Source organism: Pleurodeles waltl, chromosome 7 (assembly GCF_031143425.1).
Source record: "Pleurodeles waltl isolate 20211129_DDA chromosome 7, aPleWal1.hap1.20221129, whole genome shotgun sequence".
Classification (NCBI taxonomy): domain Eukaryota; kingdom Metazoa; phylum Chordata; class Amphibia; order Caudata; family Salamandridae; genus Pleurodeles; species Pleurodeles waltl.
The window spans coordinates 455,361,178-455,505,356 of NC_090446.1; the positions used below are offsets into that span (position 1 = coordinate 455,361,178).

The 144,179-nt window shown below is 44.0% G+C and overlaps 1 protein-coding gene across 5 annotated transcripts; it reads left to right on the forward strand.

Moving 5' to 3' along the window:
- The first annotated feature begins 3,356 nt into the window (after window positions 1–3,356).
- SGF29 (SAGA complex associated factor 29) lies at window positions 3,357–96,925 on the forward strand. Of its 5 annotated transcripts, none has more exons than XM_069244015.1 (10): window positions 3,357–3,508; window positions 4,253–4,352; window positions 41,613–41,688; window positions 43,034–43,106; window positions 43,398–43,462; window positions 60,284–60,413; window positions 61,877–62,023; window positions 63,242–63,277; window positions 83,075–83,240; window positions 95,524–96,925. In XM_069244015.1, exons 1-10 carry the CDS (start codon window positions 3,486–3,488, stop codon window positions 95,638–95,640), a joined length of 933 nt encoding a protein of 310 aa, XP_069100116.1. In that variant the 5' UTR covers window positions 3,357–3,485; the 3' UTR covers window positions 95,641–96,925. The 5 variants fall into 5 exon arrangements, with proteins under 5 accessions (XP_069100116.1, XP_069100115.1, XP_069100118.1 ...); XM_069244014.1 differs by having other exon boundaries at window positions 3,446–3,620; XM_069244017.1 differs by having other exon boundaries at window positions 3,451–3,677.
- The last annotated feature ends 47,254 nt before the right edge of the window (window positions 96,926–144,179 follow it).

Genomic DNA, 144,179 nt, shown 5'->3' on the forward strand with positions numbered 1-144,179 from the left:
GATTGCTGTCTGGTCCTAAATTTTTTATCTTCTTTAGCTGCATCAGTTTTAGCTTATCAATCTATTAATAATTATCGGTCTGCTATTTCGGCGGGGCATTTGCCTACCGAGGGCAAACCTATTGGGGAGTTTCCCATTGTTTGTATATTAATGAGAGTTATCAGATTGGCTAATCATCCTTGCCCTCACTACTCTTCCCTTTGGGATGTGAACATTGTTTTATGTTTTTTAGAATCATGGCCACCCAATAGATTTTTATCTAGAAAACAGCTCTCGGCCAAATTTACGATGTTGTTATGTTTAATTTCGTGCAAGACAGTCTCGGATGTTTGAGCTCTGGATTTAGCAGGGAGGGAGTTTTCTCCTGATGGAGTGACTTTTTCCATTTCCAGAAGAACTAAATGTAACCTGAAGTCGGTTTCTAATCCCAGTTTCGTAGACAACCCCAAACTTTGTGTGGTACAGTGTCTTAGAGCTTATGAGGTGAGTACAGAAGAATTTCATTCTGATATGGGGGGGTCAATTGCTCATTTCTTTGGTTAAACTGTATCATCCTGTTTCATCAGCCACTCTGGCTACATGGATGCGATGGTTATTGAATCAAGCAGGCATTGATATATCTAAATTTGGTGCTCACTCTTCCAGAGGTGCTATGGCTTCGAAGTCTTTTGCTTTGGGCTCACGCTTAGAAGACATTCTAAGGGCGGCAGACTGGTCTTCTCCTTCTACTTTTAAAACTTTCTACTGTAAACCTATTGTGGATATTGCCTCGGTGGTAGTAAATCAGCTTTGAACAAGCATAATCTGAGCCTCCGGTCCTGACATAGAATTAAAAAAATTCTAGCATTCACGTTAAGAATTTTTCAATTCTATTAAGGACACGGAGGCGAGGATTATCCCACCACACTGTATATATATATGTTATATTGTTGTACATCATGTTAATATGAAGCTCTTGCACAAGTATACTCTATTTCAGTGCTATCCCACCCTATTTGATAGTATGTATAAGGATCATTTTATGATGTACAGTTTTTATGGTCAGATTTTTATTTTCCTCCTAGGAAATGATGAGAAGTAATTCTCTGTTTGTTCTGTTGCTGTTTCAAGTTTCCAGGATGGTTGGAGCCACTTTTTCGTTTCTTCAGGTCATCTGTTTCCAGGGATTTGTTCGCAGGATTCTTGTTTAAGACTATGGCTTTCAATCTGTTGCGAGTATTTGGCAAAGAAAGAGGAGTTGATGGGTGTGAGGCAATACTTTATAGACGTCTTCCTCTATGGTTATCACGTGACATATCAGACGTTGGGATATGTAGTTTTTTTTTTCCATGGTTTGTGATTGGCTGCTATTAAAATAAAGAGCATGGAAAGAGAAGCATAATCCTCGCCTCCGTGTCCTTAATAGAATTGAAAAATTCTTAACGCGAATGCTAGAAAAAAATTTATTCATTAATTTGGTGGCCATCAAGCATTGGCAATGACAACTAGTGTCCTAACTAATAGAATGCATTGCTATCTGCAGATGCACACATACTTAAGTGCAAACGTGTCCCTAAGGCATCAGAACGCTCTTCGCGACAATGAGATACGTTACACGTGAGCCAGATGTTGCACATTTTTGTTTAGGTACATGGAGGTTAAGAATCACGGGATGTTGAGCAGAGGTCGGCACTCCAACCTCAAAGTTGTTTCAAAGCTTCACTTGGAATTATGTTCTTTTACTATAACAGCCACACATAATATTATGGAACCGTGTATTCTTTTGTTATAACAGCCACATATAGTAGTTATTATTAGAGCTAGTGAAATAATGCTATAATTGAAAAGCAAACTTGGCGAGGTTGACTAAATTATGTGGCAACAAAAGACAAATTATTCTGCACATTCTGTGACAATATTATTTTCTTAGTTTGTTATTTTAACACACTTTGCTAAAGAGATCAGAACACTTGGAAAAATACTGACGTTTCTTAAGTGTGGATACTGCAAACACCTTATTCTGCAGCCCCTACGCAAAATGTTATTAAAAATAATGGTTTTGTCATGCATTTGAAGTACACAGGAACCCCTGTATGAAGACAGGGACTACTTTGATAAAACAACGGAGGTTGGGGTTGTTTGCCTCCGGTGTCCTGTTAAACATCCCTCTGAAAAACTGCAAAGTATACTCCTTCCACACTTAACTGTCAGGGCCATGAAGACGAAATTCAAAGGCATCTCATCTGTAAACTAATATTTTATATTATATTCATTTTTTGATATTCTATTATTTTATATTACTATTATACAATACATAATATATATATATATACATATATATGAAAACACTTGTTCGGTGTGTAGATGCCGAAATTTCAAGAAAATAGGTCCACACTCCAGGATTAAGTTAGCAAGATTTATTGACAGCTCACGCGTATTGACCAACCTAACCAGTGTGCTAGGCAGTGGTTGGAATTAATGCGTAAAATAATACTTCAGACCTATGGAAATCATTTTTTGAACAGATGCAAAATAAAGGCACTCCTGTTGAACAAACTGCAGTGTAAATGTACTACTACTTACCTCAATGGAAAGACTCTTGATGTAGTCCATTGCACATTCTTATTTCCCTACATAAGCAAACTTGTGTAATCAGGTACTCATCCTCAAATCATCAGTAACAATCTTCTTTTGTGAAGCAATCAGAAAGTCATTTTCAAATCATCCTAAAGTCCTCAGGAAAAATCACACCTAGTGAAGCAATCAAGAAGTAATTTTCAAGTCATCCTCAAATCATCAAGCCTAGTTTCTAAAGGTTGCTGATGACTTCAAGAGTTCGATGATGTCCGATGACATGAAAATGACTTCTGAAGTAGTTGGATGATCATCCAATTACTATAGGATGGCTTCTAAAGTAATCCTCTTTGACCAGGGCTGGCTCGAGTTTTCAGTGACTTCTCCACCTCTAGTAATACATACTTTTCAACCGAGTAGTTTCTAAGTATTTATAACAGCCAGTGGCTCCAAACGGTGTTCAGAATGCATGTTTACCCAATCCGTGGCCTCTTTGCAAAGCACACAGAGTAATCGTCATGTACGCCAGCCATTTCCAGTTGTGTGAGTAAGGTGGCACGCAATGTGAAGTTTAGTTTACATGTTTAAGCAACGCCCATTTCGATCACGCCACTTTGGGGGATCCTTCACTTTCTTTATCCCACTCCAAGCCTTAACTTCAAAGGCTACACACATAAAGGTAATAACAGAGCTTCCAGTTGTGGTGCTTCTACCTCCTGCGCATGTGCGATGCCTCCTCGAGTGTCTTATTTACTCACATACGTTAGCACGCACAGCTGTAGTTTGGCGCATGCGCACTTTCAATGCCGAGACACTACTACTGCAGCGTCATTGGGGCGCGTCAGTTCCTGGTTGTCGGTGTCTGCCCCTGATGTGGCGCCGACGACGAGGAGGAGGAGGAGGGAAAGAAGGAATTGAAAGGAGCAGCAGCAATGAACGCCAGCACGAGGAAAAGGCGAATATACCAACTCCCACAACCTGGGTGCTGGGCTTTAAGGGAGTTCGGCCAATGACCCCGTTCCTCATTTAAAAATATTTGGGATGTTCCCTTTAGTTACGACTGAAAGGTTCACATTGATCCCCTTTTCTCATTTGCACATTTTTGGGTTGTCCTTTAGATGAAGGCAAGGCTCATTCGCCTTTGATCTATTATTTTTATCATGCACTTGATATCTGTTTTAAAGTAGGGATTCATTTGACACCCTTTCCCTTTATGTGCATATACAACGTCGTTTCTCTTTATTAAAGTGTCCTATTAACCTCCCACTTCATTGCACTTATTAGGTTTCGTGAAAAAGTTAAACTCTGACCCTATTGTTTGTACAGGTTTAGGAGGCCTCCTTTACAACGTTTAAGGTGACCTCTCACTTAATCTGAAAAGCATTGTGGGCTCTTCTAATTTGCATGCACTTGGAGATGGTTCATTTAATGGAAAACAGGTCAACTCGTTTTCAGCACTACTTATATATTTATCGCCACTTTAATAAACCGTTAGCCTCCGATGGTATCCTTTCGTTTGGACACGTTTGGATTGGGAGGTGGAAGCCCTAGATCTGTGCGGCCATTTGGTCAGGTGCATATCTTGCACCAAACTCTTTCTGAAGAGACCCCTAAGAAAAGGGGACACTTTATATTACTTCTTACCTACAGATTTGTTCTCGGGCTGTATTGACGTCTTTCCTGTGTACCCTCTTTTCAGGGTGTCAGCTGTGAGTGATGCTGCCATGGCGCCGCCGTCGGCTGAATCGCCTGTCTCGGAGTTGCTAGGCGAGTTGCACCAGCTCATTAAGCAGACTCAGGTAGGATCAAAATGACAGCTGATTTATTATCCACGCACATGCCATACAAATATGCGAGTGGGCTAAATTTTTTCAGATGTTTTCAAATAACGTTATATAACGTAAATATTGAAATCCCATTGTAGCTCATGACCGAGAAGAGTTCGATTTTACATTATCCTCCCAATGGAGCATTCCTTTTAGCCCCCTGGAAACGAATACGGTTAAGCTCCTTTCTGTACTGTATGCATCCCTTCGGTCGGAATCACCATTGCGGTGTAAGCGATAGTTATTGTACACGTTAACAAAATATATCCTGTTGTTCAAAATGTAATACGTGATATAAACCCATACTTATCACGCTTGACAATTGGCCATAACACGTATGCTGTCGTATTCGCTGTCTTTTTTTCACTGCAGTAAATTTTGCAAGGTTGCCATAACTCATCAGCCGTGCAGGCTTTATTGCATCCATTAATAACCGAGTACAGTAATCTCTGACCAACTTGCAAATGTGCCCACACCCCTCCCCTGCACAAACAGGTTTTCATATGGGGATTAACTACTAAAGCATTTCTAACCAATACCTTTATGTCTCACTTGTTGCATTTTAGCATTGAAACCCAGCATGCACTTTTTAGTAAAACTCTGTGTGTTGCGTGTCAACTGCTGACCTGTTACACATTCTTATTATCATAAAGTCGACTCAGACCTTCAGCTTTCTGTGGTTAATTCTAGTGCCTCTCTCACACAGTTAAGTCTTCCATAAAATGCTGTAAAAAAAACAAAAAAACGTGGGAATGCTTTTGTTAAAGTCTAGCGTTAGCCAAGACTTTTCAAAATGACTGAAATTAGTTTTAACTAGGGCTCCTGATTTTATGGTATTTTTTTAAACATTTCAGTCTGTATTTATCCATGTTTATATTTTGGCCATCCTATTGGTATTTATCCATATTTATTTTCGGTTTGAGAATAAATAGACGTAATTTGGTACATTTCCACATTTATTTAACTGATGAACATGAAATCATAATTTTGATGTATGTCACATTTTGCGAAATTAAGCAGCCAACTAAAACAAAATATTATATCCACAGGTAAATGTTACCGATCTGCGTCATATGTACGTTAACATATGCCTTATTTAAGGAAATTGCATCCTGTTTCTTAACTCCCCATGCTGTCTATCTGCTCAGCTGTTGGCCTATAATATCGATTCTAATAGGTTTTACTGAAAAAATAATCCGGAGTTTATTAAAGACAAGGAGGCTAGCATTATGCATCAACCTTTTATTCACCACCTCTTAGCCACTTAAAAACTTCCAGAATAGAGTCAAAATACATCACCGTACAATAGAATTTTTGGTTGCATAAGAAGAACCTGTCATCCATTTTCTCCCTCTGTTGTTTGTCCTCCTATCATTGCTGTCGACGATTCCCTTGTTTGTCATTGCCTTATCCTTTACTGTAATCTAGAAAAAAAATAAAAATTCACATTTAAACTATTTTTTGAGCTTTACAAAAACATCATAAATACATAACCTACAATAAGTAAATCTTCATTTAACAAAATACTTCAATAAAGACAAGATAATGTAAAGAAAAAACAACTGCCAAATAACCAGGATGGGTGGAAGGGATAATGCTAACCTCCTTGTCTTTTAATAAAATCCTGATTCTTTTCTTCAGTAAAACCTATAAGAATCACAATTCTATGTCAAGACAGGAGGCCAGCATTATGCATTTCAAAGCTTCGTAAAGCACATTTAGAAACATGCTCAACCTCTTTGTAATAAAATATCCTAAATGTTCCGGCATTCGACCAATCTGCCGCTTTCAAAATATCTTCCAACCGACCACCCATCATACATACCTTGCTCGCCATTGCACCTCTCACTGAATGAGCTGTAAATTTTGTCAAATCCACACCTGCTTCACGCATAACAGCTTTAACCCATTTAGCAATCATGGCATTTGCCACAGGTTTAAATGGAGTTATGAGATCAATAATTGATCGTCCCCTGCTCTCCTGTTCTCGAACACTCTATTCTCATATTCTTTCAGACATCTTACCACACACAATTTTGGAATCTCATCAAATCTGGGGTAGGAAATGGATTGAGACATTGTTGTAGTCTGTTTGAAAATTTCAGAATTCACACCATCTGGTTGAAAAAAACCTATGAGATACTTCTGGAGCACGTACACTTGAAACCCTTCTAAAAGAAATCAAACATAGCAAAAACACCAAATTTCCAACTTAATTCCCTTATTTCTAAAAACCTGGTATCTGGCCAAGACATGAATACTTTTTAATACTAAATCAACTACCCATAAAGTCTGATATCTAGCCTTCGGTGGTCTTCTCAAACAAATTCCTTCCATTACTGTACATATCAAAGGGTTCCTACCAATTGATATCCCTTGTTGTAAAGAATGACTGGCTGCAATCGCAGATCCATACGTATTAACTGTCCTGTAAGCCTTATCAAACAATTCCGCAAAAAAAATTGCCAACTTTACCATCCTTAACCTCCACGCTATCCAAATCCCTCTCCCAGCACCAACATAGCCAAACTTTCCATGCTCTTTTATACTTCTTTATGGTACCTGAAGCCCAAGATTCATTGAGTAAATCTGAAGCTGATCCCGAAAGGCCTGTGAATCTTTTGGAACACCTAATATTTCCTTATTAGAAGGTTCATTGTACCTGCTCTACCAAAAGATGTTCCTTCCCTTCTGCACCTGTCAGCAGACCCTTGTGAGACCAAATCATATACGGAATTTCAACTGTCATTTCCATGGCTGCCGGAAACTACACCGAGGTCTCCAGAAAGGAGTCACCAAAGCCATCTGATATTTCTGCCTACTTACTTGAACCAAAAGTCTCTATCATCGAAAAAGGGGGTGGGGGGTGGGGGCAGGCATAACCTCTCACCTTTGTCCAATCCAGAGCAAATGCATCTAATCATCTGGTCGCCAACTGACATACATTTTCAGCTGATAAGTTAGTCTTGATGCAAACAGATCTAACTCCAAAGGGCCTAAAAGCATCTCAATTCTGTGGAACAACTCGACCCTCAACTTCCAATTGCTGAAATCTCTCACATTCTTTGAATACCAATCTGGTTTTACATTCAGATTGCCTGGAAAATACTCTGCTTTCTAGTCTATCTTTTGTTCCAAATAGAATTCCCATTTGCTTGAGCTAACTCTGTTAACTTCTTGGATCTGCTTCCTCCCAGTTTGTGTATTTAAGTAACAGCCGTCACATTGTCCATCTTCATTAACCCAGAACTTCCCATCAGTCTCTTTCTGAAACAACGAAGGGAAAATAAGCCTGCCTGCATCTCCAAAACATTTATATGTTCTGTCTTCTTTGCACAGTTCCTCAATCCTCCTGTCTCCTGATCTGAGCAACCCACACCCCAACCTAAGTTGCTGGCATCTGTTTCTTTCAGGAGCGGCTTGCAGTGCTTCGTAGAGGCGGGAGTGGGGGGTGGATTAATTAATTAAAAAAACACCTGCATTGTCGCTGCTGCCGCCACCACTAGGCCGCTCCTCTGCTGCAGGCACATACTCCCAGCTTGCCCTTTGTTCAATCCTGATGCTGCTCAGAGCAGCGTTAGGATTGGCTGGGGGAAGTACACTCAGCGGGTGGAGCTGAGGCAAGATGGCGGCCGCGAGTTGCTAGCGGTCGGAAGGCTCTCCTCCCCCCCGGCTCCTGTGTGGCGTTTTTGTTTCCCCCGCGGGGAGGATTATGCGGGCGGCTTCAGACGGAGGCATTCCCGCTTATATTCGCGGTAATTACCTGCCAAGCAGTATTACGTGCGGAATCGGCGGATTTATTAGGAGCTCCCTGGGTGACCTCGGCCATAACGGCCGCGGCTTCCTCGTCTGGACATTTGCTATTTTCTTACCCCCTCGCGGCAAACAGTGGCGGATGGCCCCGAAAGCTGCATGCGGCAGCCGGCTAAAACCAGGGTCGCAGGAACGATGACCTCTGGACCTCCAGCCCCTCGTTCGGGGGGGGGGATCTCCAGGAATAGCAGCTTGGGAAACGTCGGCAGCGGTGAGAATGTGCCCGAGGGCAGGCAGCCAGCTCCAGGGAACTCTGAAGCCCTGGGGCAGACGCACAAGGCGAAGAATGGCGCAAAACAGACTGGAGAAAAGGAGGAAGTGGTGACTATACCCCGGATGTTTAAAACTCTTCATAACTTAGCCCCTATTGGGGGCAGCAATACTATAAAGGACTCCGATACTGGGCTTATACGAGATGCAGCAGAATTGACTGGGGATGGCGACAGCACTGGTCCAGGACGTCTGGCTTCCTCAGATAGTGGAGGGTCGCTACAGGTGAAAACCAATGTTGGTAGCCGCTCTCTGGATATACACCAAACTGTAAGTTGTATTGCTGGGGGATCCCCACAGACTTCTGTTTCTTGTGTAGGGGGTAATGGGCTTGCAGCTGCATTTGAAGGGGAAAGTGACCAGCCGTTATATGCCCCTGGGTCTCAAAGCAATGTAGGGCTGGCGCAAGAAGTGGTGACAGGGGCAGGGTATTGCGAGCAAGTAGCAGCAGCAGCATACTTATTGCCAAGCACCAACCCGCCAACTCTGGCTTGTACCCTGGAGGTGATTTGTGATCACCGGCAGGGTAGAGAGGACTCATTAGTTCAGGGTGAAATTGGGGAGAATTTTTTTTCCCTGTCGGATCAATCTTAAGATTCGGATGAGGACAGCACCAGCCCCTCCATAGACTCAGAGACATGTGATAGCTCTACAGCGCCTTTAACCCCTATTTCTGTGCTGAGGGGCACCGTAGTTAAACACCAATCAAAACAGACTGAGGTATCTAGACTAGACAAGGCTGGTGAGTCTAGTGAGAAGAGGAGGGAAAAAAAAGAAGGCATCTAGGATGAGAGCAATGTCCTGGGACTACACAGAAACACAACAGCTACTGCATAGTATGGGTGATCTTTCAGTGGCTCCAGCTCAGACAGAGGTTAATGTTTTGAATGCAGAGATTGTGCCCCCTTCCCCTTCTCTGCATCTTATCTATCAGACCATCACGTCACAGCATAAGCAAACGCAAAGGGACAGCAAGAAAGCCAGGGTGGCCACTAAGCAGCTACAAGTGGCAATCAGTAAGGTTCCGAAGACTTTCTCTGAAATTGGGGAGCGGATTGTTGCTATTGAGTGCCCGGCAGACGTACTGGAGTCAGATCTGGGTGCAGTGACAAAACAAGCCGCTATGCATGAGACTCAGCTCTCTGATATTCAGTGGAAAGTAGAGGATTTTGAAAACCGGCAACGTCGTAACAACTTGCGCTTAATTGGGATACAAGAAGGTGTAGAAGGGCAGGATTCAAGAGCCTTTATAATTAGATTGCTTAAAGCAGCACTCCCGGAGCAGATTGGATGGGACTGGGAGAAAGAGATACAGAGAGCCCATCGGTTTCCACTACATTGGAGGAATCAACAATTAGCAGGAGCAAGTGGAACGGCCCAGTGACAGCCTAGGGCCTTTATAGTTTATTTTGGCAACTATTTGCTGTGCCAAATAGTGTTTGAGAAAGCCCGCCCTGATGCAAGGATTAGTTGTGAGGGCTGTACATTCTTCTCCCGTCCCGACTTCTGTCATGCTACGGTAGAGAGACGATGGCGCTTAAGACAATTGATTAGCCCCTTCCAGGAGAAGGGAGCAGAAGCCTATCTACTGTCCCCGGCTCGACTTAAGACTATATATAATGGGATGATACGAGTGTTCGCATCCGAGATCAAAGCCAAGGAATACCTGCAATCTTTGACTTAACTGTTTATATATGGCTAAAAAAAAAAAAGGGAGTAGGGCTTATTAAAAAAAAAAAAGAGAAGGAAAAATGAAAAGGGGATGGTGATAGAGGCGGGTAGCCTGGGGAGAGAAGAAAAGGAGGAGGGATGCTCTTATTGAAATGGTTGGTTTATGGGGGTTCAGTCTTTAGGGGAAACAACTTTTTTTCTTTTGTTAGTAAATTTGTTTAATTTAGGAGTCGCCGCAGGAGCCCTTCGAGGGGGGGGGGTTGCTTGTCCATCTTACAGACTACAGTCTGGAAGCCTCATTTGGTTGGGTGGGGGGTGGGTAGGTTTTGCATGGGAGATGTACAGAAATATGTATTTGAAGGCACAGGAGATTATTAGGTGTATGATGAAACAAGATGTAAGGTTGGGTATATTTGTTAGAGCTTTCAATGGGGGACCGTAATGTTTTACGGGTGGCCACCTTAAATATATGTGGGCTAAATGATTCCAAGAAAAGACGTCTTGCCACTCATGAGCTCAGAACATTAAGGGCAGATATAATTTGCTTGCAAGAGACGCATGTTACCCCGGCTAAAAAGTATTTGTTGGATTTTCCTGGTTTCCAATTAGTCATGTATAACACCCAAGAAATTAACACTAGAGGGGTTGCAGTACTTACACGGCGAGATCTTCTTAAGGTGGTCAAGAAGAGGGTTCATAACATGGGCCGATGGGTTATAATAGAGTGTGCTATGGGACAATCGAATTTTACTGTGTGCTCTATTTATGGCTCTAATTTTGATGATCCAACTGGTATTAATATGTTAAATACTGAACTTATCCTCTGGGCCTTACCGCTTATTATATGTGGCGACTTTAATATACATATTGAGACTAATATCCCTTTACAGAATCAGGGTTCATATGTGGGACGAAAACCGAAGGTGTTTCGCGCCTTACAAATGTTGGTGCAGACTCATGGTCTCATGGATGCATGGCAGCATTGTATGCCTATGGATCCTGGTTACACTTTCTCTTTCATATCCCCACCGAAAGTCTGTCCGGCTAGACTATTTTTTTTTGTCTCCATCGTTATCCGAAGGACTTTTGGTGGAAAAATTCCCTAGGGTCATATCTGACCATAATCCCTTGGTAGTACAATTTTCGGACTTGCGTAAGGAGCGACATCTGAAACCCTGGTCTTTTGACCGGGGCTTGCTGCTTGACTCAGCTTATGTGTCACGGATGAAAGTATGGTTAACTGAGTTTTTGGGTTTTAACAGGGGTACGGTTCCACCGGGGATGTTATGGGATGCTTTAAGGCGGCTATTCGCGGGGAAACTCTGAGTTACGCCCTTAGGCGGGAGAAACAACGGCACCTAGTTATATCTGTGGCCCAGATTGAATTGGCTTCTCTGGAGAGTCAGATAGTGGGGCTTGCAAGGAATAATGCTCCAATACTAGACACTTTGGATAAGATTGCGGTCAGGAAGGCCAAGATCATTCAGCTGTATCTAGATCAAGACATTATTAAAGCCCAGATTCGCATGCAGGAATGCTATGAGTTTAGTGAGAGGGTGGGCAAGGTGCTTGCATATAAGACTAGACAAAAGGCGGCTCGGAGTGCCATTTTGGCAATTAAAGATAGGTTGGGGCAGATTGTGTATGGAGATACGTCAGTATTACAGATGTTTAAAGAATATTATTCCGTATTGTACCAGCAGGAAAACCTCTTCTCGGATGATAGAGACGAAAGGATTGCTCAGTATTTAAGTGATATGCTGTGCCCAAAGCTATCGCAAGATGAGGGCTGTCAGTTGACTGCCCCCATTGAGTTGGATGAGATTATCTCGGCTCCAACTGCTACATCTAATGGGAAAGCTACTGGCCCTGATATGATCCCAATAGAATTCTTTAAAACTTTTTTTCAGGAATTGAAGGATGATATTATGGCACTCTTTACGTCAGTACAGGCTGGAGAGCGGGCACCGGGCTCATGGCTGGAGGCTAACATTGTTATATTTAAAAAAAAAAGAGAAGAACCCACTTTTACCAGGCTCCTACCGACCTATCTCATTGATAAACGCGGATGCTAAATGGTATGCCAAAATCCTTGCAGTTAGGCTTAGTCGAGTTATTGGTGGGCTCGTCTCCCCTTGGCAACATGGGTTTATTCCTGGAAGGGGGACCGCCGATCATGTCAGGCGTGTTATCACCATGTTGGATGCATCTCAGGCTATGGCGGCCCCTATGGCATTAATATTATTAGATGCCGAAAAGGCTTTTGATCGGGTGAACTGGAAATATTTATGGACAATGCTCAGTAAAGTTAATATAGGGGCTGGTTTTATCAATGCTATACAAGGTTTATATCAGAAGCCCCTTGCTCGAATTCAACTAGCCAGGGCAATTTCAGAACCCTTATATATTACAAGAGGAACTAGGCAGGGCTGTCCCTGCTCCCCTTTATTGTTTGCACTCTATATAGACCCCTTGATTAGGAAGTTACTGCAAAGTACATTGATCTCGCCTATGGTAATGGCGGAGGGCAGGTTTAAAATTTTGGCATATGCTGATGACATAGCCGTCACTACTCCTGAACCAGGGAAGGCGATCGAACAAATAGAGAAACTAGCTGCGAAGTTTGGCGAGATCTCAGGCTATGCATTAAATAGGAGCAAATGCCAAATATTGGGCAATGAGTGGGCCAGTATTGAAGATAACAGGAGGGCCAATCAAGTGACTTATCTAGGTGTCAGATTGTCTGCTAATTTGGACCAGATAGTGGAGAGTAATCTTGCCCCTGTCTTAGCTAAAACCAGGAAAGAGCTGCATTATATGAATAATTTGCATTTAACGATTATTGGTAGATGCAATCTTATTAAAATGATTTTTTTACCTAGGGTCTTATATTTTTTCTGTACTATCCCGCTGGAAATTAACAAAGAATGGTTTAAGCATATGGAGAGTTTAGCGAGCAGTTTTATTTGGTCTTTTAAAAAAGTACGGCGGGCATATAAGTATTTAGTGCTACCCAGAGAGAGGGGGGGGCGGGCGGCCCCTCATTTTCTTTTTTATTACTGGGTATCTGCACTGCAATATATTCATCCATTAATTAATCGACAGGCTGATAATAGAGATCTTGGTGAAATTTGTCCTACTATATATAATATGATTTGGGGAAGTCATGCCAATGCAGCTTTTTTGAGAACAGTGGAGCCTAGTTATTTAAAAAAAAGTTAAGTTCAAGACTGTCTGGGCTGCATTTAAGGTGTGGACCAACGTTAAAAAAAAAAAAATTGGAATTGGCCGTATTAATTTTTACACCCCAATTTTGAATTAATCGGTACTTCCTGATATTTTTAAGGATGAATACTGTGCCAGGTGGGCACAGCTTGGTGTTCGGTGTATCGGGGATTTCTATGGGAATACCCACCTTAAATCTTTTGAAGAACTGACAAGTGAATTTTCATTGAACACCAAGGATTTTTTTAAAAATATTTGCAAATCAGACATTTTTTTGGGGTAAACTTTAGATCAGCATCTGGGCAGGTGGCGGATAGAAACCCAGTTATGGAGGTTCTTCATAACTCCACTAGATGGCGGGTCTGCTCGCTTTATCCGCTTTTCTTGAACTTAATGCCAGATGACTTGAGTAAACAAGCGTAGAGGTGGGCTCGGAATATTGGAGCTTCTGAAGTGTCAGTACGTACCTCTTTAGATATGGCACAGCGTTTTATATTATCCGCTGGGCCACAAACCCAACATTATAAGACTATTTTTCATTTATATTATACCCCCGCTAAGCTATTTAATTGGGGTAGCTCAAGGGGGGTGGTGTGTCCCAGATGTAAGAGTGTATCGGCCGACCTGGTACATATGTTTTTTAATTGCAGTAGGCTACATGAATTTTTTACTGATATGGCTAACTTTTTAACTAGGATAATCCATCAGGAGGTGGAAATTACACCGCAACTAGTACTACTTGGAATTGATGGAGTGGTGTACCTAGAATATTCACAGAGGTTCCTGTTTTTAGCCATGTCTGTGGCCCGCTGCTGTATTGCATCTGACTGGCTGGAGTCAACTCCACCAACTTTTAACCATTGGCTGGCTCGGATGTGCTCAATGTTTTATCTAGAGATGGGTTCTTATGCGTGCAAGGGCCGCGGGCGTAGACGGATGGGTGAAGCTATCTGGGCCCCGTTTGCACAGTGGCTAGGTAATAATTGAATCCTGCTCGTAGGGGGTCCATTTATTTAATCATGTTCAATTTTTGCGCTTTATCTGTATTCTAAGGTCTTGAATAGGTTATTTCATACGCCCCCTTTCAGTGGTCTTGATGTCCGCTGTAGATTGATAAAATGAATTGATGTAATGATCTGTATTTATTTAATGTATTTATTGTATTTATTCAGCCTTCTTTTTGCTTTGGTATTTGTACACTGTGCATCTTCAATAAAATTTATTTAAAAAAAAAAAAAAGGATTGGCTGGGAGTGTCCAGGCAGACTGGGAGCCTGTGCCCGCTCTTTCCAGCCTGGCAACACAGTGCCGGACTGGAGAGAGCACAGTGCCGCATGTGTTTTTGGCTGGCCTGAGACGGCCGGCCAAACATCAGTGCTCGTCACAGCCCGTGGCCCCACTCCTTTTACTACTAAACGATATTAAACATAGTTTATTATCATTTTGTAGTAAAAGCTTTGCAACTGCTGTTCGGGGGGTGTCTTTTGTTTGAACTAATATTGATGTGTCTGAGTTTATTATGAACCCCAAGTAATGAAATAAATCCATCACCACTCTCAAATGTTTTTGCAACTCCCTCAAATTCTGATTCATAATCACTAGATCATCTAAATACATTATTAGTCTTATTCTTCTCTCTTTCAAATAGCCTACTGCCAGTCTCATGACTTTAATGAAGCACCAAGGAGACGATAAACCAAATCGAAGGCATAAAAACTGTATACTTGTCCCTTCCATCAGAATTGTAGAAATTTCCGCCTCTCCTTTGCCATTGGAATCTTGAAATATGCATCCTTGAGATCCAATTTCACCCTCCCATCCTGATCTTGGAAAATATCTCTCAATAAATGAATCCCTTCCATTTTGAAGTGCTGATATGTCACAAACCAATTTGGATCTCGCAAATTCATTACAGGTCTCCACTCTGTCCTTCTTTCTACTAGGAACAAAGTACTTACAAAACCCTTGTCTTTTTCTTCTAGTTTCTCTATCGCGTTCTTTTGTAACATACACTTTATCTTCACCTGAACAGTAGTCTTCAGTTCCTCTTGAAACACTAACACTCTTGATTCTTGAATTTAATAAGGTACCTGATCGAAATCTATGCAATACACTTCTACTGTTTCTCATTGAAAATTGTGCCTTATCCAGGGTAATAAATGTTTTGACATTTTGTGAGAGGGATTTAACCATGCCCTCCCTAAATAGCAAACCTCTTGCATCCTTGGAAATGTCTTTGTTTTTTTTTTTTTTACAAATTGCAAAGTGTTGGATGTATCTGCATCACTTTTTTTTTTGTCTCTGTTAGTAATCCCGCGTTGGTGTTCCCAAGAAAACAAATAACTCTTTGACACCATCCTCGAAGGAAAACAATATCCAAGTCTGTTCCTTTAAGAAAAGCATCTTGAACTGCATTGAAAATTTTTGCTAATGGACCTAAAATATCCAAGACCTTGTCTTGACGTAGTTTGAGTGTTTTCTCAAATCCTTTTCTGGGATCCTTCCTCTACTTAATTATGTTATTAATTCTGGGTCCAAATTTTGAGTCATTGTGACTTTATCATCGATTACAGGCCAAGAACACTCTGCTTTCATGGTGCTTCTTTCCTCTTTATCTAATGGTCTGCATATTCTTGCCTTAATATAATCTGATACATGTGTCAAAGGCCACCAATCCTGTCCTCTTGGGTGACGTATGTCTCTAGGATCAAATAACTTTTTCCCCCATAGGGTTCATTACTGTAGCCATGTCTTTACTTTTTTGCTTCTTATTGATATCATCAATATCCAAATCATCTTTATATTCTAAATCAAGAATATATTCATCCAAGTCTGATTTAGCAGCATGTGAATCAAACTCTTCCATTAAGGATTGATTTTTCTCAGTGTGTAACTGACTTTTACTCATGCCACATAGGACATCAGATTTTTTTTTTTTTTTTTTTAACCACTAAGGGTTCCTCTATTTGATGATACATCATATGAATGCTTCCTTTTTCTTTAAACACTGGGACCTCTATTTAATTCTTCCTCGTCAGATATGGAAAAATGTTCCTTCTCCTCCAAATTTCTTTAATCTTCATTTTTATGTAAGACTTGGTGTACTGCTTCCTGTACAACTCCTTGTAATTCTTTTGTAAGAATCCTCCTGAGAGGTACTTTATTTTTTCTTCTTTCTTTGTTTTTTTTAAAAATTTTTTTACAAGAAACAAACAACAATCTGTGAAGAATCCGCTTTTCTTTGGCTATAAATGACTCCCGGACTTTAAACGATCATTGTTTGACATAAACTGTCAAACAATCTGTATTTCTACCTTTGTTGCTATAGAAACCATTGCTACTCCAATTTCCTAGAGAAATAGACTGAAATGTTGAAAAAAAAGGTCTATTTCCCCTAGAAACAAAAGTCCACACAGTGTTGTGTTGTATACATTTGTAAAGTAAGCACAATTGCTTCACAAGAACTCAAAGGCAGAAATCTAAAGGCCTGTTCGTTAGCGTGAGCACGAAGCGCTCACTCTTGTGAGCAAATGACTTTTCCAGTCATCGCCGATCGCAAGCTGATTAGTAACGGTAATGTTGTTTTAATATGAATTTTACTAGCCCATAATTCCAAAGTCCTAAATCTAAAAGAAAAAACCTCCCACAAAGAAAATATACTTTAAGTATTTTGAAATTAAATTAAAATTGAACTTAGTTTTCCCTTCCTTCCTCCCTTTTTTAATATATATACTGTTCAATTAATAACTGTAAACTACCCATAACGTGCAATGTATCTAAAACTGCTCTGCACTAAAATCACTATTTTTTAAAATAAGACTTTTTACAATTTATACATGAAATAATAAAAAAACAACAACATACTTGTCTGCCCAGAAGAGGCAATCAAAAGAGGGAGAAAATGGAGAAGAGGTTGTTCTTATGGCACTTAAAATGCCATTGTACTGTGATGTAATTTGATTCTATTCTGAAAGCTTTTAAGTGGCTGCTCAGTGGTGGTGAATAAAACGTTGATGCTTAATGCTAGCCTCCAGTCTTGACATAAAATTGATGAAAGACAGCATGACGAGTCACTAACAAGGACCACCATTTTTTCAGTATGTTTATAATAAAAATAAAAACAAATCAAACAAGAAACCCGTTGTTTTTTGTTTGTATCTGTAAAAATCGAAAACTAGGAGCCTTAATTATAACATATACCTACTTAGATGGGTTGCAGCCAGCTGTCCTAATCCATTAGTCTGTTGTTGTGCCTGTGTTCTCATTTTTTGTCTTCCACCCACTACAGTGTTGAACAGTTGGTCAGCCCGCTTCATCCAGTGACAAACTTTACGATGAGTGATGGCATTTTGCTCTTTCACAAGCAGTAGTACATCCTCACACAAAGCAGTTCTCTTCAGTGCAGGGACTACTTTGGCAATGCTTTTTTTTTTTTTTAACGCTAAAAATTGATTTTAGCCAACACTGTTCTTGTTTAGGATTGGTTAGGGTCCAGTAGATCTCCCACAATACAATTTAACTCATAATAATAAATGATAAAGCAAGCTTTCAAAAAACTAAGACAGCCAGCCAATACCAGACATATTGGCTGTCCCAATGCTTCTTACCCTTTTGCATCGGTATTTATATAGTGGCTTCCATACCCCTTGCAAGTCCTAGAGTCCTTTTCTGAGTGGTCCTATTGCCCAATAATTTCTATAGTGCCTTATACCCCTGATGAGGTTGTAAACTGCTCTGATTTACATCGTGTTTCTAGGCCACGTTCGGTTTTGGACTATATGGGACATACTGGAAAAGCTTGAAGACATGGTGGATATACAACATGCAGACTGTCACTACTTGTAAACATGAGTGTTGCAGTTAGTGTGCAAATAGACGTAGCCCTGCATGAATGTACTTAAGTTTGAGTGGGCAGCATGATATGTAAAATTGACTATTGATGTGCATCAGTGAGGTCATAAGTAAGGCATTAATATAAAAAGGCACAATGACAAAATGTAAATGGAGGGCATGTCCAGCTAAACAGCTGGTAACGGACAAGCTATTCCTTCTGTGCTCTTTTCAGAGGGTAAACTGAATGCAGCTCGATAGGTTAAATCATCCAAGGTGGTGAAATCAGAAATGTATGCGATAATTACACACCCCAACAACCGTAATGGTTGTGAAAAGGCACCTAACTATTTAACAATCATTTGAAAGTATGCCCCCCCCTTCAGCCTCACTTTAAAGAGAACATTTTTCACTCTAAACAGTGATGATAGTGCGCTGCCGTTCACTATCCACCTGTGCCTTATCATTACCCTGATCTTCCATGAACCTCAACATATTCTTCAGAGTTTCTGCTTGATTGCATGACTAGCACAGTGTGTATCTGCTTGCAAAAACTCATTAATCTTGTTGGGTGTAAATGGAGTGCCTATTTAGTCACTGTTTTTCATTGAGGAATCTAAGTCTTATTTCTTCTGCGTTTTCAAGAATGCACAGACGCACAAAAGAAAAACATAAACATTATTCAGCCCTCTCATTGTCTGTCTGTATCTTCTTTTCCTGTCAACGCAGGGTGCCTCTTCTTCTGGAGCTCCTAAATCTGCTTCCCGGGCTGCTGAGAAGCATGTATTGTGCTCCAATTCCTAGTCAAAATTAATGACAAATGTTCTTGAAAATCTGTAATTTCCTAAATTATTGTTTTTTACTTTAGCAATGCTGTGACACAGGGCCCTCATAAAAGGATCACGTTAGGCAGTAGTGTTAAACAAGTAGAAGTAGTTTATTTATCATTGGACCTCATCCATCCAGCGTCTCATCCCCTTCTCCTCCAGCCTCCTACTGTAACCCTTGCCGTCCTGAGTGCCTCTGTGACCTCATTACATTCTACTTTCTTGTCAAAAGTTCTGACTCAACCTTGACCTAACATGGCATGAGCCTCACAAACTACAGACATACTGCACCCCTCCCCCCCCAATTGCAATATAAAAAATGTTAAACCAATACAGACCCACAAAATTTGATATGACTGTACAATCGCAGCCCCACCTATGTAGAAATAAGTTCCCAGCTGATGAAAATTCAAAGGAAATATAAACAAACAAGTTGTCAAATTATACATGTCAAATTACATATCATAGACCTATTTCACATAATCTTTCAAATCAACTGGTGATCTAATTAAGGTCGAGCGCAAGCAATCTAGCCTGCTGTAATCTCTCGGGGCTTTTAACCACGGCCACCGCACGCCCATCAGTTTTGTTAGTTTGTGGGCTTGCCTTTTATAAATAGTTTGATTTTATTTGTGAAAGGCATGCATACGTCATGCCTTTTCCAGTGTTTAGCCCTCCTCGAGCACAGCAACCAACTACTGAAAACATGAGGCCCCATGTTTTCAGCATGGTTTCTGGACTACTTTTTATTTCCTATACAGCCTGATCTTGCTGCACATTTGCCAATACGTTTGACTGCGATTGAACTTCTGTTTCATTTTGTGTGCTTCTTCATGCTCCAGGCGTTGCACTTTAAATCGGCTTGCTTATGTAAAACTGTATTACTTTTCATTTTATGTGGCAATAAAAGTCTGGTTAGGACTTTACAACGCCAATAGCCCTAAGTTGAGCAAATGCGAGACCCATTGCTTTGTAAATGCTTGTTTTTCTACATGGTCTTTTGTTCAGTACATCATCAGGTATCTTGCTTTTTTTTGTAACACTCAACTCAAGTTCCATTTCCTTTCTCCATGAATTAACATTGAGTATCTGTTGTTCCAGTGATCCATATCTTACCTTTATATGGAACAAATCTGTTAAGATTCCAAATGGGGGAAGTCCTCTGTTTTCACAGCTTTGACAAACAGGTTGAAACCTTTAAAGGCTTGGAAAGCTGAATTCCTCTTTCTTTGCCACATGAATCCCAGATCATAACCCAATCGTTAAGTTCACCACTATTTTCTTTAAAGATTTTCTTCTATCAAAGTTTTCCTGGTGGTCTTTACTTTTCTTCCTCTCTCAATCTTCATTCATCACCTGTCTCAAACGCGCCAGACTTTCCTATCAAGTCATTTACAGAGCTAGGAGCCATTCGAGTGTTGGATTGTTTACCTCAGAATAATTCAAAGGGGGTTTCCTTGTGGTAGAATGTGGTGTAAATCTGTACAACTGAACCTTTTTATTGACTTCATCCTTCCACACCAAGCCATTGTCCTTGGCCATGTATATAGTTCCTTTCGGAACTCTGTTGAAGCGCGTTACCATTTTATTAGTTTTGGGATGGTAGAGCGCACACTTTGTTTTATGCCACATTCATGCAAAAAAACTCTGCATCGCATAAAACTCAAGTTGTACTCCATTATTGGTTAATAATACTTGTATCAAACCTTCCTTCAAACACCTCTTTCAAAAATGTTATCACATGCTTGGTCTCAGTTCCCTGTGTGAAACACATCTCAGGCCATCTGGAATATGTCTATTGCCACTGTTACATAACTTTCGTAACCGTTGCCATGTGTCAGACCTAGTATAGCTAATGCAACTTCCTGCCATGGAGACCTGGAACGTTCTCGAATAGTCATAGGATGTACTGTGGAACTTATATTTATCACTAAAAGCCCATTGCAAACATTCTGTCACCTTTCTTTCCACCTGCAAGTTCATGCCTGGCCACCAGCATGGCATCCTGAGCCTCTTTAGTTTTGGACATACCCTGATGAACATTATGAGCTAAGGAGATCAGTTCATGTCTGAGAAGTCGGGCATGACTAATTTAGTGCCACGAAACAACAACCCTTGACTTTCTGCTAATTTATCCTTGACACTCCAGGAACCCTTAGTTCCTTCACCCTCTTTGGTTTTTACATCCCAACGTTATCTCATTAACAAGAATACTTCCTGCATGACGCCATTTCTCCTCTGATACCACTGCCATATCAATATCACAAACCATTTAATTATCAAATTCATCTGCATCCTTAAATTCCTCACAGTCCTGCTCATGATTTGTTAAACCAATGTAGACAACGAATCTGCAACTGTTTTCTACACTAGGAATGTGCTTTATCACAAAATCATACTACTGAAGTGCGACCACCGATTTCGTAACCGTAACAGAGACCGCATCAATACCTTTTTTTTTTTTTTTTTCCCTCTTGAAAACTTCACACACAGGTTTGTGATCTGTTCTGACCTCAAATCTTCCTCCCTATAAGAACCATTTGAGTTTTCTTTGTTGCCCAATACATCACTAACACCTCCTGTCTATCATTGAATACCTGGCCTCTGGTTCTTTCAGACTCCATGATAAAAACTATTTTGTTCTCTGAGAATCACCTTCACCTTGTTGTAAAACAGCTCCTAGACCTTTCTGGCTTGCTCGATTCACGCTAACATCCATTGCTCACAAATCCAGTTTGGAGCCATCATTTCCTGAGAGGATAAATAACAAAGGGTTAGTGTGATTTAACTCAACATGTTATCAAGCCCAGTTTGTTACAGAACATTTTGAAAATAAATTGCACATGAGTATAATGTAACATTATCAATAACAAGGCAATTCAGAATATTCACTTACAGCCAATGATGAGGGACTTTTTGCCGAACCTCTCACTGGGTTGGATAATCCTCGCCTCGGAGTCCTCAATAGAATTGGAACTTTCTGTGCCACATTCATCATTGGCTTTAAGTAGAACTGCTTAAAGGTGGAGTCCGAGGACCAATCTGTGTTCATGATATCTTCCAAATGGGAACCCAGAAGAAGAGCCTTGGAAGCCATAGCTCCCCTCACTGAGTATGCCGCAACCAGCCCCACATTAATGTCTGCCTTTAGCATGGCCCAGCGGTCCCAATGGGCAATCGTGCGAGATGAGGTGGCACTGTGCGGCCTCTGAGGGCAATAAGAAGTTGTCTCTCACCCAGCAGGCAGAGTTCCTCAGTCCTTCATATGCATTCTAACAACTCACCACACAGAGTTTTGGAGAATCTGAAAAGGCCGGGTATGGAATGATGCAAGTGTTGGGTTTATTCAGTCTACAAATCGTAAAAGAGACACCGTCTGGGGCGAACACTTTATCTGTAATTTCCATGGCTCGAACGTCTGAGACTTTAGGACATGATACCTGGAACAGTAGCATAGCCAACTTGGCCGAAAGCTCTTTCAGTGACAGGAATCTCTTAGATTGGCAGGAGAGCAAAAGGTTGAGGATTTGATTAACGTCCCACAAAACCGAAACCCGCTATTCTGGAGGCAGGGAACAGTGTATACCATGCAGCAATCGCAGCACAAAAGGATGTTTTCCAACCTGGAACCATCAAGGGGGATATGTCTAGTGGAAATAGCCAAACGGAAACTATTAATGGATTGGTAGGCCAAACCTTCCGAAGACAGCTCAGACAAGAAGTTCAAAATCTGGACTATATCTTGCTTCACGGGAACCAAACCCCGTTGTCACCCCAACACATCACCCATCCATTTCAAATATTCTGAATTGCCTTGTTATTGATAGTGTTACATTCTACTAATGTGGAATTTATTTAAAAAATGTTCTGTGAGAGATTGTGCTTGATAACGTGTTGAGTTCAATCACGCTTAATCTTTTCTATTCATCCTCTCAGAAAATGGTGGCTCCAAACAGGATTTGTGAGCAATGGATGTTAGTGTGATACCCATGAAGAAAGGAAGCAGCATGGAAATAAATGATTAACTTTACTGGCACTGTCTTGTGATGGTTAATTTGTTGGCATGTTTACCCAAGGACTTTAGGGATTGTTAGTTTTTTTAATTTTTTTTTAATTTTTTTTTTTTACATAAAGCTGTGTTAAATGGCTGCTGTTAAAATTATAATGCCTAATCCTCACCGCCAGTCCTGACATAGAATTGATCTCTCTTTTGGATTAAAGCTTCTTGATTAAATTCAGATTTTTATTTGAGCTTTCCATGTAAAGTCTACATCCTTTCTGAGGACTTGCCTCGTGTTGACATAAATTTCTGCAAAGCCTTTAACAAATTCACTATAATATTCAACCATGCCTAAGAACATCAGTTCTTCTTTGATGCGAGGTGAATTTAACTTCTGTATAGAATTTAATAATTCCTCTTTGGGAATAATGCCCTCCCCAGTAATGGTGTGTCCTAGATAATCAATACAATTCTCCTAAATTTACAGTTTTTCATCTTCACTGTAAGATTCTGTTCCTCAAATCTCTCCAACACCTGTCTCATTCTGGAATCATGTTTACTATTTCTTCAAACACAAATGCATCATCCTGAAACTTTTATCTCTTACAAACTTTCTATACCTTTTCCAAGGCTCTCTGTAAGACAGAGGCTGCAGAAACTAAGCTAAGTGGCACTCTAACATAGTGAAATGTCCTAAAACAAATAAAAAATGCCATAAGGTCTCTGGACTCGTCATCTAACTCGATCTGATGGGATGCCAAAGTTGAATGGATGGTTGAAAAAACTTTAACTCCTTCAAACAGTAAAGGCATGTTGGCAATATTCGGAAGAGGATATTTGTCAATCATCACATCTTTATTAAGTTCTCTGAGCTCTGCACATAAAGGACCTCCATTGGTGCTTTTAGTCCTCACAATTGGAGCCAGCCACGCCCTACCTTCGACCTCCTCTGATTCTCTAGGACTTGAGTCTCTCTAACTCCACTCGCACATTGTTTCTGACAGCTATAGGTATATTGTGAAGCTTATCACTAACAGGCTTCACTTGGGCTAGTATACAAATCTTATGAACATAGCCTTTCATGCATCCCAGCTTATTTTGAAAAACTCTAGGAAACGTCAACTTTACTTCCTGATGAAATGCATCAACTACAGTTTCAATTTTCTGTACCAGGTGATTGTATTTTAACAGGACAGAGGTTACACTATTGGGGTCAAGTCAACCAACCCAATATGCTGTCTCCTTTCTTTGACACGTAAATGTTTGCTCTAACCTACCTTTTGTTTATATTCGATCATGGCTTCAATATAACGATGTAGAGAATTGGTTTACCCCATATGCATAGGGTCTATTATCTGGATTGTGCAAATCAACCTTCCCCCCCTTAAGTTTTGTTACATAAATATTCTGTGAAATTATGGTGATTTTTGCTCCACAGTCAAACAACATTTCAGATTTCTTCCTTTTTAACCCATATCTCATCCACAGGCATATTGCTATTTAGCTCCTCCGCTTGTAGTACAATTTGTCCACACTCACAATCCGTGTCTGTCACCTTTACTATTATTGTCATCTATCTACAAAAGCTTTTTCACTGAAAAAGTTTCTTTTTACATACAAAAGTAAAGTGACCTTTCTTTTGCAAACATTACATGAAGCTTTCCTGGCAGGCTTCCCAGAAAAAATTAGACTGAAGAAGGAATGACTCAGTACTTCTTATCATTAAAGTAACTGAACTGCCAACAACGTTCCAATGCTGCCAAGAGAGCTGGGGCAGAGTCAGCAGACGCAACAAATTCACTGGATCCTGTTGTTGAGGTCTCTTTTCAACCACTTGCTTCTGGTTCTTCACACACCTGTCGTTGTTGCCATTGTGACAAAGGGCCTTTGCAAAAGGATAGTAGTAAATAGGTAGTAGTATTAAGCAAGCAGAGGTAGCTCATCATAAGACCTCATCCATCCAGCATCTCATCGCCTTCTCCAGCCTCCAACTATCACCCTTGCTGTCCTAGGTGCCTCTATGATCTCATTACATTCTACTCCCTTGTCAAAGGTTGACTCAACCTTGACATAAGATGGCATGAGTCTTAACATACTACAGACATATTACAAATGCTTTACAAACTATCATTGGCAAAGCCAGTGGCTTAGCACTTTTATTATTAAGGCAAGACCTATTGGCTTTGCCAGTGCTTGGCTGTAGTCTGCTTCCATAGTCATGTGACTTTATGGCACTGCAAATGCAAGCCTTTACTATTAAAAAGCACAGTTGTACCCCTGTTATAGCCATTGGTGCAATGGAAGGCTGTGAAAATCCTTTGAGGTTTTCAATATTGAAGTCTTGGTTGTATAAGGATCCTTACAGAGAGCAAATTTGACCACGGAACTGTCTTATTAGCAGTATTTGAGGCTCCTACTGGAGAACAAAAGGAAAGCTAAAAGCCAGTTACATTGGCTGATAATTCAGAATGACGTGTACATAGTTGTAGTAATTTTTATTTCAGTTAGGTAAAACAATACAATAAGTGAAATAGTGTCAATAAAAAGAAATGAGTCAAAGACTGAGTTAGCATTTACACTATTTGCATAAAAGAATGACTGTCATGCAATTCGGGCTTCAGTTAGAGATCACATTTGATCTACATTCTTTTCCAAGCTTAAAAAAACGTTATTCATTATTGTTATCTGAAACCTTAAGCCCGAATATCAGCCTAAGTGTTAGACCTGCCATTTCAACTCGATACTAGCCTAATGAATGGAGTGTTTTTCTATTCCTGAATGTTGTATAGTTTGTAATAGAATCTGTGTCAGTTGGCAGCCCATGTGCATATTCAATTGCTATTTTTGGTAGTCAAAGTGAATATGCTTGATACTTTAGTATTACAAACGTGTACCATTCAGAGGGAGGGTAGGCCACTGGTTTAGATTAGTTAAATCCTGTTCCACCTCAGACAAATATTTAATAAACATGTACAGGAGCTGAGGGGGTGCTCCCCATTGAGACCGAAAATGACTGCGTGGCGGCAGGTACAACTGTTATGCAGATTACATAGTTTGTACCCAAAATCTGCATTCTCCTAGCAGCACTTGACAGGTAAAGACTATATGACTCAAATTTGTAGTTGCAGAGCGTGCATTAGTTTCTGCTTGCTTTAGATTTCCGCGGTAGTGAAACTCCCATTGTTGGAATAGTACCAAAACACAACATTATTTTAAGCTTGCAGCAGGCTGGATACGTCTCTCTTATTTTTGTGGCTGCAGTTATTTTGTAGCTGTTGATAATGAGCCAGCATGCTTTCTGCGACTGAAGACCATTTTGTAATGTAAAATAGTTTATTTTACAACTTGTAACTCTTTTAAAGCAAGCATGTGTTCGATTATCTTTTTCCCACGCGTCTTTCTTGTGTAGTGATTCCATTGGTACTGTTCCAAGAGTTGATATTTAAGTGCCTTGTTCTGAAGTGAGTTCTAACCAGATGTAAGAGTGCTTGGCCTTTTGCGCCTTTTATTGCTTAGCGATACTTTAGGAAAGACTACTTCATGGCAAGTTACTGGCCTAAAGGCCAGATTCCAGCCTTATTTGAGCTTGCAAAGAGTTTCGAGGGAGTTTAAATAATTGTCTGTAAACATTAAGTTGTGAAACGTTGTATATTTGGCTAAGCCTTCCAGGAGATGTCTCAATGCCATATAACATTTTGGAAGTTAGGCATTCACTATTATCAGGATTTAATATAGCAGGATTTTTTGGGGGCTTTTAACAGAGTTAAAGGTAATTCATAGAAATGTCACCATTTAGTTTGAACGTTTCTTGATGTTGTCTTAAGCCTCCGCCTGCCTCAAGAAATACTCCTAGATATTTGTATTGAGTGACTTGCTATGGAAGTACTGTCTGTGTGCCATGATTCTTTTTTGCCAACCTTCCTGTTGAAGGTGGCTGTTTTGATTTATTATGGTTGAGTCATTTGGTGCTCCTGGCAATAATGACCTAAGACATTGAACAGCTTCTGTGGCAGAGCTGCCCATATTTGGTTTATTATCACAGTGTCATCTGCATAAAGCAAAGTAGTACAGGGCGAGGGACCAGTTTGGGTTATTGGGTCTCAGCTGCATGGCTCAAGTCTGCTGTTGACAGGTTAAATAAGAATGTAGTTATTTTCATTTTTCAAATAATTAAATACACAGCAGTTCTCAACATTTTTTTCATCAGTATAGAATAAGGACACTCACTACATTGCAGACGTTAACGCAGAAAAGTCCACATACACGTTGGATATCAAAAAAACATAGGTCTGCTGAGAAGGTAAAAAATGGCATAGACAGTGCAGAACCACATCAGTCTGTACAGCCTGTTCACATACCCCAATGAAATGCAAATGCCGAAGACAATTTAATCCACGTCAGGTTGTTCCTCATCGGGAATGAGGGGCAAGAGGTAATTGCAGAGTGGCTGCCAAATGTCGTAAGGTCTGGAGGTCATGGACTGCAGTGAAGCATATAACCACTGGTGGTGTTGCAGAACGTCATGTACCGTAGCCCTGCACAGTCTGACGGAAGTCAGGAGCTGACCCAGTGGAGTACAGTTTGGCGCTTGGCCAAGAGCAACAGAATGGCTGCAAAGGGCCATTAAATAGGAGAAAGGGGCTTGACATGTACAATAAGGGCAATTAAGGGTCTGGGTCTATGGTGTGAGCCAGCATGAGGGACAGCTTAGAGAAAATGTTCCCCTAGTACGCTGGTATAAAATTGCACGTCAATGTTAAGTGTATAAAGTAAGTGTGGTTCAAACTGCATTTTAGAGCTAGAAGGTCGAAGTGGGCAAGTGCTTTAGTGTATACGCAGTGGAGAAATTTAAAGTGCAGCAGTTCGTGCCAATGGTTATTAGACCGAGTTTCGTTTGTGCACAGCAGTAAGACCAGGTTTTGTCTGGAATTGCACATCCCAGGTGTGATTCCCATGCTTTTCTAGATTTGTCTGAGCCAGCAGAAACCCATAGTAAAGTGGCGTGGTAGAGGCGCGCTATCAGCCTACTATTATCCGGCATGGAGATGACAAAGGATAAATGAGGGAAAACAGGAGGCTCATTGGGATATATTGTAAGGCAGTTATGCAAAGTGGTATGCGGGCGATGTACTATGAATTGGGACATAGGTGTGGAGTTAACGCCCAAAGTAGGATCTGTAGTAGACTTCAATCTAACGTTTTGGAAAAAGTCCCCCATCCTAGGCAGATGAAGGAAGGTAAGTGTTTGTTGCACTAAGTGTCTTGGGACAATGGTGGCCAAGGGTTAGTCGCTGAGATATCATCTGAGTTGAAACCAGGCCCAGCATGTTGTGGAGAGAGTCTGAATATCTGGGGGGGAGGGGGGTTCCTGAGGGAGCAAGGAGGAAAGTGGCAAAGTGGAATGGTTGTGCCTTCTCCGGGCTAAGGTTTGCTACCCTGGCGGCTGGGTGATACCAGTAGTAAGCATAGTTGTCCTGAGCGACAAAGTAGTACAGGTGCATATCTGGGACTCCGAAGCCGCAGTATCCGTTGGACGTTATCATCCTTTCCCATCTAATGTGTGGCCGACGTCCTGCCCAAATGAGTTGTGTCAAGGGGCTAAAAGGCGTATTGAAAAAGGTGTTGGTCAAGACAGTAGGGATATTCAGAAATAAATATAGAAATCGGGGCAGGACAACCATCTTGATGATGGCAATGGAGCCCGCACAAGAAAGAGGTAGTTTAATCCAGTGTTCTACTTGTGTGGAGAGCTTATCGAGTAAAAGGGCCATAGATCAGTCCTATGACTTCTTGTTTGTCCCTATGGCGAAAGATGCCCAAATATTTAAGGTGATTGGTACACCATGTTAGTGGGTATTCAAGGGCACAGTAACGTCTATGAGTGGAAATAATTCAGATTTGCCCTAGTTGATAGACAGCCCAGAAAAAGAGCCAAACTATCTCACGAATCAGCTTGGTAACAGACTCGCAGACAAATAATAGGACCTCATCTGCATATAAAGAGGCGAAGAAGGGTCCTCTCTGAAATTTGAGACCCCTGTCTAGATGGCATTCCTCGAAATGACGGACAAGGGGGTCCATTGCGATTATGAATAGCAGAGGAGAGAGGGATCAGCCCTGTTGCGTGCCTCTGGCAATATGAAAAAGGGGGGGGGGAGCTGCTTCATTCACCTGGATATGGGTGGTAGGTTCTTAGTAAAAGAGGATGATAAGGTCCAGAAAGCCCTTCTGCATACCCAGTTTGAACAGCGTGGCACGCAAAAAGGGCCACCCTTAGTGAGAATCTTGTTATGATTCAAAAAAGAGAGCATAAGGAACAAAGTGCATAGTTGAGCTGGCTTGCTAGGTTTCAGCATCAAGGTAGTGATGACTTCTCGTAGCGTAGGAGGGAAAATACCTTCCTGCAAAGATTCTGTGTGCACCTCTAAGAGATGAGGGGGGAGGATGTCTTTATAGGCTTTATAAAAATTCACAGTAATTACATCCGACCTGGGAGCTTTAGTGCCACTCAGGGCATCAATAGCTTGTGTAATTTCAGATTGGCAAGGAACTGCTGTTGTCCTGGGCTGAGCCACACCATAACGACCTCAGCCAGGTACTCTGCCAGCACGGAGTTATCCATACTATAATGCATAGGGTATGGTTTTTGGTAATAATCAGTAAATGTCTGAATGGTAGCTGCATTATCAGTGATGGTGGTTCTGTTCTCTGGTAAGAGGCTTGCTATATTTGTTGCATGGTAGTTTGGCCTCAGCAACCTTGCAAAAGTACATCCTAGTCTTTCTCCCTCACCATATCTGTGAGCTGCAGCATACTTTCCCAAATATTTAACCTGCCTGTTTGCCAACTCGTGAAATACCTGTAAGAGTTTAGCGCGGTTAGATAGCCCATGCAGTCCAGTCCCAGACTGTGCAGCGTGGTCCAGCCTCTGAAGGTCGTCTTGAACCCTGACCAAGTTGCTTCTGATGCTGCAGAGCGTCTCTAAGTTTTTGGCTATGCACACACCTCTTATGTAGGCTTTGAAAACCTCCCAGAATGTGGAATGTTTATCCACTGACCTGGAGCTAATGGCTCTTAGAGATTAGGTTCCTGATTGACTAGGGTAGGCACCTCAGCCAGGCAGAGACCACCACTCTAGTCGGAGCAAGGGAGCTACACACCCAAGATAACCGCTGCTCACCCCCTTGGTAGCTTGGCACGAGCAGTCAGACTTATCCTAGAGGCAATGTGTAAAACGTTTGCACAACACACACAACACATGTTATATAAAAATAAATTGCATTGCACAAAACATAATTAAACCAAAAATAGCATGTATCCGTAATACCCTGCTACACAAGCATTTGTCATAACATCACACAGCTTACTAGTATTCTGCAGAAGCAAGCAGTAGTCTGCTAAACACATGGTGACTAGCATTCTGCAACACAAATAGTAGTCAGGTCATCATTATCACCAAAAATATGTCATAATAAACACATTATCATGAATGCCAAAATATCCTCTTCCTTTGGATACGTCATAAACACACACCCTCCCCATGCATATAAGGCAGATCCTCGTATACATTAGTTATCCTCACAGGGCAAAAACGATATATATCATAACATCAGGTCCAACGATGCAGCGGTTAGGTTGGGGGGGGAAACACATAAATTACTAAACATCACAGTGTTGCCTCGTGGCACCTATGATCTCACCCTAAATCTCGCCAGCAATCGAATACTGCATAGCAGCACCTGCATGCCTACTACGGTAATTTCCTAAATAAACAACATACCACCATGTTCATTGTGGGCAGAAACTGCAGCAGAAGAGGAAGCGAATGCATAAATTACCATGACAATATGGGACACTCCTTATCTGTCCACCACTTCGTGGAGTAGAAGTAGGTGCACACCTAGTAGGCGAACTATGTCAATTTCCTAAATCACAGAGGGGGAGTCCTCCATCGAGGTCTCACCCCAACACCCGCAGTGGAGAAAAAGAAGATGCCCCCAAGATATTTCTTGCAATAGGACACTGGGGGGTGGATGCACCACACGGCAAGACTCGATGGGGAGACATGATTTGTCCCCAACTATCAGATTTTCAAAACTCAGGCTCGGCTGCCCATGAGCGTGCAGCACAGCAGCCGAGATGCAGTACCGGTTGTGTCAGCGGGAACCTGTCTCTCACGTGGTGACAGATCTCTCTGGTTGTAACTGGCCGTATATCCAGGCTTCTGCTACCCACTTCCAGTAGTGGTTGTGAAATGACAGGCCGGCCCCCTTCGAGGCTACTCTGAGCACTCACAAGGCCAGCGGCCGTGAGGGCAAGACCCACGGTATTCCAATGATAGACTCCCTTTGGGCAGGCAGAGCAGGCTCGATGGCAGCGGTGTACTTCACTGTGGCAGTAGAGGGAGGGGCGCGAGACCACTCCCAACCAGGTATGAAAATGCTTCACCATGCACTGGGATTTCTAGGGGCGGTAGTGCTCTTCGTCTCACCCCGTAGTCGGCTACTGCAGGCAGACAGACTGCCTTCCCCTGAGCCACACAGCGCCCGCACATAGGAAAATCCGGAGGCCTCTATCTCGCAGGACACGAGGGAGTGCTCCAACCCTTACCGGGCATATATAATGAGGAGGTGAGCACAGCGCTTACCTCGTGCTAGTTATTGGCATGGGACAAAATGCTAAATTAAGTGCTCATCAGGCGCTCTGATCACAGGAGCCAGGGACAGCAAAAAGGGGCACACCAGCAGTCTCACACTGGCCCCTGGGAAAACACTTGAGGGGCACACAGGGCCAGGCAGGCCAGCACACCAGGGTAAAGTGGCAGTTCTTCATGGCCGTCTAGAATCAGGGAACAGGCTGTCAGCAGGGCAACATACAGAAAAGCAATCAAGATGAGTCTTTTGGGCCACCCAGCAGGCACCAAGCGGCAGAGCAACAAAAGAAGAGCAGTCCAGATGAGTCATTTGTGCAGTTCTGCAGTCCCTCTGGCAGAGGTTCAGTCCCAGTTCTGAAAGTGCTCTAACAATTAGGGCCAAGCCCCTTCTACTTATACTCAAAATGCCTTTGTGCAGGTGAGGCAACTTCAAAGGAGTCCTTTCAAGTGAAGCACAACACCCTTTCAACCCAGCCCTGTCTCCAGACATCAGTAGGGCGTAATCAGTCCATTGTGTGGGGGCCGGACACAACCGATTCACATGCAAGGTTTGAACAACCCTCCCTCTCCCCAGCCCAGGAAGAGTATCAATATGCAGATGCCTCTTCCGTTACACCCAGCCCTTCCCGTGTCATGGCTGTCTGGAAATTATGCACCAAGCCCAGCTGTCATTCTACCCCAGACGTGGATTGGAGTCAAGCTGCAAAAGCACCAGAGGTATAAGTACAGAGAAATGCCCACTTTCTAAAAGTGGCATTTCTAAAATGGTAATAAAAAAATCCACCTATACCAGGAAGCAGCATTTCTCACTACCATTCCAAACATACTAAGCATGCCCACTCTATTCCTCATAGATCAGATGATACCACTTAGACATGTCAGTGCATTTCCATTGCACTCCTCTGAGAGCAGCAGCACTCATAGTAGTGAGAAACTAAATAGGCTGTTTGTCACTACTAGGACATGTAGTACATAAAGAGACATGTCCTACCTTTACACACACAGCACCCGGCCCATAGGGCTAGCTAGGGCTTACCTCAGGCATGACTTAAGTGTAGCAAAAAGGGAGTTTAATCCTTGGCAAGTAGTTTGACTTGGCAAGTTAGTGTAGCAGTTAACTGTGCATGCAGGCACTGCAGTGGCAGGCCTGAGACAGCTTTGAAAGTCTACTTCTGTTGCTGGCGCAGACTACGCTGCAAGCCAACTAGTAGCATTTAAGTTGCAGGCTCTGGGTATAGGGGATACCACTGTACAAGGGACTTGCATGTAAATTAAATGTGAAAATCCATTATAAAAACTATCATACCGAGTTTAGAAGGGAGAGCACATGCACTTTAGCTCTGGTCAGCAGTGATAAAGTGCCCAGAGTTCTAGAGGCAACAAAAATAAGTCTTTAAGATAGGAGGAAGAAGGCAACAAGTTTGAGGATGACCCTTAATGGAGTCCTGGATCTCTGTACAAAAGACTTAGAGAATTCCCTGCTGGACAGGCAACCGCCATTGCTGATATGGTCCACCCTCCAAAGAATGAGAGATGCCACAACCGGGGAGTGGTTAGACAATGTGCGAGGTTGGTGAACGATGTCAGTAACCCACAGCAGGGCCCCTTGTGACATGTCAATGGTCAGTATGCATCCACATGCTATGTGAGGTGCTGTAATTGGTAAAGTTTGTTGAGTGGGGATGATGTGAGCATCATACGTCGGATAATTGGAAGGTATCTCGGAGGTCCGTGAGGGGCCCAGCGCTGTGTGTCATTCAGTATGCCAGCTGTGTAACAAACAAACAATACTCAATACCTGAACATACCCCTAATCCCCCCACCCACACAGGAGGAACATTGTTAGAAATGGGGTTTTTGGTTGGCAGTCGGGTTACCCCCTGTCCAAGCAAAAGCCCTCACTCTAGTCAGGGTAAGTCACACACAATCCAAGATTATCCTGTGCCCACCCTCTGGTAGCTTGGCATGAGCAGTCAGGCTTAACTTAGAAGGCAATGTGTAAAGTATTTGTGCAATAAATCATACAATACCACCATATAGCACCACAAAAATACACCACACAGTGTTTAGAAAAATATATAATATTTATCAGGATAATTGTAGGTCAAAAAGAATAAAGTTGCAATGGGAAATTGTAGAGATATCACTGAAAAGTGATATAAAGTGTCTTAAGTCTTTAGAATATAAACAAAGTCTCTTTCAAGCACAAGTACCTGGTTTAGAGTGGAAAAATCTCCTCAGAGGGCCACAAAAGGAGAGGTGCGTGGAAAAAGAGTGTGTGTTTCGATTTCTCCCCAGCACACACAGACTTGCGTCGTTATTTTCCACGCGGGGAAGTCGTGCGTTGTTTTCCGGTGCGCGGACAGTCTCTTTCTGTGGATCGCGGGGATTACCAGATGTCCCGGGTCTGTGCATGGATTTTCCTGCTTGTTTTCCGGCTGCGCGTCGTTCTGGGGGCTGCGCGTTGAAATTACGATCTCACGGCAGGCGTCGCGTCGATTTCTCCTCTAGAGGTCGGGCGGCGTTGTCCTTGCGACGCCGTGCGTCGGATTTCCGGTTGTCCCCAGAGCGTTGCGTTTGCTCAGCGTCGGTGTGCGGCGTTTTTCTTGCCGCGGAACAAGCTGTGCGTCGAACTTTTCGGCGCACGGAGCGTCCAAGTGAAAAAGGGAAGTCTTTTTGGTCCTGAGACTTCAAGGAACAGGAGGCAAGCTCTATCCAAGCCCTTGGAGAGCACTTTCACAGCCAGACAAGAGTTCAGCAAGGCAGCAGGCCAACAGCAAGGCAGCAGTCCTTTGTAGAAAGCAGACAGGTGAGTCCTTTGAGCAGCCAGGCAGTTCTTCTTGGCAGGATGTAGTTTCTGGTTCAGGTTTCTTCTCCAGCAAGTGTCTGATGAGGTAGGGCAGAGGCCCTGTTTTATACCCAAATGTGCCTTCAAAGAGTGGCTAAGAAGTGCACCAGGTCCCCTTTCAGTTCAATCCTGTCTGCCGGGGTCCCAGTAGGGGGTGTGGCAGTCCTTTGTGTGAGAGCAGGCCCTCCACCCTCCCAGCCCAGGAAGACCCATTCAAAATGCAGATGTATGCAAGTGAGGCTGAGTACCCTGTGTTTGGGGTGTGTCTGAGTGAATGCACAAGGAGCTGTCAACCAAGCCCAGCCAGACGTGGATTGTAAGGCACAGAAAGATTTAAGTGCAAAGAAATGCTCACTTTCTAAAAGTGGCATTTCTAGAATAGTAATATTAAATCAGACTTCACCAGTCAGCAGGATTTTGTATTACCATTCTGGCCATACTAAATATGACCTTCCTGCTCCTTTCAGATCAGCAGCTGCCACTTCAACAGTGTATGAGGGCAGCCCCAATGTTAGCCTATGAAGGGAGCAGGCCTCACAGTAGTGCAAAACGAATTTAGGCGTTTTACACTACCAGGACATGTAAACTTCGCAGGTACATGTCCTGTCTTTCACCCACACAGCACTCTGCTCTAGGGGTTACCTAGGGCACACATTAGAGGTGACTTATATGGGGCGAAAGGGGAGGTTTAGGCTTGGCAAGTACTTTTAAATGCCAAGTCGAGGTGACAGTGAAACTGCACACACAGGTCTTGCAATGGCAGGCCTGAGACAAGGAAAAGGGGCTACTTAAGTGGGTGGCACAACCAGTGCTGCAGGCCCACTAGTAGCATTTAATCTACCAGCCCTATGCACACAGGGTGCACCTTACTAGGGACTTCTAAGTAAATTAATAGTCCAATCAGGTATGATTCAAGGTTACCATGTTTTAAGGGAGAGAGCATATGTACTTTAGCACTGGTTAGCAGTGGTAAAGTGCGCAGAGTCTAAAAACCAGCAAAAATGAGGTCAGAAAAAGAAAAGGAGGAAGGCAAAAAGTTTGGGGATGACCCTGTCAAAAAGCCAGGTCCAACAAACATGCTTTGGTGAATTCCCTTTAAATCCTAAAAAAACATAAAACAGACATCATGTAGGTGTACACCTTGAGGTCTTGACAACATTCCAAGAACAACATCCTTCTAAGTAGTAATATCATAACAGGTATAGTTGCAGTCGCATGAATGATCATCCATCTGGGTGCCGACAGTGGAGCCAGTAGGTGACCCTCCAGGGGATGATTGAGCAGATAGCGCACGGTTCACCTTGTATTCTTTACAGAACTGGGCAGCATCAGATGGGATCTGAAAAATATGTTGACAGACACCCGTCTCGATCGTCAATCTCCCAAGATAGAGCATACTGTACTTGAGGCCCAGGTACTGTGGGGTGCGTTTCACATCAGCATGTTTCTTACGTGCCTCCTGCACCGCCTGCATGAATTCTGGATAAATTGTTAATGTGGAGCCTTTTCCCTAGCCAACTGCAACAGTGTCTGTCACAAAAATTAAGGAGACAGGCCACAATTAGGCTTGGAGAGGTGCTGGACACCAGAGCTGGTCCAAGCGATCTGTGGGCCCTCTTAGCAACCAAGCCGGCTGTCAAAGCCTGCCTACCAAGCAACTTGGTTAGTAAATTTTCCACAAAACACTGTGAGTGGCCAATATTGGTGGGCTCCTGGATACCAGCGATAGAAGTGTTCTTTCGACCTGAGCGCGTTTCCAAGTGTTCATTCTTACTCTAAGCAGATTTCAACAAACATTCCATCTTCTCCAGCCATTTCTGGACCCCCACTGTGCCATCCTCAACCTCCAAAATTCATTGCTCTGTTCCATCCAGGTGCACCGCATGGTGGTCAAGCCTCTCTCCCATGCATTCGTAGAGGCTCTCAAAGCAAGCCTGTGTGCAACTCGGCCATTATAGCGGTAGTACTGTCTGGAGAGGATGCTCCAGCATCGTCCGGGGGTGGAGGGTTTTGGCCAGACTGTGGATGCTGAGGACGGGGCGTCCTAGGTCCCTTCAAAGGACAGATTATTTTTTTTAGGGTCTCCCATACCCATGGTAGCGGCATGGTGAGTGTTGCAGAGAGCTGCAATGATGAATCAAGAGTAGTACTGAGCGACCAAGCCAACTGGTCTCTGTCGCAGTCACGGCCAAGGTATTAAAGTGAGGGGTGAGGGCCAGGCCTGCTGAGCCAAGCCATGCAATGATACAGCCCCAGTGCAGCAAAAGGAGTAGTGCAAGTCGCCACACAGGTAAGTCACTTATAATTTGCTGTAGATCAGCACGCAACAGAGAAAGGCACCTGACAGTCCAGCTGAAGGGTAAATTTGAGGACGCTAGGTGCCACCAAAAAGTAGGTAGATGGACAAGCTGGAGCTCGTGTTGAAATGAGGTTCGATTGCAGGGTGACAGTCTCCCAGGCCGCTCCCAATGCAGCCCCAGACGCCTGAGCCATGTGGTGATGTACACTGTCTCCAATAGTCAGAGGACGAGGCCCAGTCAGCGTCCGGATCAGCGCTGACTCAGGCCAGGCAGGAAAAGGCCGGTTGGGGTCTGCATAGAGGGCTACTCCACCAGTGCGGTCCCTTACCCGGCCGCGATCATTGGGGCTCAGCAGGGCATCCTTTGCGGCCGGCCCGCGCAGCTCCAAAGCTGCAGTGCGACAGCCCTGGCCGGCACCGCCGGTAAGGAGGAGAAAGGCTCTGTCCCTGAGACACGGCCAGCCGGTGCTGTGGGGAACGGGGGGGACTCAACCAAACAGGGTTCCCTTGCAATCTGGGGAGGAAAAGCAGGCGACAGTGCATGCTAGCAGCTGCTGTAACCCCGCCCTCAGGCTCACCCGCCGCCCCTGGAGCTGCAGGGCCTCGAGGGCCTTGTCTGGGCATGACAGTGACGTAGGTGGGTAGTGGCATCACAAAGAACCAGGGGGAGTGCACCCAGGCGGTGTGGGGATGGGGGAGCTATGGGTGTTGTTCATCTGCAATAGTGCCTCTCAGGTGTAAAATTTGAGTTAACCAAGTACCAGGCCATATGATCGGACAGTCGTTCAGGGAGCTTCAACACCATGCAGCCATCTTGGTCGCCAGCGTGGCCACGCCTACCAAGAGTCGAAATAATACTCTTTCTTGCTTCAGTTCTGAGTTAGTGTAGATCTTTGCGGTCTAGGTTTGATTAGCTCCTGTTTTTATTGTTACCCAGGTTGATCTGTGATGAAGATGTATCATCTAGAGATAGTGCTCAGGAATCTTCCAAGCTGCTAGTTTTTGCCAGTTATTTTCTATTTATGCAATATAAAGTTGCACTGAGATGAATGAAACAAGTATATAAAAGAAATGTATTTGATTTTGATTTGTCAATTAACATGGCAAAGCTAACCAGGCTATCAGTTGTGATTGCTGATGGAATAAATCTGGATTAATTAAAAGATAATAAATTAAAATCGGTTACCCTTGTCTCCAGGCTAATAGATTAAGAGAGCAATTAACTTGTAGGAACTAAGATCTGAAGTTGACCCCTTTTTGTAAATTGGGTGTAAAATCTATCCACTCCTGGTCTGGAATTATCAAGGTAGATGATACACTGTTAAAGAGTAAGCATTACAAAGTTGGGATTCATTGTTCTGTATCAAGCTTGAACAGTTTAGCAGGTATATTCGGCCCGGACGCTATCTGACATGCTGTTTTTAATACCACCTTCTTTAAGGTCTGGCCTTTCTGCATATGAAAAATCATTCATTTTGAAGTGAAGTTGCTCTTCTTGAGAATTCTCGTATAGTTTTGATGTATATTTTCTCCAGGCATCAGGCAGAACATAATTGCCATCCATGAGCATTTTCAAGTTAACTTTATTGATCAACTGCCAGATTTTTCACTGGTTGTTGCTTATAGTGGTGCCATATAGCTCCAAGAAGTCCCTTTTTCTTGAGTCCTTTTGGCAACTCAGATCACTTTTTTTATCCTTAGTGCAGTTCTTTAACCTATCTTATATCTCTCTTGTTGCGTCCCCATTCCATTCCACTTGAATGCATTATTAATGAAGACTATTCTCAAGTAGTGACTGTTTGCTGTTGACATTAAGTAGGCCTGTGAAGTGTATGTTTTCCCACTTTTTATGTAGCATTCTGCCTTGAAAGTCCATCATTTTATTTTGAATACGTTTGTTCTCATTCTTTGGCCCATGGCTATACCTTTATCCAAATAAGGGTTTGTATAGTGTGTACTTGTGGCAAATTATCACTTTCATAATGCTTTAGGATGGGAAAGAATGATATGTGAGAAAAATGAACAAAAAACGAAGTTGTAGTCCAGGACTGCACAGCTATTGGTTGTGTAATAAGTATGTTACATGGTTTATCATTAAGAAAACAGACGTTTAAAGCTGCAAGGAGAGGCATTCCACGATGGACAGCAAATGTTCTACATTAGGGTCTTTACTCTGTTGGCATGTTTTGTGGTGGTATCTCCAAAATAGCATTTTCAATGTGGTAGTGAGCAACCCCTATCATGGAATTATTTAGGTTAGAATATAAATCTCCTGTAAGTATCCAAATATATTGCATTTTCAATTCCGTCAAGCTGGTGTTTGAACTTTTTGTTTCTTTAGGTTGGACAATGGATTTATTTACAGGTTAATTTACTAACTCTTGAAATGCCCACTGGCCAATGCGGAATTCTTGATTAAGATCACTAACATAGATGAGCTATTGATCTCTATTTTATTTGCTTTTATAAAATGTTATCATTATACAAATAGCAAGACCCACGCTGACCATTATATTTGACCTCTGCTGGGATGTAGAATTTTAATTATCTGGGAACCGTCTGAAGTCTTGCTCCATGTATTCTGCATGGAGATATGGGGATAAAACCAAGGTGGTAGCCCATAATTCTTGCCTTACTTCATTAATTTCTCCTATGCACCACAACAAAAAAGCTGCATCTGACAAGGCTTCATACTGTGCCAGTAGGGCTAATTGCACTGGAGTTGTTGAGATTCATTGGCTGGCTGCTTGATTTAAAACACCTGAAAGCTAATTTTAGTTCCTTGCACAATATATATATATATATATATATATATATATATATATATATATATATATTTATTTTTATAGTCACATATTGGAAAGAAATTACTATGTTCCATTTTGACCAATTTCTTAAGTTTCCTGAGCTTCTTTGTTTTTCTTTTTGATATTTCTGGGAGTTTTGAAAGGCAGTGGTTGGTCTTTGGCTGGGTTAGTTACAGGCCTAAATTCTTGCCTGTCCTCTTTTTGGTCCTCTCTTTGATTAAAAGAGGCGTCTTTAAGTTCCTTAGAGAACTTAGTGGGGAATGTTAGTCAGTACGGGTGAGTTTAATGGCTGTTCTCTGCTTGGGTGTTTTCTGTTTTGGTTGTTGTTGAAGTTTGCCCAAGGATATCTGCAGTTGTTGTTCGTTACAAATGGATTCTTGGTGCAGATCTGCTGTTGGCTGTACTTGTTCTGTCTTTTGCGTTAATTTAACTTCCTCCACCTGTGAGAAGAGAATCGTTTGTAGAGAACTTATTTTGTCCATTACGGGTGTGCATGAGCAAGTGTGTTGACTTAGTTCAGAAGAGATACTTGTGTGTGCACCACATTGTTTTAAATAAGTTGAGCCTCTCTAGTCTGGCATCTATTATAGCTGTATACTGCACCAGATATTCTAGTAATGCTATTTGTTTCAATAACCTTTGTGTCTAGAGTGTTAACAAGTTGTTTCCAGACTGCTTGTAAATATTCATCTGCAGAGGGAGAAGGGTGATGTGCTATAGACTTAAGCAAGCAAGCCATTTTGCTGTCATTGGCATTTCCATTTTGTGAAGGGACTCTACTTAACGATTTCCGGACCCTTTTTTGATCAGGCGAGCTAATCTTAGGTGATCCATAGTTCCTCAGGTTGGAGAGTGGGTGGATTCACTCTTGTTCCATAACTTTTTTTTTCTGTGGTGAAGTGTTCACCATTTCTTCTAATTCGATTGGACAACAAACTTTAATGAGACACAAAAAAAGTCCTCTAGAAGGGTCTTGTATTAGGATGTCATGTACGCTAATAACCAAAATCTATTAGTAGATATTTGTTCTGTGAACAAGGAAGCAGCTCTCTGAGGCGGAGCGAGAAAAGATTCTGCAGGAAGTGTGAATCGTATGGCGGGCTCGCGTTAATCGAGCCATAAGCCTGTAACCACTTGTTCCCCTAGTGCACCTTGAGCCAGCTGTACTCAGGACGCAGCTCAGTGGCCCAGCAGCGGTTAAGATTAAGAGTGCTAGAATGCAGTTTTGTGGGACGTGACGTAGGCTGCAGCCGTGTGCTATCTTTGCAGCTGCACCTTTCTTCTGCCTACAGTTGCCTGGCCTAATGCGACTCCTGCTACCCTACTGCTGGTGCTCCACTCAGAGCTGCTCCATCCTCCCTTGCCGTTCCAGCTTCCACTCTGTCTGCTCTCAGCAGCGTCAGTCATGTATCAGCCAAAGCTTACAAAGCATATGTTTTTACTCATAGTGATGATGCATTAAAACTGGGGCTGTAGCATATCTATGCACAAATGAAAGCCAGCCTGCTTTATACGCATTTCATAGACTCCCTGCAAGTTCAGTGTGGGATGCAGATAATGCATTTCAGCAGTTCTCGAACCATAAATTGTGAGGAGCAGTGTTTGGGCTGGACACTAATATAAGATAGGGTAAGGGGTTGCGATACAATTATTTTGAATTCATCGGTAGTTTAGGACCTTTTTTGGTGGGGGGGGGGAGCCAGGCCTCCTGAAGAAAAGGAAATACTCCCTTGGTTTGTCTTAACAGTTTAGAGGGGGTGTGCAGCTTTACTTTCTCTCAAATTAACACTCTCAGGGGCATGAAAGAGCACTGATATCTGATAGCTTAGTGTCTGTAAAGTGCTTATGACATTTTGGTAAGAGCTTGACGTACTGTGTAGAGGAAGTACTGGGATTGAAAATCTGATTTACTTGTGCTGGTAAAGAACCTACATATCAGATAAACTCCTAGTAGAAAATAGTGAAATGTGTGTCTCTTGTCACTTTTGTAGGAGGAAAGGTCGCGCAGCGAACACAACCTGGTGAACATTCAGAAGACTCATGAACGCATGCAAACAGAGAACAAAAGTAAGTGAGAGGGGCAAGGGGGAAAGCATCACCCTTTCCTGTTTGCCGCTGGAAACCAGATAGACCAAGAATAATGAAGAGTGCAGAGAATTTACCTTGCCTTCAGAGAACGTAGGCTAAGGAAAAACAGTGGAAGTCTTCAAACCTGGAAAGCATGGCAGAAGATAATACCTAGTTCCTAAGAATTCCAGAAATATCTTAAGGAGGATATTATTGATTTGGTAATTTTTAATCAGCTTAACAAGTAGCAAATATACCACAGTGTTAAAGGAAGTTCAAATCAAGTTTGTTCATAAACAGAAGGATGCAATGCCATAACCCATGGAATGAAAAGCCTATAGTACTGTTAACAAGCGATGGATATTATGTACTATATTTGTATGTACTTGTTAGATTGTCAAAGTGGATCTACAATTAAAACTGTTCTGAGGAAGGACAGGATGAACAGTATCAATTTAGCAACAGTAGTTAGCCAACATTGTTATAAATTACGAAGGATACAAGTGTGCCATAACAATGGGGACAGTTATAAGCAAGTAAGAAAATACTGGTGGACGGGAGTTAGTAATGCTTGATGTTACAGAGTAGCATTAATGTGACAGAAAAGTGCAGAGTAATTGAAGCTTTGGTACTTCCTTAGGCGTAATAGGATGGTACCTTGTTGGAGGGGTTTGTTGAGAAAAATGGAGCAGATGTGATCTAGTACTGTGAAAAGCAGAGTGGGTTTCCAAATCCTTTGTGGCATTTAGTCCATGTGCTTCAATTGGCATATTCTACAGTTTGTCGTAATTTGGGGAACAGTGAATTATGGTCCTGAGGCACTCCCAAGTGACTCAATCCACAAGTTGCAACCAATGTTGGAACATATTCATCATCTCAAAATTTGAAAGAAGATCGTAAACCTGTAATGGCCTGTTCTCCATTAAGTCATCATGCTACCCTTTTCATTCTTCTGCTATTTTAACTTCCCCTTAACATATGTTTTTTGTGCTGAGCTGCTCCCTTTTGTTATGGAGTAAATCAAGAGCCATATGTCTACAGGTGCTTGCTGCCCAACTGCGCAGCTTGTCAGACTACAACCAACTTATTTTTTTTATCAACCAATTTGTTTGTTTTAATTATTTGCATGAGAAATAATCCTCAGTTGCAGTTTTAACTTAGTTGATCTGGTTAAAGTTTCCTATTTTGCTAATTCTCATGTGCTTAAATATTTGTATCAACCCCACAGATAAGTTAAGTAATGCTGGGATAATACTTTTTCCTCATTGGTCCGGCCCTTGCAGCTTTTACTTGTTTCCATCGCCATCTTTCAGAATTTCACACACTGCCCTCCCTACTCTTACAGTATCTCCATATTACCGAACGAAACTCCGAGGCCTGTACACCACTGCAAAGGCTGATGCTGAAGCAGAATGCAAGTAAGTAACACCCCAAGGGTTTAAAGTCCTTTGTTCACAATAGCATAATAGAAAAAGCCAAGTGATTAAGACTTGGGAGTGTTCTCCAAATTACAGGCCATAAAGTGGTCCAGCATTGACCTTAACAGGAGCAAATCTTAATTGTAACAGTGGGAGCATATTAAGTCATCTGCAGAGCGAGATAGTACCAGGATGTTATGGAAAAGACAGTATGAAGAAAGACTGAAGTCTGCACAGGACTAACTTCTTGCTTGGGACTAAAACCACTCCATTTTTATGTCTTGCCTGTAGCATCCTTCGGAAGGCTTTAGACAAAATTGCAGAGATTAAAGCACTGCTGGACGAACGGAGGATTGGTAAGTCTTGAAGATGTGGCCAAGTTTGGGTTCAGATCCATTTCAGTTGGCCGAAGGATTACCCAGAGCCTTTTCTTTGCTCTTCCTTTTTCACGTTGTAGCATGTTTTTGTGTGCTATCTTTGTGAATTGTGTGCTTGAATCGTGGTGTATGGCTGAAAGCTTCTAGCTATTTGATGTGCTTGCAAAACGAGAGTTCACACGATCTTCTTCGGTAAGCTGGTAACCCGTTTAGATCATACAAAATTGTCCCATTCAGTTGACACTACAGGTTCTGCTTAAACTCTTGAATGCAGGCTTGTGGTGCATATACAGTAATGTAAAGGTTTCTTATCAAAAGCATCAGATATGTAGCATTGATATTTTGAAAATCCAGCTGCCCTTTTTTCTGGTGCATAAAGACCTTGAACTGGGTACAATTTACCATCTTCTCCCTAATCTCTTCCTATATTAAAAAAAAAAAAAAAAAATTATTGAGAAAGGTTGGAAATGTACTCCCTACAAGGAATAACTTTTTCGAGGTGGTGGATTAATGGTAGTTTAGGAAAATAAAAGTTGTAATTGGTCAGCTGAATTTTGGATGCGCAAATATGTCTGTGTATATTTGTACTTGCCTAAATGGAATTCGAAGAAGTGTCCTAAGAGTTTGGTTTCCAGGCTCACTTCCGTAAACTCTTGTCAATTCCTGAAAATCGTAAATCGGCCTCAGTGCTTCGACTTGTACTTGTAATAAATGTGCAACCTTTCTTAAAGAAAAAAATATTAGTCATTTTATGCATTTTGAAGGCTTGCAATGGCCAGGAGCAGTTAGTCTCATAGCAGTCAGTCAGTTTGAAGTCTGTTGTATTTTATTTTATTTTTTTTCTTTTTTTTAACACCGCAAAAATGCCACAATTCACTTTTAACCCATTTAGCAGTAGTTTAGACAATTCTAAGCTACTTTGAAATGTTTTCTTATTGCATAAGTTTCTTGGAGGTTATACTGCAAAAGGAAAAAAAATCCTTGATTTACTGTGGGTTTTGTTTTTACCCATCTTAACGTAAAATACCAGGCTGTATCGGCTGGTAAAAAAACTGTCGCATGACGTGCACTTTTGTCACTTTCTTTGAGAACATTGCTCATAACTTATTTTCATTTTGCCCGTAGCGGATTACACCTATTCTCCATTAACTTCTTCTAAAATACTGGCACGCATCAAATGTGATTTACTAAACGATGCGCCTGAGAAATGGCACTTAGTTGATCAGTAGTTTAGCAAAACGTTTTTTTTACTTGTGTATGTGTTTTATTTTGAAAGTAAGCAATCCTCAGTCTTGCCTTCATGCTTATAGTTTTTTAATGAAATACATTCATGTATTTTCACTTAGGGAGGATTCTGAAAGCAGCATAATACGCCCAAAAGTGTTACATTTATGCAAAAAATGTTCATCATTTTACACTGGACCCCAGTAGGACATGTAAGCTGAACTCCCTGCATTTTTAGAGCAGAGCGCTGGCCCTTTTAGTGAAGAATTTGAATTAATGAATCATAGTTAAAATTATAGCAATCCTTGTATTAGGTCCATGCGGTTCTCCCTTGCAGCTCCATATCACGGTAATAATGGAAACTGGCAGCTAGAGGGTTTGTGCTCCCCATGGTTGTCTATATTTAACCAGAGACAAAATAAACATGAAGACTTATTGTCCTTGACCCCAAAAATATGTCTTGGGAATTGGACTTTAGGATTTCCATATCTCAGCTCGTAACGGTTAATCCATTTACCAACGTTGTTTTAGAAGCGTAATTGTAAAATACATTTTGTTTTCCCACTATGCACTCTATATTTAGCCTAGACCTCTTGTAAAAAAAAAAAAAAATGGATTCATGAGGAATTATGATGCACAGGAACAAAGGTACATTTCTTATGGTTATTTAAGAAAACTTCATAAATTCTGCTACGCAGTTCAAGTTTCTCCTCCCTAACATTATCAACCTGTAAAGGCTTATGTCCACGGTACTCAGTCCAATGTATTTGCTACAGTTCCTGAATATATATGTTTGTAGTATGTGTGGCTGTAGATACACTTGTTCTACATTTTCCTTCCATCTAAGGTTGGGCTCCTACACTTCCAACTTTTTTCTTTGAAGGCATTTGAGTCACACGGATTATGGTTCCCTACCCTTTGTCCATCACACAGATGCGCACTGGCGCCACTTCATATTGTTTTATTCCACCATTGGGCTTGGACAGCTAGGAACGCATCTCAGATGTTTACAAATCTAAAAGGACTGGGGTGCCATTTCTGGATTCCGCTTCGATCTAGTAGCTTCTTTCTTCCGCCCTGCATTGAAAACAATTTTTTGATGCAAAAAAGATTTCCTTTCGCACTGATAGGTCTTTGGAACCAACAGCCAACTCATCGAGTGTCTAGACGCATTGCAGCCTTGAGTCGCCATTTTTGGCAAACTCTGTTGAGGGCTCTTAAGAGCTCACATATGACAACATTATCGTATGCACTCCATTCCAATTCTTTCCTAGGTGTAACACAAATAACCATGGGCAGATCACCACAAGATCTGCAACCTCTGCCTGTTCTCCAGAGCACATTGATACATCTTGTCTCACCTTCCTTGCCTTCTGCTATAAAAAGATTCCCGGACATCCGAGGGGGAGAGAAGATGGGTACATCACAATAAGCAGTAATGGGTGTTGTGAGACGCCCAACATTTTCGGCATAGAAGACATGCCTGGCACCCAGGAAGAAGAGGCTGTCCTTTCCTGCGTTCTCAGTCTCCAGGCATCCGAAGCTAAATTGGCACGATAGGCTGATGGCTCGGACATCAAAGAGGATATAGAGTTCCTTGAGCCAGAAGTCCAGGAAAGACCATCCTCTGAGGTGCGACTTGCACACACGGTACAAATCTTGTCGTCACCCCAGAGTTAGTCTCAAGCCCCTAAATTCTCACCTGAGGCAGAGCACCACTCCTGCCGGAGTTGGGCATTGAGCTGAGCCGAAAATGGCATAAGCCATCCAGTCTAGAAATCTCCAGACAATACAACTGGGACGCAAGAGGTTGCATCAGCACCAAGGCAGCCATAGCCCAAGGGTGTGGAAGCTTATCCTGCTGAATCACCCGTTTGGTGTCAAGGTTTTAAAAGTCACACTTTGCATCAAAATCAACCCAGCGTAGATCACAAGCTGTGTAAAAATCTCCTTTGGCTCTGATGATGATACCCTGCAACTGAGGCCGATGCTGAAGTCTGACATCTTGAAGGGCTCTGTGTTCAAGAAGCTACCGGATGAAAAACAAAAAATCTTCATCCGTCTGTACATGGGCTACCAAACGACCAGCACTTGAGCTCCCCTGTAAATCCAAAAAGAGACGCCACGCCTTTGAGGAGGAGATAGAGCTTCCACCTCTTAAGTCCAAGAAGGGTTTGAGATTCAACCACCAGCCTACACCCTTCCCACCACTACTCACAACACCCCTCCCCATTCCTGCCCCCTCACCTCTAGCACACCGCTCCCACCTTATTCACCACAACCTGAACCACAGAATTCAGATTCTGACCGAGGCAATCCTTATTAGCCCCAGGAACCCTCTGATGAACCATTCAGGCCCTGGTGGGGTGGGTGGGGGGTGGGGGAGCCCATGAGAATGTTATGGGGTAGACCCTTAGAATGACCCAGACTTGGAGCATACCCTGTCAAACCATCACCATTGGATGACATTTTTGGTATACCATAGTAATTTAGAGGCTAGCATAGTGCCTCCACATAAAACTCCATAATATGACAGATGAGGACGATTTTCTTGGCAAAGCCGTGTCCAAATGTGAAGGAACTGTACACTGTTTACCAGTGCTCATGGGGATGCCTAAGTCTGAGATTTTCAAGGATCCTGTAACTCCCTGAATAGAGAAAAAATATAAGCCTCCTCCAAATGTCCCGCTTCTATTTGGGCCAAATAGTTTCAGATTACCTGGTAGTCCGTACTGCCCATGAAGGGCCTTCTGCACCGACATCCTGCTGTGGTTGACCAAGCTCTTTTAAGAACATTTACATAATTTAATTGCTAGCCACTGCAATTGAGAGAGACTGCAGCTCATGTGTCTCTACAGTAACACGTACTGTGAAGAAAAAAGTTACTTGTCCTATATCCATTCGTTCATAGCGTGTAGTGCTGTAGATTTGCATGTGTCCTCTCCAGAACCAAGCAATGAGTAGAGATGTTCTCCATGTAATTTACCTTACTTCATTATGCACACCACACACTGTCTTCGCTGCACTACACTTACAGTACCTGCCTGTTGAATGGAAAGACACCCAGTGGTGGAGCCAGTTTTCTTTTGCATTGTGAGCAAAAGGGTAGAGTCTTTGAAGAAAAACAAGTTGAATACGTCAACACTATATTGCAGGAGTATGCAGAACATGGAGATCTGCAGCAGTATATGCTATGAACAGGTGGTTAAAATGTAAATAGCATTTCCATAGCCTGTGTATTATTGTCCTAGAAAACTAAGCACAATTCTTTCTAGAGAAAAACGTTTCCAGGTGTAGTGCTAATGTTAATTCACCCTTTGTGAATAATTATTTCCACTAATTTGTTTCTAGTATGGCTTGTTTATTGTCCATGTGTAAATGCTATTTTTTATTGTCTGTAATACTCTTGCTCAGCAATCAGACATTGTTTGGCTAAAAATATCCCTGCTTGCTAGTACTTACGGGGGTCGGTCATTGGTATTTTGTTACTGCCTGGTCATGATATGTCAGTAAATTGTTTAGGGCTACAAATTGGTAGTTAAGGTCTGGCCCAACATTTCCCAGAAAATCCAATCAGTTCCTCTACCTTTTAGGGCAAATCTTTAAAAAAACCTTGTTTTGAACACCAGAAATTGGTAATCTTCCAAAGAGCCTGGTTCCAAAGCTTTCCTGTTGATGCAGCCATTTTCAGGTTGCTCCAGCTTTTTCATGCATCTTTGAACACCGTTCCACAAGGTCATATTTTAGTTATTATAAGGACATGGGTGATTGTTTGAGAGGTGCAGAAGCCCCACTCAAGCAACAACCACAATCCTTGTGAGAACCTCATAAGTCACTAAATTAATCTGTGCTTACCCTATGGTAGCTTGGTACAAAACAATCTTGCTTTTAGAAGCATAGTGTAAAGTATGTATGTAGCACACAAACAGTAATAACATGAAAACACAACACAAGAAAAATCCTGTAAGGAAATGCCTCCTTGGCATGGTTACCCCCTGACTTTTTGCCTTTGCTGATGCCAAGTTATGATTTGAAAGTGTGCTGGGACCCTGCTAACCAGGCCCCAGCGCCAGTGTTCTTTCCCTAAACTATACTTTTGTCTCCACAATTGGCACAACCCTGGCACCCAGGTAAGTCCCTTGTAACTGGTACCCCTGGTACCAAGGGCCCTGATGCCAGGGAAGGTCTATAAGGGCTGCAGCATGTCATGCCACCCTGGGGACCCCTCACTCAGCACATACACACTGCTTGCCAGCTTGTGTGTGCTGGTGGGGAGAAAATGACTAAGTCGACATGGCACTCCCCTCAGAGTGCCAATCCAACCTCACACTGCCTGTGGCATAGGCAAGTCACCCCTCTAGCAGGCCTTACAGCCCTAAGGCAGGGTGCACTATACCACAGGTGAGGGCATATGTGCATGAGCACTGTGCCCCTACAGTATCTAAGCAAAACCTTAGATATTGTAAGTGCAGGGTAGCCATAAGAGTATATGGTCTGTGAGTCTGTCAAACACGAACTCCACAGCACCATAATGGCTACACTGAAAACTGGGAAGTTTGGTATCCAACTTCTCAGCACAATAAATGCACACTGATGCCAGTGTACACTTTATTGTGAAATACACCCAGAGGGCATCTTAGAGATGCCCCCTGCAAACATACCCGACTTCCAGTGTGGGCTGACTAGTTTTTGCCAGCCTGCCACACACCAGACATGTTGCTGGCCACATGGGGATAGTGCCTTTGTCACTCTGTGACCAGGAACAAAGCCTGTACTGGGTGGAGGTGCTTCTCACCTCCCCCTGCAGGAACTGTAGCACCTGGCGGTGAGCCTCAAAGGCTCACCCCCTTTGTTACAGCACCACAGGGCATCCCAGCTAATAGAGATGCCCGCCCCTCCGGCCACTGCCCCCACTTTTGGCAGCAAGTCTGGAGGAGATAATGAGGAAAACAAGGAGGAGTCACTCCCCAGTCAGGACAGCCCCTAAGGTGTTCTGAGCTGAGGTGACTCTTACTTTTAGAAATCCTCCATCTTGCAGATGGAGGATTCCCCCAATAGGATTAGGGATGTGCCCCCCTCCTCACAGGGAGGAGGCACAAAGAGGGTGTAGCCACCCTCCAGGACAGTAGCCATTGGGTACTGCCCTCCCAGACCTAAACACACCCCTAAATCGAGTATTTAGGGGCTCCCAGAACCGAGGAAGATAGATTTCTGCAACCTAAAGAAGAAGAAAGACTGCTGACCTGAAGCCCTGCAGTGAAGACTGAGAAGACAACTGATTTGGCCCCAGCCCCACGGCCTGTCTCCCTACTTCGAAGAAAACTGCAACAGCGACGCATCCAACAGGGTCCAGTGACATCTGCAGCCTCAGAGGACTACCCTGCACCTAAAGGACCAAGAAGCTCCTGAGAACAGCGGCCCTGTTCTAGAAACTGCAACTTTTTGAAACAAAGAAGCAACTTTTAAAGACCACACATTTCCCGCCGGAAGCGTGAGACTTTCCACTCTGCACTCGACGCCCCGGTTCGACCTGTGGAAAACTAACACTACAGGGAGGACTCGCTGGCGACTGCGAGCCCGTGAGTAGCCAGAGTTGACCCCCCCTGAGCCCCCACAGCGATGCCTGCCGAGGAAATCCAGAGGCTCCCCTTGACCGCGACTGCCTGCTCCAAGGAACCCTATGCCTGGAAACAGGTGCCCTACAAAAACCCCCTGGTCTGCCCTCCGAAGACACAGGTACTTACCTGCTGGCAGACTGGAACCGGGGCACCCCTATTTCCATTGAAGCCTATGTGTTTTGGGCACCACTTTGACCTCTGCACCTGACCGACCCTGAGCTGCTGGTGTGGTAACTTTGGGGTTGCCTTGAACCGCCAACGGTGGGCTACCTTGGACCCAACTTTGAACTCTGTAAGTGTTTTACTTGCCTGTGAACAATTACTTACCTCCCCCAGGAACTGTTGATTTTTTGCAGTGTTTACTTTTAAAATAGCTTATTGCCATTTTTGTCAAAACTGTACATGCTATTGTGATAATTCAAAGTTCCTAGCATACCTGAGTGAAATACCTTTCATTTAAAGTATTATTTGTAAATCTTGAACCTGTGTTTCTTAAAATAAACTAAGAAAATATATTTTTCTATATAAGAACCTATTGGCCTGGAATTTGTCTTTGAGTGTGTGTTCCTCAATCATTGCCTGTGTGTGTACAACAAATGCTTAACACTACCCTCTGATAAGCCTACTGCTCGACCACACTACGACAAAATAGAGCATTAGAATTATCTCTTTTTGTCACTATCTTACCTCTAAGGGGAACCCTTGGACTCTGTGCATACTATTCCTTACTTTGAAATAGTGCATACAGAGCCAACTTCCTACAAATCCCAACACAGTTTAGAAAAATCGATTACCTTTTAATAAATAAATTGATACCAGAATGACAAAAATCCAATTAGTAGAACCAGAGATGTTAATTTTAGGAGGTTTTAGTGAACGCTTTGCCAAGAAGCAGAAAGCGATGTTCATTGTTATCTGTTTGTACTACACCGAGGTAAAGTCACCTGTTCAGGCTGACCACGATGGAGCACAGGTTTGATAGAGAGACCAGGTTAGTCCTACTGAAGATTTCCATTCGCATTGGAGTGAACAGTTGCTGAATGAGTGTGACGATTCAGTCAGTGCTGACGTTTTGCATTATTTGATCATCATGGACAGTCCCTGTCATTATTGGCTTAAAAAGCAGATCCCGCTGGAGCTTTTCGTTGGCGGTCATCATGGGCAGTAGATTCTCTGGACCAGGAGGTCATCTCACGTTCCTGAGAAGCCCACACTTCACAGCCTTCATTTTTGCTTCAGGAGGAGCGATCAGTGATGCCAGTCAAGTGTCCAGGACCTTGGAGACACCTCTTTGGGATCAGGACTCTTAGGCAGGTCCACTTGTTGCTTCTCAGCTTGGCAGGTGCAGGGAGGCTTGAAGCTTGTGTACCTGTAGCTCACAGGAGATTGGCCAACTGACCCTTGGAGTCCCTATTGGTAGCCTGGGATCATGGCAAGCAGGTCCATCTTCCTCCTTCAGACAGCAAGGCAGTCCTTCAAACAGCAGGGCAGTCGTTCCTCTGAATCTTCCACAGTTCCGAGTGTATTCTGATTGTAGGTTCTGAAGGTCCTTTTTAAAAAAAAAAATGTTTATACCTGGTGCCAGCTTTTGTGTGAGGGGATTTCCTGACCTACCCCTACAAATTTGTTCTGGTCAGTCCTTCCCCTTCCACTGGGATTGACTCCAAACTATCTAGAGTGGAAAAAGGCTGGGCAGGCCTGCTGTCAGGTTCCTTTGTGTGTGCTGTTGGCAAGACCCTTTGAAATGTAATCAGGGCAGGGGACAGCTCTTTCCCAGCCATCCTGCGAGAACACCCTCTCCCCTCGCACCTAGGCCTACATTATCTCATTGTCTTGAAGTCCTACACAACCCACAATATCAGAGCCATTCTCAGTTGCGTGACCCAGGACACCAGCAGAAATGCACATTTGGTTTATGCAGAAAAATGCCAAATTGCGAAAAGTGGCAACCTAAAATCCAAATTCACTGTTAAAGAGGATTTTAAAATACAGCTCACTTGAGTGTAAGCATAATTTCTCTATCTGCTCACATTGTAAAGTTGGCACATTTTAAATGCAATTAGGTAATCCAGTGTGGGAGAGATAGGCCTTACAACAGTGAAAAACGATTTGGGGATTTTTTTTTTTATGTTGGTACATGTGAAACTTGAACACATGTCCTACTTTTTTTTTTATGTTGGTACATGTGAAACTTGAACACATGTCCTACTTTTTAAATACCATGCACCCTGGCCTATCTTTGGGGTGGCTTAATGTGTATTAAAAATGAAGGACTAGCATGAGATTTATTTTGTGAGGTGAAGATGGCAGTTTAAAACTATACTACAGGCTGTAGTGGCAAGCCTGAGCTGTTCGGAAAGGCTATGTGATTGGGTGGAACAATGATTGCTGCTGCCCACTAGTAGCAATTAGTTTACAGGTCCTAAGTACCTGCAATGCATTTAATATGGACTTACAAGTAAATTAAGTGTACCAATTAGGTGTAGGTCACTTTTACCTTGTTTTCAAGGAAGAGCACAAGCACTTGACCACTGATTAGCAGGGGGAATGTGCAGAGTCCTTAAAGGCAACAAAAACTGGTTTAGCACAGAAAAGCACAAATCTGGGATGACCCGGCAGAAATGGCCACGTCCAAAGCTCTGTGGTAAGATCTTGTGTTCTAATATTCACCTCCTTTTAATATCAAATCCTGGTGGCCTGACTCGAATCAGAGCTGGTCTGATGGGGACTGGACCTGGTAGTTTCTTATGCTCTTCTTTATTAGGGTAAGTGGAATAACTTTTGGCACCCTAGCAAGCGGTGAGGCTGACATTTTTTTCCTCATGTTAGTTTAACCAAATGTTTAGCAGTGATGGCTACCTTGCCTTCTTGGGCGGGACTAGGGAATTCTGCTCTAAGGCTAGTGCGAACTTCCTTCCCCCAAAGCCTTCCTTAGTCTGCTAGCAACATATGCCACTACTTTTCTTGGCTGGGTACCATTCTGAGGAGCAAGTATGCAGTAAATCATCTGGGTCCAGCATGTCTGACATATCTTACTCTTAAGGTAAGAGGGAAAGAGATGACTTCCCTGTATAAGATGCCATGGCCTGGAGGGGCCTGGGTCTCTGTCTGAATCCTCACAAGAGTCATCAGCGTCCAAGAGCTCTGGGTCATCTGCCATGTTCGGCGAGGTTACAGCTACTTCTGGTCCCTTCCCATTGGGGAAGAAATCATAGTATCTTAGTTGACTGAGGGAGTTCTAAATTGGTACATGAACACCCATTTTAATTGGTTCAATGTGTCCAAATCCACATCGTTCACATGTTTGTTTGCTTCCCACCATGGTTGGGGGGGGTGGGGGGTTGTCATGGGTCCTTGCCTGCTGAGGGATGTCATGGTTTGGCTGAAGGGTCCATCAGGATAAGCGGCTCTGGATGGCAGTAGGTTAATTGCAGTAATTTGTGTTCCAGGGGTGCAGTAGCTTAAGCGTCCGCCTGGTGAATTGACTACTGCGTTGCAAAATTCATCATCAAAGGGAAAGTAAGGAGGGTAGTACCCTCCTTTTATATACTCTCTCTGTGTGCTGAATATTGGTGCACTTAGGTCAGAGAGTGATTAATACAAGCATTTAAGTGCGATATGGTGCTGGGGCACAGCTGAAATTGGAGCCTGGGGCAAAATTATTGGTCTCCTCCCTGTGACAGAAACGCCCTTTTGGTCACTAGAGCTATACACTTGGGCCTGACCCTGTGGTCTAGATACAGGCCCTAATGCCTGTACTTCAGAGTCCAGCAGAGCATCGGTTTCACTTGTTTTTAGGTTGAGCATGGCAGCGCTGCTTTTCGATCTGTTGTAATCTATTCTGTAGGCTTTAACTATACCCATCTCACACCCATCACTTTCATTAGCTCCTTGGCCTGCCTTTCAAAAATCCCATGATGTCATTGGTAAATGCTTTACGTTTGTCCCACCTTGAGGCTGTTTTGTTACCACCTTGGAGAGTGACTCTGTTACATGGATTATTGCACGATCGGCCAGATAGCTTTGTGTCGGCACACATTGTTTTTTTTGCCTCACTGCTTCGCTCATGGCAGTATGTTGTTTCTTCATCTTCCTTCGTTTTGGGCATCTTGCTGTTTCTGTGCGATGTCTGGAGCCTTATTTATTTATTTACTTTTGCAGTTTTATGTAGCGTAAACTCGGCATGAAGGTATTGTATCACTTTATTTTATTTATTTTCAGTTTTATATAGCGCAAACTCGATACACGGGTATTGCAACACTTTACATGAGCACTGATTACATTACACAAGAACACATTCAATTCTGGTTGCAAGGGGAGATTAAGTGACTTGCCCAGAATCACAGGATGTTGAGCCGGTGCTCAGACTCAAACCTTGCTCCACTGCTCCAGAGTGGGCAGCTCTGGCCCTTACGCCACATCCCCTCCCCTAGGGTTTTTTGTCTAGTGCTTGTTGGGGCAGTTTTTTTTTTTGGTTTTTTTTTAAATATAGTTCTTGGTAATAAAGGTTCTTCCATTTCAAAGCAGGTGCCATTCTAAACAAAATCATTATTCATTTGCAGTTACGCTGCCTCTTCTGTTATTCTGTTTGTATGCAGTCAATGTTTTTTAAAGTTAGGCTGGTATTGCCAGTGTACAGGAATAATTCCTTTAAAAGTTTAACACAGAGAAAAATACGGCTGCCCCCTTTTCTTTGCTCCTAACTCTTTTGACCCCCCTCATTCTCTCTTAAAAGGTTAAAAGCCAGGAATGTGCCTCTTTGTGGCTTGTTTGGTGCTATAAAAGTTTAGGTAAATGGTTGCATCTCTAGGGTATCATAGCCAGTCTGTAAGAATGAGGCAAAAACACTCCCAAGATGGCAGCCTTGTGTCATCTCTCCTGCAGCAACGGGCCTGGGAGGGTTGTTGTGACACCTGGCATACATCCACTACACTCCATACCAAAACACATAGGTAAAATAAATTGTCATTTACAACACCGGTAGCTCTAACTCTCACAAATTCGAGACCTATTGCTTTGCAAATGCTTATTATTGTGCCTACTGGCATCAATACAAAACCCAGCTAGGGACGTCACACTGCAGGTGTTGTGTGGGCCAAGGTGCTCACTGCTGTTGGGCCACTACAAATTCAAATGTGTTTGCGTGCCCTCAGATGGGCCCTATGGGTTTCTATTGTACTTGTTTGCGATATACACAAAGAGCCCTTAAGGGGGCAGAGGCCACAAGCACGTGACTGCGGCCCACTGAGGAAACTGTTGACACTGTGTGCGGAGCCCTGAAATGCGTTCCCACAATGCCCTCTGTTATGGAGAGGCAAGTAGTTGGTCTACCCCGATCTGCAAGATGCCAGTAATACGTTTTATTTGTGCAATATATGGCTAAGAAGAAAAGGCACTTGGCTTGTCGATACAGAGCAGCGAAGGAGGATTGGGCTTGGCAAGGGAGGAAGGATTTTTATGGGACTATCAGTGACCCCCCCCCATTGGGTGATGTTTTTCTTTCCCTGTCTCTGTGTTTGATGGGACAGGTAGTTTATGGTTGATTACTGAATAACGCTGCTAGAAAATAAAAGCAAAGAGAATGCAAAATCCTCACCTCCAGTCCTTACAGAATCTCAGATGAGAGCTTTATATCTTCTACAACTTGACATGAGTTGGGCTAAATTCTCCTCTTTCCCCATTATTCTGGAAGCAGGGGTGGATGAAGGTGCATGTGCGTTATAACAGCAATGTTAACATCTTACTTATAGAGACAAAGCAGGCAGTCATGCACATTAAACATAGAAACCAGATGAGGTACTGGTTAATTGAGTAGCCTCTTAAAACTGCAAAAATTACAATTGTGACTGAGTTGGAGATATTCTCCGAGTCAACCCACAGCCAGTTCATGACACGCATCCAACCTGTTTTGGAGTTTGTACTTCTCACCAGGTTGTAAGGTACACAAATCAATTGGTAGTATCTTTTGGGTTTGGATTGTTAGACTTAAAACTTGCCTTTTCTTTCCTCATTGGCTCTTCATTGATTTTTGTGATGAGCGGTTTGCCTTTGTTTTTCGATATTTGACACTAATGGCACAGTGGAACAACTTCAGGTGGTTACCCTTACCATTGCTGTTGAAGGTGAATCAGACAAATGTATGCAAAAGACCACCCACCCCTTGTTACAGTGATATGCTTCAGCATGAATACTGTCAAATTAGCAAGTCTGTGAAAACAGTGTAGTCATTTGTGTAGTTACTATGGGTGAATTTATGTTGCAATTGCAAGAAAGATATAAGGCTGGTAAAGATTTCTGACTTTCAGACCGAGATTTTAGGAGCTCTGTTTTGCCCCAAAGGCATTTGTCCGTCGTTAAAACCCCTTCCTCCATCTCGAACTGAAGAACTCCTTCATTTAGAGAGTTTCCTTGTTAGGACACATTTTTGCTTTGGACTAATATGCCCATGTATACTCACTCCCATTTAATTATTCTTTCTACTCTTATACTTTGCCTGTCTGTTTGTTTTTATTCTTAACCTCTCATTGCTTTTCGTCTGAATTTGTTATATTATATTATTAACATCTCATTGCTTTCTTATAGTTTTCAAAGTCTCAGGTTCTGCTACATAAAAAAATTCCTAACTGAATCCCTTAATCTGGCTTATTTAACTCTGAATAATGGGTTATTATTTGGACAGTCCCTTACAGCATCCCATCTGCCCTTCAATCTCATACTGCACAGCTTTTGTGGATAATCAAATCAGATGTGTTGTTGTATATTGTTCACCAATTCCAATGCTTGGTTAGCAGTGGTCATATTCTGGAGTTCTTTTCTTCTGTGTTAAACCTAATGTGTCCATATGGGATGCTCTTGGTATTCTGCTCTTTCCTTGTCATGTTAAGTACTTTCAAGATGGATACTAACTCAACACTATACCTTGAGCTATACCAAGATTTTAAATAAATAGTGTATTTAATTAATCAATCTTTTAGTTAGGATTGCAACCGAATGTGGGACTGGTTCTCTAGGATTTATGTGGTCCAGTTTCACAGTTGCTAAGGAGGATCTATCTTGATTAGGTAGGTACCATTCGTAGTGTTAAGATTTCCACAGACTTGGCTTAAAGGGGCTCGAATAATAATGACTTAATACTTATTATCTGCGTTGCCAGTGACCTTAGCTTAGCTCATTCACTCACAGGGTAAATCAAATGCCCACAAAGTACACCAGGGGAGTGAGAAGAGCAAGATCTCCTTTCAGTAGCGTGCAAAAATAAAGATGTTGATGTTCAAGAAAATGTAATTAGAGTATTTTCCTAAAAATAATTTAACCACATAACTTGTGTATAATAAAAAAAAAGAAATAGACTAAGGGCATAATTTATATATAGGCAGGCGTCTGTTTCCCCATCAGGGAGAAGGGGTAAATTACTCAGTCACCCATTTTGAAGGTGCCGCTCGCCTAATTTAGAAATGACTGCCAAACTGGCATTCATTTCTAAAGCATTGGCAGGAATCGCCGCCAAAGAGGTTACTGTCGATGCTGATTACAGTTTGTTGCAGAGCTTTGGCAATAGGCATCAAACTGTTTGAAAGAAAATGCTTCCCTCTCCATGGGAATCCTCTTCCAGGCAACGGGAGCATTTAGCAGTTTCGACTGCACCTCTGGCCAGGGTTTTCCTGGCAGTGACCGAAGGTAAAATCTGACCTCTAATTCAGCCCATCTAAATTAGGCGCGTGGAATTAAAGGTCTGCATCTGATGGCCCTTACTCTACAGGGCCTTCGGAGGGGTTTAATCACCGTGGAGATGGAGTATTCTCTGCTGTTATTAAACCTATGGTCCCCATCCGCCTTTGTTCGGTGAGCAGACTTTTATCTTGGTGGTGTGTATACTCCGTCGCCATAGTGCGGAGTATACGTACCACCAAGCTATCAATTCGGCCCAAAGCCTGCATTTGAACTGCCTGCTGTTGCCAATATCAGGAAAAAAAAAAGGTTAGTTCTAGCCAGCTGGTAGTCTAGTTTGCCTCATTGGTAAAGCGTCACATTTAGAAAAGCTCAATGTGAGAGAACCTCGAGACAAATTTAGATCATCAGCAAAGGAATTGGGTCCTTGGCACACACGTTTGCACCACTATCTTAAATCGTTCCTTGTGGGAGAATGCTTTTCTCTGGGAGCCACTTTAAGTGTTTTTGCCTTGGGCCCAACATCTCTGGCTGGCCCTAAAACTTTTAATTCAAGTTTTGTTACTCTGCATATCATTGTAGTTCTAGAAGTTAAGCAGCTTCAAACATGTGCTGTGGTGCAGTACAATCTCTATTTAGCATTTTTCTTAAAGGTTTTCCTCACCACTGCCAGTCCAATTCTGTGATTAGACTTTGGCACTTTCCTGATTTTGCTATGATCAATAAAGTACAAACCAGTGGTAATCATAAATGGCAGGTCCTCTGTTGTGCTTTGCAGTATACCTTCAGATTTTGAATTGAAACCATTCTCATGCTGAAGGTCCTGACTTTATATTATACTACTGATTGAGTGATTTACTTTCCGTACACCTTGGTTCTTTGGAAGAGAGTTTGGATCCGATGTAATGTAGGATTCAACACTTAGTCCATATTTCTTTTGTCTGTAATGACCTTACGCTGTGCAGGTGGTTGGACTTGGAGATCTTAATTCCCTAGCAGTCCTTAGGCTGGCGCACACAGTTCAGAACAAGACATATTCTTGTGTGGCTACAGTTTAACTGGAAGTGTGTGGAGCTCCTGATTGGAGACTGTGCTTTACCCTGTCTTGTAAAAGACTTCCGTGGGGCAGACTTTTATGCACTTTTGGTTCAGGTGGAGATATCAGCATCTACTTGCAGCACATCCATGAATCCTATTCGTTATCTCTTTGTACAGAACTAGGATGTGTTTTTAATCAATTCTGCAATGGAGTTTTTTTTTCAAGAACCTCTCTGCTTGACCCGAGGTCATCTTTGTCCTTAGAACAAACTAGTGTCTTGAGGTGACAACAATCCTAAGTTCCGTAAACCGCTTTCCTATTAGAAATTGCTTTGTGGTGGTCACTTTATGGATCAGTTTGACACAAGATCTTGTGTAACAGTTAATAGGTAATGCTCTTGCCTCCTCTTTCCACCCCACCCTTGTACAGGTGGGTATAAACTCCTCTGTTGGCTTAAATTGAGTTTTCTTTATTGACTCACTAACTTTTATTTCCCAAAAATGGAAGGGTGATATGGTGATGGAAACCAGTAAATCTTTTTTTGGATTCTTTCCAGCAAGTCATGTGGAAAATGACTTCATATGAAATAAAGAATCAGATTATAAAGGAAGTAAGATATTATATTTTCTGAATACGTTTTTATATTGACGCTCATCTTGTTAGGAAAAGGAAGAGATACTGGGGAAATGTTTAGGGCAAAGTGAAAAAGGATTGAGGGTACTCACTGGCTGTGATTTAGTGTCATCGTTTCTTCATGTTGGGTGAAAGCCCCACGAGGTCCCAATAGCTCATGCTGTAGAGGCTACAAAAATTCCCCAAAGCTTTGTTGGACCATTTCCTGGTTCACCTTCTCATTCTAGTGAGTTAAGAGTACCTACATCCAGCCTGGCTTTTGAAGAACCAGCAAACTAGACCCTCTCAACCTTGTGATTTGTTTTTTGCTTGATAAATCGGTGGAGGATTTCCAGACACACATTCACACTTAAACCTGATGGCGAAAGGCAGGAGTTATCAGATGTTGTGAGATGCTCACGGGGCAAATATTGCTATCTTTATACTGTAACTCTTTCACTAATTTACATTATTATATTTACCCTGTCCTTCCCAACTTAGCTGTGTTATTGTGTTTGTCTTTTCAGTACTGACTGGCTGTAATGGGTAGTGATTTGTATTTTGCTTAATATTTACATTTGCCTGTACGTCTGTAAGCCAAAGAGGTATGTACATGAAATGTCTATTCTTTCTCATCAGCTGCGAAGATTGCAGGTCTGTACAATGAAGTGGAGCCTCCCCGGAAAACCATGCGTCGAGGGGTGTTGATGACTCTGCTTCAGCAGTGTGCGATGACCCTGCCGCTCTGGATTGGCAAACCTGGAGACAAGTGAGTGGAAACCTACCACATGTGTTATGGAGCACTTGCTGGACAGATCCTCTCACCTCCCCCAATCTCCTCCTTTACCCCTGCCCGAATGCACTACCGATGAAGCTCTGGTGTAACAGGTATAGACCTTCCTATCAGAGGGTGCAGAGCGAGTTATTTACTGTGATAGAGAACCACACTCCAATGTGAGACCGTACTCCGTTCTCATTTCACTGTGAGGTTATAATTTCTTTCATTCTTGAATCTGGAAGTTTAAAAAAATATTAACACACACACACACTTTACCCCAAAAAAGTAGTAAATCTGCACCCGTATAAGTATTTATTGACTGGGTGCACATGTACTACTTTCTGGAAATCACAAACGTTTGCCATACCAAGCTTGGAAAGCTGTGCCATTGTCCGGTTTCCAGGCATACTTCTGGCACTCTGACCCCAAAAGGTGATGGGATTAATGCTTGGAAATAGTCTAACCACTGAAAGTTGCTTGTGGTAGTATTCTACCTAGGCTTGGGCAAAATTTTATAATAAGCCAGCATAATTTTGCAATACCTTTGTTGCATGTAGTTCCAGAAATTATGCTATTTCGCCACTTTGCATAATTATTCACCCTTCGAGGTAAAAATTTACTATGAGTGGTGTAATTAGCAAGAAAATGTTACAGTGAGTGGCTGTTCACAGTGCTGTTGTTTAAATGTGGCCTTGTGACAGAAATTGACATGTGTATGCATAGAATAAGCATAAAACAGATTTTCACTTTGCTCATTTTCACTGTTATTTCACATAATTACATGAATTTCTCACACCCCTAATTTCAACAGTTTTTCACCCACTGTACCACTTTAGATAGAGGTCCAGCTAATTAATGCAAAACAGTATTGACCCTCTTCATCATGTGATCAGTCTATTCCAAACCTTGTTCATCTCAACGGTTCATCCCGTGGCTCATCGCTTTTTTAGTTGTGCAAGTGGAGTTTCACACCTCCAGAATCTTACTGATTAACCTATGCCCCTGAGTGGCTCTTGGGTAAGGTATATTGACTTCCCCCTCTAGATTAAGCTATGGGGAATCCGAGTGAAGGAAATTTAAACAACAACTCTTTTGTCAACCGTGTGGAGCTCTGGGGAGTGTAGTCGGCCACTTGGGTGGAAACGGAAGCTATTTCGGTAGGAGGTGCTAGAGCCCGAAGGAGCTCTTGGGTGAGGCACAGATCTCTTTACTGAGGGGTGGAGATCTGGGACTGGAGAGCCCCTTTTAGTACTGGCCAGAGGGGTTTACTGGGTACCTGGAATTCAGCCCACCCAATGTGGATTAGGAGGTATAGGCAATCGGACATCCTTTATAGTATAGGTTAGGAAGACCAGACATCCAGGCAAGAGAAAGCCCTGCTTTGAGACAGAGCTATGTAGTGGGAGCGACCTTTCAGTCTTGTTGTCACATTGAATACTTTTACTCCTTTCTAGGCCACCACCCCTTTGCGGAGCTATTCCTGCCTCAAGCGACTATGTGGCAAAGCCAGGTGACAAGGTTGCTGCTCGAGTGAAAGCTGTGGATGGGGATGAGCAGTGGATCCTGGCTGAGGTGGTCAGTTACAGCCATGCCACCAACAAGTAAGGAGCATTGTCGTTGTTCGCTATGAAGAAAAATGTATCCGCTGGTTTAATAGGTCTCATTACTGCCAGACCCTCATTCATATAGGGACCAGCATAGAGGAGGGTAGTGGTGCATTCCCTGGTTCAAGCTTCCCACATGAGACTATCTGTGCATAAATCTTCATTTACCCAGTTGCCTTGCATAGGTACCTGCAGAAGAGAATGAGGTAGCATGTATCTCCTCTCCCTGACTGGTAGAGCTTTTAAAGGACAAGTGATTCTGCCCAGGTGTACTTGAGTCTTACACTTGGGTCATGCCCGTAGGGGGCAGCAGAGCGCAAGAACTGATCACAGACATGAGCGCCAACACTACAACTTCATACTATACAGAGGCTTTCCTTCTGTAAGCTTTGGCAAATACTGCTTTAAAAAAAAAAAAAAAGTCACATAGAAAAGTGAGCAGGAGTGCATTTATTTGCATGCTTAGGTTAGAGTCACTGCAGATGACGCGGCAAAGGGAATTTCGTTGGGTACTGCCCAAATCTGACATTTGATATGTTCTTCATAGCCCATATCTTGTTCTTGTGCTGACAAACCCTGCGCCTCCCAGAAGAATTAGCTGATGCAAACATGGCTCAAGCTAAGCGTCAGCTGTGTCATCAGTTGCTCTACTGGCTCCTGATTTGTAGCGTAAAACGGGGTGACCTGAATTGGCAGGTATTTCACTCACCTGACCAAGACGTTTGAAGGGCAAGAGACCTGGGTACATTGGTGAAACCGGTCTCCAAGAGGTTCCACTGCTGCATGGATTTATCATAGTTGGACCACATAGATTCACCAGTGTGAAATGGGTGAGCATTCAGAGATTTGCAGGCGTTCAAGTGGAGTTTGCATCTGTCTGCTTCAGTGTAAGGGACTGTTCTTTTAGAACCATGTTGCCTCACACAATGCCATCAGTAACCCAGCTAAGATCAACTCAGTGTCCTATTTGCGAAGGATGTGCAACTTAAACTGTCAAAGTGACCCTTTTTGTGAGGGGGTGGTTGGCATTAGTGCACCTTACATGTCATTTCTGCAGTTTTAACATAGATTGTCACTCCAAGCCATAATCTAGACCCTAGCACTCTAAACCTGGTGCATTCAGAAAGGGTGGGATGAGGTAAGGGGTGTACATCTATGTTGCTGATTTGTATGATGCTTCAAGTATTTTACTATATTTTTCTTTTTTTCCTGCAGGTACGAGGTAGATGACATTGACGAGGAGGGCAAGGAGTAAGTGTGAATGTTCCAGGGCCATGTTGGGGCCTTAGGGTGGGCATGTGTATATTTGAGGTTTGTGCTGTTAGCCATGTTCAATATATCCGAAAGGCAGTGCATGCTTAGTGCTTTTACTTTAACTGGAGTGGGCATATTTCTGGAAGTTGCAATGGGCTACTGGTGTGTTGAGAGGTGTCTCATCTGTGGTACCACAGCTAGGCACCATTTATTGAGGGAATATGAATGTTGGTAGCAGTTGGCACCATTTGGTCAGGGAGTTGTATTTCTAGTAGTAGCTTTTCTTTTTGAGTTCTCATTGCATCTGACTGCGAAATAATTACAGTTGCAGGACTGGATACATCAGGTTGACTCAATCCAGGATAAGAGTTTCTCTTGTGGCTCAATTTATTGCAGTGGAGGGCTTGCGCTGCCACTCTCCTGCTTCAACGTGCTTTTCTTAGCAGAGAGTGGGAAGGAGGTTTGTGACATCAATCTTCTGTTCACACATGCATTTAACATTCTCAAGTAAACTCAATGTAAAGTGTCACAGGGAAGGAATTCCTCTTGGTAGAACCCTGTGCCTGAAACTGTACCAGTCTCTAGAAAGCCACTTTAAGAGAAAGAAAGGTAGAACCCCGTGCATGATAGTTACATATTAAATGTATTTTTAGGAGATTTCTAAATCGCATAGTCACCAAAAATATAGATGCACTTCACATGTTAACAGTAACTGCTATGTAGCGTCTTGCATAGAACAGATAAAGTTACTATAGATGAGAGATTTTATAACTTTGGTACTGGGTAAGGAGTAATGAAAAGAGGAAAAAAATCAGTGTTGGTAAGGGTGGGTAAAGGAGGGCGGGGTAAGTGGTGGGGGTTGTAGGTAGAATGGCGGGAGAAAAGGAGGGGTAGGAAGGTGAGACTACAGAAAGGTGTGGGAGAGGGTGGAGGATACGGGGTAGAGAGGGTAGGGGTGAGCAAGTTATATATCTTAGTTATTATAGAGAGTGTTCCTTTTTAATCTTTAAAAGCAGTGGTTACCATGTTGGATAAAGTTGGAACAGGTGAGTTTTTAGTAGATGTCCAAATAGAGAATGGCTTGTTTAGTTCAAATATCTGTAGGTAAGCATTGCCAGACGTTGGGGGCCACTTGTGAGAATGACTGCTGTAGAGCATGGTAGGTTTGCATTAAAGGTGTTTCCAGACAAATATTTTTACTTCTTAGAGACATTGAGCCGCCACATGTCTTGTAAATGGTGGACAAGAAGGATGGGACTTTTGCATGAATTGCTTTGAAAGCTAAGCTTCCCAGCTTGAATTTCAGTCTGGATTCAATATGGGGCCAGTGTGGGTCGGTGGGTATCTGAGAGATGTGGTTGAATTTCTTGGTCGATGAGAGTAGTCTGGCTGCTGCATGTAGGCCAGCTTTTAGTGGAGTGAGGGCAGTCTGTGAAGCAAAAGGTAGGACGGCATAGCTGAAGTCTGTCAATAATAAAGTATGGGCAGCTGCTTTTAGATGGGTTAGTTGCAGGATTGATTTCATACATAGCATACATAGCTAGACATTTTGCGATTTTTGTTAATGTGTTGGACCATGGTTATATAATTTGGATGAGAACAGGGTCAATTTGATCTTTTTAGGGTTGAGAGTCAGTTGTTTTTCCCGATCAAAAATCAGATGTTGAGTAGGAATGCTGTCATTGATGGTAGTTAGTTATTTTCAGTAAACATGCGTGTCGTCTGCATATTGGTGAATGGCAACAGTTGAATCCTTGCAGATTTTAGCTGGCAGCTTGACATATAGGATGAAGAACCTGGGAGATAAGATGGATCCTTGACACTCTCCGCAAGGGATAGGTGGTGGGTCAGAGATGCAGTTATCAATTTTTTACAATTTTTGAGCGCTTATAGAGGAAGGATACATTCCATTAAAGGACCATGCCACTGATGTGTTCAAGAAGGTTAAGTTGTCTGGAGTGATTTATTTTCTTGAAAGCCGGTGTTAGGTTGAGTAAACACGCAGACAGAAATCACCTTTATCCAGAACACACAGATATCAGCAGGGATTTTTAGAGAGCTGTTTTAATTCTGTAACCAGTTCTGAACCCAGATTGACGTCATTGCTTGTAGGTATTTTTTGTTAACTAATTTGGTTAGTTGCAGGGATACACATTTTTTAATGGTCTTTCCTAGCAAAGGGAAGTTGGAGATCGGTCTGTAGTTTTCTGCAAGGTTGGTGTGGGGTTTGGGTAGGGTAGATATTTGGCCACATCTGAGTGCATGGGGAAGGTGCCTTGGCAGAGGAATAGGTTGATGTTTTTTACCACAGGCTTCAGATAATAAGGAGAAATTTGCTTTGATGAATACATGGTAAAAAGAGGTAGCATAGAAGCTTTTAACAATGATGAGGTCAGATTGAGAAATAGTTAGAAAATATTCCAGGTGTTTGTTGTTTTGTCTATGATAGTAGATTGTGAGGCCGAAGTGAGTGACGCAGAACACAAGAAAGAAATGTTGTTGGCAAAGAAATTTAAGAATGACTTGCATTACTCAGGGAGGAGTTGGGATGCGCTTGGTCTACGCTAATCTGTTGAAGTGGATGAAATGGAAGAAGGTTCTGGAGGGGTTATAAGAGATCTTAAGCTGTGCAAGAAGTATGATGTTCAATGTATTGTTCGTACAGTTTCCTTATGTGGTTATTGGGGAGTTAAAATGTCCCCACTGTTTTTCAGGTACATGCATTTCTTGTATTTAGTTCAAGGGGTAAACCAGGGATGTGAGGTTATGAAGCATAGATGTTTTGGGTGCAAGGGGGCAGGCTGTCCACTGCCTGTGAGATACTATGGTTGTATCTTGGAGATTTTTGTCCATGTTATCAGGTAGTTCGAGCAACTTGTGTGAAATAGTCACCTCAATCTGATTAGAGGAGAGATTTTTTTGAAGGTTCGTTTTAAGATGGAGGATAGTCGAACCTTGTTGAGGATGGGAGGGTGATGGAGAAAGAAAAGAGATGAGAACGTGGTCCGATCAGTCAGTTGTGATTGGGTGTTGGCAGTGGGCTTTGTCCTCCTTAGATATGATGAGGTCATGGGTTCAACCTTTGCAGTCAGTCTGGAGGGCAGTTTGTTGTTAGATCATGTGATTGGATGATGACAGTTAGGGAATTGTAGAGCCTACAGTTGGTATTAATACAGTCAATGTTGGGGTATCTGAGATAGGTGTTATTTGAAATGGGTGATTGTATAAGACATGAAGATATTGAGAGTTTGAGTGTTAGGGTTTTAGAGAGATTTTTAAACTTTTGCTGGTTGTTGGTATTTGAGTGCACATGAAGGATTTTTTGTGGATGATGGCTAGTCCTCCATGTTTCTAGTGTCTGGTCTTGAGAATAAATTCGTAATTAGGTGACATTAAGGAGCCTAGAAAAGGATTAGACAACTCATTTAGGCATGTTTCTTTGATACAAAGATATCTAGGTTGTGAGTTATGATGAGGTCTGCTATACCGGCATTGTGTGTATTCGCAGACCGTGAGTTGTGCTGCATGCATCATAGTTTAAAGTGGGTGAATGTGGTTATTTGAGATGGGGGGGGGTGGTTACAGGGTTTTTGAAAAGGAATGAGGCGTGGACAAGAGGTTTTATTTCGATGCACAGGCTGTGATGTTAATGTGGCTAGTGAGAGTTTCTGTTGGTGTGGTGCATGAGCACAGGGAAAGCGTTTTAATGAGCGGTTGAATCTGATTTAGAGATAAAACATGTGAGAAGCTTAACGGGGGTTTGATGAAACGGGCTGTTATACTAAAGGAGGTTTAGTGAACAAGCCATTATGTGAAATGTGGGTTTTAGTTTGGATGGTTTTCCAAGATTTGACTTGATGGTGGTGTTAATGGCGTTCTCATTGTCCTGATCTTAATAGTGTGCTGTTAGTCTTATTTTAGTCTCTGTGGCCTGCTCCTTATTGAGACTATTTATAACCCCTTTTTGTTTCAATTGTCAGTATCATGTGGAAGTTGCTGATAATTCTGTTTTGATCACTATGTCCAGTTCCTTGTTGCTGAAAGTAGTCTTTTTAAAAAAAAAATATTATTATTATTTCCTTTTTTAGTGTGGTTGAGACTACATTGTTTCTGATAGAGGAGGAAGGGAGGAGAGGATCAAGGAGATAGTGACGGTTGATTCTGGATTTTTAAATCGTTTAGCCATGCTTGCTTTTCAGCATGGATCTGCCTTGCGGTTCATAGACCTGTTTGTAGGGCTGCCCCCTCTCGCTACAGTGATGGATTTGCCCCCACAGCTTTCTATCAATGCGATTCCGACTGATAGGCTACAGTGGGCAGTCTAGTCTGTTACTGGAGGAGGGATTAGCTGGTTGAAGGAGGCCCTTTGTTTGGTCAGGAGAGAACCAGGTTGCTGAACTGCTTCTGTGGTCAGAAAGAATATCCAGAGAGTTAACCATCCATGGCAACCAGATGATCGGTTCCCTATCTCGGAAGCCATACAACCCGGAGGCCCAAACTCAGGCGGGCTGTCATGGGAGCCACAAGGGGCAGCCAGCGATCTTACTCACCAGTAGTTGGTAAATATGGATGTGCGGAGGTGGTGTTCAGCCGATTGGTAGAGGTGAGTTGAGAAGAATGATACTATATAAGGTGCTTGCAAGAGTGACAACCTGTCCAACCATTGCTAAATTGAATAACATAAAACATAGATTTGAAAGGGCTCCATTCCCCATAGCCTGCTCACAAACTCATGCCTCATATCTATAAAGCTGACTGACTTGCGTAACTGGTGAAATCAATACAAATTAAAGTACATTTGAAAAGGCACAGTTCTGCTGGTTTCAAATACAACTGAAAGCTGTAAATAAGCACAAAAACATCCCAAAACTCAGTGAAAGTGTTAGCAGGTTCCACCTGTTACTCAAGGGTAAGAAACAGCAGCAGTATTTCTGACTAACTCTCCTGAGTAGCACCAGCTACTCTGACAGGTATCTCACAGTATTTTGCTAATAAGCAGGAACAAAGCAAAGCATTGCAGAAAGCACCAATGAATCCACACTGTGTTGGTTCATCATATATAGAAACGCACGTAGGACAACTAGGGAACAGTCTGTGCCCTACATTATCTTTATTGTTTACCATAATTGTAACCATAGTTTTGTTCTGTAAGAGAAAATGTGAACTTTGATTATAAAGTGATCTAGTAGGCAGCAGCAACTCCAGAGACTGCCATAAATCCCAACATAAAACCCAAAATGGTCAATCTAAACAGCACTCTAACATAACTGAGTTTATCCGAAACCAACAAGGACGCCCTGGCAAAACACTCATTAAAACAACCCCAGAAAACCTATCTGAGGGAATCCAATTTAGCAAGAGACCCACCTGGCAGTGATGACATTAAATTACTTGACCTGGAAGAGAACTACTTACTAAGAACCCCAGGGGTTCATAGAAGACAAACCGCAGGAGGGAGTGATGTGTCAAATTGGACAGTCGTTTTTGTCCAGTACGTAAATAAAGGTTCGATGGCATCTGTCGCTGTAGATACGCATGTTCTGCAATAGCTCGCCATCTGGTGTTGGGCCGGAGTGTTACAAGTTGTTTTTCTTCGAAGAAGTCTTTCGAGTCACGGGACCGAGTGACTCCTCCTTTTGTCTCCATTGCGCATGGGCGTCGACTCCATCTTCGATTGTTTTTTTTCCGCCATCGGGTTCGGACGTGTTCCTGTCGCTCCGAGTTTCGGAACGGAAAAAATAGTTAATTTCGGAAGATTTTCGTCGGTATTGTTGCGTTCGGGATCGGCGTACTTAGATCCAACACCGCATCGAAGATCGAAGAGCTCCGGTGCCCTTCTGGGTAGTTTTTCGATCCTCCGTCGGGGCCTGGTCGGCCCGACCGCGTGCTGAGGAACGCCGATGGAACGGACCCCGTTCCGTTTCTGCCCCAAATGCCACAATAAATACCCCTACACAGACCAACACTTGGTCTGCAACCTGTGCCTGTCACCTGAGCACAGCGAAGACACCTGCGAGGCCTGTCGTGCGTTCCGGTCCCGAAAAACACTCCGAGACCGTCGAGCCAGAAGACTTCAAATGGCGTCCGCACCGACAGCCCAACGGGAGTTCGAGGAACAGGAAGAAGAAGGTACCTTCTCGATCCAAGACTCAGACTCCGAAGGATTCGACGACACACAAACCGTGAGTAAGACGTCGAAAACCACACAAAGAAACATTTACAAGGCCCAGGGGACGCCACTGCCACCAGGCCATGGCTCCACCCATAAATTCGGTGACCGACCGTCGGCACCGAAAAAGGCCCAAACAGTGCCGAGATCGTCCGACTCCGGTCGAGACACCGGCACGCAGCCTTCTCGGGACCGAGAAAGTGCTGGAGACAAGCCTCGACACCGAGATGCCGGTGTGGACACGGCTCGACGCCGAGACAGCGGCACCGAAACAGATCGACGCCGAGAGGTTTCGGCCCCGAAAAGGAAAAAAGTCACCTCGGAGCCGAAAAAACACGCAGACAAAGTTTCGACGCCGAAACAAACTGCAAGCGACCCAGCTTCAGGCTCTTATACAGAAGAGCACTCGCTAACCTCCCAAATGCAAAAGCATAGGTTTGAGGAAGAGCTACAAGCAACTGATGTGGACCATACGCAAAAGCGTATCTTCATTCAGCAGGGGACAGGAAAAATAAGCACCCTTCCCCCCATTAGGAGAAAGAGAAGGTTGGAGTTCCAGACGGAACAAGCACCACAACCAAAAGTGGTTAAAAGAATTACACCACCACCCTCTCCTCCGCCCGTGATTAACGTTTCACCAGCACAAACTCCATCTCACTCCCCAGCTCACACCACCATGAGCCAGGGTGACCAAGATCAGGACGCATGGGACCTATACGACGCCCCAGTGTCAGATAACAGCCCGGAGGCCTACCCTACAAAGCCATCTCCACCAGAAGACAGCACCGCGTACTCTCAGGTGGTGGCTAGAGCAGCACAATTTCATAACGTAAGCCTCCACTCAGAACAGGTCGAGGATGATTTCTTGTTCAACACACTCTCCTCCACCCACAGCTCCTACCAAAGCCTGCCTATGCTCCCTGGTATGCTCCGGCACGCAAAAGACATATTTAAGGAGCCGGTCAAAAGTAGGGCAATCACACCAAGGGTGGAAAAGAAGTATAAGCCGCCTCCTACGGACCCGGTTTTCATCACTACACAGCTGCCACCAGACTCTGTTGTTGTAGGAGCAGCTAGGAAAAGGGCCAACTCTCACACATCTGGAGATGCACCACCCCCAGATAAAGAAAGCCGCAAGTTCGATGCAGCTGGTAAGAGACTCGCAGCACAAGCTGCAAACCAGTGGCGCATCGCGAACTCCCAGGCACTACTTGCGCGCTATGACAGAGCCCACTGGGACGAGATGCAACATCTCATTGAACATCTGCCCAAGGACTTCCAAAATAGGGCGAAACAAGTGGTTGAGGAGGGACAGACCATCTCCAACAACCAGATACGTTCCTCCATGGACGCTGCAGATACAGCTGCACGGACAATTAATACATCTGTAACTATCAGACGGCATGCATGGCTCCGAACGTCTGGATTTAAACCAGAGATTCAACAAGCAGTTCTCAATATGCCTTTTAATGAAAAAGAACTGTTCGGTCCAGAAGTGGACACAGCGATTGAGAAACTCAAAAAAGATACGGACACTGCCAAAGCCATGGGTGCACTCTACTCCCCGCAGAGCAGAGGGAATTACAGCACATTCCGTAAAACGCCCTTTCGAGGGGGGTTTCGGGGTCAAAGCACACAAGCCAGCACCTCACAAGCAACACCGTCCACTTACCAGGGACAGTATAGAGGAGGTTTTCGGGGACAATATAGAGGAGGGCAATTCCCTAGAAATAGAGGGAGATTTCAAAGCCCCAAAACCCCTACTACTAAACAATGACTCACATGTCACTCACCCCCTCCACACAACACCAGTGGGGGGAAGAATAGGTCATTATTACAAAGCATGGGAGGAAATCACTACAGACACTTGGGTTCTAGCAATTATCCAACATGGTTATTGCATAGAATTTCTACAATTCCCTCCAAACATACCACCAAAAGCACAAAATTTAACAACACACCATTCCAATCTCCTGGAGATAGAAGTGCAGGCACTATTGCAAAAGAATGCAATTGAATTAGTGCCAAACACACAAATAAACACAGGAGTTTACTCACTGTACTTTCTGATACCAAAGAAGGACAAAACGCTGAGACCAATCCTAGACCTCAGAGTAGTGAACACTTTCATCAAATCAGACCACTTCCACATGGTCACACTACAAGAAGTATTGCCATTGCTAAAACTACACGACTACATGGCAACTTTAGACCTCAAGGATGCTTATTTCCATATACCAATACACCCATCGCACAGGAAATACCTAAGGTTTGTATTCAAAGGAATACATTACCAATTCAAGGTACTGCCTTTCGGATTAACAACCGCACCAAGAGTCTTTACCAAATGTCTAGCGGTAGTCGCTGTACACATAAGAAGGCAGCAAATACATGTGTTCCCATATTTGGACGACTGGCTAATCAAGGCCCATTCGTTCATACAGTGCTCAAATCACACAAATCCGATCATACAAACCCTCTTCAAACTCGGGTTCACCGTCAATTTCACAAAATCCAAAATTCTGCCACGCAAGGTACAACAATACCTGGGAGCCATAATAGACACATCAAAGGGAGTAGCCACTCCAAGTCCACAAAGAATTCAAAATTTCAACACCATCATACAACGCATGTATCCAACACAAAAGATACAGGCAAAGATGGTATTACAACTCCTAGGCATGATGTCATCATGCATAGCCATTGTCCCAAACGCAAGACTGCACATGAGGCCCTTACAACAATGCCTAGCATCGCAGTGGTCTCAAGCACAGGGTCACCTTCTAGATATGGTGTTAATAGACCGCCAAACTTACCTCTCGCTTCTGTGGTGGAACAACATAAATTTAAACAAGGGGCGGCCTTTCCAAGACCCAGTGCCACAATACGTAATAACAGATGCTTCCATGACAGGGTGGGGAGCACACCTCGATCAACACAGCATACAAGGACAATGGAACGTACATCAAACAAAACTGCATATCAATCACCTAGAACTTCTAGCAGTTTTTCAAGCACTAAAAGCTTTCCAACCAATAATAGTTCACAAATACATTCTCGTCAAAACAGACAACATGACAACAATGTATTATCTAAACAAGCAGGGAGGGACGCACTCCACGCAGTTAAGCCTGCTAGCACAAAAAATTTGGCATTGGGCAATTCACAACCAAATTCGCCTAATTGCACAGTTTATACCAGGGATACAAAATCAACTCGCAGACAATCTCTCTCGATCACCAACAGGTCCACGAATGGGAAATTCACCCCCAAATTCTGAACACTTATTTCAAACTCTGGGGAACACCTCAGATAGACTTGTTTGCGACAAGGGAGAACGCAAAATGCCAAAACTTCGCATCCAGGTACCCACACAAACAATCCCAAGGCAATGCCCTATGGATGAACTGGTCAGGGATATTTGCTTACGCTTTTCCTCCTCTCCCTCTCCTTCCTTACCTGGTAAACAAACTCAGTCAAAGCAAACTCAAACTCATATTGATAGCACCAACTTGGGCAAGGCAACCCTGGTACACAACGCTGCTAGACCTCTCAGTGGTACCCTGCACCAAATTGCCCAACAGGCCAGATCTGTTGACACAGCACAACCAAAAGATCAGACACCCAGATCCAGCATCGCTGGATCTAGCAATCTGGCTCCTGAAATCCTAGAATTCGGGCACTTACAACTTACCCAAGAATGTATGGAAGTCATAAAACAAGCAAGAAGGCCATCCACCAGGCACTGCTATGCAAGTAAATGGAAGAGGTTTGTTTGCTACTGCCATATTAATCAAATACAACCATTACACACAACTCCAGAACATGTAGTGGGTTACTTGCTTCACTTACAAAAATCTAACCTAGCTTTCTCTTCCATTAAGATTCACCTTGCAGCAATATCTGCATACCTGCAGACTACCTATTCAACTTCCCTATATACAATACCAGTCATTAAAGCATTCATGGAGGGCCTTAGGAGAATTATACCACCAAGAACACTACCTGTTCCTTCATGGAACCTAAATGTTGTCCTAACTAGACTTATGGGTCCACCTTTTGAACCCATGCACTCCTGCGACATACAGTTCCTAACCTGGAAGGTGGCATTTCTCATCGCCATTACTTCCCTGAGAAGAGTAAGCGAGATTCAGGCGTTTACTATACAGGAACCTTTTATACAACTACACAAAAATAAAGTCGTCCTAAGGACCAATCCTAAATTTTTGCCAAAGGTTATTTCACCGTTCCATCTAATTCAAACAGTGGAACTTCCAGTGTTCTTTCCACAGCCAGATACCGTAGCTGAAAGGGCACTACATACATTAGATGTCAAAAGAGCATTAATGTATTACATTGACAGAACAAAGAACATCAGAAAGACTAAACAACTCTTTATTGCATTTCAAAAACCTCATGCAGGAAACCCAATTTCAAAACAAGGTATAGCCAGATGGATAGTTAAATGCATCCAAATCTGCTACCTTAAAGCTAAACGACAGCTGCCCATTACACCAAGGGCACACTCAACCAGAAAGAAAGGTGCTACCATGGCCTTTCTAGGAAACATCCCAATGCAAGAAATATGTAAGGCAGCCACATGGTCTACGCCTCACACATTCACCAAGCACTACTGTGTAGACGTGTTATCCGCACAACAAGCCACAGTAGGTCAAGCTGTATTAAGGACATTATTTCAGACTACTTCCACTCCTACAGGCTGATCCACCGCTTTTGGGGAAATAACTGCTTACTAGTCTATTGCAGAACATGCGTATCTACAGCGACAGATGCCATCGAACTGAAAATGTCACTTACCCAGTGTACATCTGTTCGTGGCATCAGTCGCAGTAGATTCGCATGTGCCCACCCGCCTCCCCGGGAGCCTGTAGCAGTTTGGAAGTTACCTTCAATTATCTATATATGTATCATCTCAACCTTAAATAAGTGCATACTTAGTCACTCCATTGCATGGGCACTATTACTACAATTCAACTCCTACCTCACCCTCTGCGGGGAAAAACAATCGAAGATGGAGTCGACGCCCATGCGCAATGGAGACAAAAGGAGGAGTCACTCGGTCCCGTGACTCGAAAGACTTCTTCGAAGAAAAACAACTTGTAACACTCCGGCCCAACACCAGATGGCGAGCTATTGCAGAACATGCGAATCTACTGCGACTGATGCCACGAACAGATGTACACTGGGTAAGTGACATTTTCATTATCTGTCAACCTGGAAATTAAGTTATCCCCACCTAGGAAGTACACAGATTGGTGAACCAATGAGAGATTGCATCCAGTGATACAAGAAGAGCATCACTTTTCTAACTTTGTCCTTGGTGTGTTGTAGCTAAACCTTAGAAAACCCCTTCAGGCTTGCTATGGATATAATTATTTGCATTTCTTTATGACGGTTGAATTTTGTTTCTGAGATGAACTTAACAAAGCAGGTGCATAGTGATTATCTAGTAGAATGACACAGGGTGAAATACATCCCCTTTTCTTCATGGGCTGTTAAACATGTGAAATGTCAATCAAGTTCCAGAAAATGGTATCTGGTGAAGACATGTTGACGATGGCAGTTAAATACTGTGAAGGGCAAGCAGGAACTTGCTATGAGGTGAAGTTGTTTAAAGTAGTATTTTTGTGTTTTATTTGAAGAGCTGGTTCATTTATGGTGGCTTTTGATTGGTAAAGGGTTTATAGGAGCAGCGGTAGGCTCAGGAGTACATATTAGTGGCAGCTCGATATTCTGGATTATGTATGTTTACGAAGGGTACTCTGAATTTTAAATAGGGAACGTTTACTTAATTTTGGGGATTGAGTATGTAGGAAGTTGGCTCTGTATGCACTATTTCAAAGTAAGGAATAGTATGCACAGAGTCCAAGGGTTCCCCTTAGAGGTAAGATAGTGGCAAAAAGAGATAATACTAATGCTCTATTTTGTGGTAGTGTGGTCGAGCAGTAGGCTTTTCAAAGGAGTAGTGTTAAGCATTTGTTGTACATACACACAGGCAATAAATGAGGAACACACACTCAGAGACAAATCCAGGCCAATAGGTTTTGTTATAGAAAAATATCTTTTCTTAGTTTATTTTAAGAACCACAGGTTCAAATTCTACATGTAATATCTCATTTGAAAGGTATTGCAGGTAAGTACTTTAGGAACTTTGAATCATTACATTAGCATGTATACTTTTTACATAAAACACAATAAGCTGTTTTAAAAGTGGACACAGTGCAATTTTCACAGCTCCTGGGGGAGGTAAGTTTTTGTTAGTTTTGTCAGGTAAGTAAATCACTTACAAGTCTTAGGTTTGGGTCCAAGGTAACCCACCGTTGGGGGTTCAGAGCAACCCCAAAGTTACCACACCAGCAGCTCAGGGCCGGTCAGGTGCAGAGGTCAAAGAGGTGCCCAAAACGCATAGGCTTCAATGGAGAGAATGGGGTGCCCCGGTTCCGGTCTGCCAGCAGGTAAGTACCCGCGTCTTCGGAGGGCAGACCCAGGGGGGTTTTGTAGGGCACCGGGGGGGACACAAGTCCACACAAAGTACACCCTCAGCAGCGCGGGGGCGGCCGGGTGCAGTGTGCAAACAAGCGTCGGGTTCTCTCTAGATTTCAATGAGAGATCAAGGGATCTCTTCAGCAGTGCAGGCAGGCAAGGGGGGGGCTCCTCGGGGTAGCCACCACCTGGGCAAGGGAGAGGGCCTCCTGGGGGTCACTCCTGCACAGGAGTTCCGTTCCTTTAGGTGCTGGGGGCTGCGGGTGCAGGGTCTTTTCCAGCCGTCGGGAAATGGAGTTCATGCAGTCGCGGTCAGGGGGAGCCTCGGGATTCCCTCTGCAGGCGTCGCTGTGGGGGCTCAGGGGGGACAACTTTGGTTACTCACGGTCTCGGAGTCGCCTGAGGTGTTGGTTCTCCACCAGTCGAGTCTGGGTCGCCGGGTGCAGTGTTGCAAGTCTCACGCTTCTTGCGGGGAGTTGCAGGGGTCTTTAAGTCTGCTCCTTGAAACAAAGTTGCAGTTCTTTTGGAGCAGTGCCGCTGTCCTCGGTAGTTTCTTGTCTTTCTTGAAGCAGGGCAGTCCTCAGAGGATTCAGAGGTCGCTGGTCCCTTGGAAAGCGTCGCTGGAGCAGGGTTCTTTGGAAGGCAGGAGACAGGCCGGTAGGACTGGGGCCAAAGCAGTTGGTGTCTTCTGTTCTTCCTCTGCAGGGGTTTTTCAGCTCAGCAGTCTTCTTCTTGTAGTTTCAGGAATCTAAATTCTTAGGTTCAGGGAAGCCCTTAAATACTAAATTAAAGGGCGTGTTTAGGTCTGGGGGGTTAGTAGCCATTGGCTACTAGCCCTGAGGGTGGGTACACCCTCTTTGTGCCTCCTCCCAAGGGGAGGGGGTCACATCCCTAATCCTATTGGGGAATCCTCCATCAGCAAGATGGAGGATTTCTAAAAGTTAGAATCACTTCAGCTCAGGACACCTTAGGGGCTGTCCTGACTGGCCAGTGACTCCTCCTTGTTGTTCTCATTATTTTCTCCGGCCTTGCCGCCAAAAGTGGGGGCCGTGGCCGGAGGGGGCGGGCAACTCCACTAGCTGGAGTGTCCTGCGGTGCTGGCACAAAGGGGTGAGCCTTTGAGGCTCACCGCCAGGTGTGACAGCTCCTGCCTGGGGGAGGTGTTAGCATCTCCACCCAGTGCAGGCTTTGTTACTGGCCTCAGAGTGACAAAGGCACTCTCCCCATGGGGCCAGCAACATGTCTCGGTTGTGGCAGGCTGCTGGAACCAGTCAGCCTACACAGATAGTCGGTTAAGGTTTCAGGGGGCACCTCTAAGGTGCCCTCTGGGGTGTATTTCACAATAAAATGTACACTGGCATCAGTGTGCATTTATTGTGCTGAGAAGTTTGATACCTAACTTCCCAGTTTTCAGTGTAGCCATTATGGTGCTGTGGAGTCCGTGTTTGACAGACTCCCAGACCATATACTCTTATGGCTACCCTGCACTTACAATGTCTAAGGTTTGGCTTAGACACTGTAGGGGCACAGTACTCATGTACTGGTGCCCTCACCTATGGTATAGTGCACCCTGCCTTAGGGCTGTAAGGCCTACTAGAGGGGTGACTTATCTATACTGCATAGGCAGTGTGAGGTTGGCATGGCACCCTGAGGGGAGTGCCATGTCGACTTACTCGTTTTGTTCTCACCAGCACACACAAGCTGGCAAGCAGTGTGTCTGTGCTGAGTGAGGGGTCCCCAGGGTGGCATAAGATATGCTGCAGCCCTTAGAGACCTTCCCTGGCATCAGAGCCCTTGGTACCAAGGGTACCAGTTACAAGGGACTTACCTGGATGCCAGGGTGTGCCAATTGTGGAATCAAAAGTACAGGTTATGGAAAGAACACTGGTGCTGGGGCCTGGTTAGCAGGCCTCAGCACACTTTCAATTCAAAACATAGCATCAGCAAAGGCAAAAAGTCAGGGGGTAACCATGCCAAGGAGGCATTTCCTTACAGAGTACCCTTGCCATACATTATAAGGATACTGCAAATCTCCGAGGAGTACAATAACCATGTAGAGGAATGAGGACAAAGACAGCCATGCCATCCACTTTAAGAACATTGCAAGTCACTTCAGAGTTCCATGACTTTAAAAAAGGTCTGTTTAATTCCTTATAATAGCTGGTCATGACATCGCCCTTCCCACAAACCACTTACATTCTTGGTGTCTGTTCTTTTATGTTAACTGCAGACAAAAGTAATAAAAACAGAAAGTGTGCTGTGAAATTAAACACATTAAGAACAAGTCAATTCTAGCAAAAAGGATAGTCAGATAAGTTTGTAAACCAGGTTTAAAAACTGTTATGGCTCAGACTGTGTAGAAACATGCAGGGATTCTATCTTTACTCAGTGACTTATGGCATGGAAAAAGAACATGTTGCCATTAAAAATCTCCTTTCTGCTGATAACATTTTCATTTTTAGAAATATATTTCAGAAGAAGGGAAGGTTAGTTCTTGTTAATTTGCTCAAACTGCAGCTGTAAATATGCTCCGTAACCTGCCTTTCACCCTGATTCTTGGCTGTAGCAGCAGGCATTGTGATGTTAGAAGTTAACTGTAATAACTTATTACTATGGAGCAGCTATGCATTTTCTTACTATAGGTGACCTAGAGACGTCATAGATCACATTTAATAACTAAACTAGAAAGCAGGCTTTAATAAAATGATTTGGGAAATAAGATCATCAGTATTGCAGCTTAGTCTGATAGGTGAAGAGCATCCTTAGCAGCAGACTCCCTGAAATAGGTGAAGGTATCAACAGGTAATACAAATGAATATCTGTATGATAAGCAGCACAGTCAATAGTTTACACTGTGATTTTTGTGAAAGAGGCTACCATTAGTGTGGAAGACCGGCATTAATAGAAAACTTGGGCAGTGGTGTCCTACCTTGAGCAGGAAAGAGAGCTAGGTATACACAAATCCTGATGTAATTTACAGCAATATCACATACATGTGATAAACCCTTCAGACGATAAGCCAAAATTAAATCTCTGAGGAAATGACTAGAAAGTAGGCTGGCTCTAAAGTAGTGTGAACATGATACAGAACATCATGCGTGGTAGTTTGCCTGTTGTGTTTGTATGTCTGGGTAGCCCACTTCACTCCCGTGATGTGTTAAAGTACAGTATGTTAAGACGTAACACCTTAAAATGTTCGAACTTGTCTGTTCTTTCTACATTGGCACATTATGGGTAGGAAAAGTCCCCAAACCGAATTGAACATTTGGTTTTGGTCAGTTATACTGTATATGAATATTTCATGAGACGCAATCTTCAGAAGTTCAGTCAGCCATTCTTTACAGCTGGGTGAAGTGGATTTTCTCCAGTGTTGCCTCACATATACGTTGGTAAGTGTTGGGCTGTAGCCAGCTAGCTAGACTTATTGTTCGTGAAACTGCCAATATTAGTTATGTCGTAAAGAAGTGCCAATATAGGGGAGTGAACCATATGGATGCCACTAATCTCAGACATAGTATCTAAAAAAAAGACCAGTAGGATGTTAATTGAGGAGCACTCCATAGAGCAAATAACAACCCATTCATAGCACCTCCCACAATTTAAATCAAGAAGTAGATTTGCGTGGTGTAGGTAGTTAGAAAAAACAATGTCACTAGGCCATTCACAGCTATAGATGATCCAGGTTGAGTGACAAACGTGCCCGTTGTCAGAGTAGGAGAGATGGGGTGTCTGTCAGTCATTCCTTGCACCAACTTCACTATATCAATTCTTGTGTGGATCCACTATTTCCAGTATGGCCACAGTCACTTGACTCCTATGCAGATCACTCCATGATCTAGAGTCACTCGCTCTCCTAACACTAAACAAAATCAGAATGTCTGCTACCTAGCAAGGCTTCTCAAAGAGCTACCACCATGGACTTGGCCAACTTTTGTCCCTGGCACATTTACTTCAGAAACAATATGTTTGGCATGTGTGGCTGTAGATACACATGCTCTGCATACTCCTGCCATCTAGTGTTGGATCCAGAGTGTTTTTCTTCAAATAAGCATGGTCTAATCACGAGATCAAGTGACTCCTCCTTCTTGGTGAAACTGCACATGGGCATCAATTCCTTTGTTAGATTGTTTTCTCTCCTTTGCCGAGTTTGGACCTGTGTGTCTCCGCTCAGTCTTGACTCACTCTGGTTCGAAATCTTTCCTTTCGTCTTCTCTTTGACGGTATTGTTTCTCAATCGCATATTTCCATCCTTGCATTCGTCTCCACTCGACGGTCTGGGCACCGACCACACAACCTCTGGGGCAGCCTTGCCCATTTCAAGCCACCTTCACCACGTGCCACTGAAGGATATTCTGAGCTGATGGAATGGATACCGTTTCGTTTCTGTCCTTGGTGCCACTCTAAATTTCCCCACACCAACCAGCATCTGTTGTGTATCTTGCGCCTTCCCCCCCCATCACCAGGAAGCTATCTGTGATGCCTGCAAATCCTTCCGGTCGAAGAAGACCCTTCGGGACCAAAAAGCTCGTTGTTTGGAGATGGAGCACAAGACTCTGGGCGACACTCAGGACATCTTTGGGGAGGAGCATGCTCAGGAGGTGCTGGAACAAGAGGAGGCCTTCTTCATCGACGACTCCAACACTTAGTTAGCTATCAAAAGTCACAAGGTGACATCAGTGCAACCTGTGAGTACCGTAGTCGTCCCAATTGTCATAACTCTCTCAGACAATATGGAAGTGGACCTATTGGTATGGGATATTTGCTTACGCTTTTCCACCTCCACCTCTCACTCCATTTCTGGTTTGGAGGATCAGGCAGACATTTCTCATCATGATCTTTGTATGTCCTACTTGGGCTCATCATCCATGGTTCACCACACTTATGGCCCTCTCAGTAGTTACCCCACGAGAAGCTCCCTAACAGGCTGGACCATCTCACTCAAAATCATGGTCAGACCAGACATCCAGACCCCAAGTCACTCAACCTTGCAATATGGCTCCTAAAGACCTTGAATTTGGTTACTTAGAATTTTCTGCGGAATGCATAGACATTCTCAGGGAAGCTCGTAGACCCACAACAAGAGCATGTGATGCTGCAAAACGGAAACGTTTTGTATGCTGCTGCCAACAGAAACATATTAATCCCATTAAAGCTACTGTTCAATACATCGTTTTAGTTGTTCCACTTACAGAAAGCAAATTTTACTTACATTTTCATTCACTTACCTCTTGCAGCTACAGCTGTAAATGTACAGAACAGACAACATGCTTCCTTGTTCAGAATACCAGATATCACAGCTTTCATTGAAGGCCTTAAAAAATGTGTTCCACCCAGAGTGCCTGCACCATTCTGGAACCTCCATATTGTATTGACCATGCTCATGGGCCCTCCTTTTGAACCACTTCACTCATGCCATCTTCAGTATCTGTTTTTGGAAAGTAGCGTTCTTAGTCTCTATCACATCACTCAGACACGTTAGTGCGCTCCAGGCCCTAACCTTGGAAGTGCCTTTCTTCCAAATTCATAGAAACCAGGTGGTCCTTTGCACAACACAGAAGTTCCTTCCTAAAGTGGTTTCCCAATTCCATATTAAGCAATCCATTGAACTACCAGTCTTCTTTCCATAGCCTGACTCAATTGCAGAAAGAGCCCTCCATACTTTAGATGTTAAACGTACTTTGATGTTTTACATTGACAGAACTAAAGACTTTGAAAGAACGAAACTCTTTGTAGCTTTTTCACTACCTCAAAGGCAACCCAACATCCAAAACTAGCATAGCTAGATGGCTAGTAAAATGTCTACAAACTTGTTATGCTAAAGCAGTGGAACAACTGTCACTCCTATTGCTCACTCTACTACAAAAAAAGGAACCACTATGACTTTTCTTGGAAACATACCTATAGCTGACATCTGTAAGGCAGCTACATGGTCTACACCGCATACATTTACAAAACATTATTGTATGGATGTACTTGCATACCAGCAAGCCAGTGTAGGCAAAACGGTGCTACAAATACTTTTCCAGTCAACTGCAACTTCCACAGACTAGCCACCGCTTCTATGGAGGGACTGCTTTACAGTCTGTGTAGAGCATGTGCATCCACAGCCACACATGCTATTGAACGGAAAATGTTACTTACCCAATAAGCATCTGTTCGTGGCATGTAGTGCTGTAGCTTCACTTGCGTCCTCCCTCTGCGCCTTTGGTCGTTTCAGTTACTTTATACTTGGTTATAGTTGCACATATGTAATTATATTTGCATGGACAGCTTTCTCTAAACTTCCTCTACACTCCTTTTTCTCACCCACCTGCGGGTAAACAATCTAACAAAGGAGTTGATGCCCATGCGCAGCATCACAGAGAAAGTGGAGTAATTCGATCTTGTGACTCTAAAATGCTTCTTTGAGGAAAAACAACTTGCAGCACTCCAGACCGAACACTAGATGCCAGAAGTATGTGGAGCTTGTGAATCTGCAGCACTACATCCCACAAACAAATACTTACTGGGTAAGTAACATTTTCCATATCCACTATATCAGGGGTGTGATTGGTTTCATTTGGTGAATGTATGCACAGCTTATAGATGCAGTGGGTGATCTACAATGAAATGAGGTGCTTATAGTTTTGGATGTTAGATGTAACAAAGGGAGTTGAAGATTAGAGGAGGTTGGGAGGAGAACACGTTTGATATAGCGTTTAGGAATTGGTATGTTGAAACAATGGCTTTATGCATTGTGCTGGGTGTGCTGTGACCTTTTTGATGAATTTCAAGAAGGTATTGTCCAGTCTGAGTTTGAGAGAGAGAGAGTTATTCGCTTGCGTTTCAATGACTTGAGTTTGACAAGTGAATGTTTCAGGTTTTTGGAGTCAAGCAAAGACAAAGCTTTTCTGTAGCAATACAGATTTGTAGATAACGCAACTACTCTTAAATGTGAACCAGGCTTGTAGACGAATCCAGTGCCCTTTAATCAGGACCAGCGGTTTCTGGTGCTTTAAGTTGGCTGCAGAGGTTTGCTTTATTGGCACTTTTAAAGTTAAGTGCTGTTTGAGGTATGTTGGAACCGTATTGTAAGGAGTGCTTGTCCTGCCTGTTTTCTCCAGTTCTGGTTGTCTCTCCAGCAGGCGTCACACTTTGAGCCGCCGCCGCATCATCCCCTTGCCACAATGGAAGGCAAATCCTGAGACCGATCCAGAGGCGCTATTCCAGAAGGATCAGCTAGTACTGGCCCTGTATCCACAGACCACCTGCTTCTATCGGGCATTAATCCATGGGCCTCCACAACGGGTGAGCTCAATTAATATGCTGCCTCTACCCACAACCAGTTTCTTGAATCTCCATAATGATCTACGTGCTTATACCCCAGCTATGCTTGAGATTTATATATTGTCTCTTCCCTCCTATTAGAAATGGGGTCTCTACTTGGAAGTGGGTTGCATCCTTTCCAAGAAGGGGGCCTCAATCTAATCAGGGTGGGGAGTCACACAGCTAAGATAACCCCTGCTCACCCCCTTGGCAGCTTGGCATAAGCATTCTGGCTTATCTCAGAAGCAATGTGTAAAGTATTTATAGGTAACACAGTGAAAACACCAGAAAAGTACTCCACACCAGGTTAGCGAAATAGCCATTATTTATCTGAGTAAAATAGACAAAAAGACCAAAATCCAACATACACAAGTAAAGATACGAATTTTCGAAGATTAAATATTAGTAAAGTGCGTAGAAACACAGTAGCTCCAACTGGGGCTATCCCATCTTCTTGATAGAGTTGTTCCCAATAGTTCTACGCCACTTCTGAGGGAGTGCGGGCCAGCCACGGAGTTGCATGGACCCCAGGTACAGTACTTTGGAAAATGATGAGGAAACAGACATTGCACGGAGTCTGGGAGGTGAGGTGTCGCTGGAGCCCAGTGCGGCATAGGTGCCTTACTGCTAGGCAAGGGAGGTGAAGCATTTGTTCCTTACGGTTGCACGGGAGGTGATGCAGCATAGGTTGCGAGGATTCTGTTCCTTGTGCCACGGCGGGGTCAGTGAATCCAGCAGGTCAAGATGCGAGGCGTTCACTTTGCAGTGTTGCTATAACACCATGGGGCCATAGGTGCTGCGGTGAAGTCGGGTGTCACGGATGTCGGTGACACAGCACTTGGAACTCACTCTGTGGTGGGACTGTGAAGGTGCTGTGGCAGCGTCTGGCCTGTGCTGCAGGTCACGGGTGCAGGCAGTGGTGTGGAGTCAGTCAGCAGTGCGGGTTCCAAAGTTGCTCTTGAGTCAGTGTGTTTAGTTTTGTCTTGGTTGCACCAGAGCTCACTTCCAAGGGACTGGATTTGCACCACTTGGCTAGTCAGGAGTCCCTGCAGGAGAGGCCAGGCGCTGGCAGGTGAAGTCTTTGGCCCTCAGGCCCACTAGTAGCATTTGATGTACAGGCCCTGGGCATAAATGGTGCACTGTATTAGGGGCTTACTAGTAAACCAAATAGGCCAATCATAGAAAAAACAATCACCAAAACAATTTAGACAGAGAACACTTGCACCTTAGCACTGGTCAGCAGTGGAAAAGTGCTCAGAGTCCTAAAGCCAGCAAAAACGAAATTCAGCACAGGATCAAAAACAGGAGGTCAGAAGCAAAAAGACAGGGGAAACCACGTCAAGAACTGAGAGGTCTAACACCTCCCATATCTCACACCTATGTATGCCTCTGTCACACTCACTGAACAGGGTGAGCTATGCACGCTGCCCCCCTCCCTTCCTCCCCCTCACACAAACATGCATATATCTCTAACATGCCACTGATACAGACTCTGGGTAAGTTTTACTCATTCCCAGTGTCCTTTCTTGGCCAAGGTGCTGATCTACATTTCTCCCTGTCCACCCTTACATCTGCCGCACGCTTAAGTGATTAGGTTATCTGGATATAATGTTTGTGTAATACCATCCTACCTGCACAGAGTAATACACACTGCTGTCACATTTTGAGCCTTCCTCTGTCATCATTTCTTTTTTGCCAATCCTTTGGCCAGTGATCTTTTTGGGGGAATCTTATACCTACTGGAAAGACTGAAAACATAGAAATGCACTCAAGACAACAAGGTTCTAGGCTGGAATAGAAGCGCTTTTTTTGTTTTTTAAAGAAAAGCAGTTTAAAATGTTTTTATTGTTTCGACGGCTTAACTAATTGTAGTGACAGGGTATCTGAAAACATATTGCCAAATCCCCGTGCTTAAGGCAGATGTGTGACACTGCAGTAAATGACACGGCTTAGGTGATGGTGTACTCTGGACTAGTAGTTAAGCAAAGAACGTGGTTCAGACTGTGACTCAAACATGTCCCACTAGTACCAAAGACCTAGGGCCCGATTTAGAAATTGGTGGATGGAATACTTGATCACAAACGTGACGTATATTCCGTCTGCCGTATTGCGATCTCCATAGGATATAATGGGATTGTAATACAGCGGGCAGAGTGTGTGACTGAGTATTCCCCTATGCCAAGTTCTAAATCAGGCCCCAATTCTTTTATGGGGAGACAGCTGCAGGTTGTGTGCAGCTTGAAAGAGAATCTCACCCATCTTTGCAGGTCCAAGTCCTAGCTCAGTTGTAGAGAATTGGAGCTTAGTGGAGTTTGAGCTTAAAAACCGTTTGAAGGAGTTAGCTATCCTAACACTTCCTCCTTTTGAATTCTTACTTTAGAAGTTACAGGTTCAGAGGTTACTGGGTTGGTTTACCACATTACTGGACCACAATACTGTTGTATTGCACATACAAGAGTGTTGTGAGTGGGGGATGCTTCTAAGCACTTAGGAGTGCTCATTACTCAGTGTAGTAAGGCTGAGCAGCTAAGGCTTACTTCAGGAGTTAGATGGGCTTAGTGACTCACATTGTAACACTGAAGATATCACTTAATAACTTCAATGTCCCATCACTTCTTTACCTTCGAAGAAGAAAATTGCCTTAATGAGAGGTAAGTAAAATATAACACTTAAAAATAAATCAAACGAGAAAGCCGTACGACTTTCTGGACCTAGTATGTGACCCAAAATACTTTGTTGGCATGGCACTAGAATAATAGTTAAATTTCAGTCCTTTTCCCAGTGTTCTATTGAGTGTGATGGTTTCTGTCAGTAATTTTAAGAAAGCACTCCGAGCTCCATCAGAAATATTTTTGAGTGGTCTGGGACAGACAGGAATACTATACCCCACACTTGAGGGTGTCTGTGGTACCCAAGGATGTGCTCAAATTATACGAGGCACCTTTAAAACGATTTAAAGCAATATCCATATAATATGGGAATCACGATTTCTTAGAGTCTCACTTAATGACCAAGTGGCTGTTAATGACCGCTATGGACTGTTGTCCATTTTTTTGATGGGGACAGATAAAGAAAATAGTAAACCCATTCCTACTGTGTCCCAAAGGGGTGCCAAAAAATCTTCAGGTAATGTTTTTTTTTTTTTTTTAACCTTGGTTTCTAGCTGTTGCTGTAGAGATTTTCTATTAGTAAAATACCTATGAAGATTCCTGGCACTCATAGTAGTCTACAGTTACACTAGTAGCCACTGCATTGAATTAATTTAAGGGGAACAGTACCCTTAACCAGCGTTAATTTCAGCCTTGTCAGGGCTAGATTTGGGGGAGTAGCCAGAAAAATAAAATGCCCTCACTTTGTATCATACTACGAGTGGCAATGAGTGAGCATGTGAGGCAAGCAAATACAGCACACTTTTTGTTTCTTCCCCCAAGTGAATGTTGAAAGTCTGACCAAATGGCGCCTTTTACACCTCTGTTTTCAGTGAGTTTGTCCATTCTGTGTTCCAGGTCATCCAGTCACCCCCATCCATCCATCTTTCTTGATGTCTTCCTCCACCCACTCATCTCTCCTATCTGTCTCCCCATGCATCTCTCAATCTTGCTTTACTTGCACTCGTCTTTCTCTGCATCCATTCCCATCCATCTCTTCTTTCACTCGCTTTTCCATCATTTTTCTCTGCTTTGCTTTCTTCCCGTTTCTAGTTTCATGCATTTTTGCTGCATGTGTATCCCCACTCCAAAGCTCTAACATGCTATTCTCTTGCAATCCTTTTTTTTTTTTTGTTTTGTTTTTTGATAGGCAGTGTTAGTTTTGCATTATAACATAAAAACCAACAGGTCACATCCGCACGTTGTTGATTGAACATTGCACAAGTCCCACGCAGGTAACAGAGGCATATGATCAAGAGTAGCCATAGTAGCCAAGGACGGCGCACACAGCAATCGCTACATCTAAGGCATGTCAGCTGTACAATCTTCCCCAGGTTCCCGTCCATTTCCCCCACACTATGTCATATTTAGTAGGGCAGCCTCTCGCCTCATATACTAGTTTTTCTTGTTGTGCGCACCAGGCCACTCTTCACCACCATTTTGCAATTGCAGGTGCTGTGTCTCCGCTTTCCAACCAGCTGCAATGTCACTTAGCCACTAAACATGCCACTCCCACAAAGGCCCAGTCCGCTCTACTGGACCCCACCCCCTCCAGGACCCCCAATAAAATTGGCAACGTAGCATGCTCAACCTCTGCCCGCAGGACTCTAGAGATCTGTGTCACCACTGCTCACCAATAGGTTGCTATGTGGGGACAGCTCCACACCATGTGGTAGAAGTCTGCGTCTGGGCCCGCACAGCGAGGGCAAACAGCATGGGGTAGGAGACCCGCTTTATGCAACCTGACGGGTGTAAGGTAAACCGTGTGTAGGTAATAAGTCTGCACCACCCGAAGACGGGAGGTCATAGTCCATGTTCTCGGGGCCATCAATGCGTCTCTCCAGTCCTCGTTCTCCATCTGACCCAGCCATTGCTCCCACCTCTCCCGGAGTTTGTCAAATGTCGGTGCTGTGGTAGTGACTAGGGTGCGATATATGTGCAACACTCCCCCTCTACCCAGGCTGCCCATCAGTATCTTGGCCTCTGCAGGGCTAAACTCTGGAAGGACCACAGCTGCCTGAATATGCATGTTTAACGCGCGTCTAACTTGTAGATATCTATGGAACTGGGTCCTGGAAAGCGAAAACCTCTGCTGAAGTTCTCAGAAGGACCGCATATGGGAGCCCTCCCAGACATTGCCCAACAGTGACATGCCTATAAGGTCCCATTTATGCAACCCCTCCAGTGTTGAGACCTCTCCCAGCCACGACCCATGCCACAGCGGGGTTTGCTGGGTGAGACGGCACCACCAACCCTTTACCCTCAGCACTTCTCTCCACCCTATCAGTACCCCCCTTGTCACCTCAGGGTCCCTACGCAGCAAGGGGTTACCATACAGCATCCCGAATAGGCCGGGAAAGCCCATCATCAGAAGTTCTAGTTGGTATGCGGGATCTGACCGGCCTCCCCCAACCAGTCATTAACCACCAGCAGGTGCATCGCTAGGTAGTAAAAATAGCGGTTAGACATCCCCAGACCACCTTCAGACATATCACCTTGGCAGGTGAGAAACGCTAGCCGGGGGCAGGTGTTGTGCCATAAGAATTGCCGCGCAGCAGCTTCCATTTCTTTAAACCATCGCTTGGGGATGTGGTTTCGGAAGTTCTGAAGCAGATAGAGGCATCAGGGAAGTACCATCATTTTATACAACGCTATCCTTCCCTGGATGATGAGGGGCAGAGATCGCCATCTCTGGAGGTCCTCTTTGACTCTCCGGGTAAGTGGCAAGATGTTAAGTGACCATGCCAGTTCCGGTAGCAGAGCTATATTTACCCCCAGATACCGGAAGCTGTTGCGTTGAATAGGGATGGCACTCTGCCAATCATAACAGTCCCTTGTGGGGCATAACAGAACTAGTAATGATTTACTGGGGTTAATTATCAAACCTGAGGCCTTAGTGAACAGCCCCAGTAGTTGCATCACCTGGGGTCCACTGATGGCCGGTTTGGCCAGAAACAAGAGTACATCGTCCGTGTACAACACAATGCGGTCCTCTCCCGGTGGGCCAACACCAACCGTCTATCAAGAGCTTTGCAGGTAATGCCATCGCCAATACAAATAGGAGCGGGGATCGGGGACACCCCTTGTGGGTTTCCCCGGCAGATAGGAAACTGGTCCGACACAGCCCCTTTCACCTGCTCCCGTGCCATTGAATTAGAATAAAGGAGTCTCTCCAGTCCTTGGAATCTAGGACCCAACCCGGCGCTTGAAAGCACCGGCTGAAGATATGACCAGTCCACCGTGTCGAACGCCTTTTCGAAGTCCATAAAGAGGAGCACCAAGGGGGGCACGTTAAGAGGGCCCGGTTAGCCAGCGCTACGTGCAGTCGTCTAATGCAATGTCTAGTAATTCTAACTGGCATAAAGCCGCACTGGTCCGGGTGTATCCACGAGGACAGCACTCTTTTTAATCTAGTGGCCAGTATCGTGGACAGTATCTTAACTTCGGTGTTCAGGAGTGAGATGGGGTGATATGTAGAACAGTGCTGCGAAGGGGGGCTTGTCTTGACCAGGCCACTATAGTGGTGATTCCCAAGTCCCGGGGGAAAACCACCTCTCTGCTCGGCCTCATCAAATATGGCGAGCAGGTGGGGAGCTAGGATATCGTGAAATTTACTGTAAAGCTCCACCGGGAAACCATCGGGCCTGGGGTTTTGCCTGCAGCCAGTGCTGATATGGCGGTCCCAACTTCCTCGAGCCCAGTGGGTTCATCCAGGTCATGTCTTTCCACTGCTGAAATCTTAGGAAAGGACACCTCCCCCAACAAGGGGGTCTCTCTTTCCACTTGGGGCCTTTGCCGCTCTTCGTAGAGGCTCGTGTAGTAGGTGGCAAAGCTTTGCACTATTTCGTATGGCGCCCGGGAGAGGGCTCCCGATACGTTGACGACCTCCGCCATAGGTCGAGTTACAAGCCAATGCAAGAGCTTGCCATTCTTATCCCCCCACCGATACATGCGGGCTGCCAAGGCTCCCCACATGTACTTCGCCGTTTCAAGAGTAGCATGTCTGATCTCCTCCCTAACTAAGGCTAGTTGTTTCAGAATGGATGCGTGTGTGGAGACGGTGAGTTGGCTCTCCAGTCGCAACGCCCAGATTGTTCCAGGGGATGGCACAGACCCCAGATTATATGTGAACTATTTGGTAAGCTAGTCCCCCAGGGCTTGAGTGTAGTCACTGTCCTGTAAGTACCAGGCATTAAGTCTCCATAGAGGACGCTGGGCAGCATCTGTCGTCTAGCCGAACAAGGAGTGGCACGTGGTCCGAGACCCCATGTGAGAGTACCTCAACCCCAGTGACTGGGTACGTCGTGGGCTGGCATGAGAAAAATATCTATTCTGGCATGAGTGTGGTGTGCCGCTGATGTGTGGGTATATTGCCACGTTTGGGGGTGCCATATCCACCACACATCGCAGAGGCCAAGGCCCTCTGCCCATCGGCTCAATCCGGTCACCCAGAAAGTTCGGCTCATAGACTGGGGTCTGGTAATGTTCAAGACTCTTTCCTCACTCCCCCCCAGTATGGTTAGACCCAGGGGAAGCCCTGCCACTACATCCTGGCGGGCCACTAGAAAGTGCTCATGTACTCCGGGAGGAGCATAGACACTCAGGATATTGACTGGGTGCCCCCCTCTAGCAGCCCGGATATTGCCACATACCGTCCCTTTGGATCCAACTGGGAAGCGGCTACCACCATAGGTAATGAACGATGCAACAGGACAGCCACACCCCTGGAGAATCCTGCATGATAGATCCTGTCATACCCTCCTCGCATAAGCATAGGGCACCAGGTGCCAAGTAAGTGGGTCTCCTGGAGTAGGTCTATGGATGGAGCAAAGCAGCAGAGGGTACGAAAGATCGTGGATCGCTTAACTTCATCTAGGACCCCGTTGACATTCAAGGAGAGCGCCCGTTTAGACGGTTGTGGCATGTGTGGGAAATTGGTAATGGTGCATGTCCAAAACCCTGCTGTGACCAACTAACAGAAAAAAGGTAACATAACTCCTACTCAACCACAAAAAAAGATTTATAAACATTCCCACCAATCCCCCCAACTGCCCTCCACCCCATACTCTCGGGGGGGGAGGGGAACGACGCCCTCCGGGCTTCCCTATGCTCCTCAGTAAGTGATTCCTACACTGGCTCTAGCGAGTCAAAAAAATAACGATTTCCCGTCCATGAGGACCTTGAGGCGCGCTGGAAACAGGCGCATGAAGGTTAGTTGCATAGCCCGATGCTTTTGCTTGACTCCTTCGTGGGAGCGGCACCTGGCCTGCACATCTTGGGTGTAGTCAGGGAAAATTAGGATCTTGTGGTTGTCCCAGCGGAGGTCCTGGTGAGCTCTTGCTTCTCTAAGAATAGCGTCCCCCAGTCTTTGAAATTGAGAAATCTTGAGATCATCGGCTGCCTGGGACCTCCCGGCAGGGGCCGAGGCACCAGGGCCCTATGGGCACGTTCAATATCAAACCAGGGGGAGAGTCGTTGCTCAGGGATCCATGATCTGATCCAGCGCTCTAGGAATTCGATCACTTGGCTCGCTTCCTCTCCCTGCGTAAAGCCAAAAAAGTGCAGGTTGTTACGCCTGGAGCGATTCTCTGCGTCTTTGCCCCTATGGTAGAGCTCACCCGTTCGTGTCAGCAGCTGGGCAACTTTGGCTTTAAGGTCCACAATCTCATCCTCCACCTGGGAGACCTGGTCCTCGACCACCTTGATGCGACTCACCGCTGTCGGCAGATCCTGCCACAGCAGGCCCACATCCTCTTTCACTTCACCAATCCTAGTCTCAAATGCCAGCTGTGAGGACTTAATGGCCTGAAGGATCGTATTCACCCCTTCCGTAGAAGGGGCCTCTGGCACCGGGTCACCCGCCCCTCGAGAGGCCGTGTGCTTGGCAAACTGATCAATACCCTGTTGTGACACCTGGGGCTGCTTACTGGTTTTGTCCTTCCCCATACCAGCCACTCAGGTCTGGGGCGTCTTGGTCTTAGCCGGAGCTCTGTTCAAGCACCTCCCAGGGAGGACCCAATGCAGGGGAGGCACCTCAGGGCTTGGTCTCTCAGGACCCGGCGCACCCAAGCGCCAGCAGGCAAGCGGGGAGCCGTAACACCAGCAACCAGGTCTCCACAGGGCCAAACTCTGGCTGGGCTGGGCGGCAGGCAGCAGAACATCCTCAAGACCTGGGTCAGCTCACGCCCCCCTGGGCATTGTCACTCTGCCTGCCACACGCCTGCGTCGTACCTCCAACTCGTGTCCCCCACCCCCCCCAGTAAGCTCCTTCTTTCGTCCTCTGTCCCCCCCCCCCCCGCCTCTCTCCCTCGGGCCGTCCGCTGGCATTGCCGCACTTAAGAGTCCTTACACGAGCAGGGGTCCGCTCTTAGCACATCAGACCCCTTCTGAGCCGCTGTGCTCACTCTGCTTCTTCATCATGGGTGGTGGGGTCGTCTAGCCCCCACCTGCCCCACGGGGTCAGCCGGCACCCCCTCCGTGGAAGCCTGAGCCACTCCTCCACTGCGTGGCCCGGGCGTGCTCCAGCCAGGGCTAGGCCAGACCAACCCCAGCACCGCCACTAGTGGGCCACACACCTCGGTGCCACCGGCTATACGGGTTCCTTGTTGCTGGCCCGGATCAGCCTCTGTCCCTCTCCGCCCCGCTGGGCCCCAGTATCTCCCGCTGCTCCAGACGCGGGAATCAGGCCGCAACACCCAGCGCCGGCCTGGCAACAAATGCGGCGCAAGAGCTCACCAGGCCCCGCAGCTCACGGGCACTGGGGCAGGGCACCTTCAGCAGTCTTCGCCGCGATCGATGGCCTTGATCAGGCAGTGCTCTGGTCGCAGAGCGCAGCCACAGGTACGGCGCTCGGCCCCGTACAGCTGCTTCGACAGCCACCAACAGCTGGCCCCTCACGTCTGGGCCGCGGGGTAGGCCTTAAATGTCGGCCCCACAAGACTGGGCTCCCTCACAGGACTCTGCCGCTCCCACACGGCGAGCCCAGGTCCTGCACCGCCTCAACCAACTCCTCAAAAGGCGTTGGGCACCGAGCGAAGACAGTTTGGGCATGGGGCTGGTAGGGCTTGATGTGGCAGATGGCGGAGGGGTCCGGAGCACCCTTAGAGTGCGACCGCCATCTTGACGCCCGAAGCCACGCCACGCCACACCCCCTTGTAATCGTTTTTATGTCCTTTGGTTTGGACACCAGTACAGTCCAAGGCGCAATAAACATGTTTTTAAAGGTTTTATGCTACTCATACTCTCCAGTGTTTAAGCTTCTAAGGTGTGTTTTTGCTGACGCCCCTGACTAGTTATAGCTCAAATGGTTTAAAAATCAACTCAATCCCCTCTTGCCTGTGTGACTGGACTCCATGCCCAGTGATGTGAAGTCTCATCTTCTCCATGGTCCCTCTGGAGTGAAGAAAAGTAGATGGGGCACCCTGTTTGACATGACACGTATTGGGGGGGACAGATGATCCTCCTTCACTCCTGAAAGTGGCGAAGCAGCTCCTTCATTCGACTGTAGTTCTTGCATCTTTAGATGGGTAGACTGGTAGCTCTCGGGCAATATCAGTTCCTTGGAGTCCTAAAGGTGTTCCTTTCAGTTAGGTGGAATCAGGCCAGGTTTTTGTGTTTGTTTACTTATTTATTTACTGCTTTGATTTTTGTATTTGCTTAAATGTTGCATTTGATTTGCCTGGCTTTTAGACTATCTGAGATGAACATCTGTGGCAGAGCCCAAAGGACACTACAACCTTTTGCAGTACACAAACATGAATTGTGGTTGACACCCACACTGACCAGTCGGCTTCAATACAGACAAACCCACAACACACAGTATCCAAGTTAGAGAAACCCTTTATACATGTCTGAGTTATGAAGCATTAAACATATCTGCTCTATCGGGTGAGATGCTTGGCACCTCCTGACGTGGGCACATGCCCTGCTCTGTAAATACGGTGCCAACGTCAATCACCATATAGCCTGGTTTAAGAGGTTTGTGGCCGCTCTCACATAAAGGGTAGACTTTGGGTATCCAAACAGCTGCTTTTTTTATTTGGACCAGGAGCTCTGAACCAGCAAACAGTTATATTGCTGTTCTACAACCCTTCATTGTAGCGATGGTGCATTGATGTGTGGAGATTGAGGTCATTAAACAGGGAAGGCGTGGGTGTGTTGAAGAAGGTTATTATCAATACAAATGTATCGTGGCACAGAACAAAGAAGCTCTTTAAATAGGGCATGTCCATGTCTTGGTTCAAGATTGTCATACACCATTATTTGGCAGTTTATGTATGATAAATCGGTTAGGCAATCAGTGTTTGGACTCAGTGTTCATGTTCACTAAACACGACTAGTTCCAGTCGTTTCCTTGGGTGAAGGGTGCTTCCAGGCACGTTATCATTGTTTTGTTAATGATCTGATCTTCTTTATTTTGTGCTGTCCCTACAAGCTGTGTCCTTGCATTTGCCGGCACATTGTAACTAGTAAATGATACAACATTTTGATTGTTGTGTGGTAGCTGTACATGGCTGAATACAAGCATGGCAAACATACGGGCATGTTTTAACATTTTACTCTTTTAAACTGAATAACTCTGGGTTTGAACTAAACACACACAGCCATCAACGAAGGCCAGTAGAGCACTGCATTCCAAGGAAATTATTCTGAGGCTACTGTGGGAGGGTGGATCTCTTAATATTACATTTCTGCTCGCTTATGGTGGTGCCATCACACCTACACGTCACTTTTGCTGCCATTCCACAACTTAGACTTCTCTGCTGCCATTACCCTCGTACACTCTGTGCCCCTCTGGTGCTGGCTTTACATCCCCGTACCCCTAGTTGGGAGATGGTCACTGGTACCAGGCACATACAGTGACAGAATCCGCCATAAATGGACCTTTCCCCTTACAGATTATGTGGAATTCACTTTTCCTAACAGAGCAAAGCTGGGCCCACCAGACTCAGAGACTCACTGGAGGGACGCAGCGACCTGTCCACATTCCACCTTCCTCCTACTGAGACTTCCGTTCGCGGCTATAGGAAAGAGTAGCCCTACTAAACAACCACCAAGTAATCATTTACAGATCTCAAAACAGGTCGTTAAACTTTTGACACTTTATCACTGCAGCTATTAACTGATCAGAGCAAGATGACGAATGAGGGCATTGTGGTTGGTAACATGACGACGGAAAGCGACGTCATACGTAAGCCTTACAAGCATCTGCTAGTCCATTTGTTGCGAGTGCTGCGTCCTGCCTTTTATGAGCGCGAGATACATCATCCAGACCAGACCCATATCGACTGCTTCTAGAAGCACTAGGTGTTGGAGCCAGACTTTGCTTTTTAAAACATGCTGCAGTTTTAAGACATGGTGGCCCAGTGAGACTTCTTACTAGCTACTTGTACTCACACTACAGATTCGCTCCACACGATTTTCGAGAGTCGCACACTGACACACAATTAGAGGAACCGTAAAACAGCTGATGGGCACTGTGCGCGGGTTTATGCTTTTGCGTCACCTAAGTTTTTTTACTCTCCACCCATCACTTAACAGTTTGATCTCATTTTATTCCCATTCAAATTGAACCTTATTTTTCTTCACTGATTGCCGTCTCCCCTTCCTCCCAACAGCCGCAGGACGACTATTCTGTGCTGTTTGAAGACACGTCCTATGCCGACGGATACTCGCCGCCCCTGAACGTGGCGCAGAGATACGTGGTAGCCTGCAAGGAGCCCAAGAAGAAATGAGATTACAGAGGGGCCTGCACGCTTCAGAGCAAATATTTTCCCACTCGGAGACTCCTCTGACACGAGTGCTTCATCGACTGTATTGAACGATCCCCAAGAACGCCAAGGCCTCTGGGTAATGTGTTGAAAGGGAATGAACAAGGGGCAGCTGTACCCAGGCCTGCACTCCACCCTGATGGGAGTGATGCCTTTAATTCCTCGTGGAACCACCCTGCCGCCAATGAACATTGACTTGCCCGAGTATCCCTGAGCACTTTGGTGGCTTGTTCTTAGATGCATCCGCGCCATAGAAGAGCCACTTGCCCCTGCCTGGAACATTCAGGGGCCTTTAGAAGGGGCAGCTACAATGTCTGGTGAACAGCAACTCCAGATGAGATGGGAATGATGACCCTCTGGCTTTAACCAAAACCCTTTATTTTAGACTTGCTTTCTCACTGGCCCAATGTCTGCAGAGAGCTCATCACCACTTTGTTCATTTAGCCTGATGGGGTATATATTTATCTTGTCGGGGGGAGGGAGGGTGTTGTTATTGGGCGGGTGCGCTGAATCCCAGCACTAGGTTTTCTGCTTTTAACTGTCCTGAGGCCACACGTCTGAGTTGGCATCTGCTGGGTTTTTGTTCACTTCCAAATGGGCTTTGGGGAACCTTCACGTTACATAAGGGATAGCTGTGACCTGTGCCCACCTCGTCACTGGCCCTGAAGGGCAAACGTTGCACATCTGTTGCCCTCATTCTCCCTACAGAAGCCCCGGAGTGAGACCAGGATATACAGCTCACGTTTGCGCAAATGTTGTTGAGTAGAATGGTAAGTGTTTGGAGTGATAGCTCTGCTGTTTGAGCCTGAGAGACGAGGGCAATCTGAGAGATAATGCTGCCCTATGAGGCGAAGATTTATTTAACTTGGGTGGTTCGATGTGTTTGAGACCTTAGACCAGAGAGTCCCACATAGACCCGGGAGAGCAGATCCATGCCCGATTTTCCGGATAGACACATCCACTATATTTAAATCCAGTAAACTCAATGGAACTCGTTAGCATAGACAATGTGAAATTCTGGCTTGGATCAGGCGTGTGTTGCACCACCCCAGTATATGTTATAGAATAAGTATAACATAAAATATTGCTCTGCTGCCTGAGCCCGTAAGATCTGTGTATCCTGTGAAATAGCTATGCTTATCGAGGAATGAAGGATTGTTATGCCAGTTTGTCGCAGATCCCTGGATCTAAAATAGTCCTTAAGTTAAATGTGGTGTGGCGGGTCATTAAAGAACGGAACAATTGAGAATGTCTGTCTGTTTCTTCGTTTTAATTCTGGTGGATTTGGCAGTTACGATCAGTGGTGCTGGAAGGGAGGAAATTGGGCACCAAAGCAAGATGACAGAAAAGAATCAAGAAAACGGACTGCGTCACATCGTGACACTCGACCTCTGATTACATATCCCATTAACGCTGCTTTTGCAGCTGGTGGCGTTCACTAGAAAGAAGCCATTTTCTGAGCTCCCCGTTGGGAAGCTTATGCACCCAGTGCCAGGTGGCCGAGCGAGTGGGAGTCTGGCAGATGCTAGACTTACAAAGAAAAAGCGAAATAATACATTTCATATCATATTTCTGTTGGAGGGGGCGGCTCGCGTGGTGGCTTACACACAGACACAGATGGTAAATGCACTCGTTCTCAGTCCTTACCGTGCTGGCTGTTTGGGCCTCATAGACAAGTACACACTCGCCCTCTAAGGCTTCTAAGTACAGTCCTTGGTAAATGTGATCCTCCTGCCTGCTGACAGTGGCTGTGAGCTTCTTGTTTTTGTTTTGTGATGTGGAATGTGTGTGTATGGATGTGTGGGGGTGGGGGCTTCTCGCTGTGAGCTAGCAGAAGTGTTGCATAGGTGAACAGAACTCGGCATGAATGTGCCTCGCCCTTATTTCCCTGGACGTATCCAGGTGTGGTAGGAGCTGCCCAAGCAGGTCTAGGCCCTGAAGGGGGCCTCCTACAGAAAACCTGTGCAGCACACCTGATGTTTCCACTCGCCACCTGCCCCCACCCCTACCAATCCCCTGGCTAAGTATGCTCTCCTGCTCATTTCCATCCTCTCACCGTTTCCCTGATTTCGCCTTTTCTACAATTTCGCCCTGCCCTACCCATCGTCCCACATGCCTCTCGTTTGAAACTTAGTTGTCCTCCTTTCGTTCTCTTCTATGCTCATACCCTTCTGTTTTGACTAGCATTTTCTTTTGGTCCTCCTCCTCTTTCTGATTCGTTTCTCTGACTTTTTCCCCCCTCATTCTTCCTTACTTTTCTCTCCCCTTATTTCTATTCTCTCCTCCTTACTTTCCTTCTCTACCTCCCACACGCCGAACTAGCTTTCCTTTCTCCTACTCCTGTCCCGGGCACAGAAGTCACTGAAATACATTAGAAAGAAATAGAAAAGTAAACTGATAACACCAGTATAGTGAAAAGAAATAAAACCATAAAGCTGCAGAACATGTTCTACTTCGTACAGACCAAAGATACCTTCCCTTGAATAAACTGAATCACAAAGGCGTTTAAAATAGAACATATTGCCTACTTTAAAAAACCTAAATAGGGAAGCAAAAATACCAGATCCTTTTGCGTCTGAACCAGGAACCTAAACCGTGGCGCGCAGCATTTCCTCATGGCAAAATACGGCCACGATGAGCAGGTTCTTAGTGCAGGCCATTTTTTTGTATTTTGTAAAGGGATGCATGTGTTGCCTAGTAGCTTCTTCATAGCACTGTTGTAGTGATGAAAACAAGCCGGCTGAGTAACTTGGATAACATCAAACTAAGACCTCTTGGTGTTTAGCTTATTGGCTGTTGGTTTTGGTAATCCCTGGTGTAAATGTAAGGTGGTTTGAAGTAAGTGTCATGGGTCTTCAAAAACTCGTATGAAGAGAGCGTTCTTGAAAACATTTCTGTATTTCAGACGGGAGGGCTATGATCCTAGCTACAGGGCCAATTTTGTTCGAGTTTAGAACCTTGATACCTAAGGATCCTGGCCTTATGTTTCTTCTGCCTTGTTTGGTGACAAATCAGAGCTGTTTCAGTCTTCTGTGTGTATTCTGTTGTACCGCCTTTGTAAAGCTCACATCTTGCAAAACGATTCCTGGCTCTGAAACAGAAAAAATGTAAGGACTTTCTGGGATTTTCAGAGATGAGAACATTGTTTCTCTTGTATTCTGATCTAATCAAATTGTAGCTGTGGAGCACGAAAGATGACTCCATGATGTACGAGTCTGCGCAAGAAAAACTCGTGTCTACCCCGTCAGCCAGTACCACAGCCTTAGTAATAGGCAATGAAAATCGGTTCTTGTGGGTACAGATATTAAATCTTTCCTTTGGAAACTATATGCATCATGCACAGAATCTTGAAATTCATCATTGGCTTCACTGAAGGACATTGGATCAGGTTCCACATTGATTTGTGTGTTGGGTTGTTTTTTGCTTCAGGCATAATCCAGCTGCTTGCGTTTTGTAGTTTTGAACATGTCTTGTGAATGTTATTGGAGAGGGTATTGGAGTAATGGAAGGTCTGGAGGTTTTGACATTTTATACTATGTTTCGTCTGTAGTAATGTAAAACCACCCTTATTAGGGCTGTTTGAAAATTGCCTCTATCCAGCATTGAATTCATGTAGAGGATTAAGAAAAGGTTGTCTATCACCCCTAGGATTTTGCCTTCTTTATTTCCTATTGGTGTTGTCGAGGACAGGGTGTGTAGGATAAGAGATGGTTGTTCTCTTAAGGGTTTCTGTTGAAAAGGGAAGGTCTCCTGCATGATGCATATTTGTGATTCCTGCCCGCTGCTCCTGAACTGCATATACCTGTGATCTTGGTCTTCAGGTCGATCCTGCAACACTGCATTCGCTGCATGCACTCACTTGCGAGAAATATTGTTTATAATAAAGGGCTTGGAGCCTGCCCATTGCTTACTATTTGTTGGCTTCAGTGTCGCTCTTCTTTGCTGACTTCAAATTGGCCAGCACAGGCCACGCGTTTTTTCTGTTCCCTTCTATTTATGGATTATGGACCAAGCACAGATTGATTGAACTTAATTAGTGCCTATCCTCTGCTCGCTCTGTGATTGACATAGTTTCTCTTTTCCCTCCCTCCCACCCATCCCTTCTGTGTTGCTGCCTGCCATCTGGTCTCATCCATCCTCCCCTTCACCAGCCCTTTTCTTGCTTTCACCCCCTACCTTTTTAACATTTGCACAGCAGCGCATGATGCTGTGAGAATGGCGTTTAAAAAAAAAAAAAAAAAGTCCGATGACACTATCAACGCTAGCTGCATCATAGCTCTTTTTTTCCTCTTGACTTCAAGCCATGTTGCACACTGCTGTGCAACGTGTCTATTAAAAAATGACAAGGCCGATAGATCTCGCATAGGTGAGACCTATTGGCTTTAACAGTGGTTGTAAATGTTTAGGTCAAGCCTAGACAGGGCATGCGCTGCCTGCAAGAAATGCTGTTTTGCTCTTGGCTTTCAGCCCGCCCATCTCTGTGGATTTGTTAACGAGTGTTGTTTGTAAAAGGTTGCTTCCATGTGGTTTATTTTTGGTGTATGTCCCGTCTTTTCGTCTCTTACTCACTTCCCTGGAGTATCTGCCTAGTACTGTATCCTGGCATTTTTTTTTTGCTTTTTCTAGTTGTGGAGATGCACTTAATTTTTCGTTGCGCCCAGCCCAGCCCGACCCAGCTCGTGTTTTTGGAAGGTTCCTATTTCTTCGTTTACTGTGGCATTATTATTAATATTATTATTTTTTACATGATACTGTGGCCCCTCATCCCCACCGCACAAAAAAGATTTCCCGTGTTCAGGTTTGTAATTTGTGCTTATGTTTTTACGCTACTGCTCGTCACCCCCATACCAAGGCTTTCCTATGTTCAGGTATTTGTAGTTTATGTGCGCGAACCCCACCCAAAGTTATCGGAGCGAGTACCACTTGCATTGCACATAGGGAGAGCACTGCGAATTAAGCGAGCTACCCAGAAACAGAGGAAGGGTTGCCTCCTGCTCAGTGCTTAATTTGTGCTTGTTGTTTCCGGTGCTGAGCACCGGCACTTATTTTTGAGGGCCGGCGTTTGTTCTTCTGCCTCAAGCATTTGCTGCGAGCAAAAGACACATTTGGGAAAGACGGAGGACGAGAAAAACGAAAAAGCGTCACAATGGGAGAAAGCAGAAAGCAGCAAGAGCGAGCTGACGGGGCAGGGAGTGGCTTTAAATGGATTGAAAAGGTCCGAGATTGCTTCAGGATTACCTGCCTCAGTATTCCGTGTTCCCACATTTAATTGCAGCAGCCGCGTGTTTGACAGGAGGGCTTTGGACACCGGCATGTTTTTATTTACAAATTCAGCACTGCTCCTGCTGATACTCAAAACAGCTCCAGCCCTTATGGCACACCACCTCCCCTCTTGATCAGCATTTAAGATGGCTGGCCCTCCTTTGGAATGCACAATTATGTGTCCCAAAGCATCTCTGGCCATCTTGTTTTCTATGGGGCATTCGAAATGCATTCTCGCATTGACTCTGAGGACCGCACCAAGGTTGGGGGGGGGGGGGGGACGCTATGGGGAAAAAGAAGCATTATGCTAATAACAGGGCTTTATTTTAAGCTGAAAAAAATTGCAAGCAGCAGTAAACCGCTCTGTAATTGGCCCAATATTAGCATGTTTATATCCAAGCTGGGAGTATGTGTCAAAAGGGAAGGGACTCCAAATCTCCATTTGCATTTTTTTAAATAGTAACACAAATTAATTGCAATGTTTAAATAAGTGTAGACCTATTTTATTTCGCGCTCGGACTCGCGAGTGCTAAAATCCACGGGTTAGGGGGCGCAAATTACTTGCCTTGCCCCGGGTGCTGACAACCCACGCTACGCCACTGGGTGCAGTGACACCCCTTTACCTCTGGACAAAGGTGGCACTGCAGAGGCTGCAACCAGTGAAATCTGTGGCCCTGCAGCCCTAAGCGGGCAAAACACAGCAAGGTTTTCTTTGGATAATTATGTGAATTAGTTTCCAAAATATATATTTCAACTCACGCAGGAGAAACGTCATTGGAAATCATACTATCATTTTATATTTGTTGAACATTGTGTAATCTATTCAAAAATAACTTTGGAACGAAAATGTACTGTACACAGTAGCCTCCAGAGAGTAATGCATCCCACAGGTGACATTGTGTGATCAGATCAGGCCATTGCCAGTGGTTAGGTCTGCACCCGGCAGCATGAAGGCCGATAAAGGGATTAATTATAACTTTTACTTTTGACTCCTGTTTTAAGACCACTCCCACAGCTGCCTCAGTGGTAACCTTGGAATTAAATCAATTGTCAAACATGCTGTCAGTTTTAAAACTGCTCTTATGAGCAGGTTGGCCCATATTCTGGGAAACCAGTACTGATGTAAGATGGAGTTGTCACCTCATGGCTGAGGTATTGACCTTGAAATGTGGTGGCTTAGTCTGATTAACTCACAATATCACACTGTATCTTTTAAATCTAGGTATAGCAACTAAGTACTATGGGCTTCGTAATCACGTATAACAAGCACTGGCAAAAGCCAACAGGTCTGTCTTTCCTACACTGCACTGCCAGAAAATGCTACAGAAAGATGTGCATGCTTTGAGAACACACACATAGGCACAACAAGTACAGTGACACATCCACTCACAACACAGTCACCTTTTCCTCCCTACCTCTGAGGAACGCACTGAAAATACTCCACCTAAGCTCTCCTTCTCAGCTGTCCTAGCTTGCAGAGAGAGTAATGCTAGGGTCCTAACCTGTTAACCCAATGTAGCATAAAAACCCTAGCAAGGTCACTCAATAGTTTGGAGTTGTGTGTCCAAAGCATGTATCATTTATGTGACCACGTGGTACTCAAATTGAAATGCAACATGTCATCAGTTAGTCTTTACTCCTTAAAGACAAATATTTGGTAAAGAAAATATCAGAAGTTTCTGGTTGAACAGACTTCATAAGCATTCCTTGTAAATTAGTGTGCAGATTTCACATACAAATATTAGCAATTGCTGCGTATGTTTTAAATTTGAGCATATTAATCTAGGTATCACGACCCACTTCTCAGAACTTATGTCATTGTGAAGCACGACAACTTCATTGCTGCCTGTGGTTGCATAATGGTTTTAAAGCCTCAAACTATCCATAAGTTGTACAAATTGACAGGAAGTATTGTGGCAGCTCACTGCATGTCTGTTCTTTTAACTCGGATTTTTCGACAGAAGTAAAATATTGTTCAGGGAAATAGGCATTACATTTCTTGAAGTATGCGCCTGTTGCCTGCTCTCACCTTCTTTGTCTCTTTCTCACACACTTTCTGCTCTTCTCTCTAGAGTTCATTCACCGCTTCGTGCACAAACTACCTATCCCTCTGTCTTCCTAACTATTCTTTGCAGCTGTCACCCCTATCCACCCACCAGGCAAATTAATTCCACTACACAATTCCACCCCACACAATACCATAACTAACAATTCCAATCCAACCCACATAATTCCACTCCATAACGCATACATCCACTCCACTCCAAACCACATGGGTAAAAGACATTGGCACCTAGGACAGTGATCGGCTCTGGACCTTGTTCTGAACCCTCACACCTTTACAGTGACAGAGGACAGCCTTCCTTGTCATGGTTTTCCTGCATGGAGCGGTGGCAGCATACCTTGTTAAGTGAATTATAGTAAACAGCCTTTTTACCTGTGAGATATGAATGCATGCCTACAAGTCCATGCATCTAAAGCCTTCTACTGTAAACAATTATCCTGGAATCCTGAATGTAACATCTCTTGCGTTGTACATGGGCATGTGGTAGGATTAATAGTGTGCCATGCACGAGTGATATAGACCTACGGGTTCCATTTTAGAAGCTCACAGCCTTGATCAGAGAACAAAATGGAGGAGGAGTTGCTCTCCCCAGTCAGCATCTGTGTTTTTGCAACATGAATCATCTGGATTCACGATATGCATCTGTTCTGTAATCTAGTGGTTGCGACCAGAAACATGTTTTATCTGTCTTTATTTTATTGCATTTGTGGGCCATTGTCGACCACTATTTGGTGGTAAGTCTTCCCATGTATGACGTCAGACGTGCGCCCTTGAAGTTCCTATGTTTACCATCTTCAGATTCTTTTTTTCTGCCTTTGGGTCTGGCTGCAAGATAGCAGAGCTCCGAAGAATGTTTTCAAAACAGTGAAAAACAACGAAGGTTTTTACAGATCACTGTGGAGAACAGCATTTGAAGGACAAAGGAAGGGGGGCCTTCTCAGCAGCGACGTGGGACCTCGCTCGTAAGCACCATGTAGTCACAGAATGCAGAGACATGGAGAACATCTTGTTTAAATTTTGTTCCAACTGCCACCACAAGGTGTGCAGCTTGTGTCTCCCGATGACCACAACACGGAGGACTGCGAGGATTCATCCCTAAGACCTTGAAGACAAGACTTAAACAGTGACTTGTGTACCATGCAATGGCCAACTGTCAGAGAAACAGGAGTCTATCAATGACCTAGGCCTCTTCAGTGAAGATGAAGAGGAGGGGAACTTTGAGGAGGTGTCAATCCATCAGAGTGCAGAGAGTTTAAGACTAAAAAGATCATTGACGTTGAAATGATTTAGGCTGTAAGGAGAGGAGCAAGAGACGCTGAGAAGGCCAAACGACAAAAGGTAACCATGGTGACAGAAAGTAATGACTCTAGGCCCTAGACAACCACGTCAGCATTGATATTGCGACCCTCAATAACCAAAGGAAGTCACACGCACAAAGAATAGCATGTGTCCGGAACAAAGGACACAGATAGAGTCAAACCTTAGAGCCAAACCTTGATGCCAGCTGGCACAAGAGAAGGGATGAAGGAGAAGGACAGAGAGCTGAAGCCCAAAGAGCTGGTGACTTCAAATAGGTAAACTCTTGATCACTGAAGCCAAACTATTGCTCAAAGTTGAGCAGAAGAAACATCGGTTCGAAGCTGGGATGACAGCTCTCCTGCGGCGAAAGGATGAGTTTCATAACTTCTTGAAAGGATTCTGCATCTCTTCGTGACTCTGAGTCAAAGGAAATTGAAGACAAACAACCAGGCATTGAGACTCCCTCAATGAAAGAGAGTACCTCAATGAAGAGGAGCAGAAGGAACTCTTGGACTGTGAAGAGGATGAATCTGCCACACTTAAAGGCCGGGGCAGCTCGACAATGCTTGGTAAGATATCTATGCCGAATCTTCCAAAGAGGGGTTGCTTTGAGACAACCACTGGACTCGAGGGAAGTAGACACTTATGCGATCCAGCTCGAGGAAGAGAAGGAGTTGTGACTCAGTGCTCGGGGTTTCGCCCTGTCTCTTCCTGCTCACTCATGAGAAGAACCATTGACTGACAGCAAGGAGATCCGGGCATTCACTGATACTCTTTTACCTCAGCAGAATTCGAACTCTGTGCACTGGGCGGAGGGAGTGGGCCCCCAGAGGGTGAAGCGGGGGTCTGGCAGGCTACTATGGACAAAATGATTCAGCCCCTTCAACCCTTTCATCCCCACATAGCCTGCGTGTCTTGGTGGATTAGGACCTGTTGCTGGAGGGGACGAAGGCCAGAAGGTGTTTTTTTTTTTTTTTTTTCCTTTTCTGTGACCTGTATGACAGCAACTGGAAGGAGGAGGTGGATCTGGAGGTACAATCAGTCTTGGCAGCCAAAATCACTACTTACTGCTCTGAGACTTTAAGTAATTCATCATTGAGCTCCTATTCTGTAGACATTATATCTCTTCCTTCGAGGAAAAGTGAAGGGTCCGGAAGGCTGCCCTTTGGCCAGCTTGAGAATCTAGTATCAGCAACCTTCAAGCAAGGAGTAATCGATCCGATCCCCTCGCTGGATGAGGCGGATAATTTATCATGGGATCCTGATAAGTCAGAACGGACACCTACTAAATGCCCTCAAAAGGTATCCGTTCCCCAAGTCATTCCATCCACAATAGACCGATCCACACTTATTGTCCCATCCATGGGAGGGGTTCCCCCTCTTCATCAGGATCTCAACCAGCATGGTTGGCCAGGACGCTCCTATCCTGGGAGCTACTTATCTCCTTTTGCAGCATAGGGAGGAATACCGGAAAGACTCACTGGCATTAAAGGCTTCCCATCTGTACAACCCAAGTCGTTCTACGCAAACTATTGAAAAACATGTATATCATACAGTCCTACCTTGGGGCAGTGGAAACATCTGAGGTGGCCCTTCAAACGGCTCTTCGCCTCTTGAAGATAGCAATGTGTTGATTGCTGAGCACGACTCACAGATCACTACCCTTTCATCCGGGGTTGAAGACCTGGAGAACAGATCATACAGAAACAATGTGCGGGTCCTAAGAATTCCAAAAGAAATAGAGATGATGATGGAGTCTGTCTGTTCCAAGAGGATTTCCCTGCTCTGAATGACTGGGATACGTATTGTTTAATTGAGAGGGTGCACCACTTTCCATTTATACCGCCTAGTAAGCTGCTTCATTACCCTCGAGCTGTCCTCATCTATACTTCAAACTTTATCCTGCGAAAAGAGATATACCGCACAGCCACCCCTAAGTCACTGGTCAAAGCTTGTGACAAGGAACTTTTTGTCTGTTTGGATTTCTACGAGACAGTTGTGAGACACTAGCAGCTTTAGGAGCATATCCTGGCACTCCAGAAGCTTAGGACTTCTCTTTCCCTTATGGGAGCATGCCACCTTGCAAAGCTGTAGGGAGGGGTCAGAATTTCTACTGCTATGAGGGCCAAAAAGTGCAGAAACTATGAACAAAATGGCAGCCTTGTGGTGGAGACTTTTTTTTTTTATTTTATTTTTTTAATCTGTTTCTGCTGTTTTGGTTGAATGTTTGTTTCCATCTTGGTAGGCATAAGGTGGTATAAACAGACCGGGCTTTACTTTAGGCGGGGTGCAGGTCTGGCACATTAAATTAATGCTTTCCTGTCACTTATTTCGTCCTGGATTATTTTTCTTGTTGGGGTTCCAGCTCTCTTATTTGCCCTTGTCCTTTCGCCTATTGGTTGGTCCTGGTGAATGATGATTCTATGTCTGTTTGCATACGGGACCTATAATGGTGCTGGGTTCTTCTGGTCCAAGCTCAGGTTTCTAGCTTGGGGGTGAGAGCATGTATCTTTTTGGGGTCGGTTAGGCCCGGTCCAGGCTTTTAGGCAGGTCTTTGGTTCAGGTACAGGATGATGAGCCTGTCTGTCTTCACGTTCTCTTTCCGGGTTGTTTATACTCTTTCCTTTAGGTTTTTATCTTCTTATTCGTTCTCTTTTTTCTGTACTGGAGGGTTTTGGATTTACAATTGGTAGTGTATTTTTTTATTTTTATTTTCCCCATCCTCGTGCATACTGGGGGAGGGATGATCTTGGTGCTAACAATAGCTTTGGGCCTCAGTGTATAGCTAACCCCAGTGGTAGGGAGAATGGCCCTTTTTCTTCAAGGGCATTGCTGGGGGAGGGGGGGGGATTTGGGGGCTTTGGGGGTTCGTGTTTATGGGAACCTGTGGGGTGGGGGATTTGGTTTGGGGGGTTTAATGTAGGGTGTACTTGGGTCAAAACTGTAGGAAAAGGGATTCTGTTTGATTTGGTTAAAAGGGGAATAAGGCTGTATATCTGTGTTTTGGCTTGATCATTTTGGAGTGTTGGTATTTCAATCTTTTTTGGTGGAGGGGTAGCCTGTGATTTTGGCAGTGATATGTCCCTAGTCCGTAACCATGGGTGTCCTGGGCAGCAGCTGCATATTCTATCCTGCAACATTAGTGGAGTCAAGTCTCCATATAAGTGAAAATTGGTACAAGAGGAATGCAAACCTTTCAATCCACATATGTCTCCAAGAGACGCACCTTTTGGTGGCAGAATGCTCATTACTCAAAGAGCTTGGCTATCCAGTCATGTCCATCTCATGTTTTACTTCTGCTCAAAGTGGGATTGCTCTGTTAGTGCAGGATCATTAATGGGTGGTTGTGCATCTTAGGATGGATCCCGGGGGCTGCTGGTGACTATTCAGAAGGATAAGGTCAGTTTTACCATCTGTGTTGTACATGGGCCTAATATGGATGATCTCGGGTACTTTGATTTCTTGGCCACCACTGTACATCATTTGTGGTAACTTTAACGTGATGCTATGCCCATAGAAAGACTCAGCATCTCAGTCTCGGACCTTGGTTGAGACTCTTCATGGTTTGGCATGTAGCGGTAAGCAACAACTACATGGGGCTCTGCACAAGCTAATCTCCCTGTTTGCTTTGGTTGATCTTTGGCGCTTTGAGCGACTTAATGAACCAAGCTTTACACATTATTCCCCCCCCCCATAAAGCAGCGTTGCAGATGGATATGTCTTTTGTCAGCAATACTTTGGTCTCTTCTTCTAAGCTGGTACTTAACCTGAGGGTCCTATCAGAACACAACTCCCTATCTTAGTTCATCCAAACTAGCGAGACTATTTATACTTCAGGGTTGAACCCTTGAACAGAAATTATTATACGATTATGGATATGTTACCTCCATAAACTCCCATTTGCATCAGTTCCTAGCGTTCTACATAGGTTCTGCACCACCCTTGGCTTGTTTGGGATGCTCTAAAGGCCTCCTGCTGGGGACAGACATCACAATTTGCTTCCTGCAAATGCAGACTTGTAATGGTGGCTTGTAGATCTTAGTCTGGTAGAATGAGTTGGGCCACAGCATTATTGCAAAGGAGGGTTTCGGGTTGTGCGGCTTCTGGGGCACTCTGTAGCCCTCAGAGGCTAACTGAGAAAACAGATCAAGGATCAGGCGGTAAAAAATGGATGAGCTAGGTAAATGGTTAGTTTTGAAAATAGTGAAGGGATGGGCCAGATTCTTTCCTTTTGAATATGGGAACACTATAGTTTTAACACCATCCAACAGATCTGGTGTGAGAACAGGGAGCTCCTAGTCGATCCATCAGCTATCAGAGTTGTCTTTCAACTGTTTTACCAAGACCTTTACAGAGGCGACTGTTGCTCTTCTGTTAAAGATATCTTTCAATTTGTGGAGCAGCATTTTCCTTACAAGGTGAGCCATAGCCAGCATGCAAAATTAGAAGTACCTTTCACTCTGTTGGAGGTTGAAAATGCTATTGGCTTCCTTGCTATGGGAAAGCCTCGGGTCCTGATCTGATCCCCCTGGAGTTCTATGCCATCTTTTCACATATTCTTGCCCCAGTGCTTCTGGACCTGTTTAACTCTTTGGAGTTGTCTGAACGAGTCCCCTAGTCTTTGGGTGGTGGGTGGGAGGGATAAGGGGGTGAATAATATTGCTATCTTTAAAAAAAAAAAAAAAAAAAAAAAAAAAAGATGGGAAGGATCCCACACTTTATGGTTCCCACTGCCCAATCTCCTTAACACTAATTCCAAAATCTGCGCATGTAACCTTGTCAACCGGCTGTCTGTCATTATGTCGAAGCTAGTTGATCTGAATCAGCACAGCTTTATCCCAGGTTGTGATGCTACATCTCATGTTAATATGACGATTACAGCTCTGGAGATGACCTCCTTTGCAAGGGGCTGGCTGCCGTGATATTTTTAGATGCAGAGAAGGCCTCTGTCCAGGTCTCCTGGCCCCTCTTGCAGGGGATCATGGACACTGAAGGCTTAGGCTCGGTCTTCAGTCCCAAAATTTGTTGTCCCTATTCTGGCCTCGAAGGATGGATTTGCTGTTCTGGTTTGTGCTCAGATATAATCTCTATTGCTTGTGGTACTAGGCAGGGATGCCCTCTTTCTCCCCAGCTATTTGCCCTTTACATAGAGCCTTTTATTCAATCTCTTAAACAGTCCAAAGAGATTTTGCCCTGCAAATACATGTGTTTGAAGTCAAAGTCCTAGCCTATGTCGATGATATTACGGTCTTAACCACTGCTGCGCTTACTGGCCTACACGCAGTTGTGGTCGCAGCCCAATCTTTTGGAGGAAGTCTCTGGTTATAAATTGAACTCTGAGAAGACTCTGGTTCTGTCTTCCCCTTTCACTATAATCGATGGGTACGGTCAGTGGTGTATTTAGGGGTAACCTGATCGGTCCATATTCTGGAAATCATTGAGAGCAATTATGGAAAGCTTTATCAACATTCTGCAAATTTATTTGCCAAATGGAATCATCTTCATTTAGACTTGATTGGCTGGTGTAACCTCATCAAGATGGTCATTCTTCTGCGGTTCCTTTATCTTTTCCACTGTATTCCCTGTTTTTCTTCAGCAACTTTCTTCTCTAAGATTGAGGCTTCTTGCCAGAAGTTTGTGAGGTTATAAAAAGCCTCATGGCAAGATGAAGGTCTTACAAAAGCCCAAGGAAGACAGGGGATTTGTGGTTTCCGTATTGTAGTTTTACTATCTGGCCTCATTCTCACAATTCGGCCTGTTTGTGGGGTGGAGGATGTGGAAACAAGGTTGTATGTTTACTGATTATCTGCCCGTGGGGGAATCGATTATCCCTTCAGTGGGTATCATGGACACATCGTATTTCAAGAGAACTCGCTTTCAAGTCTTTAAATGTTTTCCATCTAATTTGGGGCTCTCTTAAGCCTATTTTACCCCATTTAATCAGCTTACATACAGAGGACATAAACCCAACTCACCCTCCTGTGTTAATGACCCCTTTCGAGAGACCTGGGGGAGGGTTAATCTTTTTATTTTGGGCCAACTGTTGGAGGGTGAGGAGTTTCTCTTGTTTGAGAATTTACGGCAATAGTTCTTTCTTCCTCATACCTGTTTGTACAGCTATTTCCAGTTTTTGGTTTTAAAAAAAATATATTTTTATTTTTTATTACCAAAGAGGATACAAAACTATGGTGGAATAATTAATTGTATACAGTACACTGCATCACACAGAGACTTGGGCAGGATGCACCTCCTCCTACCTGCCTGTCACAGTGGTGCTCGTATGGCCACAACACTATACATATTGACCAAAGAAGCCTGACCGTCTTCCCATCCCCTCCCTTACAATCTTAATGTGTCTAACAAGTCTGAGCTTCTGTAGGCCATCTATGCCCTCCAGATCTTCTTCCACTGTCTTGTGCAACCCCTCCTTTTATAAATCACCCACTCTGCCACCAAATTAAATCCCCTTCCCAAGTCCGTCAGTCCAGGAACCTCCTGCTTACTCTAGTCCTTTGCAATATTATGCTTTGCAATTATTAAGTCTGGTTTCAACCAGATCCACGATACCTTGGAGATGGGACATCCCCCCTGAACACCCAATAGTAATGTCTTAGCCTCCAGGGGAATCTCTAACTCCACAACCTGGGACATCACCTGAATTTGTTTGGGCCAGTATCACAGTATTAGGGGGCACCCCCATACAATATGAAAAATTGTGCCCTGTTCAGAACAGTCCCTAAGGGACAGTGGTGAGTCCGATCTCCCTATTTCATGAAGAAGGGTCCGAGTATAGTATGATCTATGGAGTATTCGAAGTTGTATCAGTCTAAAGTGCACCCTGATTGTAATCCCCCGGGGTTCCCTCAATGCCTCCTCCCATTCCTGATCTTCTAGAGCCCCCAGATCTGGGGACCATGCCTCCCTCAAACCCCCCAGTATTTCTGGGGCACTGTGGACTAATTCCTTATAGATCACTGAGATCCCCTTTTCCGGGATGGACTCTGTGAGCACCCTGTCTTCCAACAGGGAAAGTTCCGGCAATTGCTCACCTTTTACAATGGGTCTCTGGAGCCCGTGACCCAACCGAAGATATCTAAATTGTTCGGTCTCCCTGAGGCCAAAGTCCCTACAGAGCTCCTCAAAGGTAGCAATGGCAAATCCCTTCCATATATCTCCCAGGTGCTCAATACCAATCCGTTCCCACTTTTTGAACGCCGTCAGGCCCCTCAATTACAACAACACATCACTATGCTAAAGTAGGGTAAGTGCAGTTAGTCTCCCCCCCCATATTTCCAGTTCTGACATTTTATTTTTAGCCTTAAGAAGATGAGTTAAGCTCAGATAGAGAGTTATCAGAGCATCTTATCAAGAAAGCTCAGAGAAAGAGATACATCAGAATTGTCTATAAATGAATCAGGGCCACTTGGGTGATCCATGTCAGGGAAAATAAGTGGAGTCAACTCCTCAATACAGCAGTAACTGTTGGTGACCTGCGGTACAGTAATATCTTGGCCCATTGGGCTCTTAACATGTCTTGTGCTAAGGTGCATCACTTCAAAAGCATTGATGATTTTACATTATACTCTTCCCTGCCTCTTTGTTATGAAGAAGCAGTCAGGGACTGCTGTTTTCAGTGTGATCTTGCTGGTGAAATCAGGTTCATGTATTTGCGGCCTGCCCTACTTGGCATTTGTTTTTGATAAGATGCAGGCTATAGCATATCTTAATGTCATTATGGACTCTAAGCTGATTATGCTGGGACATTCTCTGGCCATTCCACCCACAGTTAGCCGGTGTATACTTTTTTGCGATCTCCGTATTGATTCTGGCTCTTGTCTGACTCTCTGAATCCCTGGATCTGGTGGCAGGAGTTTTTAAATACCAGTCTGTTGGAAATAGTGCTGATAGATAATGTTCCTCGAAGGAATAGGTTGAGCCGGATTTGGGACCCTGTTAGGTTCTGCATGACAGCTGTGGTCCTGGTACAAGCATTTAGCCTGCCCTGTCCCTTTTTCTCCTTTCACTGCAATACTTCCCTCCACCTTTATCTTAGAGTGTTAATCATGAAATGTTATTCTAGCTGTTGATCTGTTTTAGTGGGTTTTTAAAATTTATTTTTGGATTAATCTTTGTTTTAATTCCCTGTTGGACACATAATGTATGGTGCTTTTTGTCCTTCCCCTCCTTTCCTTTCTTTTGTTTTCCCTTTGGGTTTGTTTTCAGTTATATCAATAAAAATCATTAAAAAAAATTATAAAGCATGGTTACTGCATAGAACCCATCAAGACACTGCTGCTTGTTTCCCGAAGGAAAAGAACATTAAGGGAGCAAGATCTACCTTAATTGCAGCAGGAAGTCAAAGAGCTAATCAAAATATGAGCCATAGCAAATGACCCTCCAAGAGAGACCAGAACAGGTATCTGCTCATCATGCTTTCTAGTACCCAAACAAGATCTAGCACTGAAACTTATTCTTGGCCTCAGATATCTAAACAAGTTCATACATACGCAATACTTCAAGATGAAAACATTACAAGAGATAATACCACTCTTATGATAGGAAGTTTACTTGGCCGCCATAGACCTAAAGAATTCCTACCTTCACTTACCAATGAACCAAAGGCAAACAATACCTCAGATTCTCAGACAAAACACACTATCAGTTCAGAATCTTTTTCTTTGGAATAAATTGAGCACCAAGAGTGTACACAAAATGCCTAGCAGCGGTTGCTTCTTAGACGAAAGGGTATACATGTCTACCGTTACCTGGACTACTGGCTGGTGAAAGCAAGGTCATGACTAAAGTGCCCACAAGATATACAAACTCCCATCTACAAGCTGCAGCAGCTGGGGTTCGCCATTAATGATGAAAAAAAATAATCTCCACATCCAAAGCAGGAGAAGGTATTCCTAGGAGCAACACTGAACTTGCATGCATATCCAAAGTCCAGAAGAGTGAAGGCAATAACAAAGCAGACTTTCCTCCCACCAGAGGGTCAGTCACTGATAGCATGGACAATTATGAACTAAATGGGCATGATGAGATTGTGCATCCCACTCATACAGCATGCAAGTCTGCACATGAAGCCAATTCAGTTATGGCACTGCAACAGAGGTTCACATGCCACGTGGTGCTGGGAGGATCTAATGGTTGCTACTGCAAAGTTTCAAAAAGAAGTAGCATGGTGGAAAACAAGGAATGTAGCAGTAGGGGTGGGGTGGGGTGGGCGACCATTCAAACTACTAGCTCAGATGGTGACCATAACAACAGACACATCCCAAAAGGCTAGGACACCTGGAGCTCAGTAGGCACAGTGAAAGAAATAAACCTAGTAGAACTCAAGGTGTCTTGTTAGCATTGAAAACTTTACAGGTCAATATAAAATGGCAGACAGTACTGTTCCAGACAGACAACATGACAACAATGTTCTGCCTGAACAAACAGGCCACTGTCCAAACTAGCACAGGAAATATGGAAGTGGATACTCCAATGAAACTCCACTAATGGCGATACATCCCCCAGGAGAACAGAACACACAGCAGACAAACTAAGCAGACAGGCAAACACCAACCACAAGTAGGAGTTAAAACAAGAAGTACAGGACAGAGTGTTCAGACAGTGAGGCAATCCAAGCACAGATCTGTTTGCAAGCCCAGAGAACACACAATGCCAAGACTTTGTGTACAGATTGCCACACCACCAATCCAAAAGGAATGCCCTGCTGATAAACTGGTCAGAGAGATTTGCATGTGCCTTTCCACCAGTCGTCTAACTATGGAGAATGAGAGGATAAGCCAAATGGAACCAGCCACACTCGGGTGCTCATTCCGAGTCTGGCGGTCTTGAGACCGCCAGACTCTGGGTGGCCATCGGACCGCTGCAGTAGAGGTGGTCTGATCCGCCACATTTTGACCGAGGCCAAAACGCTGCGTTAATATCACCGCCGCTGCCACACCTCCAGCCTGGCAGTTGCAACGGTTGTAATCCACCAGGGCAGCTCTGCCTGCTGGATTACGAGTTCCATTCTGCCAGCCTTTCCATGGCTGTTCACACTGCCGTGGAAAAGCTGGCGGAAAGGCGGTGCTGGGGGCCCCTGCACTGCCCATGCACTTGGCATGGGCAGTGCAGGGCCCCCTATGCACAGCTCTGTTGCACATTTTACTACCTGAATTATGGGTAGTGAAATGCGTGACTGGTGCTGCTGCACCTACTGCACAGCCACATTGGCACAGGCTCGATTCCGAACCGGCGTCAGTGTTAAGGCCCTCTTCACTGCAGCGCCGGTGGGCGGAAACACTGTTTCCACCCGCCGGCCCTGCAGTGAAGTTGGAATACTGCCAGCGGTGTCCTGACGGCACCAGAGGTCAGGTAGCGGTTTGAGTTTGGCAGTCGGCCTCTGCTGCCTGCCAAACTCAGAATGAGCACCTCAGTCTGGCAGCATAGCTCCTGAATACCTTGAATTCGGACACTTTCAGCTGCCCCTCAGGACACTGGAAATCCTTACAGAGACAAGAGGACAGCACATGGATGTGCATACGGCCATGTAGATCAGATGCATTAATTGGTTCAGGGACCATCGAAGGCTAGAAACAAGGACCGAGTACAGCACAGTATTAACATACCTCACCCACCTACTGGATAGGGGCCTGACCTATACACTACTGAAGGTCCACTCAGCTGCATACATGAGAAGGACAATGCTTCTCCATATTGCAGGTGGTAAACCGGTTCCTGCATCAAAGAACGTGGCATCGCAGAATTACACCAACCAATGTTGAACATAGTACTGACAGCTGATAAAGCATCCATTTGAACCTATGCACAAGTCAGAACTCAAGTTCCTAACCATAAAAACTGCAGTATTGATGGTGATCACGTTGCTTTGCAGGGTGAGTGAGCTACAAGCTTTCACCACCCTAGAATCATATCTTAAGATCCACAAGGACAAGATAGTGCTAAGAACAAACCCACAGTTGCTACTACAGGTAATACCACAGCCCCCCACCAATCAGCATATACAACTTCCAACCTTCTCATAAGAACCAAAAACCTAGACCAAAAGAATGCCCCACACCCTGGACGTGCGGTGAGCACTCATACTACCTACAAGAGACAAAGACAATAGGAGATGGGAAACAGCTCTCCATCTCCTTTGCCAGGGCAAGCAAAGGCACACCTGTAACAAAGAAGACCATTGCACAGTGGATGGTAGAAACAATCCAAACCTGCTACACAAAGACAGGAAAAACACTGCCTAAGAGGCCTAGAGTGCATGCAACGAGAAGGAAAGGTGCAACCCTGACATTCCTAGCAAATGTCATCTGCAGCCCAGCAACTACATCTGCATGATTCGACATGATCATCCACACACCTTCATGAAACACTACTCTGTGGACATCCAGGTAAACTAGGAAGCACAAGTGGAACAGAGGGTAATACACCTGCTTGCTAAGTCAAGCACGTTCAAAATCATCCTTCCCAAGGAGACAAATATTGCTACATAATCGATATACAACATGTGAACCCAGAAAAGGATTCAAGCTGCAAAACCAATTGGTTACTTACCAGTAGGAGTAGTTCCACAGCTTAAAGAGTTTTCTGGATTCACATGCCAGCCACCCACCTCCCTACGGGAACCCACCTAAGTGAGTTTCAGTGAAGCAGACTTGGAATATACGTCCTCATTCTGTGAAGTTGGTATAAAGATGGGAGACCATGATCCATCGTTGTTTGTTGTTGTGGTCTCCTACTGAAGATGGGAGACTCATCAGTAGGACCACTACGCAGCCAAGATTTGGTGTCACACTGACAGCCAACTCCTCAGAGGTGGGGGAACATATTTTGGAGCACAGTCTGAAGGAGGAATTGTTATGCGGATCCTACTTTGGCAATAGGACTCCACGTTTAGGATGGCTGCACTGCAAAGTGTGGGAGGCTGAGTGCAATTTGCACCTTTAGTAGCTGACAGCCTAACTTCTGGCTTGCTCACAGTGCTTCACCGAAACCTCCAAACCACAGGGGTGAAAGGTGATTATGGCAACCTGAACAAGACACTCTGAGTCCCCAGGGAAGTAGTGAAAACATATCATACCCCTTGGTTCAGATACTCACACATGGTAAGGCAAGACACAAAGATGCAAGATAATTTTTCAATACATTTATTAAAACAAGTGCAATCTAGTTGTGCTGTGATAATTATGCAGATGAAACAAAGCAAGGTAATCAGCATTACGATCAGGGTAAAGAAGATAAACAAGCCAACCATGATGTATGTGGTTCTAGATGTTCTAGAGGTTTTAGAGATTCCTACCCAACCCACTGTCTATATCTGAGAGTATAGTGGTTGTAACCCTCTACCTGGCCCAATCTAGGGGATTAACTCCAGCCCCATACCTTGATAGAGTGTCAGGAGTCCGTCTGTCATGTAGGTGGCAATCCTCTTTGGGAGATGTCAGGTCAGCGTCAGCCAAGCTGCATGTCACACAGCATGTATCCCAGGATCATCTTGGCTGGAATGCCCTCTGTGGGTCAGTGCATGGTTTATATAATAAACCATACCACATTGGGAATACAGTTCTGATGTAAGGCCGTGTCTTGGTGATAGAAGCTGTCTCCTGGACTGGCAACACTATTTAGCATATTGTGTACCTCGCTCCATAGCCTTGGACAAGAAGTACTGATTATATATGGTGCAAAAGCTGTTTAAACGAACAACATGCTTCTTGCTTTCCTAGAATAAAAGCAAACTGAAAAAATGTGTAAAAAGCCATCACTAAAAAGCAGTATTGCTAACATGAATAAAATATCAATAAAAACATGACCTGTAAAACTAAGCTAAAACAGGGGTGACCAACCCGGGTCCTTAAAGGGTACTCATAACACCCTTCCCTTACCACAAAAGAAGTACATATTCTATTACCAATCTAAAACAGGAAATACTAAAAATAAATCGTCTAAGGAGCTTTAAGCATATCCAGATCATCAAGCGAGGCATGCTGATCAAAACGCGTCCAAATAAAATATCAAAATTTAAAACTGGACAGAATTAAGTCATCTGAGTTTAGCTTGAGGTCATCTAAAACAACAGTTAAGATCAGGAGGGGCCCCACTTTTGCAGACAACATTACCACCAAAGCCTCATCCGGGTGGTCAAAGTAAAAAACATGATCAGAGGCCTCAACTGAGGAGGCAGCATTTCGTGCCATGGCGAATGAACCAGCAGAAAGGACTCCTAGAGCCATAACACCCTTTTCCCTGTAAGGTGGCTCCTAGCTGGCATCACGAAGCAACAGTATCCTCATAGGACAACTCCAGGAATGAACCGTCACCAGGAACATCATCAGATTTATGTCTGTAGGAAGTACCTGCCGCTTAGCAAGACACATCCATTGCACTCTCGAAAGGGCACCACAAGCAGTGGAACACTGGCTGCACACAATAGAATACCGTCCGAAAAGGCAGAGACCAGTCCTTGTTTTGTTCCTCCAATATAGGTACTCCAAAGTACTGCATTGTGCAATAACGACGCAGCTGGATTGATGGCAGCCCCATCACCCTTTAGCTTTGAGATGTGACATCCATTGCGGAGCAAAAAGAGCGATAGCAAGATACTACCAATTAATGCCAATACCAGCTCTATGCTTCCAAAAACACTCAAGAATAGTGATGGCTGATGGTATTACACCAAAGACAGTCTGAAATGTTATTACAAAACCAGACCCTATTGCTTTAAAAAAGTGTACAACCCTGTGGTGTTTAAAGTATTAAAAATGTGACTCACAAATGCACCAAAGTGCAGTGGAAAGTTGGTATTGAGGAGGGATTGTATCTCCGCTGATGACCTCGCTTCTTGTAGGTCATAGGTTTCACGAGCAGGTGTGAGTGCCATGTGCTTTTGAAACACTAATGATTTCAGCCTGCTCAGCTTGTTGAATTTGACATTGAAAGTAGCAATAGAAGGCCTTAAGTTTGCTACTGTAATCTCATGTGTGGGGGGGCGGAATATCACATTTCCACATCAGGCCATTATTTGAGAAACAGAAATCACATATGGGACACCTGCTCTCATCCCACAAGAGCCCTGGTCACTTAGCATCAAGTAACTTCAGTTTGAAAGTAACTGAAACACTGGGCGAGTTAAAGGGACGGGAATACTTTTTAAGTAGCAGGCTAAATTAGCCACAGACGCATAGCAAATGCCACACAATGCCACCCGTTTACAAATTATTGAATGGCTTTGAGAAGTTTTACAATCTCTACCACTAAGAAAAACTTCATTTTCCCACTCATCCACTTGTAATCAAAAGGCAGTTCCCACACCTCATGAATAAAACTCTCCTCTAAACCCTCAAACCTGCCTATGGGAAAATGTTTCAAACACAAAGTGAATTAAAAGGTCGATATTGGCAGGAATATTACTCCATGTGCTAACCACATTGATTACGGTGTCCCAGCCACTGTAAAAGGCAACATTTCTATGGTAAACATGGCATATGTTGCATCTTTCTTTGCCATTATCTATTGTTTACGTGTTACGTGAAATTGTGCAAATAACTCTCTCACGTTCAAGTGCTTCAAAAGCATGGGGTTCAATTTCGGAACCTGGAAAGTCCAACTCAACTGCACAACGGACCTGAGCTGAGCCTGTCCATGTTATAAAAATTACATGTCATTTTGTATGATATCTATTGCAGATGACACAATGTTGTTTGTGTAAATGTGAGTGTACATGTATTGATATCATTATCAACAACAGCTAATGCTTTCTCTAAATTTGCCTGATCTATTTGTCTTAAATGCGCAGCAGCTTCCATTTGCGAAAGCTTCCATATTTCATTGTATATTGCATACAAGAACATTTTTGAGCATGTTTTCCTAGGGCCTAGCACAAAATGTTGCAAATGCATGTCCCTGGAGAGGAGAGAGGTGTTCTTTTACAACTGTCAAGGTGGAATGTTGCAACCACTGCTGACATACCTTGCCCACGCTGTATGTAGTTACTAAACCTGCTTGTTGTGTTTTGACATAACAAGGATCTTGTCTACTTTTAAAACGTCATGTATAGTTCATACAATGTGTATGACAACCATTTGTGTCCACTGACAACAATACCCACCCGTTGGGATCTGAAAGTGCAGAATTAAATGTACCATTTTTAACCATATCAATGAGCTGGTCATCTATATAATTTACAATGCTTTGCCAATTGGAAAACTTTTCAATTGAGGAAATACTGGGCATGTTCATTTCTTTGACTTTTGCTAAACCTAGAAGAATTTTCTGCTGGACAGTATCATTCAGAAAAATCATCTTTAACATAATAAGACATGATTTAAATAAGGCATCTACTTGCCAATCTTTAAATCCCCAAACTCATTTTAAATCAAAAGTTTCTTTCTAATTACCATAGCCCTTTATAGCTAGTTGGGAAACAAATGTATTTGAATTAATTAATTTAGTATCAGTCAGCAAAGTTTTCTTTGCTTTTGTTACTGTTAATTTGATCAGTAGCATCGTACCAGAAAAATATGTGAATTTGTCTGAATATATTTTGGAACTCCTCACTGGTAGAGTCAGACAATGTTCCCACTGTGTGTAATTAAAAACTGTACGTGGGGTACTAGCTCTGTGTAGGGAATGGTGTCCATAATAATGATGATGCAACATTTTGTCATAGTTTTCGGAGTTCATGGACATATCTTCCCTTTCAAATACAGTAAAATATTTAAGCCCAGGGAGCATTGAGTCAACCGTTTTTACACCCCAGTCATCAGACAGAACATCAAGTGTAATGATATCATTGATAGAAATTTTGAACATATACGGAATTTGAATAGTTGCTGTAGGCCCAAATATATCATATGGTACTTTATCCAAACAATCCCACCAGGAACTGGAACAGCAGAAATGTTTACAAGGCACAACACACTTTGTGAGAAGACAAATGAGGCTTCAAAACCTCATCTACCAGTTCAACAGCAAAGCTTTCAGAAATATAATGCCCCTGTAAAAGCAGAAAGAATACAATCACAAATTCAATCCACAAGAAGAAAGCAAACAACGTTAGTGTAATCCATTGGTAGGATCATGGATGTATCAGATAAAGTTTCTTAAGCCAGTTGAAAAGCTTATCTATACCATGAAGAGATGGTGTTGATGAACTGGAAAAAAAGTTGTCAATGTCGACAAAATATCCAGAAGCAGTCTGTGTGATGACAGGAGCCACTGCAGTTGAAAGAGAACTGGTAGATATCTGTAATGGTGATTCATCATAACTTTGTTGCTTTGAGATTTAGTAGAGTAATGTAAACTTGCATCTGGTACATTTCTGATACCTGCATCGGTAAGTGGAATCAGCAAAAGTTCATTCTCCACCCTCCCCAGCCTCGGTGAAACAATTTCATTTTTGCTTAATGCTGGTAGAGGTGTCCCTTGTATGGTAGTGAAAGGGGATAGGAAACTACCTAGGAATCCTCAAAGTCTACTTTGCGGGGTTGGCCACATGATGCCATTTAACTTGATCAATGGAGGCAAAACGTTTGTGTTACAGCCAGCAATCAGTGATAGAATTACAGTTCTGGTACCTTGGATTCAAAGAACTGGCACAGGTGCAGGTTATGATGGGCCAAACGCCTTTTTCACATCAATCTTCATGAACCAAATCCCCAACTTTTTGGATCCCGCCTGTAGCTGTTGGTGAATCCCTCATTTCCAAAGTGGCAGCATGTGTAGTAGAACATTCATCTTGAAAATGTAATTCCTGCAAGACCGTGAGACATTAATTTATGTCAAAAGGAGTTTCTGCCGTCACTGTTCAGGGCCATCAAGATCTGGGACAAACGATGGCATGCTAAATAGGACTTCATATGTGGTATGGCCACCCAAAGATCTTCTAGGCAGATTATTTAATGCTCTCTGGATCCCATATAGGTAATGGATCCAACTACGACCTGAACCTAATACTATAGCTGCTAAGGATTGCTCTAAGTCTCCGTTTTTCCTTTTCACTATTGAATTTCCCTCTGGATGATAGGGGGGGAAGAATAATGCATCACGACACCAAATGTTCACATGGTATACCTGTAAGTCTTTGAGGCAAAAGCAGAGCCCTGGTCCGATTGAAATGCAGCAACTGCATATGTCCTGATGAAGACTTACAAATCTTTACTACTTCAGCTGATCATTGTGGCCACACCCAATTGAATCTGGAGCATGAATCTACTGCAAGTAGAATGTATTTGTACGCACCATCAGAATTTAAAGGACCTCAATGGTCCAGGTACACACACTGCATAGGCTTTTTTGAGGCGGGTGACTGTGGTGGGTTTTTAATGGAGGAACCTTTAATTTGCTGGCAGATGTCACAGCTAAGGATAAACTGCTTTGTCTGTTTACACAGGCCATGCCACCAACAGTATTTTTTTTTAGCAGTGAAATAGTAGCTGGCACACCAGCATGGGCAGAAGCAACACCATCATGTGCTTCTTGAATTCATTCTAGCATACAGTCTTGGTTGAGGATAACATGATGACCTACCCCTGGAGCTCTTACATAAGCAATATTTTTGGCACTTAAACGGTAGGAATATTTTGCTGGGTATGCTTTGGGCAAAGGGATGCCTCCTGCCGAGGTGTTCACGGCAGCCATTATGTTTTCATCCACCCTGGTATGAGAAAAGCCAATTGCAGCTACAGTTGTAGCAGCGACTGCAGATTTGGCTGCTTCATCAGCCAATGAGTTCCCTACAATGTGTATTCCAACACTTTGATGGGCCAATGAATGTATTACGTGCGCCTGTGGCAGTTTGACTTTAAACTCTACCACCGTCCCCCAGAGCATTTTATGCTTGAAGGTGTTTCCTTTCGAGTCTTTGAATCCGTTAAGGCATGAGTACAGCAAATTTTCATTGAAAGACTGGACACATTAGTACAAATTGCACACAATAAGTGTAGGGAATTCAGGATTTGGGTGTTCCAGTGCTAGAATCAATGCTTTTAGTTCAGCCAGCTGTGCTGTGCAGTCCCCATGGGACTGTGTAAAAGGCCTGTTGAAGGTGGAATTTGCCATACCTCATAACTCCATAAACAGCTGCACAATCCGCGGAGACTTGATGTTTGGTACCAACAGCTGGTTGTGCTGAACCATCAGTGTAAATAATGTACTTGTACTGATCTAGAGGCATGATGTTACTGGGCATTGGATACTGAAGTTCATATTGGAGAAACATGAGTTTGCAATTTAGGGACAAACATAATCTACATCAGTGGCAGTCAAGAAAGTAGCTCATTGTGTCCATTATGGATGCAATGCTTTTGTATTTGGAACGCTAGCCTTTGAGACTGCCTCTAAGGTAGGTACTGGGTATACAACTGAGATGAGTTTTCTCTAAGCCAGTGGTCTTTCTTTAATGACAGTCATTGGAACAGCAATCAGTATTTTTTCAGTGGATGCAAAGCTCATTTCAGCATTGGAATATAAAAGTGATTTATAGGCAATCGTCACTGTGTCACCTCCGTTGAATGTGACATGGCTAAAGCCAATAGCACCCAGAATTATCCGGATGACCAGATTTGTTTTGTTTTCACATGTGTACGTGTTTTGCTTCAAACATATCGGTCTGTAATGACTTCAATATTTGTGTGTGTTATGATGCCCAATGTTTGCTTGAAAAATATGGACGTATTACATCATAAAGTGGTTTTATGCGCTGCGCATAATCCGGTATGTATTTTCTGCCAAAATTTAAAAATCCTAACAAGGATTGCAGTTTTGTATGAATGGTATTTGGTAGTTGTAGTTGTGCACACTTCTCTAGGAAGTGTGGTGCCAAACTCTTCCCCTCATTTGAAATCTCATATCTCAAAAATAGGACACTGACTAAAGCTATTTTTGTTTTCTTAAAATTGAACTTGTAGACATGTTCAGCAAATCCCAATACAGTGTGATCTACCCTTGCCAAATGTGTATTTAAGTCATTGTCTGTCATATATGTTATCCAAAAAGGACAAATCCGCAGGATCAATATCATGCAATATTGATGTAACACGGCCAGAGAACAGCCCTGAACTGTCTTTATACCCTTGGTGAGTTGCCAAAATTGGCGATGAGAGTTGAGCATGGAAAAAACTGTTAGATCCCTGCTTTCGGGCACTATGTTTTGGCAGAAAAAAGCATTGGAGCTATCCATGTTGTTTTCTGTTGTTTGCAAACTATGCCGTTCATTAGTATTGTACTTTGAGTTTTGTTTTGCAAATGTATTACCATTTAAATGTCTGTAATCTAAGACTATTCTACGATCTAGCTTAGCTACTGGGAACAAGGGGTTGTTAATTCGAGAAACACATGCTTCAAGTACTCACTGGTACACAAGTTGTGAGAAAATCTCCCTCACAGGAGCTTCTGCCTCATGTTTTATAGGGTACTGTGGTTGTACTTGCAGGCTGGACCTCACTGGCATGACTTCTATGTAGTTGTTAGTTGCTCTTACATCCAGAAACTCGTGAAGATTTTTGGAAACTATTTTGACCTCTGCTGTGCTGTCTAGCAGTCACTGCTCATGTCCTGTTCCTCAGTAACATTCTCAATATGCGTGGCGTATTTTGTCAAATTTCCTGCAACCTTCTTTTTGAATTGGAGTTTTTGTTGAGGAAGTTTTCTCTCCCTTTTTTATTATTATGTGAGATGAGCTTTGTGAGTACTTTCTTGGCTTCACGTACTCCTCTGATCTGCGTTCCGACCAACCACCTCTCGCAGTTCGTTTGTTGGAGGAGTCCTGAAAGGAACGAGAAGGGGGTGTATCAATTTACAGATACCTGTCAGGTTGTTTTAAATGATCGCAGTTACATAAGTTGTAATGTTTTTCCGAGCACTTCGAATGTGGAAATTCTCCCTGTGGTTTACCTTGATCTTCATTTGATTTTTGATGTCTCAGTGTTTTTTAGAAGACTCTTGTGTTTGCTTGGTAGTATCTTTTTCAGGATTACCTTTAAGCTGTGGCTTAGTTGATCTTGCCCCTCAATTATCCCGACTTATACATGTGTAAGTCTCGGCAATTATTTTTGGTAACACGCATTCTTGGTTTGTTAAAGGAAGTTGTGTAAGACATTGGCAAATTGCCAATGCTGCTGCTTCCCCTTTTATATTTTCTAAAATTGAGAATACTGTGGCAAAATTGCCAATTAATTTCATCCGCAAGTCTAGGGAAGGGGCAGCCTCGTATTTGTTTTAACACTTCTGGAAAGACCACAAGTGATGTGTGGTGAGTATTATGGTATAAATTGCACAAACACTGTGCCCCAAGTAACATAGTCATCTATTGAGGTTAACATCTAATGTGGCAAGCACAGTGTGAGCATTGCATGTTTATCTTCGGGTCCCATATGGGGAAACACTGCTTCCAGCTGTTTTTTTTTTTTTAGCAATCCAAAACTGAATCTCTTCCTATTTGGTTGGAACCTTACCCATAATAACATGAATAGTCACTGGGTTAATCACTGATGTAGCCAATTGCTGGGAAGCTGGAGCAGTATTTAATGTGTGCATTTTGAACTGTATTAAGCGTCTATATAATCTGACTACATAATTGTATAATGGGTTTAAATCCACTGACTGTAAATTTTGTGTATTTGGATATGGTGTGCATGCAGCTAGAACTGGCCATGTGGCCCGGTCATTATCCAGGGGACCCAGTCTAACGTTTTCAACAACATGTGGAAGGGTGTCTTGGAACCAATTTTGATGTGCCTGATATGTCAAAGGTATTTCTAAATAATAGTATGCTGTATATTGTGCTGATAGGTTAGCCACCATGTAGGTGTGAAATGTATTCGAACTGGCATCAGCTGCAGGAAAATTGACTCAGGAATGGAATGTTTCTGTTCTGCACGTATTTTGTGCCTCAAACATGAGCATACCATCTCCACCCCATTAGGTAGCCCCTTTAAAAGTAAATGTTGTGTGACTGCATGTCTACAATTTACTGGAATAACTACTGGATTCCCCATTTGAAAAACAGATATTGAAACACCAAGTGCGGTATCCTTTTAAATGTTAATGCTTGAACAACCTACAGACAAATATAGGTACTGTCTGTACAGCTGAGGAGTATATTTCTCTAACACCATGGAACTTTCTGTGTGAAGGTGAATAGGGCACCTTCAACATACAAGAGAGAACTACTCAGGAGATCCATTAAATAAGTACCTTATCTTAATACATTGGTAGCACCATTTTATGCGGTTCCCACTTTGGTAATAGGACTGCTTGTTTAGTATGGCAGCATTGTAGAGTGTGTGAGACAGATTGCAATCCACACCTTTAGTTGCTGGCAGCCTAACTCCTGGCTCGCTCACAGTGCCTCACCCAAACCTCCAAATTCACTGGGGTAAAAGGTGATTATGGGAACCTGAACATGACACTGCGACTCCAAAGGGAAGTCGTGGAAACAGATTATAGCCCTTGCGCTCAGTTAGTCCTGTATGCCAAGATGAGACACAAAGTAGCAAGATAAGTTTTCAATACATTTATTGAAACAGACACTATCTAATATATAAAGAGTGAGCTGCGATTATTATGCGGATGAAACAAAGCAAGGTAATCAGTATTACAATCAGGGTAAGGACAATAAGCAAGCCAACCATGATGTATGTGGTTCTAGATGTTCTAGAAATTCCTACCTTACCATTTGTCTATATCTGAGAGCATATTGGTTGTAACCCTCTACCTAGCCTGATCTAGGGGATTAACCCCAGCCCCATACCTGGATGGAGTGTCAGGAGTCAGTCTGTTGTATAGGTGGTAATCTTCTAGGGGAAATGGTAGATTAGTGGCAGCCATGCTGCATGTCACACAGCATGTATTCCAGAATCGTAATGGCTGGAATGCCCTCTGCCCTCCTTGGGTCGGTGCACGGTTTATATAATAAACCATATTACATTGGGAATACAGTCTGATGTAGTGCTGTGTCTGGGTGATAGAAACTGTCTCCTGGACTAGCAACACTAGTTAGAATATTGTGTACCTCACTTCATTGCCTTGGACAAGGCGTACTGATTATATGTGGTGCAAAAGATGATTAATTGAGCAGTGTGCTCCTTGCTTTCCTAGAATAAAAGCAAACTGATAAAATGTTTAAAAAGCTGCCTTGCCAACATGAATAAAATGTGAATGAAAACATGAACTGTAACACACAAGTAAAACAGGGGTGACCCACCTGGGCCCTAAAAGGGTCCTCACAACAGAATTACTGGACTGTGTTGGGTGCCAAGAGATTCTGTCTGTGAGCAAGGTAAGGAAACACAAATGCAAGGGGAGCTGTTTGTGGAAGGGACTGCTGTAATTGACAGTGGTGTAGGGTCTGTTCAACAGAGATTCAAGTAAGAGTGCTGAAGGAATCACTGTACTGCTGGACCAGCATTATGATCTTTGTCACTTATCACCGTTGTGGCTACCAAGGCACCTGGAACTGTGTGCCTCAGTAGTATGCCCAACTGAAGCTGGGATAAGCGCCTTGTGTTTGTTGTGCGCCCCATAATTGGACTTTGTGACATCAGCACTGCCCAAGTGTGCTGTTGGATTGGGACCAGTCGGGAAGGCTAAGTGACCAGCAGAGTGCCTCTAGCATTCCTTCTGTAGAACTGAGCCTGTCGCCTTGAGGCACTGTGTGCTGAAAATAATGCGTGGTGTCTGCCACATGGAGATTAGTCATCTGCAGGTGCGTGGCGGTCATGCCTAATAAGAAGCACAAAGTACTAACTGTTGTGTCGGAGTGAGCTGCACTGGAGTGTCACAGTGAGCCGGGTTGAGTCAAGTACTCACCATAGTGTGTTTTGGGAGTGTGAAGTGACCCTCAGCCAGCCACCTGGGAATCCTCCACTCCTGTCATAATCCTGAGAGTGTCGCTCTGCATGGCTGGCTGCCACCTTGTCCTCATGGAGACTGCTGTGTGCTGCCTGGAAGCTCCAAGCAACCTGTGTGATCCTGCTGCCTCAGGAATGCCAGATGCGGCCCCTGCTGCTCCTACGAACTAGATGAGAGACTCAGTGCCAAGACCAAACGTAGGGGGAAGGAGTACCCTGAGTTACACCTATAGGCCTTACATTGAAAGCTGAACCTAAAAGTGATGGGGGGCTAGGGACACCCAGAAAATGTGGGACCCACAAAGGAACAGGTGGAGGGTAATAATTGGATTAATCAATATAGACCCCCTGAAAGCACCCAGACTCACCCCTCTGAAACTGGTATTCCTACATTATTTTGTGTTGGAATTCTCTGTTTTCTGTGTAACAATATACTTCTCTTTTCTACAAAGAGAAGAACTAGGCAGGACATTGATCTTATTATGCTGCAAGGGTGGGTGATATCAATGCCTTAGTGCCACCACACTAAGGTCCCTGAGAAACCTGTGATCGCTCACCTTGCTACCACTGAGAGTCAAGTGCAGCAAGGGTTGTACTTGGCCTGATGTGTTGTACTTGGCCTGGTGTGCTGAACTACAGCAAGAAAGGCTCTAGGACAGCATTGTTAAAAGGACTCAGGCCCAACGGTTGCGGCCCAGTTTCGCCTGCCTCTCCTGTAGCCTCTTGAACGGGGTCTGACAGTTTCCAATAATGTGCACCCCTGTGATATTCATGCACAGCATGCTCTCACTCATCATGAAACATGTTCTTGATCTGCTGTGTAGCCAGATCTGTAAGCTGTCCACACACACTGAGAACAAAGGTGGTGTTTTTAGATAAGGTTATCGGCCGAAAGCACACATTTAAGAATGGAGAAGACATTGATGGCCTTGAGGAACCACAGCCTGCACTTGACTGAGATGAAAATGATGTGTTGGCTATGCTTGGGGATGATCCGATCAAGTGGAAAGTGTGGCCCATCGCTCTGACCCATTACTATAGTCTACTGATCTGGACCTGATAGCCATCTATGCAAAAAGCAGAAACCAGATCACAGAAGTTGAAGAGTGCTGATTGGGGTTTGTTTGATGCCGTGGGAAGTCCTCTTGGTTGTGAGGCAGTTTGGTTGTTTGGTGTGTTTGGTTAGAGGAGTGTTTCTCCCATGCCTGGATAGCTTCTGTCGGTGTCCTGTTTGCAGATTTGAGAATTTTGGTTTTGTGCTGCTGACAAGGGTTGGTTGTCATCCAGTCTGTCACTGTAAACAGGCATAGTGCCCTTCAGTATGTCATGGTGCAATTGAGGTTCTTTTAAAAAAAAAAGAGGATGATGCCTTGTCATCTGCATAGTAACTAGACAGACCAAAGAATTTAATAAGTTCAGGTAGAGGACTGATGTACATGTTGGAAAGAATAGGGAGATAGTTGAAGCTTGGGCAACACTAGTTTCCAGGCGGAGAGGTCAGAGATGAATAATGGTAGGGAAATGATAGGGTTCAGATTGGATAAAAAGGATGAAATTCAATCCAAGGCTTTTGTTTGGATGCCCAAAGTCTGCATTTTAGGAATGCAGTAGTGTTGAGTGGTGAAACATGTCGAAAGCAGCAGTGCTATATAGAAGGGTCAAAGCGATGAATCTCCATAGAGACAAGGATCGAGTCTTGTCCCTCTGGAAAGAGGGAATGCTACTTGTGCATCTGCAAAAATGGGCAGTGATTTCTGCTTCCTTTTCTTTTGATTGAGCCAAGTAGCATCAGTTTCCTATTGGACTGTAGTTTCTCTGTTTCCTTTTGCATTCAGAACATCTTTATTTCAGAAGTGGTTTGAACAACATTTGAGTTCACACATTCGCCATGTATGCTTGGTAATCATGATATTGGTAATCCTTTATGCAGCTTCAGTGAAAGATTTGTTAGATATAATTTTCTGCTGGTGATCTGGATTTTTGTTGGTTGACACATGTTCTCTAAATGCTCCAGCTGATCAAGGGAAGGATGTACCTAAGATGCTTCTTTCGGTTATTTAGGTAGGCGATTGTGGTTGCTGGTACTTATTGTCTTAGTGTACCTTCAAGTTGAGGATGGTGTGTGGTGGCTCTTAGACTTTTTCTATGAAATGAGAGGCCATAGCATCACAGTGAAATTGGGAGTGTAATGTTTAATTTGATATAGAAGTAGGGGTTTTGAGTTCAAGGAATTTTGAAGATCTCATTGTTTTGGTGTGATGCAAAGGTGAGGCAAGAAGTGTGCAGCCATCACCCACTTCAAGCAAATCTCTGGCTGAGCTTCTTGATGAAAAAATGTGAATGTTTTTCCCCGCGGGTGATTGTATCAAGGCTACTGAAATATTTTGTTACATTTTGGAACCACTGATGCTTTGCTGTTGAAGCTCTCTTGGCTGTGTGTTAGCCTTTGCATTTTTCTGCAGATTTTTACCAACACCGAATGAGATATGAAATGGATAGGTGTCTTGTAATAAATGATATTTGAAAAATATCAAAGTATGGACAAAAGAGTGCCTTTTACAAAGGAGAATCAAATATTGGTTAAGCACTTTAATCAAGTTAAATGAATAAGTATAAGTTCTAAAGACCTAACAGTGGTTGACGTAAGTACTGTTTAACTGAGGTAATAACGAAGGTCCTCAGAGTAAACAGTAGGTCCCTCTGACAAAAAGCAGCAGCATGCTTCTGTGATCTCGCCCTAATTGTTGACAAAGGGGTAATAACCCTGAAATGGAAACTCCCTGTGCTCCAGCTGGCGTAGACCTGGTTCCAGACGCTATGTCCCTGGACGCGGCCCGGAGCCACGGCCCTCCACAGATAGAAGGCACAAGGCCTTCGCTCCTGCCCCCATAGCCCAAGACTGAGAAGTACTGTTCTCCAGGCTGACTAACCCTCTGACGACAGAGACTCCAAGACACCTGAAACCCCCTCTAGCTCTTCAAACAGCATTAGTTCACCCAACTGTGTCCTCAGTAGCCGCAGATGACCACAGAGGGTTTCCTCACAGCGATGGGGGGTGGCACTCCACATCGTCTGGGCATCCCCTGCATGAAGATCAGTACCCAACACACAGGGGTTACCTATTAGGCTGCTCCTCCCTGAACCACACCAGCCTCACAGTTGTTTAGGCTTTGCCGCAGTACTCATAGCTCTTCATAGACAAGTCACCAGGCTTATCTAGGGATTGGAGATTCTTACCACTTTCCTCACAGATTCCCACAACTGGACCATGAGCCCTCACCTTCGAGGAACCCCAGTTATTCACCTGTACCCTGTTACAGGCTGCCACATACAAGACCCCTTATCATTCAAATTGTTAGGTAGTGCTCTGGAATTATACATGTCATGTAAAAGCTAATAGAAATGTTTTTTTAAACTAAGGTAATGAAAAACAGACTGATGGCATCACATGACCAAACCCAAAAGTAGGATTGAAAACACTAGACCCAGCTCTACACAGGCCTTGAGTAAGCTGTGACTGAAGAACGAACACTCAAGACAGTCTAATGTCTTGGGTCAGTTTATTTATGTTTTTGATGTTTTATGTAGCCCATTTTGTAGTTTTTCAGCCATGTAATACAGTTTAAAGATCCTGGAGAGGCGCAGAAAACTGGTGGTAGTGATGTAATAGAGGCAAAGAGGACTGCAAAGAGGAGGCTTCGTGGCTGTTAACCCACAGAGTGGGTTAAGGGGCACTTTGAGAGCATGGCGTGATATGAGGCATAGGTAGGTAGTGGAAGGAGAGAGTGTGAAAGTAAATATGACAGGAGAAGGGGATAGAACAGCGTTTTGTACAAACCTGCCTCATATGCCTATACAGCTATAGAGACACTCATATCTCTTTGAACAGTCTCAAGCTTTGACTCTTCAGGCACCGTTTTATCTTAAATATATATAAACACACACACACACACACACACACACACACACACAAATATAGAGAGTGAGAAACCGAGTTTAGAGACAGTCTAATAGTTTATATTGAGCTGTTGAAAAAAGATTGATTTCTCTGCGGCATACAGTTTTTCCGCAGGCTTGTTTTCTTGTCATTGTTTTACATGGACAGTGTGTGCCTTTTAACTTGTCTATATAAAGCTATGTGGAGTGTTAAACGTTTATAAATGCAGCATTCAAGACATTCTCACAGCTCATCTATGTGCAGCTCCGAACATAACTCATATCTTCACTATATGCACAAAAGGGCCCAGTGAAGTCTGGAAGTCAAAAAGTTTGAAAAAGCTTCTAAGTCCCACTTCAGAAAGGGACTTGTCATTTTTGTTAAGAAAAGCATTGACATTTCTTCAAATTCCCAAAATATACAGGGATTTTGTCACCTTTTGAGAAGAAGTATCTTCCCTGGGCAGGTTGATGCGGAAATGTTTTGCCACTGCATTGTTGGAACTGAAAGCTGGATATTTAAAGCAGGTTGGTCTCTCTGGAGCTTTTGCTGAAAATGTTTGAAGCCCCAGCACAGAATAAGTTGTGGTTTTCAGAGATGCTGAAAGCTTGAGTGAGACAAAGCTGAAGTTCAATCTGATGCTGTGAAGCTGCTAAATGGGGTGTGAAGCTCTAGAGAAAAGGTTTTAAAACGTTTCCAAACTTTCTTCTCAGGCCCAAACAAACCACAGGAGTACACTTCTAAGGCCTCCAGGACCTCAATCCCATTACCATTCAAATTGTTATGTAGTATTTAGAGACACTACTGACCATGCTATCTTTATCTATTGGCCTAAAGGTTTTGTTATGAATGATGGAACTGTGGACTCGTTCACATGCTCCCAGAGAGAGGTTGGGTGGATATGAAATACCTCAGGGCGATACCCTTGCGTCCATCCTTTTCAAATTACATGTTCGACTCTATGGAGATCTGAATAGGCGTGTGATTTACTAATGTATTCCTGTGCAGATAAAATCACCAAACCCTCAAACCATAGGACATGGTTAATAAACCAGAAACAACAACGTGCTCCTAGGTATTGCTGAAATAACAAACTATCATTCAAACCACAATAATTCTTTCAAATATCAACCTGAGACCAATGTAGAAAACTAAGGGGCATATTTATGAGCCTCTAGCACCAATGGAGCGTCACTTTATGTGAAGCTCCAGATCGCTAACCTCAGCTTCATATTTACAAGGAGGTGTAATTCCACTTTTGTGGGGTTAAACCTCCTTGTAAATATGGGCCCCTCTGATGCAGTGCCACAGCAGCAACCATTGCATTTTGATAGTGCCTCAGATTTACAAGATTTCATAAACCTGAGGCAGCGCCAAAATCTAACGCCACCCCCAGGCGCAACAAGGAGGAATACTTTTATTCCTCCTCGGTTTTTGCTTTTTCTGTTTGTGCTGCATTCTGCATACTGGTCTCCAGGGGGACAGATGTTTCACATCAGTCTGTTAGAACTGTAGGCGATATGCCTGGCTCTCAATGTTTTCCTCCCATCCGTTCATGGTCAGTCGGTACAAGTCTTGACAGACCACACTACCGCGATGTGGTACATCAATAAGCAAGGGGGAGTAGAGTTGTGGCTTCTCTGCAGAGAGGCTCAGTGGCTCTGGTCCTGGGCACAGTACCATCAGATTTGCATAGTAGCAAACCATCTGGCCGGAGTTCTCAACGTATGTGTGGACAGTCTCAGTCGGCAATTCTCGACCAATCACGAGTGGGGTCTCCATCTGGATGTGGTTCTTCACGTCTTCCGGATGTGGGAAGCTTCTTACATAGACATGTTTGCCACTCACTAAAACGCACACTGCCCATCATTCTGCAGCCTCCGGTACCCGGTGCAGGGGGCATTTGGGGACGCGTTTCAGCTGTCCTGGTGCAGCCAACTACTTTACGCGTTTCCTCCCATACCCTTGATTCCTCAATTTCTGAGGAAGATTCGCCCAGATTGGGCTCAAGTCATATTAATAGCACCGGATTTACCAAGAAGGGTATGGTTCGCAGACCTTCAGCTCTCCCTTTGCCCTCCGCTCCATCTCCCTCACAGGGTAGACCTCCTTTTGCAGTCGTAGGGGCGTAGAACCTACATGCCTGGAGATTGAACTGGGCAATCTGAGTTCTTTTTCTCTCCCTCCAGAAGTGGTGGATGTTACCTTATCAGCCAGGTGACACTCCACTTAGACTGTCTATGCCAGTAGATGGGCGAAATTTGTTAATTTGTGTGGAGAGAGACAAATTGATCCCTTAAAGAACCATTCATCTGATATTTAGATTTTTTGCACGTTCCTTGGCACAGAAGGGTTACGTAGTTACGACAGTGAAAGGCTATTTATCAGCGCTTTTCTTTGCCTTCCTGATCAGCCTTGCTTATTTAAGGCCCCTATAGGTCTTAGGTTCCTTAAAGGGTTAACTAATAAGTTTCCTCCAACTCCATTTGTAGTGCCTCAGTTGGATTTCAATTTAGTTCTGACTTTTTTGATGGGTTCATCGTTTGAGCCTATGCATACTTGCCCGTTGAGGATTTTAGTTTTAAAGACAGTTTTTCTAACAGCTAGACGTGTGAGTGAGCTTCAGGCTCTTAGTGTGAAACCTCCTTTTACTACCTTTCATGCTGATAAGGTGGTGCAGAGTGCCAGTGTGGCTTTCCTTCCTAAGGTAGTCACTCCCTTCCATCTGGGTCAATCTTTAACACTCTCGTCCTTTAACCCTCCTCCCCATCCATCAAAGGGGGAGGAAAGACTGCACCATTTGGATCCGTGGAGGGCCCTGAGCTTCTACATAGAAAGGACTAGAGACTTCAGAATTGATGATCAGCTCTTCATTGGATATGTGAGCAAAATGAAGGGCAAAGCTGTTCACAGGAGGACTCTTTCAAGGTGGGTCATTCTTTGCGTAAAGATTTGTTACTCACTAGCAAAGAAGGTTCCCCCTGAGGGCATTTGGGCACATTCCACCAGGGCGAAGTCTGCCAATTTGGCTTTGGCTAGAGGTGTACCAGTTGCTGATATTTGTAAGGCAGCAACATGTGCTTCCCTCCACACTTTCGTAAACCATTATTGTTTAGACTCGGAAGTGAGGAGAGATGGCCATTTTGCCTGTTCTGTTTTGCAGGACTTCTTGGTTTGACCAGTCGGGCACCCACCTCCGAGTGCGGAACTGCTTTGGGGTGGTATTCATAAGGTGAGGAATCCACAGGTAGTTGTTTCCATCAGAAGAACAAGTTACTTACCTTCTGTAACTTTTTTTCTGGTGGATAAAGTAGCTACCTGTGGATTCCTCACAGTGATCACCCGCCTCCCTGTTGCCTGTCCGGTCATACCAAGAGTTCAATTAATGTTCTAGGTAGTATGTTTATTTTGTATATATATTTGATTTTATAAACTTATTTGTATAAACAGTTATTTTAATATATATATATATATATATATATATATATATATATATATATATATATATATATATATATATATATATACACAAACACAGATATATATATTTGTTGAGTTGGCACATGTGGTACTTGTGATGTCGGTATTCACCTGTTTGGCTCGAAGGCACAGTAAAAAATGGTGAAACTGATGTCAGCACGCCGGTGAGGGCTTCTTATGGATCTGATGACGTCAGACGGAGTCACGTACAGAGCTGTGCAATTGTGACGTCCTCGTCGAAGTGAAGAGCTAGGGAAAAAATTCCGTAGAATGCTGGCGCATTGGGAGAATTCATAAGGTGAGGAATCCACAGGTAGCTACTGTATCTACCAGAAAAAGCGTTACTGCAGGTAAGAAAATTGTTCTTCCCGCACATAAACACTCACACCCTTCAATGCAGACACCCTTGCACAATGGTGCAAGGATGCCTGCGTTGGCGCTAGCAGCAAAATTTAGCGCCAGTGCTGGGGACAACACGGGGGTGCGTCGTATTCACTTAAATACGGAGCATCCCTGCGTTGTGAAAATGTCAGCACAATTTTGGTTCAGCCTCGCGCTCTGTCATTTTCCCATAAATATGGGCCTTGTTGTTGGTCCTGTGCAGATAATCCAAAGCTTTAAGTGACGCTTAGGACTTTATCTGCTGTCACATTACCATCTAAAGAGAGTCTGTATGGTGCACATAAATAGATGGCCTCCAGGTTTTTTAAAACTTGATGCCAACAGGACTGATTTTGAATCTCTTTTGTGTCCTTAAGTGCTTTCTTAATGATTATTTAAGTGGCTACACCGTTAGTTGTATGTGGTTGGTGGAGTGTGGATTTGTAGTGTGACCTGCGCAGGAAGTTTGGATAGATGCACATATAGTACTGTAGCAAATTTGTAGCTGTGTACATGCATGAAGTGGTGCAGAATGCTGTACGTCAGGTAGTCGTATGTACGGATATGTACCAGCTTCTTGTGTAAAGAAGGCACAAACAGATTGCATTTTTGATACTGCCATGTCTTTACAGATCTACAGAGTTCGAGATGCTTGTGGGCCATCTTTCGTTCCAAAGCTGGGCCGTCCACACAGAGAATGAAGTACTGTCAATACAAGTGTGTCTGGAGGAAGAGATGGTCAAATGTATGGGCGATCTATTTCAAATCATCCTTCCCTTGCAGCAGGTATCAAGTTTGAGTTGAAAGGACACGGCTGCCCCAGTGCACAATATCGGGAGCATTGAATGAGACGCTTATTTTCACTGTCAACCAGGGCCACGTTAGGTGTAAATGATGACTGCACACGTTCATAGATTAGGTAGAGAATGGTCCCTGTGAAAGAAAACCAGTGGTTCCACATTTTCTTTGTCTAAAACATGATTATTAAGGCAAAAATAGTAAAAAAAATCAACACTCATTAAAACTGTGCTTTCCCTCCTAAGATATTAAGCATGTTCTGCTAACCCCTCTCACAATTCACTACTTTTTATGCATTTTTTGTCCCGTAAACAGCAATGGAAAAGACACGTGACAGTAACTGAAACTAAGTCAGTAGGAATTTGGAGGGTGGCGAGCTTTCTCTTGTGAAGAAGAGAGAGAACCTTTGTGTTTCTAAAAGTGATTTTTAGGGGAGGGCACACTAGGGCCCACAGATAAAACTGGTGTGGCCTCCTACAATGATCATGAAGATTGTGGTTATGTATGAAAAATATTATATATATAAGTATGCACATACATACACAGTGGTTTAAAAAATTTTAAGCAGACTTTGAATTAAACATTACAAGGGTCTGTGGAAAGGGTAGTGGTCTTCGGACTGTCTCAATCATTCCTGTTCTCCTCTTCACACCACTTTCTTCTGTAATCTCAGACACGTATGTCCTTTATCTTCTCATATCTCTCTGAAACGCTGACTCTGCATATCTCGCAGCTCATCATTTTCTTACTCAGCACCCTCTTTCTTTCTTTCCTGTATATACTTTTATCCATCTCCTTCCCTTCAGAACCCACACAGATATACTGCACCCACTCACCTGTAAGCACTGCCCATTCTTTAACTTTCGCCCTGTCAATATTTCAACAGCTGTGTTCTTTTTTCACACACTTGCGTGCAGTCATAGTTTCAGTTGGCACATCTGACCATTGCTCTGTGCGCTCTGGAAAGAGGCCATGTACTGGATGAGCATGTATTCTGGACTCCTTTATCACCAACTGTTGGGCACAGTGAGAAATGTGCACTGCCTTTGACCTGAACTCCACAGCCCTCGATGGTGGCCTGTTATAAACACCCACCCACTGCCTGAACTTCACAATTACCTAGAGGTGACTCTTTTTACAGTACACATTATACATCAGTACTATGATGCATGAAACTGCTTACTGACACATAACATCCTGGAAAAAGCAATTACTCTTAGGGAATGCAAGAGTAAGCTAAACATGACATGTAATCGGGCACAACATCGCTGTTCCCTAGATGGAGGGGGTAGTGTCTGTTTAGATCGTGTCTAGCAGCACGCATTCGCTACTCTCTTGACATGCTGTCATCTATTCTGTGGGCTTTAACCACTCCAATCATTTTTATTTGTTCCTTGGTCTGCCTTTCAAAATTCCCTTGATTTCATTGGTAAATGCTCTACGTTTCTCCCGTCTGGAGGCTGTTTTGTTATGGCCTCGGAGTCTGACCCCGTTACATGTATTATTGCACAATCTGCCATATACTGTAGTGTGGCGCACTACTGTTTTCTTTTGCCTTTCTTTGTGGTGTCTGTGCCCAAAGGCTGCAAGTTAGAGGGGGGTTCATTTTTTTGTTTTTGTTTTTGGTTGAAGTTTCATATAGCACGAATACGATCAAAGGAGTGCTTTAAATCAGTACCACTTATGTACAAGTTTAGCAGTTGAAAAATATACAAACTGGTGCATTTTAAACTGGGAAAAAAACACAGAAATCCTCAATGCAGCTCTCCTAGCACAGCGGGAGAGCCAATACCACAATATTCACTGCACTCGGGGAAACTTGCCCCATAATGCTTTGCGATGCATTTCTTTTACAAAACGTTTTTGCCCATAACTCACCCTGTGGTCGTCCTACGACAATGGGGCCACCGCCAAAACGTTCAGCACAATGTGCTCTTTCTTTCTGGGCCCACACTAGGTTGGGTGGACACCCCAAAATAATAACCCCTCCCACCATTCAGTGTCTTTTTAAGTTCTCTCATGTTTGGAACTTTTGTTTTACAGCTGGGAGTAGTTTTTGTTTTAAGGGCCTTGTTTGTAATAATATTCTAGTAGGCCTGCTAGGCCTGAATATGTGTAATGCACTATGCCCTCTAGGGGCTAAATATGAGGTTACAGTGCATTATATTCTGTCATTCTGTTTTCATGTGGTTTTGCACTCTAGGGGCTGGCTGTATGGGTACATGACCATGTTTCTTACAAATGCTATTTTTATTATGGTGCTCTCTAGGGGCTATTGTAAGTATTACAGTCTAATGCCAAGTATATGAAGGAATGCACAACCACAAAGCTTATTTCGGATAAAGGTTTTGTTGGGTTTACATGATGATTGTGTATGTTTTATTGATCTCTCCTTATTGCAGTTATGGCTATGATTCAAGCCAACATAACTTCCTTATTACATTATAACTGTTTAAACACTCCTGATATGTTTGGACGTCCCTTCTAGGGGGTTACCACTGGTTGCACAATGTCAGCTTGGTATGTTCCATCTGCCAATGTAATGTATTGCATGGCTAAATACTTATAAGGTCCCAAAGGCGAGACCTATTGGTTATGCCAATGCTTCTTTTCCAGCTTTGGCTGTCGCTCAGTGGTAGACCATAAAGGGGGGCCAGGACAGTTACGGCAGATGTGACACCGGAGCTACCGCCTCCCCACCACTCCCCCTTGTAGTTACGCAACTGTAAAAAGATGCAGTTAAAATAAATAGGTCTGGCGTTGAGCAAGTCATTTGTAAATCTTTGCTTACAAGCATCAATATGAAAAGGAAGCCGAGTACGTTTGAAGCGCAAGTACAGTGCTCTTCTTAGTATGACATAGGCATACAAAATGGTTGCAGTTAAACAACATGGTGTTTTAATTAAAGACAATATAAATCATTGAAAAAGGCACAACTAGTTCTCTCCTTCTTATTACACTTTGGTAATCAGTCATACTCAGATTATGCCAACATTTTCATTCCAGGGTCCCAGTTTCTACTGCTTTGGACCATAATACATTTGGAGGCAGAGAGGTAGGAGTAGTGTTTATTTTGAAGAAGTGTCCATATTCATTGTGGATGGGAAGGTGATGTATCTGTTGAATGTTTCCCGAAAGAAAAAATATATAGATGTCATCCCTGTATTAAAGCCATCCTCTAATTTCCTTATTACAGTCAAGTTGTGTTGTCTTTAGTACCGTTGCATAACAAAGGCCCACACAGCCCCTGTGGTGCGGGTGGGGGCCTGAGTTCCAGTGGGCCCCTTAGCACAGTATTCTGGCATCAGAGCTCCTGCATGAGTCCGAAGGCTGGTCCTCCATGTACTGTGCAGTGGGGCACCCTCAAGTTTTGTTACACCACAGCTCTAGTCATCTGTAAAACGAAAAAGGCGTAGCTGCACAGTTGAGATGTGATGTCATAATGCCTGTTGCCAGAAGTCAAGGTTTTACTTTTTGCCTGCTGTAAGTCTCTACGGGAAAGGCAGACTCTCTGCATGCTTCTGCACATTCTGAGTTACATCAGTTTTGATCTGACTTACATTAAAACAATTGTGATATATTTTTGCAACAATTTACCAGCTGTTTTGGTGTGTTTAATTTTGCACCTTGAATTTCATAATTATTCTTCATGTTGAAGCCATGTGACCTCTTTCATAGGAAAGAGCAAGACACCATCAATCAGTGCTTGTAAAGCGCAACTACTCACCCATTAGGGTCTCAAGGCGCTGGGGGGGGTGTGTGAGTGTAGCGTTTACCGGTGAGATGGTTCTTAAAAAAGCCATGTCTTCAGTTCCTTCGTGCAGCTGAGGAGGTAGGTGGTTTGTCTGATGTGGAGAGGAAGGGTATTCCAGGCAGTGGCTGCGAGGTAGGAGAAGGAGCGTCATCCTGTTCTGGTTTTCCTGATGCGGGGTACTTCTGCGAGAGAGAGCTGAGCTGAGCGTAGGGCCCTGTCGGGTACGTGGAAGTTGAGTCACTGGTTCAGGTAGGCTGGTCTGGTGGTGTTGGAGGGCTTTGTGTGTGTGGGTGAGGATCTTGAAAGTGATTCTTTTCTCTGTGGGGAGCTAGTTCAGTGTGTGCAGGTGTTGCGAGATGTGGCAGTGTCGAGGTTGGTCGAGGACCAGTCTGGCAGCGGCGTTCTGGATGTTTTGTAGTTTGTGGGTGAGTTTTTTGTTGATTTGGGCATAGAGTGTGTTGCCGTAGTCCAGTCTGCTGGTGATGAGGGCATGTGTGACTGCCTTTCTATGTTCGAGAGGGATCCACTCGAAGGACTTGTGTAGGTGGCGGAGGGTGTGGAAGCAGGTGGAGGTGACTGAGTTAATTTGATGGTTCATGATACACCATGGATTCATCAGTTGGTGGGAAGGGTGATAGTGTGACCTGAATTATAAGGAACAAAATTCTCCCATTTTCTAAAAGAATATTACAATTAACCATGATCCTTTATATTCTCATGGAACTCCTTGATAACTTGCAGTATCCTTCCAATGTACAGCAGTGAGTTTTACCCCACATATAATGCATTATTTGTATATGAACTCCATCTACTTGGATGTTGTAAGGAAGTGCTTATTTTTGGATAATGACCCCCAGTCTTGGACTGAGGCTGCTGGGTTTTTGACTTTGAGAGTGCACAGAGGCTTGCCAACAGAACTCAGTGCCAGTGTTGGTAACCCCTTACAAAATGTATGTTAAATTGGCTACCCCTAGTTGGGATAAGCCAACTTACTTATAAGTCCCTACTGTATGGTATCAAGGGTACCCAGGGCATGTAAGTTAGAAAGTCCACCCAGGGCTGCAGCACTTATTGTGCCACCCTGGGTGTAACAAAGTACATTATGGCTCACAGCCTGCCAGTGCAGCCCAGAAGAGCAATTTTAAACTGCTAGTTTGAATTTGCCATTTAAACCCATGGCAAAGCCACTACTTCCCTTAATAACATATATAAGTCTCACCTAAGGGAGACCTATCAAGGCTTAAGGCAGGGAGCAGTATATTATTAATTACTTCAATGTGTCCCAACAGTAAAGCTTCCAAATTGTTGTTTTTACTGTGGAAAAGCTAGCAGCCCCATTGACTAGTGCAGAGTTACAGGCTGACATCTCAGTTCTGCTAACCTCTGAATGGGATTAGTTAAATGGGTACCTCAAGGTGTCAAACTAATTGTGGCATTACACCTGACTTGATGCCCAAGTCGAATTTAATGTCACTTTTAAGGAAAGGCAGCTTTTAGAAAGTTGCCACACTGTTGCCCACTTTATCCAGTGGTCTTTCGCTGTTGCTTGCTACCAGACAGCATTCTGCCCTGCTGGGGAGTAGTGTGAATGACTATCAGCCTCAGGAACCAAAGAGGCCTGCCACAGAGAGTGGTGTTCCCTCCCCTTCGCAGAAAGCCTCAAAGGGGTGTTGGCCCAACAGGGCAAGCTTCAAAGGAGAAGCCGCCTTTGGGGGGGAAATTGTGATCATACTAGAGAAGGGTTCCACTATGTTCAGGTAGAGGGGCTGGCGGTGGGAATAGAGAGGGGAAACCAGTAGCCAAACTGTTTTTCTTGTGAGCGTGTAACCCCAGGTAGCCCCACCTCTAGGGTGGGCTACCCATCTCCTCATGACCAAGGAAGGTTTCAGAAATTTTAAGAGTGGGCAAATAGTGTACTCTGGGTTTGCTAGGTGCCACACATAGCTGTAAGTCATCACAGGGTGGGAGGTACACTGGTTGTCTATTGGCTAGGGACTGCATCATCCCCAGGGTACTTTCTGGGCATATATAATGCACCCCTGGCACACACAACCTCAGATCACATCTGGACTGGAGAAGGTACAGAAGAAGGACTGCCCTGCTGACCCCTAGACCTGGCAAGAGAGGCTGCACCAGATGCTCCTTGGACTAGTGAAGAGAGGACTGTGCATTTGGTGCCTTTGTGCCTGGCTCCAGAGCCCCAGACCGAAGTAGTGACTCCAAGGGTCAGTCAGCAGACCCCCCTGTTCGGGCACTAGGCCCATGAAGGTTTCAGTAGCCCATTTTGGCTAGTCAGTAGCTATTTTCTGGGAAACTCCAGTAACCACTGTCATGCAACCAAGAAGACCACCACTCTGGGCTCAAAGGTTGCACCTGTATTTTCCAGGCCTTGGGAGAGTCACCAGAGTGTGAATTGGTCGCCAAAGACGGACACGAGCCCTCACCAAAGAACTCACTGTGTCTGAAGATCAGTAGCCCAGCCACTGCTGGATGTCTACTGGCCCAAGGAGGACTTAGAGGGACAGTGAACCCTGTGGCCAAAGTTGTCCCACCTTACCCGTGGACTGAGGACTAACTGCAAGGAGAACCTGGTTGGCCACACAGCATCTAAAGCATCTTTGAGCATCCTGCATCCTCAGCATCAGACACACAAAAGGTGATTGTAGGATGCTTGCAATAAGTCTAACCCGTAGCAATCACTAGAGGTAGCATATCAACCCACAATTATTTTGCCCACTATGCCACCTTAGATTAGATCTAGCCATATGCGAAGCAGTCTTGACCATGCTCCAATAGGAGCAGTACAGCCCAAACGTTCAGGTCATGTCCTATCTGAAGCAGAACACAAGTAACCCAAGACTGGTTTTGTCCTGAACTGAGGTGGCATGGTGAGCAAAAGAATGATGGGTTGGAATTCTACCCGAGCAATTGCCAGTGGTTAGACAAATTGCAAGCATTCCTTCAATCAACTTTCAATGTTTTATGTACCACCCTAATTGGCATGGCTATACACAGACGTGGTCCTGTGTTCACAGTGTCACTGGAATCAAGCTGTACCCATCTGTTGAGCCCATAACTCGGGTAAATCCAGTCCTGGGTTGCTTGTGTTCCACTTCAGGAAGGACTTAGTGCGGCAGGTCGGCTGAACTGTTCCCATGAGGATCAGGGTCAAGACCGATTTGCAAATGGCTGAGCCCAAACTGAGGTGGCATGGTGAGCAAAAGAACAATGAATTGGGATGCTACCCTGAGTGATTGCTAATGGTTAGACAAATTACAAGCATTCCTTCCATCACCTTCTGTGTGTTTCCTCAGCATAAGGGCAATCCTGTTACATTCTATGACATTTTTGATGTAAAGCGTGGAATTGGACTTGGGACTGCTTTGGCGATCAGGTAACTGTCCAAATATTCCTTATTGGCCTCCCTGTCATTCTCCATGTCAGTACTGGTTGCCCAGTCCAGGCTGGAGAAGCCAAACACAACTCTTCCAAACATTTGAAAAGTTTTCAAACTTTACGGTTACCTAAGCTTGTTTGCACTTTGGACTAAAAAGTTTAGATTTACATTTTCTTTAAAAATCTATATCTCTGGAACTCTGGTGGATTTTTCTCATCATGTTGTCTAAAAGTTCATAAAAATAGAATCTATTTTTATAAATTTATGTCAGGTTTTATTTTTGGTGTATCACTTTCTTACACTGTTGTTAGGTGCTTCTAAATGCTGACTGGACTCAGGCAGGTTTCCTAAGTGTATTAAATGTCGAGGCTTGCACAGCGATACCTTATAATACACCAGAATCCTCACAGATGTAATTAAAGCCACCCTTTTTTTCTTGCCAGTACTTATCTCTGACTATCCTATTGAAGTTAGTCTTTGTCAGGAGTATCACACTGATATCCTACAACTTGCAAATCATTGTGGCCAAAGTTCACTCTTTATATTCTGTCTTTACCAACAGACCAGGTCTTTCAGCACAAGGGAGCCTTACTTAAAGCATTTTGGAGGCTACTGGCTGCAGAGAATACCTACATAAACAACTCATGCTGGCAAGAAGTGAAGGTTCAACAAATTAGCAACAGAAAAGGAACCTGGGGAAACCACTTAAATTAGGTCATCCAAGCCCTAGGCATGGAAGAAGCCTGGAAGTGTAGTATGGGGAAGACTGCATTCAACAAGTCTGTAAACATCTCTTTCCTCACGTTATCGCTCATAACAGACAAAGACTTTTGGGTTAAAGATGGCTTATTCGACACTGTCCCCTCAAGGATATCTATCAGAACACTTTTCTACTCATGTAAAACATCAGTTCTTGTTACATCGAGTGGGGTTCTTTGACACCAACGACGCATGCCCCCCTTGGAAAAATCAGTTTCCCGATCAAAATTGCAGATTATGTGGCCATAACCGAGAAACTCTATTGTGGGCCCTCTGTACCTGTCTGGTCCAGGGCCTGGAAAAAAGAAACCTGTTAAAATCGCATTTCCTACTTCAAAACGTCCGTTCCTGTAGACAGGCAGTAATTAGTTGGCTAAATGGTAAGTCAATTCCATACTGCTGCAGGGAAGTGAAGTATTTACAGCTGTTTCACAAGAAGCTGGCCAGGTCTGACTCTGGGCAATTGTCTGAGCAGAAGTAACCAGGAAGCAGAGGGCCTTGGCTGGTCATCGATC

Excerpts from the sequence above, each read along its gene's own strand:
- SGF29 (XM_069244014.1), top strand. The coding sequence starts at position 3,595 with ATGTTCCCTTTAGTTACGACTGAAAG. Across the intron at positions 41,689-43,033 it reads CATGCAAACAGAGAACAAAA|TATCTCCATATTACCGAACG; the intron begins GTAAGTGAGAGG and ends CTACTCTTACAG. Across the intron at positions 83,241-95,523 it reads TCCATGGGCCTCCACAACGG|CCGCAGGACGACTATTCTGT; the intron begins GTGAGCTCAATT and ends TCCTCCCAACAG.